Source organism: Larus michahellis, chromosome 4, assembly GCF_964199755.1.
Source record: "Larus michahellis chromosome 4, bLarMic1.1, whole genome shotgun sequence".
NCBI lineage: Eukaryota > Metazoa > Chordata > Aves > Charadriiformes > Laridae > Larus > Larus michahellis.
In genome coordinates, this window is record NC_133899.1 from 92,830,590 (window position 1) to 92,964,137 (window position 133,548).

The 133,548-nt window shown below is 53.3% G+C and overlaps 11 protein-coding genes and 1 pseudogene across 21 annotated transcripts in view; 5 read left to right on the forward strand and 7 right to left on the reverse strand.

Moving 5' to 3' along the window:
* The first annotated feature begins 2,151 nt into the window (after positions 1-2,151).
* Positions 2,152-77,438, forward strand: MYRF (myelin regulatory factor). Of its 6 annotated transcripts, XM_074586488.1 has the most exons (28): positions 2,152-2,263; positions 32,354-32,441; positions 33,199-33,525; positions 37,068-37,129; positions 43,625-43,934; positions 44,939-45,111; positions 45,424-45,547; positions 56,479-56,674; positions 57,100-57,176; positions 57,901-58,011; positions 58,338-58,428; positions 60,361-60,561; positions 61,241-61,349; positions 61,871-61,980; positions 63,543-63,703; positions 64,227-64,299; positions 64,574-64,662; positions 64,866-64,934; positions 65,600-65,680; positions 67,588-67,673; positions 68,281-68,442; positions 69,717-69,822; positions 69,922-70,010; positions 71,098-71,185; positions 71,714-71,788; positions 71,943-72,045; positions 73,075-73,149; positions 73,385-77,438. In XM_074586488.1, the coding sequence occupies exons 1-28, from the start codon at positions 2,218-2,220 to the stop codon at positions 73,469-73,471; spliced, it is 3,369 nt and encodes a 1,122-aa protein (XP_074442589.1). In that variant the 5' UTR covers positions 2,152-2,217; the 3' UTR covers positions 73,472-77,438. The 6 variants fall into 6 exon arrangements, with proteins under 6 accessions (XP_074442589.1, XP_074442587.1, XP_074442590.1 ...); XM_074586486.1 differs by having other exon boundaries at positions 69,717-70,010; XM_074586489.1 differs by lacking the exon at positions 65,600-65,680.
* Positions 77,439-79,165: 1,727 nt separating this feature from the next.
* Positions 79,166-80,628, reverse strand: TMEM258 (transmembrane protein 258). Its single transcript, XM_074586598.1, has 4 exons — positions 80,537-80,628; positions 79,945-80,054; positions 79,681-79,854; positions 79,166-79,314 (listed from the first exon to the last, which is right to left on the reverse strand). Exons 1-3 carry the CDS (start codon positions 80,537-80,539, stop codon positions 79,728-79,730), a joined length of 240 nt encoding a protein of 79 aa, XP_074442699.1. The 5' UTR covers positions 80,540-80,628; the 3' UTR covers positions 79,166-79,314; positions 79,681-79,727.
* Positions 80,629-80,673: 45 nt separating this feature from the next.
* Positions 80,674-84,469, forward strand: FEN1 (flap structure-specific endonuclease 1). 3 transcript variants are annotated; one of them, XM_074586542.1, is made up of 2 exons: positions 80,674-80,718; positions 82,088-84,469. In XM_074586542.1, exon 2 carries the CDS (start codon positions 82,089-82,091, stop codon positions 83,235-83,237), a length of 1,149 nt encoding a protein of 382 aa, XP_074442643.1. In that variant the 5' UTR covers positions 80,674-80,718; position 82,088; the 3' UTR covers positions 83,238-84,469. The 3 variants fall into 3 exon arrangements, with proteins under 3 accessions (XP_074442643.1, XP_074442644.1, XP_074442645.1); XM_074586543.1 differs by having other exon boundaries at positions 80,697-80,818; XM_074586544.1 differs by lacking the exon at positions 80,674-80,718 and adding an exon at positions 81,651-81,698.
* Positions 84,470-89,455: 4,986 nt separating this feature from the next.
* On the forward strand, positions 89,456-90,424 carry LOC141743113 (olfactory receptor 5J3-like). The gene has a single exon (XM_074586835.1). It carries the CDS (start codon positions 89,456-89,458, stop codon positions 90,422-90,424), a length of 969 nt encoding a protein of 322 aa, XP_074442936.1.
* Positions 90,425-93,553: 3,129 nt separating this feature from the next.
* LOC141743114 (olfactory receptor 8I2-like) lies at positions 93,554-94,501 on the reverse strand. Its single transcript, XM_074586836.1, has one exon. The coding sequence runs from the start codon at positions 94,499-94,501 to the stop codon at positions 93,554-93,556; it is 948 nt and encodes a 315-aa protein (XP_074442937.1).
* A 4,484-nt stretch (positions 94,502-98,985) lies between these two features.
* LOC141742967 (olfactory receptor 5T7-like) lies at positions 98,986-99,966 on the reverse strand. Its single transcript, XM_074586594.1, has one exon. It carries the CDS (start codon positions 99,961-99,963, stop codon positions 98,986-98,988), a length of 978 nt encoding a protein of 325 aa, XP_074442695.1. The 5' UTR covers positions 99,964-99,966.
* A 3,546-nt stretch (positions 99,967-103,512) lies between these two features.
* LOC141742953 (olfactory receptor 5J3-like) lies at positions 103,513-109,069 on the reverse strand. Its single transcript, XM_074586563.1, has 3 exons — positions 107,911-109,069; positions 107,493-107,667; positions 103,513-105,862 (listed from the first exon to the last, which is right to left on the reverse strand). The coding sequence occupies exon 3, from the start codon at positions 105,826-105,828 to the stop codon at positions 104,890-104,892; it is 939 nt and encodes a 312-aa protein (XP_074442664.1). The 5' UTR covers positions 105,829-105,862; positions 107,493-107,667; positions 107,911-109,069; the 3' UTR covers positions 103,513-104,889.
* A 1,098-nt stretch (positions 109,070-110,167) lies between these two features.
* On the reverse strand, positions 110,168-116,029 carry LOC141742951 (olfactory receptor 5AP2-like). 4 transcript variants are annotated; one of them, XR_012586935.1, is made up of 4 exons: positions 115,801-116,029; positions 115,284-115,411; positions 111,721-114,613; positions 110,168-110,258 (listed from the first exon to the last, which is right to left on the reverse strand). XR_012586935.1 is itself a non-coding variant. In XM_074586559.1 (4 exons), the coding sequence occupies exon 4, from the start codon at positions 113,397-113,399 to the stop codon at positions 112,452-112,454; it is 948 nt and encodes a 315-aa protein (XP_074442660.1). In that variant the 5' UTR covers positions 113,400-113,934; positions 114,046-114,613; positions 115,284-115,411; positions 115,801-116,029; the 3' UTR covers positions 111,622-112,451. The 4 variants fall into 4 exon arrangements, 3 of the variants coding, with proteins under 3 accessions (XP_074442660.1, XP_074442659.1, XP_074442661.1); XM_074586559.1 differs by lacking the exon at positions 110,168-110,258 and having other exon boundaries at positions 111,622-113,934; positions 114,046-114,613; XM_074586558.1 differs by lacking the exon at positions 110,168-110,258 and having other exon boundaries at positions 111,622-114,613.
* A 2,409-nt stretch (positions 116,030-118,438) lies between these two features.
* On the forward strand, positions 118,439-119,835 carry LOC141742954 (olfactory receptor 5AP2-like; annotated as a pseudogene).
* A 3,400-nt stretch (positions 119,836-123,235) lies between these two features.
* LOC141742968 (olfactory receptor 5T17-like) lies at positions 123,236-124,177 on the reverse strand. The gene has a single exon (XM_074586595.1). It carries the CDS (start codon positions 124,160-124,162, stop codon positions 123,236-123,238), a length of 927 nt encoding a protein of 308 aa, XP_074442696.1. The 5' UTR covers positions 124,163-124,177.
* Positions 124,178-127,784: 3,607 nt separating this feature from the next.
* LOC141742955 (olfactory receptor 5AR1-like) lies at positions 127,785-128,714 on the reverse strand. Its single transcript, XM_074586565.1, has one exon. It carries the CDS (start codon positions 128,712-128,714, stop codon positions 127,785-127,787), a length of 930 nt encoding a protein of 309 aa, XP_074442666.1.
* Positions 128,715-131,453: 2,739 nt separating this feature from the next.
* LOC141743115 (olfactory receptor 9G19-like) overlaps positions 131,454-133,548 on the forward strand; it is a 2,974-nt gene continuing 879 nt past the window's right edge. The window contains exons 1-3 of the mRNA XM_074586837.1: positions 131,454-131,462; positions 132,228-132,292; positions 132,335-132,524. Coding sequence (XP_074442938.1) covers positions 131,454-131,462; positions 132,228-132,292; positions 132,335-132,524 — 264 coding nt within the window. The remainder of the gene's footprint in view (positions 131,463-132,227; positions 132,293-132,334; positions 132,525-133,548) is intronic.

The following is a 133,548-nucleotide window of genomic DNA, read 5'->3' on the forward strand; positions in this document are numbered from 1 at the left end:
TGTTCTCCAGCGAAAACTTCGGCGTACAGGGCTGTGCGCTCACTGGGAGGGCGATTCATGAAGTTCAAGCAGGCCAAGTGCAAGGTCCCGCACGTGGGCAGGGGCAATCCCAAGCACAAATCCAGGCTGGATGGAGAATGGTTGGAGAGCAGCCCTGAGGAGAAGGGCTTGGGGGTGTGGGTGGATGAGAAGCTCAGCTCAACACGTGCGCTGGCAGCCCAGAAACCACCCCCCATCCTGGGCTGCATCCCCAGCAGCGTGGGCAGGGGGGCGAGGGGGGGATTCTGCCCCTCTGCTCCGCTCTGGGAGACCCCCCTGCAGTGCTGCCCCCAGCGCTGGGGCACCAACAGCAGAAGGACACGGAGCTGTTGGAGCGGGGCCAGAGGAGGCCCCGGAGATGCTGGGAGGGCTGGAGCCCCTCTGCTGGGAGGACAGGCTGAGAGAGCTGGGGGGGTTCAGCCTGGAGAAGAGAAGGCTCCGGGGAGACCTTCCAGCCCCTTCCAGGCCCTCAAGGGGCTCCAGGAAAGCTGGGGAGGGACTCTGGAGCAGGGAGGGGAGCTGTGGGACGAGGGGGAAGGGTTTTCCACTGCAAGAGGGGAGATTTGGATGAGATCAGAGGGAGAAATTCTTTGCTGTGAGGGTGGTGAGCCCCTGGCCCAGGTTGCCCAGAGAAGCTGTGGCTGCCCCATCCCTGGAGGGGTTCAAGGCCAGGTTGGACGGGGCTTGGAGCAACCTGGGCTGGTGGGAGGTGTCCCTGCCCAGGGCAGGGGGTGGCACTGGCTGGGCTTTAAGGTCCCTTCGTGCCCAAAGCACTCTGTGATTCCTGACATCCCCACGCAGGAGGCTCTCGCTGAGCACGGATAACGTGCCCCTGGGAGGATGGTGGCGGAGGGTTGGGGTGTGAATCCTTAGCAGGAGCATTTAATTTTGGGGGTCTCACCTAGTAACAGTCTAATATCTAACCTGACACCGTCCAGAGTTTGGCCTGGGCTGGCATTCGGGCCAAAAAATAATAAATTTTTGCTTCCTTCCCACGCAGCTTGTGCCTGAAGCTGGGGGAGGTGAGCGTGTGCGCGGGAACAAGGGGCGTGGGGTGACAGAGAATAACAATTGTCTTAATGGAAGGAGAGAGGGAGAGAGAGAAGAAAAAAGGGCTGTTGAGCTCTTTCTCTCCATCCCCGAAATAATAGACCTATTACTATCCCCAAACCTCGGCCCCCCTCCCCTCCCCAGAGAAGAATTGGTCACTGCACAGCTGTGCGAGCGAGAAAAATATATTTATATATATAAGAGAATCTGCCCTTCTGAATTGGTTTGTGGGGACGGACAAAACCTCATTGTGCGCTTTATCTGCCCCGAAGAGAATGGTCCCACAGTCTGGGGCTGGCAGGGGCTCGGCGTTTGGTTAACTGTGGTCAGATAACTGTAACTTCATTTAGATACTGTACTGTTATTTATTTATTTATTTATTTATTAAATTTTTTTTTTTTTTTTTTTTTTGGAGGCATTATTATTGATTGTGGGCGCATCTGGGGGAAGAAAACACAACTGTCCCTTCCCCTTCCCCCTCCCCCTCCCCTCCCAGCCCCTGTGGGGTTTTTTTTGGTGATTTATGGCTGGTTTTGAGGGTGGTTTTTTTTTTTTTTTGGGGGGGGGGGGGGGAGAGTTGTTTTAGGTGTAGTGTTTTTTGTTTTTTTTTTTTTTTAAAGTTTTGGGGGTGTTTTTTTTTGAGTTTTGGCTTGCGCTGGGGCTTCGTGCTGTTGGAAAAAGCCGGGTTTTGGGGAGGGAAGACGGGTGCGGCGAGGTGCTGCCTCTCGGGGGAGCCCCGGGTACCGGAGCGGGAGGAGGAGGAGGAGGAGGAGGAGGAGGAGGAGGAAGATGAGGAGGAGGAGGAGGAGCAGGGGCAGGGAGGCCGGCCGGGAGGGAGGAGCGCTGGGCGGCAGCCCAAGTTTGGGGCCAGCTCTCGGCGGAGGCCGATGGGCAGCGGGCGGCCGCGCTGGGTGCGGGGACCGGTACCGGCTCCGGGACCCCGCCGGGGCGGCGGCGGTGCGGGGCGCTGAGGGCTCGGCGGCGGCGGCGGAGGAGCTGGAAGGGAAGGGAAGGGTCGTCGTTGTTGTTGTTGTTGGTGGTGGTGGTGGTGGTGGTGGTGGTGGGGGTGGTGGGATGCCCCCCTGCAAGCGCGGAGACTAACCCGGCCGGCCGGTGCATGGCCCAGACATGGAGGTGGTGGACGAGACGGAAGCTTTGCAGCGCTTTTTTGAAGGTAAGGGGGGACACACCGAGTCCCGAAACCCCCTCCCCGGCACCGGCACCGCTCCGGGGTAGCCCCCTCACCCCATCCTGGCACCTCAACCGCTCATCCAGGCCCCCCACCCCCACCGCCTCCTCCCCGAGTGGCGCCGGGGCAGGATCGGGGTGACGGCGCGCATCCCCTGGTGGACCACCACCTCCCAAGCCGGAGGTCCCGGCACCCCCAAGGGTTGGGGAGAGCGTCACTTCGCCTGCCACCGCCCCGCCGGGGACCTCGGCGTGGCCCTCGCCGGTCCTGGGAGCAGCCGGTGACACTGGCATAGGGGTCGCAGACGTCACCGCGGGGCCAAACTCCTGGCTGCCCTCTCTGCTGACCCCTCTACCTGTCCCCTGAGGACCGGTGGCCTCTGTACCTGTCCCCTGAGGACCGGTGGCCTCTCTACCCGTCCCCAGAGCCGCTGGGCGCGGTGGGTGGGAAGCGGGCGCAGCGCTGGGGAAATTGCTCCTCCTTGGGCTAGAAGATAGCCCATCCTCCAGCAACGATGTCCAGCAGCAGACCCCACGCCATCGGCGTCTGGAGGCCAGCAGTGTCCAGCCCAGACCCCACCGGGCACCACGTGCCCGTGGATCAGAGTCTCCTTCCCACCAGGGTGGCAACCGATGGTGGAAAAGTGGTTGGAAAGAGAGTTTGGCCCCTCTCTCAAGCAGGGGTGAAACGTGGGTCGCTCGTGGCAGCTGAGGGGTCGGTGGGGATGAACCGTGGGGCTGGGAAGGCGTTGGGACCCCGATGCCCTTTGTTGTTGCTCCCTTGGTTCAACGTTTCTTCTCCCCGCTCTGGCTTTGTTGGCACGCTTGGCTCTTCCTTGTTGACCGTGTCGTCGCTTCTCTTCCTCGCTCCTTTTCTTTGTTTCTCGCTGCGCGCCCCTTGTTTCCCCGGTGGGCCATTCGCCAGGTGGAGGTTTCGGTTGCGGGGGCCGTGCCCCTCGGTGGGAGCCCCTGGCACGCAGATGGTCTTGGGGCAACAACGTGCCCCATCCTGGCCAGGCTCCCTCGGTCAACGTGTCCCGTGGACGGTGGCAGAGCTGGGGTGTGCTGGGGTGGACCCTGGTCCGTGAAGAGCAAGCTGTGTGCATGGGGCAGCCCTGGAGCTTGGGTCCCCTCCGGCGTCCTCGGGCTGCGGTGGGATCGGGCGGCGTGTTCGGCATCACCTTGGGGTGGTTGGGGTGGGAGAACCTTCTCCCTTCCGTCTCTTTGGCTGGTGGAAGGACTTAACCGGGGGAGGAAAGCAGAGATGCAGCGCAAGCCGAAGATGCTCTCCAGAGCGAGGAGAGGCTCCCGCTGCTTCTCGTTTACTCCTGGCATCCGTGTGATGCCTCAGTAACGCATCGCCTCGGCTTCAAAGGAAAAAGCATCCCCTGTTTGTTCCAGCCGTGACTCCGGATTCCCGGGAGCGACGGGATTAGGGGAGGACGGGAAGCCTCGCCACGCGGGCTCTTATCGTGCGCTCCCAGCCTGTGTTCTCCTCCGCCCTTCGGGGGGTGTGGGAGGGGGAGCTTCTTTTGTTTTTAGGGTTTCGCTTGGACCCAGCTCCTAAATCCTGCCCACCCACCTCCTGGTCTCGGGGCACCCAGCGCCTCCCCGGCGCCCTCCTCAGCACCCCGACCTGACTTCCAGGCGTCACGCTTCTGCTGGCCGCCTCTTCGTTTTCTTTGTAAAAGCGGAATCTCTCTCCCCCCGAGCATCTTTTCATAGGCTGGAAGGTTTCTTTCTTTTTTCTGTCCGTTTTCGTCCTTTCTTTTTGGGTGCCGTGGGTTGGACAAGATGACCTCAAGAGGTCCCTGCCAACCTCAACCCTTTGGGATTCTTTCCCTCTTTTCCCTTCTTTCTCTTTGCTCTCTTTTCCCTTCTTTCTCTTTCCTCTCTTTTCCCTTCTTTCTCTTTTTATCTTTATTTTCTTTGTCTTTCTCCTTTATTTCCTCTCTCTATTTTTCCCCTCTGTTGAACTAAAAGCGTCTTGTCCCTGTAAAACCCAAGAGTGAGGGAAACCGCGGCTGAGGGATATTTCTTAACTTCTTCTACCTGCTCATGTGTATAACTTCCTTTTTTGAATTTCCGCGATCTTAATTTTTTTTTTTATTATTTTTTTTTTTTGGCGGAGCCCGACGCGGCTGTTCATTTCATTTGGGCGGCTACGTCCCTTTGGCGCGGTTATTAAAGTCATTGAGAGAGGGTTATCATCGCCAGCGCGGCGTTTGAGGGGGGAAGAGGAGAAGGTGGCACCACCAAGGGTTGCCGCTCGGTTGGGTGAAGGGAGAAGGTTCCTTCCCCTCGCGCAGGTTGTAATCGTGGCGCTGGGAAGCAGCGCGCGGCCAAACCGAGCCCCTCGTATTTGGGAGTGAAGGTCAGTGCCTTAAATTGCTAACTTTGCAGCACGGAGTCGGATTTACCCTGGAATCTCGCTGTCCTGAAGAATTAGTGGCTTCTGGATGCGTAATATAGCAGCAAACAATAGATCCGCTAGAGTTTATTTTAATTTTTGGGAATAAGTGAATTAGTAGAAGCCATTCCTCGCCACCTCATCACTTCTTTAAAAGGCGTTGGATGATTCCCTTCCTGGGGAAACGCGTGTTCAAACCATGTTTTTCTCTTATAGTGAAATATCTTTTTCTCCTCGCGGATCGTCTTCTCTCCAAGCGGAGATTCCACGCCAGAGGGATTTCTCCCTGCACGCCGAAAAACCTGAAATAACGCGGGCATTCCCTTTCCTCGGCTCCGATTTGCGCCGGATCGGAGCCTGCTGTAAGCGATCCCGTCATGTTTCCGAGCAATCCTTTCCCGTCTGTCCAGCCCTGGGGGGTTCCAAGTGTCAGAGGGGGATTAACTGGTCTCTTCTCGCCGACTTTTGGGGAGCGGGGGCTGAGGTGGGGAAGGGAGTTGGTGGCTCTGCCGCTTCCAGAGTTGCGTCTCTGGTTTCCTCAGAGATCACGGAATTGTGGAATCGTCGAGGTTGGAAGGGACCTTTGAGATCACCGAGTCCAACCATCAACCCAACACCCCAAAACCCACCGCTAACCCATGTCCCTCAGCACCATGATTCCACGTCTTTTAAATCCCTCCAGGGATGGTGACTCCACCACTGCCCTGGGCAGCCTGTTCCAATGCTTGATAACTCTTTCAGTGAAGAAATTTTTCCTGATATCCTTTATTTTCATAGAGAGGGCTCTCAGTATTTGCTTGGGCAGGATATCCTCATTTATTTCCCTGGAATGTCGGTTGTCTGCTCTTCGAGAGTGGGATCCGAGACAAGCGGGGATGGAGAAAGCAGAAGAACGATGTGAAAAGTTCAGGGCTTTGTTGGGATGTTTGGGAAGGGATTAGGGAAAAGCCTGCGCCCGTCTCTTGAGGGGAGAGATGGACCGGGCGGAACTTCACGCCCTGCTGGGGAGCGGGATGAGGATGCTGCGAGTGTGAGTCTCGCCGGCGTATGGTCTCCCAATGTCCTCGAGGTGGACCTGTCCCATGTCAGGAAGGCTGTGGCTGGCCTGGTTTGTCTTAGCACGGCTGGGAAACGGGTTTGGTGGTGGCCAGGACCATCCTGCCCAGCCGAGCTGGGACGGCGTGGAGGCGGAGAGCGTGGGATGCTGGAGGTTCTGGGCAGCGGTGGTGAAGGAGCTCCGTTTGGTCTTTCCACAGCGTTTCGGGAGTGTTTACCCAGCGCGTTTGTATTTTGTATCAAAGGAAAAAAGGAGGGAGTTGAAAGCGTCTGACCCTTGGCTGGCATCCTGCGAGCAACCTCACCTTCCTCCCTGCCCGCCGCTCGCGTAAGGGAAACAGTTACGCCAGAGCTCAGCTATTCGGGATCCCTCTCTCTCTCTCTCGGCTAATTTATGAGATAAGAGGTTGTTGAAGAATGTATATCGGGAAGGATGTGCAGAGCAGGGCTTGGGGGGCAGGGGAGGGGGCAGCTGGACGGGGAGAGGGCGAGAAATGGAGAAAGAACAGCCGAACGCTCCAAGTTTGGAGGATTTTGGGGGGCAAATTGCAGCTGGGCAAGGCGGTAGTGGGTTAAGTAGAAAGGAGCAGGTTTCAGGGAAGGCACGCGCGTCCTGTGGAACGAAGGACCTCGAACCAGCACACGGGTTTTTTTAGCGGAGCCCTCAGGAGCGTGTGTTTGCGGGGCGGCCATGGGTCCGGCCGTGCTGCCGGAGGGGTGGCCCCAACCTCCGAGCCGGGGGCGAGCGAGTGAGCGCCGGGCGTTTTATCAGCGGGGCAGCGAGTGTTGGTGTTAGAGAAGGGGTTTGCCCGTCAGAGCGCACGTGTACGCGTGTTAGTGGGATCGGTTACTTGCTGGGTGATTTTTATTGTGCGTTGATGTCCGTGAGTGGGAAATGCCGCCTCGCAGCCCTGCTGGGAAGGCGTCTGGGCCCCGTTTTCCTTGGATGAAGAAGTGAAAAATGATGGGGCTGAGGCAGAGAGCTGGACCCAGGACTCATGGTTTGGTTTGCACCTTGTCCACCGTGCCGTGTCGTAAGGGTCGGGTCTCCGCGTGTCCGCAGGAGGATTTGGCGGCGGGTGGGAAGGAGCGGAGAAGGACTTCAACAATGAAACTTTCAGTGATGGAACACCTGGACGCGTTCCTGTGCCACCTGCTCTGGGTGACCCTGGTCTGGCAGGGGCTTGGATGGGGTGATCTCCAGCAGTCCCTTCCAACCCCTGCCAGTCTGTGATGTGAAATAGTGAACCCACGAGCTTAAGGGAAGAGGAACGATGGTTTCTCTTCAGGGCTGCCCAGCACCTCGTGGTGGGGTGAAGCATCCTGGTGCTGGTGGTGCTGGTGACCCCACCTGCGAGTTACGTCTCGCTGGGGTTATGCTGAACTTTGAATTTCTGCCAGGCGGGAGGTTGGGGGATGACAAAAAAAGAGTCACAGAGAAACAAGGGACCGCTTTGGGGTCTTCCTGGGTGCTTAGGGGTGCAGAGGGGAGAGCGTGGGGCTGACAACGCTGGGAGCAGGCAGGGCAGGAGGACGGTGGACCCGGAGCCTCTGGGGCAGAGCTGTGGTATCATAGAATCATAGAATGGTTTGGGTTGGAAGGGATCTTAAAGATCATTCAGTTCCAACCCCCCTGCCCTGGGCTGGGACACCTCCCACTAGATCAGGTTGCTCAGAGCCTCATCCAGCCTGGCCTTAAAAACTTCCAGGGATGGGGCTTCCATCTTGGAAGATGGCCCAGTTGCTCTCTGGGCAACCTGGGCCAGTGTCTCACCACCCTCAGGGTGAAGAACTTCTTCCTAATGTCCAGTCTGAATTGACCCATCTCTAGTTTTAATCCATTCCCCCTAGTCCCACCGTGACCCGACATCCTAAAGAGTCCCTCCCCAGCTTTCTTGTAGGCCCCCTTAAGATACTGGTAGGCCACTAGAAGGTCTCCTCGGAGCCTTCTTTCCATCTGTCATGGTGCTGGCTGGAGGGCAGAACCCGCACACGCCCCCCAGGACACCCAGCCCCACGTACGTTTTTAGGCACCCGGGCTTGACATAGCAATGCAACTACAGTGGGTCGGAGCATCGGGTTCTTCTGAATTATACGAAAGAATGGCTTTTTCTGGGAGCTGGGCTTCACCTTCTGCCCGTGCCGTGGCTGGCTGGCCCTTAGCTTCTGCATGCCCCAAATGCATCTTCGAGGTCTGATGCTGGGCTGGGCTTTCCTGCCCTGCCTGCACGGAGATCTTTGGTGTGGCGAGAGGGAGGGCAGAGGGAAAGCGCCGGGGAAAGGCTGCGGAGAATCTTGGGCTCCAGGCGAGGGGCCCAACGTGGTCTCTGGTGCGGGCGCTTCGTGCCTGGACCCGGCTCTCGGGAGGAGCGGGGCTGGGGACGCGGTGGCTTTGCAGGGTGACAGTCTCTGCGGGGGCCTGGCTGGCGCCGTGGGGAAGGTAAGAGGCTTTGCGTGGAGCGCTTTCGCCGGACGGAGCGAGCCCGTGACAGAATGGTCCTGGGGAACCTGGTACAGCACAAACACATGACCATCCCTCCTGGTAATCCCCTCGCAAGACCCAAATCCCAGCGGGTAGCAGCAGCCTCCCAGCCTCCTCCCTCGCCCTCCCACTCTTCTCCGAGGGAATAGAAAAACCAGCAGGCAGCAGCCTCGGGACCTGGAGAAGCTGAGCTAGGCAGGATAATGACAGAGGGACAGAGCAGGGAGGCGGCGGGAGCTTGACGTCTGCTCTCACCATGCTCAGGATGCGCTGGATCCGAGCAGGTAACAGCACAGACCCCCCCGACCCTTCCACGGCTCGGCTTGCTTTCCCCTCTGCCTCTCCATCTCTCTTTCCAGTGTGGTGGTTTTCTGCTCCTCCTCTCTCTGCCCTCTATTTCGAGCCTCCCCTGCCCACCCGACTCGGTGTCTGCCTCTGGTCGGTGTCTGCCCCCAGCAGGAGCAGGGAGCACGAGGATGCTGGTGAGCCCAGCTCCATCCTAGGGCCTCAGCAGAGGAGGGAAGAGAGAAAAACCACAGAATGGTTTGGGTTGGAAGGGACCTTGAAAACCATCCAGTGCCACCCCCTGCCCTGGGCAGGGACACCTCCCACCAGCCCAGGTTGCTCCAAGCCCCGTCCAACCTGGCCTTGAACCCCTCCAGGGATGGGGCAGCCACAGCTTCTCTGGGCAACCTGGCCCAGGGGCTCACCACCCTCACAGCCAAGAATTTCTTCCTAGTATCTAATCTAAGTCTCCCCTCTTTCAGTGTAAAACCCTTCCCCCTCGTCCCACAGCTCCCCTCCCTGATCCAGAGTCCCTCCCCAGCTTTCCTGGAGCCCCTTGAGGGCCTGGAAGGGGCTGGAAGGTCTCCCCGGAGCCTTCTCTTCTCCAGGCTGAACCCCCCCAGCTCTCTCAGCCTGTCCTCCCAGCAGAGGGGCTCCAGCCCTCCCAGCATCTCCGGGGCCTCCTCTGGCCCCGCTCCAACACCTCTGTGTCCTTCTGCTGTTGGTGGCCCAGACTGGAGGCAGCACTGCAGGGGGGTCTCACAGAGCGGAGCAGAGGGGCAGAATCCCCTTCCCTTGAGCTCACCCCCAGCAGCCCGCAGCGCTTGGCTGAGGCCCTGGGGACGTTCCTGGGCACTGGGGGAAGCTGCCACCTCCATCCCAGCAGGACCCGCTGCAGGAGGTTCCCAGAGTCTTCAGCCAAAGCACTTGTCCTCGTCTGCTCCTCAGGGCAAGGCTGGCGCAGAACAATCTGCCGCTTCCAGTGTGGTCTTTTGACTGTGTTGGTACTTCCCTGGGGTCTTCCCTTTCCCCTCAGTTTCCCCAAAACTCCTTTTTCCTGGATGGGAAAAGGACAGGAGGCATCTAGATGGAGTAAGGCCAGGAGGGTGGATCCCTCCAGGCGGCCGATAAGGGCTGGGTTGTGATTCAGACGGAGCGAGGTGCGCACCCGCCCATGGAGGCTCCGCCGGGGACGGAGAGAGGTACTTTGCCCGTGTCCTGGTTAATGTGTCTTCCACGGGTTGGCGTCCTGGGAGCAATGCCTGAACCCGGACCAGGATGGGGGGTGCGGGGAGAGGCGGCCGCCGGGGGGGGGTTGGAAGGGAGTCCTGCGGGAGGTGTGACCAGGGTGATGGAAACGGGCAGGTGGGTGACTCAGAGATCCGGTTGTCCCGCCTGCTCCCGCTGCCCGGGATTGGGGTTGCGCAAGGGCTGCTGCCTGCAAGGATTATGGGGAAGAGACGCGGGTGAAGGAGGAGCATTGTTGGGGCAATAGACCTGGAATAATATGGCTCTTGGGCATGGTTAGCCTGGAGAGAGCTGGACACTGCCTGGAGAAGTGCCGCCCCAACCTGAGGGGCGCGTTGGGAAGCTGCTTTCTGCCTCCTGTCCTAGTTCAGTGATCTGCTTTTTGCCTTCTGCTTTCACCCTGGTTTTCTTGCCCATGGTCACGTAGTGAGGAATAAAACCAGAAGAGGTTCTCCAAAGACGGAAGAGAGATGGGGCCCTGCCGTTCTTGCCCGCTTCTGGTCAGGGGAGGTTTAGATTGGATATTAGGAATCATTTTTTCACTGAAAGGGTTATTAAACATTGGAATAGGCTGCCCAGGGAGGTGGTGGATTCACCATCCCTGGAGGTGTTTAAGGAAAGGGTAGATGGGGCACTTAGGGACATGGTTTAGAAGTGGCTTTTGTCAGGGTAGGTTAAAGGTTGGACTTGATGATCTTAAAGGTCCCCTCCAACCTCAGCGATTCTATGATTCAATGATTCTATGATTCTATGGTTGGGGGGCCCCATGGATTCCTCCTGCTGGGACGAGACCCGAGCGATCTGGAGCTGCGCTGGGAGGGTGCCGGCCTGTGGCCGACAAACCTTTGGCTGGCAGCAGCTCTGCAGGTCTCTGCCCTTGCTCTGCGCTGCCCAGAGAGGGTCCTAGACCATGGCTTGGTGTCCCCTCTGTCTGTCCCTGCCCGGGGATTCCCCATCGCAGGGACGGGGTTGCTCCGGCAGGGCTTGCTGGGTAACCCCCTTGCCTCTTCCCAGTGGTGTTGCTGGTTGGACTTGGACTTTGCACTCTCTGATAAGCACCCCCGTAAGGTAAATGTGTCTGAGGAATGATTAACTCACCTGTACGTTGCCAGAGGACAGGGGAGCAGCTGTGACCGGAGCCACAAACAGGAACAAGCTTGTGGCTTCTGGGCCCGAGCTGGTGGTTGCCAGATGCCCCTCCCGCACACCAGCTCATGGGGCGGCATCCTCCTGGAGAGGGGACCCACACCATGGCCTCCTTGGTGCTTTCCAGGCAGATACCAGGACTGGGGATGGACAAGAGGGATGAGATGTTCAGATCAGCAGGGGAGGTGCGGAGTCCAGGGGAGGACAGTGCTGCTGCGTAGGGAAAAGGGGTGGTTTTAGAAGCAGAGGCTGGATTGCGTTGGACACCACCCTGGGCCATCCGGTGGCTCCCACTCATGGTTTCAGGGGTATGAACAACAGCAGAAGCTCAACATGAGCCGGCAATGTGCGCTGGCAGCCCAGAAACCCCCCCATGTCCTGGGCTGCATCCCCAGCAGCGTGGGCAGGGGGGCGAGGGGGGGATTCTGCCCCTCTGCTGCGCTCTGGGAGACCCCCCTGCAGTGCTGCCTCCAGTGCTGGGGCACCAACAGCAGAAGGACACGGAGCTGTTGGAGTGGGGCCAGAGGAGGGCCCGGAGATGCTGGGAGGGCTGGAGCCCCTCTGCTGGGAGGACAGGCTGAGAGAGCTGGGGGGGTTCAGCCTGGAGAAGAGAAGGCTCCGGGGAGACCTTCCAGCCCCTTCCAGTCCCTCAAGGGGCTCCAGGAAAGCTGGGGAGGGACTCTGGATCAGGGAGGGGAGCCGTGGGACGGGGAGGAATAGTTTTAAACTGAAAGAGGGGAGATTAGGAAGAAATTCTTGGCTGTGAAGGTGGTGAATCCCTGGCCCAGGTTGCCCAGAGAAGCTGTGGCTGCCCCATCCCTGGAGGGGTTCAAGGCCAGGTTGGCCGGGGCTTGGAGCAACCTGGTCTGGTGGGAGGTGTCCCTGCCCAGGGCAGGGGGTGGCACTGAATGGTCTTCAAGGTCCCTTCCAACTCTAACCATTCTAGGATATATCCTTTTATTCCTACCGACTGGCACCCTTTGGCATACCCTTGCTTATCCTTCAGACCTTCCTTCTCCCATGGCACCATTTGCCCCGCACGGCAGGGACAGAGGACATCTTCTGTCTGATTTGGTGGAGGTGGACGGTTTGGTCACCCCAGGTCCCTGTGTTCCTCACCGTCTTCCAGCACACCCTGGAGCGCGTTCAAGGCACGTTTGAATGAACGGCTTCCTTCCCGAGGGAAAATGTAATGTGATACTCAGGGTCCACCACTTATCTCCCTGAACTTTGTCTGTTTTGATGCAGTTACTCAAAATGGCGAAAGGGAGACCTGGGAGCGGGGCTGGGAAAAGCGGCCAGCCCCGGCGACACAACAGAGGTGCCAGATTTGTTGTGGATTTTCTGGCTTTTTTTTTTTTCCCCACTCTTCCCCATCCCTCATCCCTTCTGCTCTATCCAGTCGTCTTTTCTTTTTAGCCGCTCTCCTTTTTTTTTCCGGTGTATTGAAGGGGATGTACTGAATCGTACCCTAAGTGATTGCAAACTCCGTCGGTTGGGAGCGCAGAAAAAGCAGGGCTGTGGTTGTAGAGCAGCGTGTGGTGTGAACAGGCTGCCTGAAGCCGTGTGGGATGGGACCAGGAGCGAGTAAGGAGCTGAGAGGCACCTGCAATGCCAACAGTCATGGTCCAGCTTTGGTGAGATCTCGCCTTTTTTTAAAAAAAAAAAAAAAACCAAACGGTAATTAAATCAGTTTTTGCTGGGACTGATTTAATTTTTTTTCCTGTAGAGCCCTTTGTCCTCACCCCAAGGTTGCGGCGGTGTAGTATCTCAGGAGACTTGGAGTGACAAATCGATCTGGTTTTTCTTACCCGAGGAGAAGAAGATAGGAACGGGTGGGGAGGAGAGAACGCGGGGGGCGTGGGGATGGTCCCAGTAGACACCAGCAGCGTTTCCAAAAGAGTTGGAGGCCTAAGTCCTGCAAGATCTGTCTGCTTAGATGGCGAGGACCAAATAGCATGACGAGCTGCTCTTGTTCGCAGCCTTGAGAAGCGGACGCGATATAAAGAGTCCGTTCAACTTAATGGGGAATATGAAGATTCACTTAGTTTGTGTCTGACAATACTTATTAATCCCCCAACTGTCATTTATGACTTTTAATCCCGTGTGCCGATTACAGCTGACTGCTAGAAATCTAGATAAACAGGAAACCAAACAACTTATCAGCCTGCTTGATCTTGGCTTATCTCTTCTGTTGTGGCAAGCAATGGTTATGGACATCGATTCTATAAAGCACTAAAAAGCGCACTTCGACTTTATTGGAAATGAAACACCTGCTTAAGTAAAGTAAAAGCTTAAAACCTGTGCCTTATGAGGGCCATCAAGCCGTTTCGTAGCCAGCTGCTTGCTGATAATATAATCAATGCTCCGCTCAGGAGAAGAACAGAAATGGTCTTTTCCCTCTTGAGGTGCCATCAAAATCTGAGGTCAAGGAGAAGTTCTGGGTAGGGGGGAGCAGGAGGACTGCCGTCCGTCTCCCCCCCCACCTCTCTACTTGAGTTCAGTCTTTGGAAAAGGGGTGTTGGAGGAGCGGATGGTGAGGAGTTTTCACCTCCAGCATGGCGGAACGTGTAGTGAAGAGAGAGGGGGGATAAATGATGTTTCGAAACTCATCTCGTTGGCGTTGAGGGGCCGAAGGGATGCAAGAAACAGGGATGTACATGCTGGGGATGGGCTTCACAGCCCAGAATGAGAAGTTTGGGTGCTGGAGGTTGTGCTGGTGGGCAGGGGCTTGGGAAGAGGAGCTGGTCAAAAGTCAGCCCAGTCCAACAGGATGGTCTTGTGGAACATCAGGGTAGGGACCTTTCCTGCTCCTCTGCTTTTAGACGCAGGTACTGTGACTCTGTTACACCCAGGAGGCATCTGTGGATGCAGTAAATTATGGATGATCACCAACAGAGATTTTTTTAGCATGAATTTTCAGCACGGTGTCCTGCTTTGAGCGTCCTTGCTTAATTAAGGTGAGGTGAATTTGTAGGTGATCACGACACGAGCCATGTTTGGCTTTGAAAGAGATGAGGATGGTACCGGTGACAGTGAGCTGCGATGCGTAGTACGGTTGGTACCAGAGGCCAGGAATATTTTCCACCACTGGTGCAGAGCAAGGCCTTGTCCGGAGGACACAAGGCGTAGGCTGGAATGCTTTCGGTTGGCTCTCTGAAGGAGAGAAGTTGTAGGGTTTACTGGGCTTTTTTGTTTAAACCCTTTTCTCTGCGGTTTTGGAAACCAAACCACAGTGAGAGTGAGCTTTGAGAACGAGATGGTAGGAATGGGATGGAGAAAGTTGGTCTGATGTCTCCTTGTTTTGTGTTTTGAGGTGCGGGTTGCTCAGGCAGTGAACAATCAATGTCAGCCAGTGAAAAGGGGACGTGAGTTTTAGGAGTGCAGGTTGCTCCCCGGGGACAATCCCTGCCTGAAGGAGGCTTGTGGAGGCCTCTGTTTTTGCAGAACTAAACCCCAAGTTCCGTAGAAGCTATTTCTTCTTTGATCAGCCTGTTTAAATGAGTCAGGTCGGTGGTTGAAGGCTTTCATCAGTGCAGGAGAGCCCTGTTAAGTCATTTGATTTTTGCTCTTTCACAGACTTTATAGCCCTCAATAAATCCAGAGGCTTTGCGTCAGTGAGCGGTTGGAAAGTCTCCTGTTGTTATGGTTGTCCTCATTGCTGGTTGTGTTGCAGCAGGGGTGAGCTCCAAACCTCTTTGAGCTGACAGTGGGAGACCGGCCAAGTCTTTCTGGTCCAGGTGAAGTGCGGAAGAACGGAGAGATGAGAGGAGCCTCCCCACTTCCAGAGGCAGCTCAGGGCCACCTGGGATAAAGTGACCTTATGAAATTCAACCAGGGCAAGTGCAGGGTGCTGCACCTGGGGAGGAATAACCCCCCGCACCAGGACAGGTTGGGGGTGACCTGCTGGAGAGCAGCTCGGTGGGAAGAGACCTGGGAGTCCTGGGCGACAACGGGATGGCCATGAGCCAGCAATGGGCCCTTGTGGCCAAGAAGGCCAATGGCATCCTGGGGGGCATCAAGAAGAGTGTGGCCAGCAGGTGGAGGGAGGTCATCCTCCCCCTCTGCTCTGCCCTGGGGAGGGCACATCTGGGGCGCTGTGTCCAGCTCTGGGCTCCCCGGGTCAAGGAGCACAGGGAACTGCTGGAGAGGGGACAGCAAAGGGCTACCAAGATGCTGAGGGGACGGGAACATCTCTCTGATGAAGAAAGGCTGAGGGATTTGGGTCTCTTCAGTCTGGAAAAAAGACGGCTGAGGGGGGACCTTATCAAGGCTTGTAAATACTGAAAGGGGGGTGTCAGGAGGATGGGGCCAGGCTCTTCTCAGTGGTGCCCAGGGACAGGACAAGAGGGAATGGGCACAAACTTGACCATGGGAAGTTCCATCTCAAGACGAGGAGGAACTTCTTTGCTGTGAGGGTGGCAGAGCCCTGGCACAGGCTGCCCAGAGAGGTGGGGGAGTCTCCGTCTCTGGAGACATTCAAACCCACCTGGACGCGTTCCTGTGCCCCCTGCTCTGGGTGACCCTGCTCTGGCAGGGGGCTGGAGGGGATGATCTCCAGAGGGCCCTTCCGACCCCTGCCAGTCTGGGATTCTGTGACCTCTCCTCTATGTTCTTATCCCCTTCTGCTCCTCTTTTCTTACCTGCTGATTTCATAAGGCCCAGGCAGTGGCAGTAAGTTTTTCAATGGAATTACTTTCTGATTTTTCCCTACTTTGACAGTATCATTTCCTAAAAGAAAGATGCTTAACTGAGTTTCAGATTAGAAGGAACTATGAGATCTTCTAGCCTGGCCCACATAGCAGCTTTGAGCAATGCAACCTCCAGCTGAAACTATGGAGGAATAACAGCTTTGGTGTTTTTTTACTGCCACAGGGAATTTGTCTATGAGATTGAGGTAGACATCCTGGCTTTGTCTGGAGAACTGTGGGGCTTCCCATCATGTGTGGTTGTAGGTTTGTGTTTCATCTGTTAAAAAAAAAAAAAAAGAAACCCAACAAAATAAACTCAACCAACCAAGAGCCCCATAGCTCTGGTTTGGGGCTTTTACAGGAAGGAACGTGTCCTGTTGAACTGTGAGAAACTGGTCAGACTTTGCCCTCGGCTCAGCCCTGAGAGTCTGTGTGGGCTGAGAACTTCTCCGAGGGACTGGAGAAGTCTAAGTCAGGTCTGTGAGCCCTTCTCTGAAGGCATAAGCAGGGGGTCTCTTCCAGACAAAACAGTCTGCAGATGTGGGCAACGCCACCACTTTACAGCATGAGTCCAGGCAGTTCCCCATTGCTTTGCCTGTGTCAGCCCTTTGTGTAGCCGACTGCTACAATTTTGGGGCAAGATCCATCTCTTCCTTTCTTGTAGTCAAGGAACTACACAGAAACAAGAGGCCAGTAATCTTGGGAATTTCTTTCCCAAGAGATCATAGAATCGTAGAATGGTTTGGGTTGGAAGGGACCTTGAAGCCCATCCAGTGCCACCCCCTGCCCTGGGCAGGGACACCTCCCACCAGCCCAGGTTGCTCCAAGCCCCGTCCAACCTGGCCTTGAACCCCTTCAGGGATGGGGCAGCCACAGCTTCTCTGGGCAACCTGGGCCAGGGGCTCATCGCCCTCAGAGATCAGAGTTCTGGGCCACAGGTGCTGTAAGAATGCTGGAGACTCCTGTGGTTGTTCACCAAGAGTGGACTGTCCTTCTGGGAAGGAATCTGCTCGGCTCTCCCTTCTGCTGGGTGCCAGCACGGTGTGCGGGGAGAGGCGATGGGCGCAGGGTGGCGGCGGTCCCTTGGCCAGCAGTGCTTTCCTGGCAGGGTCTTCTCCAGCCAGGAGGTCAGCTCCAGCCCCATGGAGAACCTGGCAGGAGGATGGCAGGGTGATCAGCCCCTGCGGGACCAATGAAGCCAATTTCCCATTCGAAGACGTGGTTGGGTGGAAAAGCTCCAGAAAGTTCACCTTGAAGGAGGTGCATCAACCTGAAAGTCCCATTATTCAGCTCTAGACCTCAGGCATAAGCGCTAACGTGCTTCACTAGAGGCATGGCATTGCTCTTCCCGAGATTCACGTGTGTGAGCAGACTTCTAGGAGTCACCCAGGAATCTGCAGAAGGGGAAAGTGACTTTTCTATCGTGACAGACCCCAAGTTGCACAATGAACCTCCAAAAGAAGTGGAGTGGGGGTCTGGCAGGAGATGGATCCTTGCTGCAGGGTACCCCCGTGCTTTTCCGAAGGGGCCTGTCACAAAAGAAAGGAAAGTGGGGATATAAAACTTAGAAAACTTCAGTGCTGAGGTTGAGGAATGCTTTGTCACTCGTGTGTCAGCCTCCAAGGAAGTTCCCTTCATGGCTTGGGACTGTCTGAAAGGCTTGGGCCAAGGGATGAACCCATTGTGCTGTGCCAGAGGGAGGTGTCCGGTGGGAGCGGGACGAAGTCAGTCCTCTCCCTGCTCTCCTTCCATGGACGACTCATGACTTACGGAGCTGTGGTAACGGGCTGCGAATTAATTTTGCCAATAGAACTCTCTTGGGCAGATCGGTGAACTACAGTGGGGATAAGGAAATAGGAAAATATTGTCAAACGTGTTCCTGAACGGCTGAAAATCCTAAATCAGCTTCTGATCACTGAGTTGCCTCTGAAACCTTTGTCCGTAACTCAACTAGGTGGAGAACCTGAGGGACAGTTGAACAGTGGTTGTGGTTTTCCGTGCTGAGAAAGTTTGGTTTTGGCTCCCTGAGCTTCTTCCATCTGTTGAGACACCGTCTGCTGCCTCCGTGGTGTGCTGGATTCAGAGCACTGTGGGCTCTACAACTAGGAGGGGCCTCCAAGGTACCTGAGAAGGTAGAATTCCTCCTAGAGCATTACCTTGAGAGTAATTTGTTATTCTTTCCAAAAGGTGGTGACCAGTAATGTTAATATTCATGTTTATTGGAGTCAGACACGAGGGCCTTGGGCCTGCTGTGGCTGAGCTTTGCAAGCATGGAGGAGCAGATGGTCCCTGACCTTGCGTGTTTTACCTCCCTGCGAGGTGCAACATCTTATTTCGTGGCGGACATTGTCAAATCTTGCACTCCAGGTGCCATATCCTCCTTGCCAGACTGAAACTGCCCCCCAGCAGGCTGCTGTCTCCAACCTCGTCACTCTGTACAACCACTTGAAAGGATGTTGTAGAGAGGTTGGTGCTGGTCTCTTCTCACAGGTCATTAGCGCGAGAACAAGAGGGAATGGCTTCAAGCTGCAACAGGGGAGGTTTAGGCTGGACATTAGGAAAAAATTCTTCCCAGAAAGAGTGGTCAGACACTGGAATAGGCTGCCCAGGGAGGTGGTGGAGTCACCATCCCTGGATGTGTTTAAGACTCGTTTAGATGTGGTGTTGGGGGATGTGGTGTAGGGGAGAACTTTGTAGAGTGGGGTTCATGGTTGGACTCGATGATCCCAAGGGTCTTTTCCAACCTAAATGATTCTATGATTCTACGATATACGGGAGGATTCAACCGCTGCTCAGCCTCCTGGTAATAAACAGACCAGACGGGGACTTTCGTGAAGCTTCTTGTGCATCCCTATTATTTCGCCCTTTTCCAAAGTCTCTTCGGTATTTCTGTGCCCTCTTCCAGACAAACGGAGGTGGGCCATGGATTCCAGCGACAGTATGGCGAAAAGCCAGGATGGTTTCTCCATCTTCTGCTCCATAGTGCCCTTGCGCGTGGAGAACCGCGGTCGCTGTCAGAGCGAGTGGCTTTGGCCCAGGTTCCGTTGCTGGGGGGGTCTCTGCTGGTAACCCCTCTGCTCTTCGATGTTTCTATATTAGCAGCTGTATTTTAGCTCTTTGTGACGTGGCGTTTGATCTCAGTCAGGTTCTCCCTGTCAGTTCCGATCAGGATGTTGTTCGGCGTGAAGCGAAAGGCACTGGAGAAATTCACGGCCGTGACCGCGGCAGGGCAGGGACCGTCTGGCTCATCTTCGAATTGACAACACCCAGCCCAGCAGACTCGAGGTGGGCTGCTACAGAGGCACCTCCGTAACAAGGGTATTCAGCAATCTAAAGATGCTGCCGGTACCGCAAGCCTTGAGCGAGAAGATGAAAAGTGGATTTTGCAGGAAAGACGGGCTTTCTGCCCCGTTTCCGATGAAGTCAGCCGAACTGCTGGGCTTCAGCCGTAGCTGTGGCCCACGTTTTTGGGGAAAGCAAAAGATGCATTTGGGATAAAAATAATTTCCAAAGATAGCTATTCAAAGGGAGAGAGACAGCCTCCCAGCTCCGACAGATGTGACTTATGGGACGCAATAGCACGGGGGCCCCGGAGATGCAGGGGGGGCTGGAGCCCCTCTGCTGGGAGGACAGGCTGAGAGAGCTGGGGGGGTTCAGCCTGGAGAAGAGAAGGCTCCGGGGAGACCTTCCAGCCCCTTCCAGTCCCTCAAGGGGCTCCAGGAAAGCTGGGGAGAGACTCTGGATCAGGGAGGGGAGCCGTGGGATGAGGGGGAAGGGTTTTCCACTGCAAGAGGGGAGATTTGGATGGGATCTCAGGAAGGAATTTTTCACTCTGAGGGTGGTGAGCCCCTGGCCCAGGTTGCCCAGAGAAGCTGTGGCTGCCCCATCCCTGGAGGGGTTCAAGGCCAGGTTGAACGGGGCTTGGAGCAACCTGGGCTGGTGGGAGGTGTCCCTGCCCAGGGCAGGGGGTGGCACTGGGTGGGCTTCAAGGTCCCTTCCAACCCAAACCACGCTGTGATTCTATGATCGTTGTTGCACAGGCTGGGGACAGTTGCAGGAGACAGATGATGTCAGGCTGATGGTAGTCAGGACCAGAGGAGTTGGCTGATGGACCAGGGAATTGGCCTGTGAGCAGCTGTGGCTAGAAGAGAGCAAATGGCCCAGCTGTGAAATTCTTGTGCACATGGGGCATGGGTGGCGAGTGGGGCTAAGAAAGGGAGCATCTACTCCGAGGAGGGCAGCCGGGCTTGGAGGAGTGTGGGGCTGCATCATCATCCGCCGGTGGAAGTGATGAAGGTCCAGACGCACGGGGCAGAGCCCCACAGAGCGAACCGGGAATGAATGACCTTATAGTGGCCTGGACAGAAAGCTCTAAGAGGTCTTTTAATCTATTGATCTAATGACTCATAAAGTTTGTGTAATTTCCTTGCCTTCCCACTCTTGCCTCATAACTCAGCTCTTTGTCGCAGTTCTGGCTGGCAGCGAGACAGACTCGCTCGCTCAGGACCCACACGCTGGTGCTTTTAGAGCATCGGGAGCGTGTGATCTCCGTGTGCTGGTGGAAGGAGCTGGGGGAGCGGTGGGATGCTTCTTATTCCCCGTTGTCCTCTGCGCCGGAGGGAGACGGAGGGAGCAGAGGAGGGATGGCTCCCTGCCCGGGCCAGGTACCAGGGGAGGGCTCGCAATTTCGTTCGCTGGTCCCTGACCTTCCTCACGCGTTTCTTCTGCGCTCAGTCCTTTGTGAGAAGGTCTTACCCATCATCGTCCATCCCTCGTGCTTCTGCTCAGGCTGTGCTGCCGTGAGGTTTATCTGGCTTTCAATCATAGAATCGTAGAATTGTCGAGGTTGGAAGGGACCTTTCAGACCATCGAGTCCAACCATCAACCCAAATCTGACAAAAACCATCACTAAACCATATCACTAAGCTCTATGTCTACCCGTCTTTAAAATCCCTCCAGAGATGGTGCCTCAACCCCTTCCCTGGGCAGCCTGTCCCAATGCTTAATAACCCTTTCAGTGTAAAAATTTTCCCTAATATCCTCCCTAAACCTCCCCTGGCGCAACTTGAGGCTGTTTCCTCTTGTCCCATGGCCTGTTCCTTGGGAGAAGAGCCCGACCCCCCCGGCTATGCCCTCCTTTCAGGGAGCTGTAGAGAGCGAGAAGGTCTCCCCTCAGCCTCCTCTTCTCCAGGCTGAACACCCCCAGCTCCCTCAGCCGCTCCTGAAAAGACTTTGGGCACATCTCAGCCTTATTTCAGCCCTGGTATTTGCCTCCGTTTGTGTAACGCGTGGAGACGACTCGTTCTGCCCCATCAAGAGCCCAAGGAGGCGTTTTGCCTGCGGGAATGTGTGCGGTCAGTGCCTCCCACCGCCCCAATGACCTCCTCATCCTCCCCACCCAGCGTCCTCCAGCAGCGTGCCAAGCACCTTCCCTCTTGGGTTGTACCGCTCCAGACACCCGCTGCTTTGAAGTGAGACCCAGACCGGCCGGAGAGCTCGCAGGGTGGATGGGATCCAAGCAGCACGTTTGGTATCTGCTTTGTATTGTCTGCTCACCGTTCGCTAAATCCCCGGTGCAGGAGCCACGTTCTGGTGCAGGAGACAGCTCACGGTTAGTCAGAAAATGCAAACAACAAAAAAAAAACCCGCCCCATTTTCAGCCTGAAAGCCTGTATGGAAGTAGCCAGCACGGCAGTAATCCCTAGGGCCTTCTTTTTAAGGAATTATTTTAATTGCGTCGTTGCTTGTTATTTATTGTGGGTGGCTAGAGAAGGTTGGCTCGGCTCAGGAAAAGGCAGAGCATGAAGGTGACTGAGCTGGTCTTCGAACACCTTCTTGGAAAGGAGCTTTCTTGAAGCAGAGGGCTCTTTAGGCCGGTAGTTTGGGGTATGGAGATACATCATGCAAGCTTAGATGAGGAGCTGAAGGGTGGAAATGGGTTAGGGCGGCCCCTTCCTCATGAGGTGAATTAATCAGCTGGAGACTAATTCAGAGTCGCATCTGTCTGAAGGATGTGTCCTGAGCTCTGGGTTTGGTGGGGAGCACCCTGAGTAAAATTCTGGGATATAACGGTCGGTATCGTCTTAAGATGGATGAAATCAGGGAGAAATAGTGTCCGCCCTGCCCTTCGGTCCGTCCCTCTCTCAGGAGTACAAGCAGGGCAAGAAGTCTCAAGCAGGACCCATCAGCTCACGAATCAACCCTGAGCAGAAGCCAAGTGGTGGAGCACGAGGGATCTCACTGGACCGTTTACACCACCCCAACCCTCCTGTGAAGCTGCCCTGGCTGTGGGACCACCTGCAAACACATCACTGATGTTCCACAGCTGCTGAGGAAGACTGGGACCACTGAAGCAGGATGCGTTGAGTCTCCTCCTTGGCGAAAGAAATGACTGCCCTGTACCTGTGTGCCTGCCTGGTCCACTTCTCTTGGTCCCAGACCCTGGGAAGTGGCCCTGGCTCTTGGGATGTTGGTGCCACGCGTGTGGCAGAGGTAGATGAGGACTTACTGCAGCGATGGTAGAGGAAACCCAACGACGTAAGAGGCTTTTGGTGCCCTTCGTGATTTTCCCAGTCAGCTCTGGAGCAAATCCTGTTGCAGTGTAGCGCCGAGAGCAAGCGCTCTCTGGTTGCGCGTCCCAGCTGTGTTTGTGTCTCAGCTGCCCAGAGAAGCTGTGGCTGCCCCATCCCTGGAGGGGTTCAAGGCCAGGTTGGTCGGGGCTTGGAGCAACCTGGGCTGGTGGGAGGTGTCCCTGCCCAGGGCAGGGGGTGGAATGAGATGACCTTTAAGGTCCCTTCCAACCCAAACCATTCTATGATTCTAAGAAGGAAAAGCCCGATGACCTGACGCTCCTGCTTGTGAAAGATCGGTGTCGGTTGCACAAAAGTAGTGATGGCCCTCCCCGAGCCCTGGCAAAAGCCCCATCTAGATAAATCGCTCTGTTTTCTTACTCTCAGCCTCCTCTGGAGGCTGTCCAGGCTGGACAGGAGAGACCTTGTTGCCTCCCAGTTAGAAGGGAGGGAACGAGGCGCCCGATCTGGACGTGGTGTTCCAGGCGATGCTTGGCTGCCCGGAGGTTTGTATTCTGTTGCCGTTTGATTATTAATCTTCCTGCTTAAGGATTGTTTTGTGCCGGGGGGGCGGGGAGGGGGGAGGGGGTTTCCAGGAGAGGCAGCTCCGAGCCCTGAGTCCCCCGCGTTTGTGGTGTGCTCCTCTTCCGAACTGGGCTGAAAGTGGTCTCCAGAGCGTCTCCTGGATGGCCGAATTTCCTAAGAGCCTGGAAAAGGAGCCACAAGCCCGGCAGCGTTGGTGGCCCTGCAGCGAGGTCGGTGTCCAGGGACCGTGTCCCTGGGCTTTCTCCCTGGCGGTGGGGGAGCAGCGGTGACATTGCTCAGCCATCTGCCACCAGCCTTGTCAAGTCCCTGTGCCTCTCGGGGTCTTTAGTGCCTCTCCCGGTCACCGCCGAGCGTGGCAAGGTGGGCCATAGGCTCTGCTTAATGCCAGTACGTAGCTGTTAATATATATTATTATTTTTTTTTCTTGTACTGTCAATAATTCACACTGAAGAAAGTTTACGTTGACAGGGAAAAGAGCTGTGCTGGACCTTCTTCACCGCCACCGTGGTGACAGGGAGGCGTGCACACAGGTGTCACCCTGTAGATCCGGAGGCTGTGCTGAAAAAAGCCTTTCCTGATTCCCATCTTCTTCCTGAGCTGGGGAACGGAGGTGTGTTATGGCTTTGAAGAACCCACACCAATTTATTGTCATTTAGACAATTATTCGCTCACCATGGGACCCCTCCCCACCCGGGAAGAGGAATCAGGAAAAAACAAGGAAACCCCAGGGTTGACATACAAACAGATTTAACAGAGTGAGACTAGATAATTAACATTAATAATAGTAAAGAACGAGTATTGATCCCGATACCAGTATGAAATACACAAGGGATTATACTCAAGGATTATAATGTGGGCCCCTGCGAGCGCTGCGGCTGCGGGAGGAAGGGAAGGGCTCAGGGCTCCGGCACCAGGGCGAGGAGTGCTCAGGATGGCAGCCAGCAAGGGATGGAGAGAGAACTCCTCAGCAAACTTTCTAATTTATATCAAATGTGACGTTCATGGTCTGAAATAACCCTGTTGGCAGCTTGGGGCAAGTGCCCGGGTCTCGCTCCTCCTCATCCCCGCACCTGGCGAGCTCAGAAACACCGAGACCTTGAATCCCGCACACCAGAGCTGGCTGTAAAGTAAATATTTCCACCAATTCAGACACTAGAATCTTCTAAAAATGCAAGTTTTCCCCAGCATTAGAAGAGACCTTACTGAAAGAGAAATTAATCCTGTGTCGCTCGCACCAGGACAAGGTGAAGAGTGGCCGGGCCGGCCTCGTGCAGTGGTCCCGAGCTCAGGAGACGCCACGTGAAGTGACCTTCTCTGGTCCTCTTGTCCCCCCTGCCAGCCCTCCGACACCCTCAGCCTGGAGAGGGAGATAACGGCGTTGTCTTCTGCCTCTGCGGGCCTCCAAACAAACAGGGCAATGTGCCCCCCTGGGCAGGCACCTTGGACCCCGCCAAATGGCGAGGCTTGTGTGGGTGCTGCTGTTCCTGCCATCTTAGGGCATGAATGGACAAGCAGGGCATTGACGGCTGTGGGGACACACACAAATGCTCCACTGTGTCCCCTCTCACACCTTCCCCTCCTCCTCCTCGGCCCCCGTGCCCGGAGGACAATGGCTCTATCCATGCCAAGGTTCACAGCTGGCAAGGGCGGAGGAGAAGCCAGGACAAGGGTGGAGAGTCGGAAGGGGAAGGGACTCGGGGAGGGACAGGACAAGGGGAGACAGGACATTTTGAGGGAATCTGAGAGGGGCTGGAGGAGGAGAAGGCGCGGAGAAGGCAGTGGGAAGGAGGAAGTAGGAAGAAGAGGGCTCAGGAAGGTTTGGGAGGGAGGATGGCGCTCAGTCATCTCTTCTGCGTGGAGCTGCCCACCGTTTCCCGCAGGGCTCCCCGAGGGACATGCCCATGCCCTGCGCTGACTCCTCACACCTCTTCTGCCTTGAGATGTCTCCCACCACAGGCCTTGTCCTCCACAAGGCCTGGGAGATGGAGAGAGGGCATTATCTATCTATCTATACGTATACGCCTATAGCGCGTAGATACTGGCTTGTACGTCAGGAACGGTGATGCTACGCAGCAGGTATGGGAGCGAGGGTTCCCGTGGGCCACGTTAAATGGTTCGGGATACTTTCCAGGTTATCCCAAGGCGCTTTGGTCGGATAGATTCTTCTGTGCGCGTAAGCAAAGGAGTTGCGGGCCTGCGTGAGAGCAGAAGGAGCTTTGCCAGGGAGGTGGAGATGCCGCTGTGGATGGTGCTGCTGGCCCTGGGCACTGGGCTCCAGGGTGGCCATGGGTTGGTTGTGGTTCTCTCTTCATCCAGGTTGTTGCTCCAGGGTCTTCCTGGCCACTGGAGACCCTGTAACGCTTTTTACTCGCTATGGTAAATCTGGGGTCTTGGCTAAATCCCACCAGTGCCGTATCTCCAGTCCTTCCGATGCTCTACTTTCCCTACATCCCACCCAAGCTGGTGTGGGATAGTTTCTTCTCTCAGGAGTGAGGATTGCAGCAGGGTTAGACGTGAGAGAGGGATGGGAGCTCACCGAGAGCGGGAAAGAGCTGCCAGGGAGGAGGGGATCCGGTACGGCCGCACTGGGTACAGTCCTGGCCTCTCCATGGAGGAGCTGTTGGGTCCATGTTCAAAGACCCTCTCACCTGCTCCATTCGTTAGTTCCTTTCAAATACGTGATACCCAAATTAAGCTCCCTGGAGCCCACAGGTTCTGGGTAACGCCCAAATTCTCACAAACCTCCATCTCCGGAGCCCTGAGTTTGGTGTTTTCCCCAGGATCTTGCCCCGCGGACCCGCACAGCTCAGCCTTGGCTGTGTTTCTGGTGTGACTTTGGATCTTGGTTCTGCTCCAGCATGAACGGGGGACGCAGGAGCTGCCCCATGGCTTTGGGCTGTCCTTGCTGATGGGCTGGCAGGGGATGTCCCCGGGATGGGACGCAGGGTGGTGGCTGCACCTCTGCATTGAGGGGGGACAGTCCCACCTTTTGTGATGGGACGAGGCACCTGCTGTGTTTGCACGTGTGTGGGATAAGGGTGCCCTGATGTGACTGAAACTCCTCGGCAATGGCATTTGGGAGAGTAACCAGCCGGTGTAGCTCGGTGTAGCTCAGTGTAGCTCCATCACCGTCGGATCAAGGGAAGGTCCCTGAAGTCAAGCCATTTCATGCATTGACACCATTGACAGCCCATGCAGACCCCCGCGGGCTGTCCTGGAGGGCCCGAAGGAAGATGACAGAGGGGCTCACCCCATGGAGGAGCCGTGCTGCGGCTCAGGGAGAGGGTCTGGGGGCCCCTCTCAGAGCCTCGGGCAGCCGGGGCTTCGCTCCGGGGTGGTCCCGAAAGCGCTTTGGGGGAGATGGAGGAGTGGTCTGTCCTGGCGTCCCACTCGGGTTACAGGAGTCCCTTTTTCTGGGAGTGACTGGTTATCGTTACAGTCAGGTAATAAAGAGCATTAATTAAGGAGGAATGCTGGGCCGGTATCTGGGGGGAGGTGGGGGCTGCGGGGTCGCCGTCCCTCCCTCCGGAGGGGATCTTTCGCCAGCTCTGTACCCTCTGGGCAGCCCAGGGTTGGGCGCGTGGAGTGATGGGGAGGTCGTCCCTCTGTCCCTTACGCGAGGAGCTGTGTCCCCATGGCTGGCTCTTCGTAGACTGGTTTGGGTGGGAAGGGACCTTAAAGCCCATCCAGTTCCAACCCCCTGCCCTGGGCAGGGACACCTCCCACCAGCCCAGGTTGCTCCAAGCCCCGTCCAGCCTGGCCTTGAACCCCTCCAGGGATGGGGCAGTGGGCTTCCTAAGCTGGCAGCCCAGGTCTCTGGGCAGGGACAGGATTTTCTCATGTCCCCTTGTCGTGTCCCACTCCGGGCAGAGTGGGCACGGGAGGGATGCTGTGTCCATCCTGAGCGAAGCGGGGCTGTCACGCTGGGTGCTCCTTGTGCTTCTCCCTGCATGGCCGAGCCAGCCGGGCTCCTGCTGGTGGAGGAACAAGGCTGAAGCCGAACATCTGAAACTCTGAAGACCCGCAGCTCCCCGGGCTTAGGCGGTGTTTGGTTTGCCAGCCATGGCACGGATTCCTGGTGCTCGCGGCCAGGCCAGCAGCCAATCCGCCAGGACTGAAGGATAAACAGGGGAGGAAGCAGAAGGGGGTGCTGAGCAGCGCGAGGCCCCGGGAATGTGCCGATGCGGCAGCCGCCGATTGCACAACGCCTCGCGCACGGCCACGGGAACGTGCTCGGTGCCGCGCCGGGGCTCTGCTCCTCACCCCGGCGTGCTGTGCTTCTGAGCTTCGCTATGCCCTGCCAGGTGATGGCTGGTGGGCCTTCGTGCCCAGCATGGATCTGTTCTGCTCGTCAACCGGTGCGAGCTGGAGGGCCGCTGGGAGAGGGAACGCTGCACCTTGCCCTGTGGGACCATCAGCCAGGAGCTCCTGGGGTCTCCTGGTCCTGTTCCAGTGTGCAGCCGCTGGATATTTTGGGTTTGCCTCCCTTTTCTTCAGTGCTTTGGTCACCGGGGTGTTCTGTGCCTCAGTTTCCCCATAAGCGCCTTGCCCTAGTGCACTTTGTGTAGGGAGGGCACCAAGCGGAGCTCTTTGGTGCTTTGCTGGTTGCAGTGAGCAGCTGAAGGACCGTCCCAAAAGCCACGGGCTCTCCAGCGTGCTCCAGCCGCCTGCCCTGTACCACCAGCACCAGGTCCAGAAGCCTCCTCTCCCCGCTGTGCCGTGTCCGACGGCTCCCCGAGCCGCCTGCCCTTCGCAGCAGGCTTCGGGTGAAGGTTTGCACGCGGCGGGGTGACGGAGCTGGCTCGTCTGTAGGTCAAGGACATCAAAGCAAAGGGCTGGTGGCACTATCTCCTGCAGGCTGCTCCCTCTCCTGGGCACTGCCTGGCACGTCCCTCCGTTTGAAGGCAGCTCAGCGGCGTTCCTCCAAACCCTGGGACTGCAGATTCTTGTCCCCGTCCTGGCTGTGCTGGCAACAGGGAGGCTGCCGTGGTGCCAGGGTCTAGGCCTTTAAGTTCATCTTAATCGCGGTCCTCTTCTCGCCTCGGGTCGGAGCACGGTGCTTCATTTGTAATGAAACCCTCGAAACCCAGAACAAAAATCCACCCTCTGGGACGTGGCTTCGGTGCCCCCGGGGAGGGTCTGGGCTTGGCACTGCCTCTCCTCTTCCTCCTCGTCACCGCTGTCGTCCCCCCACCCTTGGCTGATGTTCCCCAGCCCGTGAAGATGGTTGACCTCCTTGTCATCTCCAGGTTCCCACATCTGGTTCTCGTTAGCAGATCCCAGGATGAAGTTCTTCAGCGCTCTCCCTTCCTCCCACCCCCAGGTGACCCAGGCAGGATTATGGGTGATTAGAAGACAGGCAACAGAGCAAGAATAGTTGGGGGAGGGACTGTTATAAATAGAAATGCCATAAACTTATCAGCCTATCGCTTGAGGTAAATTCTGCTTTTAATCTCTCAGACCTGTAAATATGACGACTCGCGGGGGCCAGACACCGTTAACCCTTTCAGAGCCCCGTGGCCCACCTCTGATGGCGGCGGAGCACCTGAAAACGGGATGGGGGGGAGCGAGTTCCTGAGCCGAGAGGATGTCACCAGGAGGGACGAGCTGCCAGACCCACGCCGTCGGAGCAGCCGGGGTTGTGGGGGGGAGACGGCGGGGCGGGAAGCACCTCCGTTTGGATGTCAGTCGTGTTTGGAGGTTTGGGGAAGGCAGAGAAAACCAGTCCAAACATTGGGATTCCTGACATTCTCACACGTACGGGGGCCTCTGCTCGCCCGGCTCTGCTCACGAGGAGGGTGCCGCGGGTTTAACGTCTTCTGGTTCTTCAGGCAAAGTTTGCTTTTGGGGGGGGGGGAGGGAGGGGATCTCCTCAAGCCTTTGGCGAGGGAGGGGTGAGGCAGCGGAGAAGGCGGAGGGGTGACATGGTGCGAGAGCGGGGCGGCAATGCGGGGGCCAAGAGGGACGTAGGGACCTGGCAAGTTTGGGAGTTTCTTTGCGGCGGTTGTGAAAGAGAAGGTTGTCCTGGGTGGGTTTGCTTGAGGAGTCTGCACAGGGAGGTCAGCGTGGTGGAAATGGCTGATTTTCTCAGTCCTGGTACCCTCCTGCCCTGGGATGTTCGTTGAGGGAGAGCACTAATAAGCTGGTTTGCGAGACGGTACTCTGCGAGTGCCGGCAGCACCTCTCCCAGCTTGTTGCTCTGGGCTGGAAGGAAGACTTCATCCTGCTGAGCTTCTTCGGGGACGTCAAAGGGTGAGAAGATCTCCCACGTACTCTTTGGAGGTGGTGCAGAGCCATGGCCGTGGGGCCGGGATGCTGTGTAGGGACTCCTGCTCTTCTCCCCGCGGTGAAAGGGCGAACGCCGGCAGCACGGGGCAGCTCAGAGCTTCCTTGGGCTCCTCCATCTCTCTTTTGCTGGGACGAGGAGATGTGGGAGTCCATCTCCCGCGGAGTCTTTTGGGTGCTGAGCTTCCCAGGGTCCCTCCTCAGTGGCTTCCTGCTCCCTCCTAATCCCCGCTCCGGAGGGGGAGGGGGCGTTGTTAGCGTCCTGAGGAGCTCGTGACTCAAATGGAGGAGTATTAGCTTTTAATTAATCACCTAAGCTGGCTTTTGGTAAGAGCCCGGCCTGCGTGGAAGCTGCAGGCGGTGGGACATTCCCTGTGCGGGTTTGCCAGCGAGACCCGCTGCCATGACATCCCCGTTTCACCCTCACAAGTGCCTCTTTCCTCAAGGAAAATCCTTTATTTTCCATGGGCATCCCCTTCCTGTGGCACATGCGCAGCCACGGCTGTTATCGCCTCCCAGCTCCGCGGCGGCGCGGCTGACGCACCTCTCGCGTCACGGCGCTTATCTCCCCCCCTCGCCTGGGTCTCAGCTGAGGGCTCCTGAAGGTGACTTTTAAGATGAGGTAGCAAAGAAATAGGAAATTCCAGCACACCGCTGCCTATTGAGGGCCTCCTGTCCTTTCTGGGTAGGTCCTGGGCTCCTCCTCTCCCATGGAGATGCTCCTGGAGTTTGGAGGTTTGAGGGAAACCCACTGGGGTCAGACATCTTGAGAACTTTTCTTGGATGGGCTCAGTAGCTTGCGGAAAGGCAGCAAAATTGGTAAAGTGCCTTTTTTTTTTGCCTCTTTGACGCTGGGTCCCAACCCTGGACCTTGGGATGAAGACAAGTTGTGTGATAGCTTTTGCGGTGGCTGTTTGCCAGACACGTCCTGTGAGTTACAGCGCGGTGTCTTTGGCCAAGGGGGAGGCAGCGGAGAGCGGGGAGTGCTCACCCCCGGGCAGAAGGGCTTCGGCTGTTGGTAAGGGGTCACGGTGGCCAAGGAGTAGCCGCTTGTAGAAGAGGTGCCTCGGTAGAGCCGCGCCTGGTGAAGTGTCGGGAGCAGGCTGTGGCATGTGTCCTCAGGGATAAGCGAGGGACACAAGCAGTCATGGTGCTGGCCATCAGTAAGCTCTTCCAGTCATAGAATCATAGAATTGTTCTGGTTGGAAGAGACCTTTAAGATCATCAAGTCCAACCGTTAACCCAGGACTGACAAGTTACCACTACCCCATGTCCCTCAGCACCACGTCTGCCCGTCTTTTAAATCCCTCCAGGGATGGTGACTCCACCATTTCCCTGGGCAGCCTGTTCCGATGTTTGACAACCCTTTTGATGAAGGAATTTTTCCTAATGTCCACCCTAAACCTCCCCTGGCGCAACTTGAGGCCATTTCCTCTTGTCTGATTGCTTGTTCCTTGGGAGAAGAGACCAACCCCACCTCTCGCCAACCTCCTTTCAGGGAGCTGTAGAGAGCGAGAAGGTCTCCCCTCAGCCTCCTCTTCTCCAGGCTGAACACCTCCAGCCCCCTCAGCCGCTCCTCACAAGACTCCTGCTCCAGACCCCTCACCAGCTCCGTTGCCCTTCTCTGGACCTGCTCCAGCCCCTCCATGTCTTTCTTGTCATGTGAACCCTAACTCGAAGCAGGACAACGGCTTTTTGGTTGCTACCACATCACTGCAACTTCAGGAGAGGAAGTGGCTGTCACAAAGGAGTACCCTTGTGCTGACCTGGGGTCTGCAGCTATAGAAGCGAGGTGCTGGCACAGCTTGAGACCTCGGGGGTTCTGCCTGCCCTGGCCTCTTCTTGCCTCGATGGCAGCAGCATCGCCCGTCCCTGCTCCAGATACCTCCTTCCATGTTCAAGGCCAGGTTGGACGGGGCTTGGAGCAACCTGGTCTAGTGGGAGGTGTCCCTGCCCAGGGCAGGGGGGTTGAAACAAGATGATCTTTAAGGTCCCTTTCAACCTAAATCATTCTGTGATTCCATGGGAGACCATCGCCACCTTCTCTCCCAAGTCCCCGGGCTTTGCCACGGAGGCACATGGTGCACAAAGGGTTTGGTGTCTCCCAGGTGAACGTCTACCCGGGTTTTCCCCCCTCTAGCCAGGGTTAGTGAGGGAGAGATCCCTCCGTCCGCGCACACACCCTCTCCGTTTGGCAGAATTCCTAGCTGGATTTATTTCTACCGATTTGCTTGTCTTGGTATGAAAGGGATTTGCAGAAGGGAGAGCTGCAATTGGCCGGGGTTGGGCTGAAAACCCCCCGATCTGGGGTTTGCGGTTCAGCGGCTGACCTTTCCCCAGCGCATGGGCTGCGGGGGGGGTGGGGGGGTGGGTGGAGAGGCGAAGGGTCGGGGTCTTCTCCTGTGCGAGGGACGTCGGGCTTCAACGTGAAGGCCCGCGGGGTCTTTCAGGAAGGGCCGTCTTCGTTATCTGAGCTCAGGGAGGTGGGAGAGGCCGGGGGGAGCTGGGCCTTGTCTTCCATTTTCTTGGCAGTGTCTTTGGCACCGAGGGCTGGCACCGACCCCAGAGGGCTGCAGACTCCCACTTCAGAGAGACAGATAAAGAAAGCACTTTCTGTCAACAAAACCCAGCCCAGCTTCCCCGGGACAGGAGAGGGGAGGAGGAGGAGCCCTCCGGGAGAAAGGAGAGGGAAATCCATCGCTCGCTGAAGGCGAGGAGCCGGAGGAGGGCTCCTGCGGGGTCGTGAGCTCATCCAGAGCTGTCATGGCAGCGGCGGAGAAATTCCAGCGAAGCGGTGGAAAGGGTCCAAAGGGAAGGAGACCAGCTTCCCCAGAGCACCCCCTGAGCCCACCGGCCCTGCCTGGGCGGGGATCGCTCCCTCCTGTGTGCAGCCCCTCCATCAGCCCCGGCGAGGCCAGCGGCTCCTGCGGCTTCGCTGGCAAAGCTCTTGCAGGCCACGTCAGCGCCGAGTCGGTGGTGGTTGGGCAAGACCTTGGCTCTGGCGCTCTGTGGAGCCGTGTGTCTCGCGTAGCTCAGGCCTGACCCCACGATCTCCTTTCTCCCACGTGTCCTGAGCCCGTGTGTCCCACAGCCCGAGCGTGGCTCCAAAACTGCTGTGGACAAACCCCGCCTGGGTGTCCCACGTCCCGGGTAGTGCCACCAGCCTGGCTCATCCCACATGCCCCATCTCTGCTTTTACAGCGGGTATGGAGAGATGGCAGTCAAGCTGAAGGATCTGCTGATCTTCTCAGATGAGTTTCTTGGCTCAGCAAAGGTCCGGCGGCGTTTCTGACCTGTGAACAAGGACCTTTTGTGTCCTTCTCAGGGCTCATGCTTCCAACCTCCTGTCCCCTTGCAGGCCACGACATTAATGGAGCTCTGGAACCGTCTAACATCGACACGAGCATCCTGGAAGAGTACATCAGCAAGGAGGACTCACCAGATATGTAAGTGCTTCCCTTGCTCCGCAGCAGGAACAGCGTTCACTGGTGTTTTCTGCGGAGGGATGTCCAGCCATTTCCAGCCCTGCGATTTGAGGAGCTGTTTGGAAATCGCTGTGCACCCTGGCTGCGCCTCTGTCCCTCTTAAAGTCCTCCTTTGTTGCTCTGCGCTCCTTTACTCATTTCCAGTTCTTCCTCCTGTCTCTTCCTGGCTTCTTGCCATTGGATTTCCCAGTCTCTTCTGTCCCCTCTCTTTACCCCTCAAGGCTTTTCCTTAATCTGAGCCACGGGAAAGCGAGGACTGGGAGCACAGTGTGGAAGATTAAATCCCCAGCGCGACAAGAGTGTGGAGAAGGGCAGGGTCTCCCCGTGTGCGCCGGTGCTGGCAAAGCCGGGGGGCAGCGGACATGGATAGCAACCGGGGTGATCTGAGCCACGGGGTTGGGAGCAGGATCTTTGGGGCTGAGGTGACAAAGCGGCTTCCCCTATGTCTGTGTCCTGGGCACTTCTGGCCTTTTACAGCTCCACGGGTGGATTTTGCACCCTTGGGGTCGGATCAGTCCCACCAACCCAGGTGACGGACCTGCCTCCCTGTACCCTCCTGCTGGTGCCACCACGATGCTGCCTGTTTTGCTATTTTCCGGGTGTCCCCCAGCACCTGAGTGGCTCCGTCCCCATTGCTGCACGGCTGGGGAGGGGAGGGGTGGGCAGAAGGCACCGTCTCCCTGTCCCTCCGCTGAGGTTGTCCCCTTCTCTCTCTCAGCTGTTTCCCTGACATCCCTGCTTCAGCCAGCTATGCGCACCCCCAGCCCTCCAGCTCAACCACCGTCAACGCGCCTCTTGCCAGCTCCATCGCCAATGTGACCAACCCCGCTTCCAGCGGTTCCCTCCACCTTCCTCCCCCGGGCAGCCAGATCCCAATCCGACATGGTCCTCTTCTGGCCAACCCTTGCGGACCCAGCTACGGTGCTCACCTCAACTGCAATAACAACAATGGCATGGTGGTGCCCAAGGGCTACCTTGGTGGCCACTGCCTAAACAACGTGGTCCCTCCAATCAAATCAGAGCCCAAGGCCTCCTACGCACCTGGGTAAGTGGGGTTGGGGTGGCAGAACAAGGGCAAATGGTGGGACAGGTGCTCCTCCAGGCTGGTGGGGCCTGGAGGGTTGGTGTAGTTTGTCCCACCGGGCCTTAACTGCTGGCAACGTCACTCTGAGAGTGACGGAGGGTTCACGGAGAGATGCTTTTTTTGCAAGTGGAGGTCCTGAGGTTGCGTGAAAGCTTGTTTGGTAGATCTTGTCTGTACGCATGGAGTTAGAGAGGCTCAGTGACATCCCCCGTGTCTGCAGGTGGCGGTGGAGCCGCCGGATCTGGGTGACCAGGGTGTCGATGCTGCACATCTACAAGTGTGTGATGGGAGAATATTGTAGCATCGTATTTCTTTTTTAAGAAGGAAAAGATGCGGAATAAATTTGAACAAGCCAAAATTCAGCCTCCAGGATGTTCCCGTGACTATCCCGGGGGAAGATGTTGACTAAATTGGGCAGAGAGATGTACTCATCTTGGCCTGGTGTCGTAGATACTCCACTCAAGACAAGAAAAAGACGGCATCTGAGCTGGATTTGTACTCCTTTGCAACGAGCTCTGGATGCAGCCCTGGTGAAGAGGAAGAGGATGAACTGGGTTTTAGTATTGGTGATGGACTCAACTGGACAATTAGTCCTGGCGGGAGAAAAGGTGTGGTTCCTGCTCTCTGGAGACAGGAAGAGGCAGGAAGGGAATGACCCCGGCAGGCTGGGAGAGCGCGGGGATGTGGCAGCAGCCATCTGCAGTGGCCAAAGGGACAGAGACCATGTCAGTAGAGAGCGCTTCGGCAGGGGTGGCACGCTGAGAGGGTATGGCCCTGCGGTGGTGTCTGGGATGGGAGCTGGCATGCCTAAAGCTTTAGTGCCTGGAGACCCAAAGGGAAGAACATGTCTGGTGTCCTCCTCCTCGTGCACTTCTCTGGTCCATGCTGCTCTCCCCCAGTCATAGGGGAGCGGAACAAGATGATCTGAAGCTGGACAGATGAAAATCAGTGTGCAGCAGCGTATCCATCAGCAGGAGGCCTTGGCAGTTGGCAGTAGTCGTACCAGGAGGAGCTGTGCTGTGGTCCAACCTGTAGCCCAGGTGATGGGTGGCCCTGGTGCGCTCTCTGTACAGCCAGTCTTTGTGCCTTCTCCAGTGGAGATGGTGGATGTAAGGGACCAGGAGGCCAGGATGGCCCCAGAACTGCTCATCTCTGCAAGCCCCCGGCTGGCTTTTCTCCCTCTGCTTTGTGCCCTCTAGTGTTGCCAGCAAGCATGACGTGGCGATTCCCAGATTTGGAAGCCCGCATCGCACTGAATCAATGATTCAGCTGTTATGCAGCTCCGTTGGGATGACTTTGGCCCTTTGGATGAACTTGGAAAGTCTTCCAGAAAGAGACAAGCTGAAGAAGATCTGCCCTTTTCCATTCCCAGAGTGGGGAGTTCTCCTTTGCTGTGTACCCAGAAGGCTACATGCAGCTTAGGGGGAACCATGCCCAAAAACATGACGTGATGGCTTGTCATGCCTCTTCTGCATGCATCTGGCATTCTCCAGGATGCAAGAAGTCATGAGTAAGGTTCATAGCTTGCTATTGGAGGTGGGCACCTTGGTTTGGATGCAGATGGACTGGGTCAGCTTCGATGGCAGCATCTCTTCAGCATCGCAGAATGACGCTTCCCCGTTGTACTGGGCTTTTCCCGAAGGAGCGATGTCTCATGTGTTGGATACCAACAAACTCTTCCCTCGGACCGGGCACATCTACACTACCTCCCTACGTGAATTCTGCAGCGTCCACCTTTCTGCTGCAGGGCCTTTTCCAGCCTCCGGTATTCCCTGAATTGTCCCGGGCCCTTGTTACTGGCCAAAACTTGGCTTGCTGAGGCAGAAATCCTGATAAATTCATAGGAAATACAGTATGAAGTCATGGCCAACGTGGCAAGGAGCCTGGAAAGAAGGCTGGTGAGAGACGTTCCAGCCCAAGTGTAGGAGGGGATTGGTGGAAAGGTGCTACGAGCAAAGGTGGAGGGTGAGGGAAGCATGGTGACGGCTGCTTGTTGGGTTTACCTGACCTCCTCCCTCTCCAGCTACTGCTGTGTACCAGTTACCATGGAGAACCCACTTACTGGGTCTTGCAGGAAGGTCCTGGTGGGTGTCCTGGTTCTCTGGTAGCTGTGGGTGCCGTGAGGAGCCGAGTTTGAGAGAGATGTGTGCGTGGTGCACTGCACATTTCCTCCCTCGTTTGCTTTTTGGCCAGCTTTCGTCCGAGAAGCACCGGTTTGTCTGGGATTATTTTGCAGCCACAAAGCTGATGGTGGAAGATGGGGGAATGGGAAAGGATCCCCGCTGAAAATCCACGCGTGGTGAGGAACGAGGCGTCGGGAGGTGGGGAGGAAAAACAGCCGTGTTTGTCTTAGATGGAGAAGCCTTTGCTGAGGTTCTGGGCTGCTGAGATCTGATGGACCTTACTGGGGCTGTGCGTCACGGATCAGATATGAGCAGGCAGAGTCTCCCTGCCGAAGGTCTCCACAGGACAGAGCATTCTGCAGGCGCTAAGGTGAAGGGAGCCTTTCTCTAGAGCATGGGCAACAACCGCTCCCACCGCCAGAGCCACCATCTCCCTGCCCATCTCCAGTGACCATGGCTCAGTCTAGCGGGCAGCGGGGCCTCAACTTTTTCCATGCACTTGATCTCTAAAACGTTGTTACTAGAGAAGAACCAGTGTCTGAGACAGGCAGATCCCTTTACTTGTGCACCAGGGCGGTGGAAATTTTCCTCTGGCCTGAAGACGCGTGAGGGCCAAGCTCACACAGGTGCGTGTTGAGGAGGGGCTGCGAAAAGAAAGAAGAAAAATTGGTCGACATGAATTTCCACGGAGGTGCTTTGGAAATGGCTGAAGACTCCAGCTGCCTGGAGTCCGTGCTGGCTCCAGGTGGAGGGAGGAAGGATGCAGGAGGCAACCGGCTCCCTGCAGAGCATCAACGCTGCCGCCGCACGCGACAGGGCTGGTCCTCAGTCCTGCTGTCCCCAAGCCGTATTCGTTCTGGAGAAGGCAGCTGAGAGCTCCCCCTTTTATCTGGGGACGTTTTGCCATCGGGGCCAAATCCTGGCGGCGTTGGTGTAGAGCCAGGGTGATACAGCCAGCAGCTGTGGTGGTGCTCAGGTTGGTACAGGGCACAAGGCAGAATCCATCCCCTGGGCATCCCAGCCTTCGCTTTTGGGAATCAGACCCCAGGTCCCAGCCCCGGTTGCCCCAGAGCTTCCCACATACCCGCGGTGAAGCACACGGTCTTTCTCTCGGGGGACGGATAAACTTCTGGTTGGCTTCTTTTAACTGGAGGTCTCCTCGGCGGGTCAGCAAAACGTGTGTCCCTGCTCCTGAGGTCCCTCTGGGGGGGAGCGGCGACAGCCCCGAGCTCGTCCCCCGGGGTGACGGGGATGTGCTGCAGCCACAGCTGGGATTTCCAACCGGAGCCTGGAGGCTGCTTGGATCAAACTGGACCTATGGGTTGTGCTGGAAGTTTGGTTTAAAATGACCTTCCCTTCTCTTTCCCCGTTGCTCCGCAGCACTTTACCTGACTCTCCCCCGGACTCCGGATCAGAAGCCTACTCCCCTCAGCAGGTGAATGGTAAGTGCTTAAAAGAGAGAGGAGGAGGGGAAGGGGGGGCAGGGGGGGTAAAAAAAAAAAAAAAAAATAATCCAAACCCCAAACCCGACATCCTCCCCCTCTTTCTTCTGGGAAAGTGGTTGGCTCTGAAATCTTTATCAGACGGGAGAAAACAGGCGGCTGCAATACGTGGGGAGATTATCAGTTAGTAAATATCCCTAGACTTTCGCCTATTGTTCGGCTGCTGGTCTTTGGAAGGGGGGAGAGCGAGCGAGCGAGGGAACGGGAGAGAAGGCGAGGTGGGAATCCACTGCCACGGGGGAGAGACCGGTGCGTGTGGCTTGTCGTGTCCCCCCCCCCAGCCCCGACCCCGGGCAGGGTGGGATGCGGAGCCTGCGAGTCTCCTTCTCCTGCCCTCCGCCTCGGGGGAGCGAAAGGCGAGGGGTGTGAGAGCGTCCCTGACATGGAGCCCGGCTCCGGGAGGCAGAAATGAACCCGCCGTTCAGCAGTAAGTTCCTTCCCAGCCTTTTCTCCCCTCCCGCCCCCCGCCGATCCTGGGGGTCTGCTGCTCCCCCTGCAAAGGGCAGAGAGAGCTGGGTGTCCCCCCCGCCAAGGTGCAGGCAAGGTCACAGCCAGACCCTCCTGGCCCCACCTGGGGAAGCCACCGAGCGTTAGTTGGTTCCTCTGGTGACCTTCACTGCTCTTTGGTGGAAGAAACTCCTTGGGGAGGAAGGAGGGTTGCTTCTGGTCTCCCTTCCCCCTCGGCAGCAGCACCCTCTTCCCCAGGCTCCAGCCCAGTCCCCACCAGGAACAGCGCCTGCTCTTTTTTTTTTTATGGAAGAGGTCAAGAGTTCTGTTTATCTTGCTAAAAAAAAAAAAATCCCTGGAATTCCTCCTGGCCCTTCCTTAAATATAACAAAGAGGCCGGGTTGCTCACCACGGGGAGAGCTGCTTTGACGTGCTGGCAGAGCAGCAGCACCTCTGCTTGGGGAGGAGAAGACCCACAAAGCGGCTCCTTCCTCGCGAGGGAAGGACCAGATTCCCAGACCTGGTTTTTCCCTGGAGCTGGGAGCACGGAGCATCAGCCCCTGTCCCCACCCTGGTTAGAAGCTCGTGGAAATTGCGACGTGCTGTGGCCAGGGTGAAGATGCAGTGTCTGCTGCCGGGGCACGTTCTTGGACGCTTGTTCGTGGGTTGTCCCTTGAAAGTTGGACGAGGTCTCCCAGCTTGCACTGGAGCCACCAGTGCCAAGGCTGAACGTGCTGCAGGGGCAGGATGTTCACTTAAGAGGATGTAAAGATGCATTTCTTGCTGTGCGGGGCTTGGTCTCCGAGGGTTGTTTGGAATCTGTATCCGTCAGCTTGGCCGAGCGGTGCCGAAGCTGCCCAGTCGTTGCGTTGTTGAGCCGTGCGAGTCTTTGCCCCCAGTTACAGGGCTGGAAGTTGAGTGCTGGTCAGGGAGGCAGGAGCAGAACTGGGTAAGGGGGATGTCGTGCCCGGCACCATCGCTACCCAGCTGAAAAACAGAGAGACGCCCTGTCCCAGCGATGTCACCTCTCAGCCCTGGCCGTTGCTTGAAAGCAAGGCTGCTCTTTGGTCCTGAGGATGGAGACCTCCCTTCCTCCCTGGAGCCCTAGCGCTCGGCTGGGCTGTCCCTGAGACAGCTCCAGAAGGCAGGCAGGCCTGCCTGGGAGCACGGGCAGAGGATTCCAGTTCGATTTGTGCTGGAAAAATGGGCACTGAGAGATGTTGGCGGGTAGCAGAAAGCCTTGGAAGGGAGAAGAATGGGTGGATGGGTGGCAGCGTCCCTGCCCCGGCAGCCTTCAGGAGGAGGGCTCAGTGTAAATACGTTGCGCTTTTCCAGACCTTGCAACGGGAGGAGTTTTCTGATTCCTGATCAAGTGCTTTGGCCTCATTAGTCAACCACGGACTGGTTGGTTGTTCTGAGACCAAAGTCCATCCGGTCCAGTGTGGCTCAAGGCTGGCTGGTGGCACCAACTTAGGGGAGCAGCCTGGCCGAGACCCAGCAGATACCTTCTCTGCTGGCCCCCTCCATGTCCCCAGAGTCTGTGACAGGCTCAGCCAGTCCCTGGGTGTGTTTTCTCCCTCCTGCAATTCGCTGGTGCTTCACGGGATGTCCACAGCGGGGTGCAAAGAAGCTTTGTCTTGCGCTTAGAACACCTGCAAAGTCACTGGCCCTTCCCAGCCCTTGGTTTCCTTTGGTGGAAGAAACTCCTTGGGGAGGAAGGAAGGTTGCTTCTGGTCTCCCTTCCCCCTTGGCCATACCCCACGGCCAAGTGCCCCACGAGTCAGTCCCTCATTTCTGCAGGGACCTTGGCACCCCGTGGGGACACCTGAACTAATGCAGACACAACCTCCAGCCATCCGGCGAAGGCTGTGAGAGCGGATGGGCTTTGTCCTGCCGAAGAAAAGGGGGGAGGAGGTTGGTTTGGTGGGGCTGGCGTCCAGGCTGCGTGTTTCCCACGGGCAGGAATCCCAGCAAAGAGCGCCTTTTCCCAGGCAGGGGCTCAGCTGCGTGTTTGGTGACTGCGAGGTCCAGTTTCTCTTGGGTTTTGTGCTTCAGCTGGGCATCAGCACCCGGCTCCCTACCAGCTTTTTGACCAAACCTGTCTTTGTCGGCACAGATTTGATGCGCCGGATCCTGGGGAGGTCTCAGGAGGGGAACGTGAGTTTATCTCATCTTTTTGCCGTCGTTTAAAGGCCCGTGCTGCGAAACTCCTGAGCAAGCACAGGCTTTTGGAGCGCTACTGAGATCTTCTGGTTGAATGCCAGGATGGGAGGGAAGGACTTCCATGCAGAAGTGGTGTTGAACTTCCCCATGAGGCTTCTGTTACCGCCTTCTCCAGGAGCTGCCTGTCAATGCCTCTAATTTTTAGTGTTTTAATGCACCCTAAAAAAGAACGAGCTTGTGCCACCAGCAAGTGGAAGGCAAAGATCCGAGTCTGCTGAGTTGCAACGATCTCTTATTCCAGCTTCTCTATTCTCACCGCAAAAGCTGTAAAATGGAGAAAAAAACTGGAAAGAGAAGAAACTGATAAAAAAACCTCAACTACATCTCCAGGACGTTCATTCACATTTTCCTGGGAGATTTTTCACGGGAGAATTCGTAAATTCTTACAGATTTGTAAAAATCTGTAAATTTGTAAAGGTCATGTTTTTCTCAGCATGCACCGTTCTGAAAAGGTTCTCCCGCGTGTAAAATCTGGAGTATTGAGATTTTTCTGTGCACGTATTTTCTCGCTCTTGGCCTGTCGGCTCGTTTCTCGTCTGTCTTGCACTAAAGTCGGTGATCGTTCTTTCAGTTTTCCTGTATTTTTCCCACTGTGTTTCTTCACTTGCGGAATCTGCTGGTGGAAGGGTTTGACTTTGCTGAAGAAGCACGTTCCAGGTGAAAAGTTTCTTCTCTTTCCAGTTTTTTTTCTCCATTTTACAGCTTTTGCGGTGAGAATAGAGAAGCTGGAATAAGAGACCGTTGCAATTCAGCAGACTCGGATCTTTGCCTTCCACGTGCTGGTGGCACAAGCTCGTTCTTTTTTAGGGTGGTTTAAAACATTAAAAATAAGCTGCCGAAATGATGCCAACGCTGATGATTCCCGTAAATTTTGAGTAGGCATTTAATCCCGTCATTAGGGCTGAGTTCTGCTGAGCGGGGTGTTAAAACTTCGTCGCTGTGGTCACCAGCGTGACCAGTCCTTCAGTAGACCTGTCACACAAAGACCTGGGTACGGAGAAGGCGGAAATCACGTCCTGCTCCAGCTGGGACGAGCACTGAGCCTGTTCAGGTCATGTCAGCGCATCGACTTTTCTCACCAACGCTGTGTTTTTTCTTTAGTAAAATCATTCCTGTTATATCCTTTGGTCAAATCCCTCATTTCTAGTCGTTCTTGAGGCACGTTGGGTGAGATTCAACCATCTTGCTTTCCTTCATACACTTTACTTTTTGCTCTCAGCCTCCAGAAATGTTTTCATAGAAACATAGAATTGTCCAGGTTGGAAGGGACCTTTGAGATCATCGAGTCCAACGTTTTTGGTTCTAATTAGAGCCCTCAGCTGAGCTCTGACATTGCTCTTTATTGCGCTTTTGGCCAGCTGGAAGCCTAAGCAGCTGCAGAAAGGGAGGTGGATTTGCATTCCCCTCCGCACGCCAAGCATTTCTTTTGATGGTGCTGTAGTCAAATCGACCCTAATCATGGCATGGCTTTAGTATCCAGTTCCAAAGAGAGGAGGAGAAAGGCAGGATCGTATTTGAATGTCCATTTTTGTTTATTTAAATTTAGAGATCAAAGTCTCCTTCTGGTTTAAATTTAAAAAAAAACCACAAAAAACAAACACCCAACCAAGCAAATGCCCCCACAGAAATCCTCAGGGGTGATGCTGATGAGCTGGCGTTGTTCAGCCCGGAGAAGAGAAGGCTCCAGGGAAACCTTAGAGCCCCTTCCAGTCCCTCAAGGGGCTCCAGGAAAGCTGGGGAGGGACTCTGGAGCAGGGAGGGGAGCCGTGGGACGAGGGGGAAGGGTTTTCCACTGCAAGAGGGGAGATTTGGATGAGATATCGGGAAGAAATTCTTGGCTGTGAGGGTGGTGAGCCCCTGGCCCATGTTGCCCAGAGAAGCTGTGGCTGCCCCATCCCTGGAGGGGTTCAAGGCCAGGTTGGATGGGGCTTGGAGCAACCTGGGCTGGTGGGAGGTGTCCCTGCCCAGGGCAGGGGAGTTGGCACTAGACGACCTTTAAGGTCCCTTCCCACCCAAACCATTCTGTAATTCAGGTGGTTCAGTTGTCTCTGCTTTTCTCTAGTTGTTCCCATGCCTGTCTCTGCTCTCGTTGGAGAAGAGCACAGCAAGTGTCCCTGCATTCCAGCACAGTGACAAGCCACCTTTGGTGCCTCTGGCCCAGGCTGGGCATCCTGGGGACATCTCTCTGCTGGGACTATAGAGGAGACCAGGCAATGGACTGAGCTGCGACCCCGTGCCCTGTGGGGTGAATCCCACCCTTGGCTTCTCAACGCTCTGTTGGTCTGGTTTCTTGGCCGGGTGTTGTGGCCCACAGCTACAAGGAGCTCTGGCATCATAAAGTGGGTCTTCCTCGCCAGAAGAGCATATTACCGGACACTTTTCTTGGGTGATGCCCAGAATCAGTAAAATTTGGCAAAGTTCAGGTGCTTTCTCTCCAGCTTTGCATTTCCAGGCACAGGGTTCAGACCCTGTTGCTGACTGTTGGACCTTTGCCACCAGCTGTGCTTTCTTGGTCCGGGCAGTTCCTTGGTCCTACAGGAATATTGTGGTTGACGGGTTTTCTGTTTGAAAGGAGAGACAAAACTGACACAAAAGCTGCCTGGGAATTCCAAAAGACGTGTTTTCACTGCAGAGCATCCACGCAAATATCAGGAATGTTTCTGGGAATCTTCCCTGTCGTCCCTCAGTCTGAGGAACTGGTTGCCCTTTGAATATTGGTTCTTTGAACATGGGTTCTTTGAACTTCGAGGTGCTGGTCTTGCCTGCTTCCTTTGTGCTTCCCCCTCCCAGAAGATGTATGGTGCGAGACACGCGGTTTCGTAGTGTTGTATGTCCCTTGATCAGCTGGCCAGCTAGCACCATGTGGTGTGCTTGCTCTGGAGATATCAGGTGGAAAGACTGTCTGAAGTTGACAGCCAAGGCTGCTGACATGAGAAGGGAAGCACCGCTCTGGTTCTCATGCTGGGGAATGCTGGAGGTGTCTGTGGGGTGCTGAGGCCGTTAAGGAACGTGGGAGGAGAAGTCAGTGCAGGGCAAGGCGGCCATTGCAAGGCAGATGGGGTGGCTGAGGGGACACAGCCGTGCTGAGGCCAGGCAGAAGAGGCAGGGAGGTGTGGGTTCCCATTTGGAGTCCTGTGTCCAGCTTTGGAGTCCTCAGCACAGGAAGGACACGGAGCTGTTGGAGCGGGGCCAGAGGAGGCCCCGGAGATGCTGGGAGGGCTGGAGCCCCTCTGCTGGGAGGACAGGCTGAGAGAGCTGGGGGGGTTCAGCCTGGAGAAGAGAAGGCTCTGGGGAGACCTTCCAGGCCCTCGAGGGGCTCCGGGAAAGCTGGGGAGGGACTCTGGATCAGGGAGGGGAGCCGTGGGACGAGGGGGAAGGGTTTTCCACTGAAAGAGGGGAGATTTGGATGAGATATTGGGAAGAAATTCTTTGGTGTGAGGGTGGTGAGCCCCTGGGCCAGGTTGCCCAGAGAAGCTGTGGCTGCCCCATCCCTGGAGGGGTTCAAGGCCAGGTTGGACGGGGCTTGGAGCAACCTGGGCTGGTGGGAGGTGTCCCTGCCCAGGGCAGGGGAGTTGGAACTAGACGACCTTTAAGGTCCCTTCCAACCCAAACCATTCTATGATTCAATGGGTTCATGGAGATAACCATGGCTGGGATGGCCCAGGAGGAGAGGGGTGCTGTGTCTGTGCTGGTCACAGACTTAGGACACGCAGTGCGCGGCCCTACCTGCAGGTCTAACAGCTGTTCCTCCTTCTCTCTTTCAAGATCCTCACCTCCTCCGGACCATGACCCCCGAGAACATGTGCCACATGACTCCCCCTTCTCGCCTGGAGCACCCTCCTCCGCCACCTCCCCCTCCGCCTCCCCACCTGCAGGGTCCCCCGCCACCGCCGCCCCCCCACCCGCACCAGCAGCAGCACAACCCCCACTACCCCGGCCTGCAGCGGGACATGTTCATGAAGGCCGAGCCCCTGATGCCACCCTACGGCATGGGGCAGGGCATGGCGCCTGCCGACCTCCACCATGCCCAGCAGTCGCAGATGCTGCACCAGCTACTCCAGCAGCACGGAGCAGAGTAAGGCCTCGGGGCGCTGGGGCTTTTCAGCGTTATTTGCGTGGTGTGGGGAAGCGGGGGAAGGAGGGAATGGGAGCTGGAGGCTCGCGGAGTGCGTGAGCAGAATGACTGGGTTTAATGGCAAGTTAAGGAGCGTGCCCTGGGTCTGTGGGAGCGAGCTGGGGAGGCATTGAGCTGGAGATGTGGAGCGGGGCCAGAGGAGGCCCCGGAGATGCTGGGAGGGCTGGAGCCCCTCTGCTGGGAGGACAGGCTGAGAGAGCTGGGGGGGTTCAGCCTGGAGAAGAGAAGGCTCCAGGGAGACCTTCCAGCCCCTTCCAGGTCCTCAAGGGGCTCCAGGAAAGCTGGGGAGGGACTCTGGATCAGGGAGGGGAGCCGTGGGACGAGGGGGAATGGGTTTAAACCAAAAGAGGGGAGATTTGGATGGGATCTCAGGAAGGAATTTTTCACTCTGAGGGTGGTGAGCCCCTGGCCCAGGTTGCCCAGAGAAGCTGTGGCTGCCCCATCCCTGGAGGGGTTCAAGGCCAGGTTGGACGGGGCTTGGAGCAACTTGGGCTGGTGGGAGGTGTCCCCACCCAGGGCAGGGGAGTTGGAACTAGACGACCTTTAAGGTCCCTTCCAACCCAAACCATTCTACGATTCTGTGATTTAAGGTCCCTTCCAACTCAAACCATACTACGAGATGACCTAAGTGTGGGGAAGGGTTTTTGCGTGGCTCGGAGTTGGGCGGTGGGGACAGACAAGAGGACAGCAAAGACGTGGCTCAGTGCAGGGATGGCGCAGAGCTTGGCGGTCACAGGGAGGGTGGGCAAAGCCTGGCGGCAGAAGGTGATGATAGTCCTGAACGAGCCCGTGGCTCCCCGCATGAAGAAGGTGTTCATGGAGGTTCCCCGCATGAAGGTTTTCATGTGAGATCCCAGCTCTTTCCTGGTCGCGGGCTGTGGGGCTGTTACCTCCCCACCTCGGGCTTTCCTGCTCAGCCTTCGCTGTCCTGCGGGTCTCCGCAGCCTCCCGGTGCACCCTGCCAAGAAGCGGAAACACTCTGAGTCGCCCCCCAACACCCTCAATGCACAGATGCTCAACGGGCTGATAAAGCAGGAGCCAGGTATGGGGTCCGTGCCACTCAACCCTGACAGAGTCCAAACGCCTCCCTGGCACCAGCCGGGAGCGCTCTCACCAGGTATGTGGTTTTTGCCCACCCCATCCCCTTCCCCCTTAATACCCCCAGCATGCAAAAAAACCAAACCCCTGCTGCCAGCCCGGGCACCCCGCTGGACCAGGGGGCTTGGGAGGAGGGGATGTGGCCACCTCAGGGGGTGCCAAGCAGTGGGGCTCATCCTGGCTGGGCTCCCAGGAGCCCAGATCTCATGCCCGTGGTGGTGCCCTGGCAAGCTTCAGGCTGGCTGCGCAATGCCAGTCGCTTCCTTCTGCTCTTACGCAGCCAAACGCTCTTGTCGGGGTGATTGAAACAGGTATTTTCCCCTCACGGCAGGCCTGATTCAAGACAACGACAGCTTGAACGGCTCCTACTTGGATCCCAACTACCAGTCTATAAAGTGGCAGCCACATCAACAGAACAAGTGGGCAACCCTGTATGATGCCAACTACAAAGAACTGTGAGTCATTCACCCGCCTTTGGAGAAAGGCAGATTCGCCTTTTGTGTGTCGGTGGCAGGGGACTGGGGGATCATACTCACACGATGGGACAAGGATCTTCCTGGGCTCCCCCATGTCCTCTCCCGTCATGCTGTGGTGGAGATATTCTCCCCACCGTACCTTTGCCACAGGGAAAGTTACTTCTCTGCACTTTTGCAGGGCTGATGGAGGGCTAAGAAACGGGGCTGGCTCTGTAGGAGCCAGCAGAAGGCGGTTCGGCGGCTTTGGTGACAGTTTGGCAGCCACTTAGACCTTGGTCTGCCCTGGAGGGTTGGATTGGCAAATTCAGCCTTGCCCTCACCATGGGTTGGACCAGCAGCACCTTTTCCTCCTGCCCAGGCTTACCAAGGTCCCGGATTTTAAAACAAGCATTAGGATTTCCTAGACGATGCATAGCAGGGATGACTGGAGGTAATCTAGAGCCACTTCAGCGCAGCTTGAGAGCGGCGTGGAGGAGCCTGAGGAGGAGGAGGAGGAGGAGGAGGAGTGGGAGTGGTTGATGGGCAGAAGAGGAAAGGAGGAGAGAAAGAAAGGAAGAGGGAAGGGGTTGAGGAAAGGCAGGAGGGGCAGGGAGGCGGCAGAGAGGAGAGCTGGGGTGGCCGAAGCTGGGTGGAAGGGTGGGCTCGGGGGGCTGCGTGGGGCTGGGGGCTGGAGGGAGAAGCTGGGGCAGAGGAGGGTGGAGGCAGCGCGTGGACCAGCTGCGCAGGGAAAGAGGAGCGCTCAGGAGGAAACCGCCCTGGATCCTCCCTGCATTCCTCGGAGGTGACAGAGAGCTGGCAAGCAGCAGGCTGGGTTCCAGGAACCGCTCGCCGAGCGAACGAACCCCCCCACCCCGGTTCCCCTCCTCCCCTTCCTGCACAGCCAGGGGCTGGTGGGGGTTTTCTCGGGGGACAGGGAGCAGCGGGTGCTCTGGTGTCTGCGATACCGAATCACCCAAGACGACTTATCAGCCCTTGCCTAGATGGTGCTCGGGATGGGAGCCAAGGAGCCCAGGCGAGGCCCGTGGTGGAGGCAGAGCGGGATCCGGGACGTGCAGGGGAGTTCTCCCAGCCCTCCTGGAGACACATCTCCTGCTCCTTGGGTCATCCCTAACGCAGACCTGGTGGCGACTGGGACGTGCTATGGGTTGTTCCCCTGCGGAGAGGCGGCTGTTGGAGTTGGTTACTTCTTTGGTGACATTTGATTTTACTTCTGTGGCCCTTTCCCCACCCGCAGCAGGAGAGGGGTAACTTGGGGAGGTGGTTACTTCTGTTTTACTGAACTGTTTCTCTAAAGGAAGCATCTCCCACCTTCAGGTGGGATATCAACCGCTTCTGGGGACTCATGAGCGGCTCCGAAGTCCAGTCCTGCAGCCCTGCCCCTGCTCTCCCCCACCAGTTTGCTTTTCTGTAGGCTGGGGGGAGTGGGGGAAGCTGAGCATCTCTCGCTGAGCACACAACACGCCGCAATCCCAAATTCCTGCTTTCCCACCCAGGGCAGTGTTCGTGTTGGCTCCAAACCCCTCTGAGCTCTGTCTGGACGTGCCATCTCTATCGCTTGGTTTTCAACCGGGACCTGGGTGTCACTGGGCAGTTGCGATGCTGCCGTTTGCCCACCTGACAGAGACACCTTCGGCTTTTGCTGCTGTTTTTGCCTCTCCCAGACTCTGGTTTTGTGCCAGAACTGCCCCCAACCATGACCCTCACTATCTTTGCCCCATATCAAAGGGTTTCTGAGAAGCGGAAGCACCAGGAGAAGCAGACCCCCCCTTCTCTAGCTCAGGCAACAGTTGGCCACAACCTGTAAGTCCCTGGGGTGGCCTCTCTACCCCCGTCAATCTCCGCAGGGCTTTCACGCCGTGGCAGCGGCACAAAACAGCACCTTGTGTAGTCAGCAGGGTCCAAAGAGCCCCGCGCCTCGCGGGAGCAGACCTTTCGCACGGCCTCGCTTTTCTCTGGGACATAATGAGTCCCCCCCTTTTCCTTCCAGCTCTCTCTGTTTACCTGCGCTGGGTAAACGCTCCCTCGTCCCAAACACGTCACAGCTCTTTCAGCTTGTCACGGAGCGTCTGCAGGTGTTGCAGTCCCCGGTTCCGGAGATTTCCCCTGCGCCCCGGTATCGTACAGGGTGCCTGGCCGAGGGAAAACACGCAATATTTTCTGCTGGGCGCAGAGAATTTGCTGGAGCCCTGCAAACCGCGGCTTTTCGCTGCTGCAAAACCCAGCCCTGCTCCGCCGTGTTCCTTGGATCCGCGCTTGGGATCGCTTGCCTAATACCTGCTTTTAGGATTTAGGGCGAAAGCCAGAGCAAACCTCCTTCGGTGGCATTTAGGTCATCAGCCCGTTGTGTAATGAGTAAATTCCTTTTAACTGACTTCATGTAGATTTTAGGAACCCACGTGCCCGTTTGTTGTGGCACTGGATTTGGCCAGAATTAAGGGTTAAGGTCAAGGGTTGATCGATTGATTTTTAGTTACACGCTATCCCGGTGGACTCTCCCTCCTTCGCGGTGGGTTTGAGGCCAGGTAGCTCTAGGAGAGCCTGTGCAAGCTGGACCTACATCTCCTTCTAAATGGAAGATCGCTTAGCGCTCCCGGTACGGCAATGCACCAGAATATAGCTATGAGAAACACCAAAGGATCCATCTTCCCTTCCTTCTTCTAGAACAGCATTTTTTAGGTTGACTAATCCAAGTTCTAGCAGGTAGGAGCCTCCCCCTTCCTTTCTGCCTTTTGGGTGCACTCAGCAATCGAGCGGGATCTCCCTCTCTTAGACATCCGTGAGTATTTCCACGATTCAGTTTCCTCTGAGATGATAAAGCAAGGACCAGCCGTTCCCGGTCTGTTTGCTGCTGGAAGCTTTCCTCTAGTTTGTAAGTGCTGTTAAGAGTTTCCTGCCCCTACAGGGAACATATTTTTTTTTCCCCTGCCGCTGGGATCCAGGTGCCCACAACCTATTCACAGCCCCAGGAATTTGAATCATCTGAATCATCTGATTTTTCCTCCTCTTGTTCTTAAGAAAAAAGACCGGAAAGGCGGGTGAAGGAGGGAGACTGAGCCTTCAGGATGCCATGAACATGACCCTTTCTGTTGGGCTAGGGGAATAATGGCTCCGTCAGTACTTTATTTAATATATTTTTCATAGAACCGTAGAATGGTTTGGGTTGGAAGGGACATTAAAGCCCATCCAGTGCCACCCCCTGCCCTGGGCAGGGACACCTCCCACCAGCCCAGGTTGCTTCAAGCTCCGTCCAACCTGGCCTTGAACACTTTTTGAACCCATACAGAGCAGTTTATATTTGTGCCTGGGGATTTATCTGTAACATTCCATGCTAAGCATAAGCTTACAGGGCAAAAAATGCTATTAAATGATATTCCATGCTCCTGCTCTTGCGCACGCAAAATTGGGTCCCTTGATGGTTTCTCTCTGCCAAGAGCGGGGCTCAAATGTCTCAAAGTCCATCATGTTTGGCGGTTGATCAGCTGAGAAAGAGAAGATTTTTCCAGATTTGAGGTATGGATGATATGGTCTTTCTGCTGTGATTGAGCATCTTGCCGGGAGATGCTGAAACCTGGCGGGATCTGGGAGTTTGAGATCCAACAATCTGTGTCAACCAACGGTGCCGCCTTGTCTCCTGATTTTGGGGGGGGAACTCAAAATTGCTGGGCTCTTGCTGGAGTTTTGGCAGGATTTTGCGCGTATTTTCAGTGCGCCCACCAGCTCTCTGATGTGCTCAGCAAAGGAAGGGGGCTTCTGGGAACAACCCATGAAGCGATGCCTCCTGAGAACCGCTCGAAGTTAGGTGCTCCCGAACTCTTTGGCTAAGGATGGGCAAAGGGTGGGTGTTGCTGGCAGCTCAACAGCGTCCTTCTTGCCATCAGGCAGATATGCGAGGAGCTGAACCCAGCAGTGGAGCTGCTCAGGTTCACCACCAGCACCTACAAATCCGCTGGCAGCCACTTGCCTCCTCCTTCCACCGGTTTGTCCAGTGGGTGCCACTCCGGCTTTTCTTTCCAGTTTCTTGCAAAGAGGCTTCCTGAAGAGCTAAACGCAGCCTCGTTAGCGCTGGCTGATGATAAGCCTTAAGGAGACCTTTTCTTCCACCAGTTCCTACCTGAGCCGCTCCCAGTGAAGGCACCAATAACCAACACTGAACGTTTTTTGCTCCTCAGAAATTTCCTCCTATGGTTAGTGATGCTCAATAGCCCTTTGAGAGTTTCTTCCAGCTTCTCTCAGCACCGCTCGAGCCCATTTAACAGCTCTGTCTTCTTACGCAGCGAGTGTAGCTGTCACATCAGGTCACATTTGTATCTGGTGAATGAGCGGAAAATTAATAATTAATGGCTCCTCCTCGGCCATTGCTGTGGCTTGATGAGATGGGGACAGCCCAGGGGGGGTCTGACCTCATTCTGCAGTTCCTAAGTAGCTTTTCTGCCTTTTATGAGACCTGTACAGGGAGTTTAGTTGTGTGGATGGCGACAGATTCCCCGTCCTCAGGCAGGTTGGAGCAGTGGAGAAGCCCTGCAGCTGCCAGGAGAAGGAAGAGGAAAGGGAAGCCGGGCTCGTATGGACTACACGGGTTTAGTTTTGACACAGGTTTCCTAGAAGTAGGCTGGATTCAGGAAATGCTGGGAAGGAAGGGGGGAAGGAAGGGAGAGTTGCTGCATGGATTCGTGTGGAGGTGCCTGGAAATCGGTGTCGTGGCTTGCTGGGCTTGTGTCTCAGGCTCCGCTCACGTGGGCTGAGGGATCTGGGTCTGACCGAAGTCTCTGGATTAGTTTTATTGATAATATGTTCTTTCTTGGCCCTTTGCACTGGTTTTGTGGTTTCGGACTCGCTGAACCTTCAAAAAGGTTAGCTGGTTTCCAGCAGCGGTGCCGAAGAGGCCTGGAACCGGGCAGTTCCCTAATTTACTCCTGGGAGCAGGAGTAATTCATCTCCCTGACAGCCTGCTCTGATAAATGCCAGCAGGCTCCCTCCTCCCTCTCCCCCGCTGTTTACAGTTTGAGGGAAGGCAGCTGGAGAAGGGTAGTGTAGCACCCAACAGAAACATTTCCATGCCGAGCCCAGAGCCTGGAAACCTCCAATCCTGGAAACTGGGCTGGTACACTTCTCTTCCCATCAAGCAAACTGGTCCTCTCCATGCGCTCTCCTCCGGAGCTCGGGGCTGCGGGCTAAGGCTGAGCTTTCAGGCTTGCACTCTTTGGTTGAAGAAATGTCCTTATAGACAGCACCGAACCTGGCCTGGCTGGAGATCCTGGACCTCACCAAGGGGACGGAGGTCGGCGTGATGTGGTCCTGTCCTGTTGGATGGCGTTTGGGTTAGGTGACAGGGTGTTGTTGGCCAGCTTGGCTCATCTCATGGTCGTGGATGGATCACTGAGGTCTCACTGTCTCGTGTCGCGAGTGTATCTCAGGCAGCTGAAGGGACCACGTACGCTGCTGAGCTGTGGACGCACTGGTGGGAGCGTGTTGGTCTGAGATGGGACCATCAGAGAATCACAGAATGGTTTGGCTTGGAAGGGACCTTAAAGCCCACCCAGTGCCACCCGCTGCCCTGGGCAGGGACACCTCCCACCAGCCCAGGTTGCTCCAAGCCCCGTCCAACCTGGCCTTGAACCCCTCCAGGGATGGGGCAGCCACAGCTTCTCTGGGCAACCTGGGCCAGGGGCTCACCACCCTCACAGCAAACAATTTCTTCCTAATCTCTAATCTAAATCTCCCCTCTTTCAGTTTAAAACCATTCCCCCTCATCCTATGGCTCCCCTCCCTGATCAGGAGTCCCTCCCCATCTCTCCTGTAGGTTCATCATGCTGTAGGTTCCTCCATCCCAGTGTTGGTACCCTGGAAGAGAAACAAAGCAGGGACTGCATGGAATTAGTGAGTGATCTTTGAAGTAGGGGGTCTCCAGACATTATTTCTGAGGAGCGGTTGAGATAGCTGGGGAAACTGGAAGGAAGGAGGAGAGAAATAGGAGAGGTTTTGCTTCCAGAGAGGAAGCAATCGAGGCACGTGAGCATCCCTCTGACAATCCTGCTCTCGGCCACACATCCCCGTACAGTTCCCTTTGCAGCAGAGACACGTTTCCCCTTGCAGTGTCTTTCCCTTTGCCGTGCACTTTAACGTGGAGGGCGAGGGTGCTCCCTGCTCCTCTGAGTTTGTAACCCCCCACCCTCACTCGGATTGGGAGAAACCTCCTCTCCTCTGATCCTGCCCTTCCGAGTCCTGCCTTAATCTCCTTTTGTCAGTGGGGGCATTTTGGCTAAAATAATCCATTTGACCCCAGACCTTTTATTCCTGACGCTTTGTCCTCTGACCCCTCCGCTCTCCCTGGGAAAAGCCAGCGTGGCTTTGGCTGCCCCCGAGCTTTTGACTTGTCAGCGGCTGGTGTCATCCCAAATCCCGTGCACCGTCTCTGCCTGGGGGTCGCCTGCCCTTCCTTCTCCTCCCACCACATCCAGAAAGTCTCAGGAGGGACACGGTGCCAGCCCAGTGCCCGAGGACTGGCTCCGGGGCAGGGTGATGGCGGCTCTAAGGTCCTTGTGGGTTAAGATGAAGGGGAGGATGGTTTTTCATGTGTCACTGGAGTCCTTACGGTGCCTCAAGTGGCGATGTCCCCCCCACCCTGTGGCAGCAGGGGAGTGGGTTTGCTGCTTCCAGGTGGGATTTACAACATGCGAGTAAAACAGCACTGGAACAGGAGATCCAGGGGATACCCAGCCCCGCACACTCTCTGCAGTGGGGCAAGCCGAGAGCAGCTCCTTGGCTCAGCCGGAGGCGATGGGCTGAAGGCAGAGGGCTGGGGACATCCATGGCCCCTCCACTACCTGAAGTGTTCCCCCTGCAGTGCTGCCTCCAGCTCTGGGGCCACCAACAGCAGAAGGACACGGAGCTGTTGGAGCGGGGCCAGAGGAGGCCCCGGAGATGCTGGGAGGGCTGGAGCCCCTCTGCTGGGAGGACAGGCTGAGAGAGCTGGGGGGGTTCAGCCTGGAGAAGAGAAGGCTCCGGGGAGACCTTCCAGCCCCTGCCAGGCCCTCAAGGGGCTCCAGGAAAGCTGGGGAGGGACTCTGGAGCAGGGAGGGGAGCCGTGGGACGAGGGGGAAGGGTTTTCCACTGCAAGAGGGGAGATTTGGATGAGATCAGAGGGAGAAATTCTTTGGTGTGAGGGTGGTGAGCCCCTGGCCCAGGTTGCCCAGAGAAGCTGCGGCTGCCCCATCCCTGGAGGGGTTCAAGGCCAGGTTGGACGGGGCTTGGAGCAACCTGGGCTGGTGGGAGGTGTCCCTGCCCAGGGCAGGGGGTGGCACTGGATGGGCTTTAATGTCCCTTCGCACCCAAACCATTCTGTGATTCTATACCCAGAAAGCAGCTTCTTGCCTCCTATCTCCCCCCGCACGGAGATCCTGCGTTGGGGGATGCACCGGCCACAGCTTTTGGGAAAACTCAGAGAAAAGGAGCCTCTGAGAGGGGGACTCTGGAGGGATCAGGCATCTCTGGAAGACAGAGGAAGGGGAGCCTGACTGTCTCCTTTCTCTCAACACGCCTGTTTAGCAGCCATCAGTTTGAGTGACGTTAACCAGAGCATGTTTTGGAAGCATCCATGGTTCGGAAGGTCGGTCAGTCCCTCCCTCTTCTCTGCTTTCTCTGTTAAAAACCAGTGGGGCGAGAGGTGAACGCCTGGGGGTCCTGGGCAGAGGGAAGCAGCTCAGTGGGCAGAGGTGGGTCTCAGTGAAAGCAGTTTGGAAGGGCTCCGGCACCCCTGGCGTGAGCGTGGAGGGTGCTGGGACCAGCCCAAGCCGCTGCTCCCCATCAAGAAGAGCCAGATGGAGAAGTGGGGGCTGAGGCTGGGAGGAGGGCGAGAGCGGAGGGGAATTCCTCTCGTGCTTCTGGGCTAAGGTAGTGCTCTGCTCCCACCGTCTGGTTTGTGTTCGGGGCAGCCCCGGGTCCCTCGGGTGCAAGAAATGAGTAGTTGCTCCCGGCCATCCCAGCATTATTCATGAACGCCTGGAAATATCCGCAGGTTTCGTCCACATTAACCCCTCAAGAGCGTGTCTGGGGAGAATGGCTTCCCAGACAGAAAGGAGGTGGCCAGCCCAGGGACACCAGGCGAGCAAGAGTGACTTTTCCCTTATCTCCTGCTTCCCAAAGCCTGCTGATACCTGCCTGGTCCATCGCTGTCAGTCTGTCCACCTCCCCTCCCAGTGCTCTGGGCACTATCCGTCTGTCTGTCTCTCTTGAGGACTGGAGGTGGAACTCAGAAGTGGTTTGCTTTTATGGGAGAGTCCTCCATCATTTTTAAGCCTGATGTCAAAGCCTAGGCTGAGCCTCGTAGTTCTTTAATTAATAAATGTATTAAAAATAATTACTAAATAAATAACCTCATCCATAGTTCTTTAAAACAATAGGATTTTGGTGTTCTCCTAGAACTGCTCGGTGGGGCGGCGGGATGAGAGGCATCTCCTTCCCCACTGCGTAGGACGGGCAGCGCCCTGGGGGCCCACCAGCTCAGCTCTGGGGTTTGGGATGGCGAGAGAAAGGGGACTTGCTGCAAAGGCCACATTTTTCCCCCGTTCCCATGGTAACCGGCCCATTAAGGAGATGTAGATTAAACCTCCCCAGCTGGTGTGTGTTCATCGGGCTGCCAGGGCCCCCTCCTCCTCCTCCTCCTCCTCCTCCTCCTCCTCCTCTGGACCTGCCCGCTGGGGGCTGGAGGCTTTTCCCAGCAGCCGGAGCAGGTGGTTGCGATTTCGGCAGGAATCCGGCACGCAGGAGGTACCGCCTGGTAGCAGGGCGACGTCGGGAATGTGATGGGTGAAGCGAGTGGAGGTGTGGGACCCCCTCCACCCCCCAGGTCAGCCTGAGCTGTGTCCCCAGCCAGCAGCATTCAGGGGGCTGCTCCAGGCTTCGGGTGGGTTGTGGAGATGGTACCTCCAACGGGTGTGGAGACAGGGCTCAAAAATGAGCTGCCGCCCTGGTGTGGCTCATATCACAGAATCATAGAATGGTTAGTCGTATGAGTAAGACTCTTACAAGTCCTAGGAGGAGCGTCTGAGGTTGTTCAGCCTGGAGAAAAGGAGGCTGAGGGGAGACCTCGCTTTCTACAACTCCCCGAAAGGAGGGTGTAGCGCGGGGGGGTCGGTCTCTTCTCCCAAGGAACAGGCCATGGGACAAGAGGAAACAGCCTCAGGTTGTGCCAGGGGAGGTTTAGGGAGGATATTAGGAAAATTTTTACACTGAAAGGGTTATTAAGCATTGGGACAGGCTGCCCAGGGAAGGGGTTGAGGCACCATCCCTGGAGGGATTTAAAAGACGGGCAGACGTGGTGCTTAGAGATGTGCATTAGTGATGGTTTTGTCAGAGTTGGGTTGATGGTTGGACTTGATGATCTGAAAGGTCCCTTCCAACCCAGGCAATTCTATGATTCTATGATTAGAGTTGGAAGGGACCTTAAAGCCCATCCCGTCCCACCCCCTGCCCTGGGCAGGGACACCTCCCACCAGCCCAGGTTGCTCCAAGCCCCGTCCAACCTGGCCTTGAACCCCTCCAGGGATGGGGCAGCCACAGCTTCTCTGGGCACCCTGGGCCAGGGGCTCACCACCCTCACAGCCAAGAATTTCTTCCTCAGATCTCATCTCGATCTCCCCTCTTTCAGTCTTTAGTACTATAACATAGCATATAGAGTGGTGGTTGCCCCAGCTTTCCTCATGAAACCCTGGTCACGGGAACCATACCCCTTTCCAGTTGAAGACCCACCTAAAGCAAAGCTTCAAGGAGATACAGACCTTCTCTGAACTCTCATCCCTGCACCGCGGGATGGGTTGCAGCACGGCAAAGTGTTGGGTTCATGTCAGGCAGTGCTGGTGCCCGTGGGCACCCAAGAGCAGCACCAGCGCAGGGCAGGAGGGACAGCATCAGAAGTGGTCTCTTTTGCCCCAACTCAACCCTTCTTCCCCTCCCATGTGCCTGCTCTGCCTCAGGATTATTTTGTGGTTGTATGTGTGGGTAGAGGTGACCTTCATGGTGTATGGTGAGGTGGGACTGTTCACGGCAGACGTTGTTTGTGTGTGGTGGGACGCGGAGGTGAGCTGTCTGGTGAGGTGTCCACCCGTGGGGTGGTTCATGTGCATCCGCACCCCGGGCTGTGGCCATGTACCGTGTCATACAGACCCCTCGTTGTCTCTGCTCCTGGGCGTGTGGCTCATTGTCCTGGTTTGAGCGACACAGGACTAATTTCTCTTCTAATACCTCAGAAAACTGCACTTTTAGAAGATTGTTGTGTCTGAATTGGTGAAAATATTTACTTTACAGCCAGCTCTGGTGTGGGGGATTCAAGGTCTCAGCATTTTCGAGCTCGCCAGGTGCGGGGATGAGGAGGAGCGAGACCCGGGCGCTTGCCCCAAGCTGCCAACAGGGTTATTTCAGACCAGGAACGTCACATTTGATATAAATTAGAAAGTTTGCTGAGGAGTTCTCTCTCCATCCCTTTCTGGCTGCCATCCTGAGCACTCCTCGCCCTGGTGCCGGAGCCCTGAGCCCTTCCCTTCCTCCCGCAGCCGCAGCGCTCGCAGGGTCCCACATTGGCTGTCCCTGCGGGGATGCACCGCTTCCGCTGATGGAATGGGCTGAGTATAATCCTTGTGCATTTTATATCAGTATCAGGATCAATATTGGTTCTTTAGTCTTATTAATGGTAATTATCTAGTTTTGTTCTATTAAATCTGGTTATATTTCAGCCCTTTGGTTTCCTTGTTTTTTCCCGATTCTCCTTCCCAGGTGGGGAGGAGTCATCAGGTGATAGAATAATTGTCTAAATGACAATTTTGTGGGTTCCTCAGACCTCAGGGTCATCCTTCCCCCCACCAGTGTGAGCCTCTCGTGGGGTGCACAGGGTCTAACGCCTGCTGCCGTTTCCACAGCCCGATGCTCACCTACCGCGTCGATGCTGACAAGGGCTTCAACTTCTCAGTGGGCGACGACGCCTTTGTGTGCCAGAAGAAGAATCACTTCCAGGTCACAGTCTACATCGGCATGCTTGGAGATCCCAAGTATGTGAAGACCCCCGAGGGCCTGAAACCCTTAGAGTGCTTCTACCTGAAGCTGCACGGAGTGAAGGCAAGCGGGAGCTAAGGGCCAGTAGCGAATCCAGCAGGGAAAAGGGGTCCTTGGCAGACGGTTGGGATCAGGCAACACCACATCTTCACGGGCTAAGTTGTAGGGAGAGTGTTGAAGGCCAGGACAAGGCGGATCTTGGAATAAGAGTCCTAAGATGACTCAATCACTGCCTGGGTGTCTTCAGGGCTCCCTCTCACTCACCTTTGACTCCAGAGCTATATAGGCACTTTGGGAAGATCTTTTCACCTTCAACCGTGTGTTGGACACACGTTCACCCATGGTCAGACAATGACCACACTCAGGTTGGGTGTTGCAAGTCAGTTGTACTGTGAGGAGCACTGGGCAGACAGTGGGGGAGAAGGAGGTGGGAAGGGGAAGGTCTCGGCTTTCTGCTCTTTGTCACATATCCAAATCTTTCTCTCCAGTTAGAGGCCTTGAACCAGTCCATCAATATCGAACAGTCGCAGTCTGACCGCAGCAAACGGCCCTTCAACCCCGTCACGTGAGTATTGCTCGGGGTGTAGAATGGAATCATAGAATAGAATTATAGAATCGTCGAGGTTGGAAGAGACCTTTAAGATCATTGAGTCCAACCATCAACCCGACACTGCCAAACCCACCACTAACCCATGTCCCTCAGCACCATGATTCCACGTCTTTTAAATCCCTCCAGGGATGGTGACTCCACCACTGCCCTGGGCAGCCTGTTCCAATGCTTGACAACCCTTTCAGTGCAAATTTTTTTCCCTAATATCCACCCTAAACCTCCCCTGGCACAACTAGAGGCTGTTTCCTCTTGTCCCATCGCCTGTTCCTTGGGAGAAGAGACCGACCCCCCCGGCTACACCCTCCTTTCAGGCAGTTGTAGAGAGCGAGAAGGTCTCCCCTCAGCCTCCTCTTCTCCAGGCTGAACACCCCCAGCTCCCTCAGCCGCTCCTCACGAGACCAGTGCTCTAGTGGGATGTGCTACTGGGGCATAAGTAATGGCAGGAGAGGGTGGGGAAAGAGGCTGAGTCGGAGGTCTTGGGGTTGTACTGTGGCTGTCACAGTCTCCAGTTTTCTCCTCTGTTTCCCACAGCAAAGTTTTCCTCTCTTCACGTTCCCAGTTCTGCTCGGTGCCCAGTTCATAGACCCGCCTTGGTGGAGCAGGCCAGGAGATGGTCATTCCCCAAAGAACCTCCTTTCCAGCAGTGTCCTCACTCACTCCTCTGTTTTCCCTTCCCCAGGGTCAACCTGCCTCCAGAGCAGGTCACCAAGGTCACTGTGGGGCGGTTGCACTTCAGCGAGACCACAGCCAACAATATGCGGAAGAAAGGCAAACCCAACCCAGACCAGAGGTGAGGAGCACTGGTGCCTTCTCCAAGCCGTTGTGAACACTCAGGGCCTGCGGATGTGCCAGTCCCCGAGCTGGGGAGTGTGGCTGGAGGGAGGGGGACATGGGGGACAGGTCCTGAATTGGTTGTCCTTGTCTGTGTGGAGGAAAGGAGGTGTCTGCTGTGGCCGCAAGGGTCTCCCCAACTCTGGGAGGGGGTGAGAACAGTGGCTGTGCCCCATAGCACAAGGAGAGGGGATGTGCGAAGCCCACCATGACAGCTTGGTGCCTGGGCAGACTGTGCGGTTCCTGGTGCAGGATGGCACCCTGACCTCCCTCCCCTCTTGGCAGGTATTTCATGCTCGTGGTGGCCTTGCAGGCACACGCGCAGAACCAGAACTACACGCTGGCAGCCCACATCTCCGAGCGCATCATCGTCAGAGTAAGTCCCTCTCTCCTCCCTCAGCCCCTGCAGGTGCCCCGCAGTCCTTTGCTGGATCTCCTGGGCAATCTTCCTGCTTTCCTCTGCCTTTCCAGTGCTTTCCCCACCCAGCCCTCTCCCACCTTCTCCAAACTCCTACTGCCTTGCTTGTAGCTATCCCTGTCCATGACTGGGGTCTGGCTCCAGCCTTTCTACACCTGCTTAGTCGGAGCAGCCTCAAGGCATGCAAGAACCTCTTGCAGGATAGGGAAGGTGTCCCATTCTCCCAAGGTTGGACCAGTGTCCAGGGCAGAGCTGTTGGGAGTGAGGGAACAGTGTTGTTGGGACAAGCTATTTGTATTTTATTCTCCCCCTCTGCTCCGCTCTGGGGAGACCCCCCTGCAGTGCTGCCTCCAGCGCTGGGGCACCAACAGCAGAAGGACACAGAGCTGTTGGAGCGGGGCCGGAGGAGGCCCCAGAGATGCTGGGAGGGCTGGAGCCCCTCTGCTGGGAGGACAGGCTGAGAGAGCTGGGGGGGTTCAGCCTGGAGAAGAGAAGGCTCCAGGGAGACCTTATAACAGCTTTCCAGTGTCTGAAGGGGCTGGAGAGGGACAAGAAGGCTGGAGAGGGACTTTTTACAAGGGCTTGTAGTGATAGCAAGGCGTTCGACACGGTCTCCCACAGCATCCTCATAGGGAAGCTTAGGAAGAGTGGGCTTGATGAATGGACAGTAAGGTGGATAGAGAACTGGTTGAAAGACAGAGCTCAGAGGGTGGTGATTAGGGGCACAGAGTCTAGTTGGACGTCAGTGAGGAGTGGTGTTCCCCAGGGGTCAGTGCTGGGTCCAGTCCCAGTCAATATATTCATCAATGACCTGGACGAGGGGACAGAGCGCACCCTCAGCAAGTTTGCCAATGACACAAAGCTGGGGGGGGTGGCTGACACCCCAGAAGGCCGTGCCACCATCCAGAGAGACCTGGACAGGCTGGAGACTTGGGCAGAGAGGAACCTTATGAAATTCAACAGGGGCAAGCGCAGGGTGCTGCACCTGGGGAGGAATAACCCCCCGCACCAGGACAGGTTGGGGGTGACCTGCTGGAGAGCAGCTCGGTGGGAAGAGACCTGGGAGTCCTGGGCGACAACGGGATGGCCATGAGCCAGCAAAGGGCCCTTGTGGCCAAGAAGGCCAATGGCATTCTGGGGGGCATCAAGAAGAGTGTGGCCAGCAGGTGGAGGGAGGTCATCCTCCCCCTCTGCTCTGCCCTGGGGAGGGCACATCTGGAGCGCTGTGTCCAGTTCTGGGCTCCCCGGGTCAAGAGGGACAGGGAACTGCTGGAGAGGGGACAGCAAAGGGCTACCAAGATGCTGAGGGGACTGGAACATCTCTCTGATGAAGAAAGGCTGAGGGATTTGGGTCTCCTCAGTCTAGAAAAAAGACGGCTGAGGGGGGACCTTATCAAGGCTTGTAAATACTGAAAGGGGGGTGTCAGGAGGATGGGGCCAGGCTCTTTTTTGTGGTGCCCAGGGACAGGACAAGGGGGAACGGGCACAAACTTGACCATAGGAAGTTCCATCTGGACACGAGGAGGAACTTCTTTGCTGTGAGGGTGGCAGAGCCCTGGCACAGGCTGCCCAGAGAGGTGGGGGAGTCTCCGTCTCTGGAGACATTCAAACCCGCCTGGACGCGTTCCTGCGCCACCTGCTCTGGGTGACCCTGCTCTGGCAGGGGGTTGGACTGGGTGATCTCCAGAGGGCCCTTCTGACCCCTGCCATTCTGGGATTCTGTGATGGCCTCTCCTGCTCTACGGTCCCTCTGCAATGTGCATGGAGGGATGGGTCTGTGGGGCTCTCCTGATGTCCTCACTCCCTCTACACCTCGGAGTGCCTCTGCCCAGCAGCAACGCAGCGTTTCTCTCCCTCGTTTTCAGTCCCCACTTTCGTGTCTCTCCACAGGCCTCCAACCCTGGCCAGTTTGAGAGCGACAGCGACGTGCTCTGGCAGCGCGCACAGCTCCCCGATACTGTTTTTCACCACGGCCGGGTTGGCATCAACACGGACCGCCCCGATGAAGCCCTCGTGGTCCATGGCAATGTGAAGGTCATGGGTTCGCTGATGCACCCTTCAGACGTCCGAGTGAAGGAGGACATCCAGGAGGTAAGAGCCAGGCAAACCAGGGCAGGTTTGGGGTGATGAGGGGTCTGAAGAGCCACCACAGAAAGTTTGAGGGTCCTTGTGAGCCTGTTTCAGCTGCCGATTTTAACATAGTCTTTATGGGCAACCTGAGCTCCTGTTGACCAGATGGGAAGTGCCTTAAAAGTCTGTCGCCATCTGTCCCAAACACAGCTTGTCCATCGCATCTTGGGGAATATCGACTCTTCCGCTGTTAGCCAGAACTAGCAAACGCAGAAGTGACAAACCCGAAACCGAGCGAATATATGAGATAGCACACTGGGGTTTGCCAGAGCCTGGGTGGGAGGCTCCGCTCTGCTCTGAAGTCCTCTCAGCTGGATGCGCCTCTCCAGAAAAACGGGGTACAATCATGTCTCATATGTATGAGAACTGCCCTGTGCCTGGTTGTGCAGTGGGACTCGGTCTCCTCCTGGTTTCACTACCCAAGGAACGTGTCCAGTGACAAGAACTGGAGATCAACCCCGGTGCAAATGCTGTTTGTCTTAACGGCTGGTCTGAGCAGGGTTCAGGGCTGTCCCGTGAAGTGCTGCCTCGCAAAGATATTACCGTGAGCCATGGTGGGTTTTGCTGCTTGGAGCCAGAGACTTGGGAACTTCAGAAGCAACACCCCGCTTAGGAGTTGCGTGTGTCTGTTTTGTCCCAGGTGGACACCACAGAGCAGCTGAAGAGGATCTCCCGTATGCGGCTGGTCCACTACAACTACAAACCCGAGTTTGCGGCCACGGTGGGCATTGACAACACCTCGGAGACAGGTATGGGCCTTGCGTCACACCGCGGTGACCTTCTTGCCTCTGCAGCGCTGGACCTCGTGTTCTGCCACCCACAGCGGCGTTTTGTTGATGGTGCCAAGCGGCACTGCCCTTCCTGGTGGCTGTACCCAGCTCTGCCCTGCGGCAGCCCCCCAGGCGTGGGGTAGGAGAGAGGGGGCTTCCCACCACCTGAAGGTTAGGCATCTAATGAAATTCCTCTTCAGTGAGTGGGAGAGAAGATGGCGCTTCTCACAGATGACTTACAGGGCTTCTGTGATGAGGCTTCTCCCAGTACCCACCTCTCTGCAGGGCTACAGCCACGGCAGGGTGATACCAAGACCCCTGTCCACGCAATCTGGGAACCAGCCTTGTCTGAACAGCCCCTGCTCTTCTGTGGCTGAGCGTGTATGGGCTGCCCGGGCCATTACAGGGTTCCTACCAGCGACCACGTGGACCAGAGAAAGAGCTGTGTCAGGAGGAGCCCTGCCCAGACCACCTTGACCCACTGTGCTGTTTCCATGCAGGCGTCATTGCTCAGGAGGTAAAGGAGATCCTCCCTGAGGCTGTGAAGGACACCGGAGACCTGGTCTTTTCCAATGGGAAGACCCTTGAGAACTTCCTGGTGGTCAACAAGGTTGGTGGCAGCCGGGAGGGGCAGGGAGGCTGTTGAACCCTGGCTCGAGGGAGTTGTGGAGCTGGGAATGGAAGAGGGAAACTGGGATGCTTGGGAAATGCTTCTAGGCCAACACCACCCACCTGAGTTTCAGATCTGGCTGGTCTTTCAGATGTCAGGAGCAGCCCTGGGTGGACGGCGGACATCAGCAGGGAGGAACTAGCCTGATGTGGGTGGAAGTTGGCAGCATCTCCCTCGGGAAGGGCTCCTTGTTGGCAGCCTCCTGTAGGGAGGCTCTTAGCCATAATCTCTCCTTTCTGGATAAGATAAGGTGGTTATGTCAAGATAACCCAGAGCACCTGGCTTGCCTGACCTCTCCGTAACCTGTGGCAGCCTGTTTGCTGCTCTGGGACGTTGAGGAGACAGCCTTCCATAGCACACATCAAGGGGACAGCCTCCCAAAGCTGCCAGCTCTCTCCTGCGTCTCCTGACCAGAGTAGGAACGGCCAGGACTGACCGTAGTGCCTTGTTTCTCCTCTGTGGAAGCCTAGATCCCTGCAGTTTCCTCACCAGCTGGCAGTAGCTGCGAGCGTCACCTTTTCTTTGAAAGCTGGAGAGGGACTTTTTACAAGAGCATGTAGGGATAGGATAAGGGGTAACGGCTTCAGACTGGAAGGGGTCGATTTAGATGAGATCTCAGGAAGAAATTTTTCACTCTGAGGGTGGTAAGCCCCTGGCCCAGGCTGCCCAGAGAAGCTGTGGCTGCCCCATCCCTGGAGGGGTTCAAGGGCAGGTTGGACGGGGCTTGGAGCAACCTGGGCTGGTGGGAGGTGGAAGGTGTACAGGAGTGGAGTGGCCGAGCCTGAGGCTGGATGGGGGGCAGTGGTGGGATGTGGCTGCAGTTGTGCTGGGAGACGCTTGCGCTGGAACGCTCTGCCTTTATGGGAGGGTCTGCAGGATCATGGAATCATTTAGGTTGGAAAAGACCCTTGGGATCATTGAGTCCAACCATCGACCCCGCTCTACAAAGTTCTCCCCTACACCATATCCCCCAACACCACATCTAAACGAGTCTTAAACTCATTCAGGGCTGGTGACTCCACCACCTCCCTGGGAGGAAGATTGTTCTCCAGAGGCTTCCAGATTTGGACTCTCCGTTGGTCTGGATACAACTGTCTGTTGGATAACGCTGCCAAATAGCTCCAGCAGCTTGCACTGCAGAGCAAGAGAAAGGGTAGATGGAGAGCATGGCTCACATGATTTGATCAAGGGCTCCTGATGAAGACGGGGACTTTGTGTCAGTCCTTTGTAATTGAGGAAGTGCCAGCAGGAGACCTCAGGGATCCTGCACCAACATTTATTGTTTTGGTTGGCTTTGAAGAGGATATCTCTCATTCTTGCATCCAGGGGCTGTAGGGATCTAGATTTGCCACGTGGGATGATTCCCTACCCCCAGAGCCGGTCGTTGTGTACCCTTTCCCCTGGGGCAGGGCATGGGATAGCAGTCAGGGTGGCCAGATCCATGGGAGCAGGAGCGCCTCCACGTGCCAGGCCACCCAGACTCCCAACCCCTTCCCTGGCAGGAGCGCATCTTCATGGAGAACGTGGGAGCTGTGAAGGAGCTGTGCAAACTGACAGACAACCTGGAGACCCGCATCGATGAGCTGGAGAGGTGGAGCCACAAGCTGGCCAAGCTGAAGCGGCTGGACAGCATGAAGTCAACCGTGAGCTCCGGGGCATTCAGGTACGGCCACACTGAGGACACGGGAGCCAGATGAGATGTCTCCTTCTGAGACCAGGCAGCCCCGACTGACAGCTTGGTTTGGGAAAGGGGAGATGGGGAGGAGTGGTGGGGTGTTGGAAGATCTCATTTGCCTGGGGTAGATTCAAGGAGCTACTGGTGAGACAGGTCTGGCGTACACATACCAAGAGCCTGCTCTTACACCAGCCCAAGAAACCCCAGTGTGAAACTGTCTCCGCGTTTCCCTAGAGCAAATGAGCAGCTTTCTCAGGGCAAAGAGTTCCTCATGTTTCCAAAATCATCATACCCACCCTGCTCAGCTTCTGCAGGTTTTAGGGCAGAATTCAGGCTCTCTGGGCAACGGACCAGCACTGCACCGACGCTTGAGCAGATAAAGTGACCAGGGTTTGTGACTATCGTGCCACGCAGAGATTTCTCCCCTCCCAGAGAATCTCATTTTTGGCTGGGAATCCCTTGGCGTGCCGTCCCGGCATGGCTCAGCTCCATTCCTCCTTTTTCCTTGCAGCCAAACGGGAAGCCAGTTCAGCCGTGCGGGAAGCATGCCCCACAAAAAGAGACCCCACAAAGTAGCCAGCAAGGTAAGGGACCGTCCCAAAGTGGGGAGAGGTGGCCTAAGAACGCTCGTCTGCATGGTCCTCCTGTGTTTCCTTCCCTGCGCTGCAGAGGGAGAGACCCTGTCTGCTCCCCTTTCCACAATTTCTCCTTCCTTTTTGTCCATGCCTAATGAAGATGTTCTATGGCTTCTGCTCTGCGGGGGTTCAGGGCCTGCAGGAGAGCAAACCGGGGTGGGATCTGTGTGAGGACCAGGGCGGGAAGAAGCCCTGAGCTGATCTTGAGGTTTTTCTCTTGCAGTCACCATCGGTTGTCCCGGAACAAGCCTGCATCAGCCAGCGGTTCCTGCAGGGCACCATCATTGCCTTGGTCATCATCATGGCATTCAGGTGAGAGCGCGCGCCCCGGGCTGCCGTTTCTCCACTCTCTCCAGCTCATGGGTTTGGTCCATGCCATCCGTGGGGTGGGTAGCGAGGGGCTGTGGACCTACGGCTTCTTTCGTGGGCTGAAATCCCTTGGAAGCAGATCAGAACCATGACGTGGCCCTTGCCCCATGCCCATCCTCAGCAGGTCCCTCTCTCTTTCTTTCCAGCGTGGTGTCCATGTCCACGCTCTACGTGCTGAGCTTGCGCAGTGAAGAAGACCTCGTGGATATCGATGGGTAGGTAGTTCTGGGCTTTGGGGGAGGGATGCGGGGACCGGGGAGGGGTCTGAATCGCAAAAAGCGAACGCTCTGGGGTTGTTGAGCTCCAGCGAGTCAAGCTGTAAAGCCAACCAAATGCATCCGCACGTCCAAGTCTGGCGCCAATTAAATTGTCTGGAGCAAGAAGCGAGGAACAGAGAAGAAAAAGGAAATACGCTGCTGTTTGGCTGCTCACGTATCCACTCATGCATGGTCTGAACGTTCTTTAGATGCCTCTTCAGCTGGACTAGAACAGCATCGTCCCACTGATTGCAGTGGGGCTGGACCAGTCTGTACTAGGCGAGAGTTTCCCTCTGCAAACAGCGTCCTTGGTGTGGAGAGAGCGTTGAGGGAACGGCCCCAGCCCGGCAGCCTGTGCTGGGCATTCGGTTTTGGCACGCTTCACTCCTTTGGGAGCTCACGTTACCAGATAACGAGTCTCTTTTTCTCTCCCTCTTCTCCCTGTCCTATCTCTCTCCCTCCTGTTCTGGTTACATCTCTCATCCGACCCATTTTCTTTCCGCTTTGTCTTGAATTTTCCCAATTATTCTTTCCATTTCCATGATCTCCCATATCCTCTTTCATTCCCCCTTCTCCTCCTCATCTTCTACCTTTTCTTCCCGTCTCCCTTCCCTGTCCTGTAGCTCTTTTGCTGTGCCCACTGCCTGTCTCCTGGCCCTCTTTCGGCACAGGGGTCCTGGGGTGCCGGTCGCTCTGTGTCCACGGTATGTTACTGTTTCATTATACTCTTATTTAATTGCCGCATCGCTTCTCTCAAATCCTCCTCTTTCTTCCATCTGCACCACAGAAGGCCCAGAATCTTAAGCCAAACTGAAAGCAAAGAAAGGGATATGAATATACAAGTGGGACTCCAGGAGGAAGGGGAAATTAGGATTGGGAGATTGGAGAACCAATTAATCCAAAGCTAAATAAAGAAACCACATACTACAGGTAGAGCAGGAGCAGGCAGCGTGAAAGGAACGGCAGGAATGTGTAAAAAGGATTAAGGCTTTTGAAGAATTAGCCAAAAAAGCTGTTCCTACCCTCTCTTCGTATGCGAGTAGCTTTATTGTGGAGGGTCACTCTCAAGTACAGGACAGATCACACTGCAAAAGGAGGACAGAAAAAAAACCCTAAACTATTTCTTTTTATGAGCCATCACCGCTGGGAATGTTTGGAAAGGTACCGACAGAGGGAAAAGTGGGCGAGTTACTCGTTAGGTACAGACCAGTGAAGCACCTCAGTTAATGGGGTCTGCGGGGCTGCTGCAAAATAATTCCCTGAAAAGAAAAACAGGCCCTCCTGGTCTATCGGCAGCCTTCGGACAAAACACGGCATGAAGAGCAGTGGAAGGCACAATTAATTTTGTTCTTTTAAGAACTCCACATCAGAGTGTTTCACAGGAAGCAATTAAAGAAGTAATTGCTTGTGGGATGCGAGATAAAGCCACACGTGGGAAGTGTTGGCGAGGCAGTGGAGGAACATGAGGGATAGGGGTAGGGTTTGGGCTGGGATGAAGATTAGGGAATGCCCACATTCCCTCCAGGAGACTGGCATTGCGTCTCCTTTCACCAGAAACAGAAATCTATGGAATAAGATGATAGAATCATAGAATTGCCTAGGTTGGAAGGGACCTTTCAGATCATCGAGTCCAACCATCAAATAGTCTTGCAGGTGACAAAGAGATATTTTGATGTCCCTAAATCAGCAAAAGCTCCGTTTATCGTGGAGAAACCTTGAGCAATGCTAAGGGGACAGGCAAGACATGGGCACAGGACAAGCGAAATGTGGGACAGATAAAAGTGAACGGCTCCTGTGCCTGGGCAAGGTTTGGACAGGTAGGATCTTGAATGTCTTTGTGAGGAGCTCCATAAAAATTTCTGCTCAGTGGACAGCTGCTGTGTGTGAAGGGAAGAGCTTTGGTTCATCCCAAATCTCTGCAGGTGGTAGCTGGTGCCCAGAAGTGGTGTTGCTCTGGGCTCCTGGTGCAGATGTGGGAGAAAACCAGCACGAGGCAGCGGTTCCTCCCCTTTCACATCTGCCTTACCCTTGGGAGATGCCTGTGGCATCCTCGGGTCATGTCTTGGTAGCTTCAGTGAAACACCTGAAGTTACGTGGGATGAATCTGGGTGGAATTGTGCGTGTTTCTGGAAAAGAAGGTGAGGAACAGTCTGTCTCCGAGAGATAAGGGGCACCTCCCTTAGGGAATGGTGGGTACTTGGAGCCCCTTATGGCCTAACGTGTTGAGACCCAAGCACATAAACCCACCCCGGAGATTGCTGTTGGAAATCAAGTCCACTGAGTAGACCCTCTTCCCCAGTGAGCGTTGCTAGTGTCCTCTGGACCAGCTGGGACTTGTCCCTGCCAGACGTGGCACTGCCACACGATCTTCTGGGGCATTTCCAAGCTCTCCTAGCTGTCCTCATGGTTTTCGTGCCTCCCTCCTGCCTTTCCTTTCCCAGATCACTCCAGTCTCCGCTCCTCCTCACCCTTGCACTCTCCACGTCTGCTCTTGCTCCATCTACCTGGTCCCGTCGCCCCACTCACTGCTACAGCTGCTTCTCTCTTCACCTAAAAGTGACACCGGTGTCCCCCGTGGTGGAGGTTTTCACCCTATTTTCCTGCATTTCAGGTCAAGCCAGAACTTTGACAAAACGCAGATGGTGCGATCCACAGCTGCGTCGGACGGAGCCAGCGGCAGGACCCCCTCGCACCACGGTAGGCAGCAGCGGGGCAGGGGACCAGGCAGACGTCCATGATGATGGGTTGGGGTGCAGGGTGATGAACGTGGCTGCTCCTCCATGCCAGGGGCTTGCTGGGAGGTCTGTATTCATGCGGGGAGGTCCTGGGGCTCTGGTTTTGTGGAATCATAGAATTGTTGAGGTTGGAAGGGCCTTTTCGGATCATCGAGTCCAACCATCATCCTAACACTGACAAAAACCATCAGTATACCATGTCCCTCAGCACCACATCTACGTGGATTTTTAAATACCCCCAGGGATGGTGACTCTGCCACGTCCCTGAGCAGCCTGTTACAATCTTTGACAACCCTTTCGGTGAAGAAATTTTCCCTAATATCCACCCTAAACCTCCCCTGGTGCAACTTGAGGCCGTTTCCTCTTGTCCTATCGCCTGTTCCTTGGGAGAAGAGCCCGACCCCCCCTGGCTCCCCCCTCCTTTCAGGGAGCTGTAGAGAGCGAGAAGGTCTCCCCTCAGCCTCCTCTTCTCCAGGCTGAACACCCCCAGTTGGGGGCATTTGGTGCTGCTCCTCGTAGCTGCCTCTCCCCTTGACTTACTCCACGTGTCCCTGCTCTTTGCCCTGCAGTCACAGAGGACACGCGTGACTTAGACTTCGGCTCACCTGGTCCCAGTGTGCTGGCCTGCTTCAGCCCACCATGTTTCTCCACGTGCTGCTCTGCTGCTCCCACCAATGTCTCCTCCGTTGCCCTTTCTGAGACCAGCCCCACTCATGCCACGAACCGGACAGGTAGGTGCCAGCCAAGCCATCCAGGAGGTGCTGGGACAAGGTCTGTCACACCATTGCATCACCCTGTATCCCCAGCTCCATCCCACTTCGTGTCTCACCTCTGGGCATTCTGAAAGGGACGTGCAGCCCGGGCTTTGGAATGTCCCTGCCATCCTCTGCACCCCCTGCCTGGGCTGAGACCTGCTCCGGTGGGCAGCTGCGGAGCAAAGCGGGGCTGCTAGGCTGAGGACCCTTCTGATATGGGTCAGACATCTGCAATCACGCTGCCGGTCGTAAAGGGGCGGCCTGAAAGGACTTTGGAGCTGCCAGCACGAAGTCATGAGATGTTTCGCCGGGCTGGCCAGCGTGCCCGAGCAGCCATCCCTCGCAGTCTGGCCTCCTTCCTCTGTTTGCTTTGAATCATAGAATGTGTTGGGTTGGAAGGGACCTCTAAAGGCCATCTAGTCCAACCCCCCTGCAGTGAGTAGGGACATCTTCAACTACATCAGGTTGCTCAGAGCCTCATCCAGCTTGGCCTTGAGTGTCTCCAGGGATGGGGCCTCCACCCCCTCTCTGGGCAACCTGGGCCAGTGTCTCACCACCCTCAGTGTAAAGAACTTCTTCCGAATGTCTAATCTAAACCTGCCCTGCTCTAGTTTAAACCATTGCCCCTCGTCCTGTCGCTACACGCCCTTGCAAACAGCCCCTCCCCAGCTTTCTTGTAGGCCCTCTTCAGGTACTGGAAGGCCACTATAAGGTCTCCCCGGAGCCTTCTCTTCTCCAGGCTGAACCCCCCCAGCTCTCTCAGCCTGTCCTCCCAGCAGAGGGGCTCCAGCCCTCCCAGCCTCTGGCCCCGCTCCAACAGCTCCGTGTCCTTCCTGTGCTGAGGACTCCAAAGCTGGACACAGGACTCCAGGTGGGGTCTCCCCAGAGCGGAGTAGAGGGGGAGAATCCCCTCGCTGGATCTGCTGGCCACGCTTCTTTTGATGCAGCCCGGGACGTGATTTGCCTTCTGGGCTGCGAGCCCACATCGTTGGCTCATGTCCAGTTTTTCAGCCACCAGTAGCCCCAAGTCCTTTTGCCACCTTTTCCCACCACGATCCCACCATCCCGTGCAGGCACAGAGGCTGGGAAGCCTCAGCGACTCACCGGGGGGTTAAGACAGGAGGTGACAAGGGGACAGGACAAACGCAGAGGTGGCAGAGCTGTTCTCTCTGCACTGGCCTCGGAGGTCGGGAGTCCTTCCAGCTTCTCTCCGTCTCCCAGCACAACCTTTCTCTGCCTTTTCTCCCCAGACCAAAGCCAGACCTCACTCCTGCCGGTGACAAATATCAAAGCCAAATCCAGGGGCATCACCGGGAAAGCGACCTCCTACGCCAAGTGGCCAAAGACGCCTGACAGGTCTCAGAGCTTCGGCAGCCCCAATGCCAGCCCCTCCTCCCCCTTCACCCACCTCCAGGCCAAATCCAAGTACATCTCCAACCTCTCGCTCTCCCGCAGCAACTCCCCGCTGGGGCAGAGCCGGCAGCAGCGCAGCATCAAGCAGCCGGTGAGCGAGTGGCCCCGCACGCAGGATCCCGGCACGGATGGTAGGTGGACCCCTATCTTCTCTCCCTGCAGCAGCACCGTGGTCCTCTCCCGGGGTTTCCTCAACCAGCTGGGGCTCATCTGGCCGTGCACAGCTCTCGCTGCGTCCCCATCCTGCAGCTTGTTTGCCCCCGGTTCTCCCAGTGCGTTTGACCTCCAGCCCTGCCCTTCCTCCCCCATGCTGCCCCCCGTCTGGCCATATTACAGAATCACAGAATCCCAGACTGGCAGGGGTCGGAAGGGCCCTCTGGAGATCATCCCCTCCAGCCCCCTGCCAGAGCAGGGTCACCCAGAGCAGGGGGCACAGGAACGCCTCCAGGCGGGTTTGAATGTCTCCAGAGACGGAGACTCCCCCACCTCTCTGGGCAGCCTGTGCCAGGGCTCTGCCACCCTCACAGCAAAGAAGTTCCTCCTCGTCTTGAGATGGAACTTCCCATGGTCAAGTTTGTGCCCGTCACCCCTTGTCCTGTCCCTGGGCACCACTGAGAAGAGCCTGGCCCCATCCTCCTGACACCCACCCTTTCAGTATTCACAAGCCTTGATAAGGTCCCCCCTCAGTCGTCTTTTTTCCAGACTGAAGAGACCCAAATCCCTCAGCCTTTCTTCATCAGAGAGATGTTCCCGTCCCCTCAGCATCTTGGTAGCCCTTTGCTGTCCCCTCTCCAGCAGTTCCCTGTCCTCCTTGAACCAGGGAGCCCAGAACTGGACACAGTTCATATTAGCCCGTGGCTAGTTCCTTTCTGAGGCTGCCATACCGGCATCTCCATTCTTACCCCCAGCTCGGTTTGCTCGGCCATTTCTAAGTCAGCTCTAGAGGAAGAAATGCGCAGATTCGGTCATGCCGGCAGCGGAGAGAAAGGAATGTTGATGACCAGCCCTTGACAGAGTCCGGGGCACCCCTTCTCCTGGTTCTCCACGCCTGGACACGGTGTTAGCGCTGTCTTGCAGCAATCTCACCGCCTCTCTGATGAGGGGGTGATGAGGAAAGGTGGTCTCAGTGCCAGGCGTCCCCTTCCAGCCCTTCTCGCTCGGGGTACCCCAGCTGCCGTCCCTTTGTCCACCCTAAATAGCCTGTTTTCCCACCCGCAGGGCCAAGCCCAGTGCTGCACTCCATCCGGATCACGGAGATCAATATGGCCATCCAGTCCCAGTACTGCGCAGCCGCCGACGCCTGCAGGTGAGTGAGGCAAGGCCGGCTGCCAGCGCGTCGGTGGGATCTCCAGGGGAAGCGGAAGATAGAATCATAGAATCGTCTAGGTTGGAAGGGACCTTTCAGATCATCAAGTCCAACCATCAACCCAACACTGCCAAAACCATCACTAACCCACGTCCCTCAGCACCATGTTTACCTGTCTTTTAAATCCCTCCAGGGATGGTGACTCCACCACTTCCCTGGGCAGCCTGTTCCAATGCTTAACAACCCTTTCGGTGTAAAAATTTTTTGTAATATCCAGTCTAAATCTCCCCAAAGATGGGCAGCTCCGGGAGCCTTGGGCCATTTTCTGCCAACCCCCACGTCAGCCCATGCTGCTCCTTGGGCAGAGGGGCTCAGAGTGCAGGAGGGTGGTATTTGGTGACAAGCTCGTCCATGGGAAGCCCTCCATTCTGAAGTCTCAGCCCAACGGAGGCTTTGGGTCCTGGTTTGACCATCTCGGAGCCGCCGGAAACGCCGTGGTGAGGTCTAACGCTCTCTCTGTGTCCCTAGGACTGGAAACTTCACCTACCGCATCCCTGTCAACCAGCTGACAGCAGTGAACACCAACCTGACCCTGGAGATGAAGTGAGTGGACCGGGCTCAGCTCTTCGGTGTTTTGGGACCCCTGAACTCAGCTGGATACTGTGCCCTGTGGCCACGGTGTCTCCTGCTTGAGCTAGGGAAGAGATGGCAGAGGCTGCTCCCCTTCCAGCGTCTTTACTGTGTCTTGTCTCCCCAGCTCCTCCTCCGCCGTGTCCATCTCCCTTTGTGGCCTCGTCTCCAACGACCCCTGCCAGGATGCTGCGAGCACCAACACCTCCACCGATGCCACAGACGCACAGGTAGGGAGGGTACAGCTCACAAAATCCATGTGTTTGTGTCATCCCAGCACATCCCAGCCCTCCAGAAGGGATTACGGCAGCCTGGCTAGGGCAGCACGGGGAATTCGTGCTCAAACATAGCCGCACTCTGCACTGGTTAACGTCAACGACCCTCAGACATCCTTGCAGCCCCACCAGGGAGGGCTCTGTAAACCTGATACATGTGGTCACTCATAGGAGATCATCGCACCCACCCCCTCCGCACGAGCCCCAGGGCTGTGGGGAGAAGACCGGGCTGTAAACTGCCATAATGAATCCTGATGAAAGCCCTTCAGGGGGGGATTTTGCAGGTCTGCATCCATGGAGCCTGCATCAGACCCTTCTTCCCCTCCTGGCCCCTCTCAGAATCACAGAATCCCAGACTGGCAGGGGTTGGCAGGGCCCTCTGGAGATCATCCCCTCCAGCCCCCTGCCAGAGCAGGGTCACCCAGAGCAGGGGGCACAGGAACGCCTCCAGGCGGGTTTGAATGTCTCCAGAGACGGAGACTCCCCCACCTCTCTGGGCAGCCTGTGCCAGGGCTCTGCCACCCTCACAGCAGAGAAGTTCCTCCTCGTGTCCAGATGGAACTTCCCATGGTCAAGTTTGTGCCCGTCACCCCTTGTCCTGTCCCTGGGCACCACTGAGAAGAGCCTGGCCCCATCCTCCTGACACCCCCCCCTTTCAGTATTTACAAGCCTTGATAAGGTCCCCCCTCAGTCGTCTTTTTTCCAGACTGAAGAGACCCAAATCCCTCAGCCTTTCTTCATCAGAGAGATGTTCCCGTCCCCTCAGCATCTTGGTAGCCCTTTGCTGTCCCCTCTCCAGCAGTTCCCTGTCCCTCTTGACCCGGGGAGCCCAGAGCTGGACGCAGTGCTCCAGCCCAGCTCTATTGCTGACCCTGGAGAGGTTGCTGGGTTGTGTGGGACCCGCGCAGAGTGGGTCCGGCCCAGGAGAACATCCCCTGACACTCAGCCCCGCTCTCATCCCGGCTATTCCGTTTGCTTCCCTAGGAAACGATGCACCGCTGGCCTCTCGTGATGATGTCTTTCCAGGAGTTCACCTACCACTTCCGAGTGGCGCAGCCTGTGAGTACCAGCACCTGCTTCGTCTCCCCTCTGGCCCGGGGCTGAGAGGCAGGAGAACAATGGGACCACGGCAGGTTTAGTGGCCACGTTGCCCTGAGAGCCTCCATCGTGGCTGTTGCCTTCCATGGGTAGTGGCGGGGGGTGGGGGGGTGGTGATTTTTCTCTGCCCCCAGCACATAATTCACGCCCAACTCCCTACCCCTGTCCCTAAACTCTTTTTCTCGCTCTCTCCCAGGGCCGAGCCAACTGCAGCACTGCCCCCGAGCAGATGGGCCACCTTTTCACTGACTATTATTTCCAGTTTTACTGGCTCTGTGAGTGAGTCCTGGCAGCACCAGTGCCCTCTGGTCGGAGAGAGGAGGGGGACTGGTGACACTGGTGTCCTGTACACCCTCCTCCACTAGCCCCCAGCCCCACTTTACCCCCTCCCCCCCGGCTGCTGCGGGGGGGACGCGGAGCTGGTTTGGTTGTGGCTGGTGACACAAGGCACTGAAGCAGGGACACACAACCAGCCCCGTGGGACCTCCTGGGCTCACCTCGCGCCAGCTCCCACCCCCCCACCCGAAATCCCTCTCTCCTTCCCTTTATGGGGACGCCCGTGTCCTCCGTCGCTTCTCCCTCCCTTTGCCACACTGGATTTGAAAGCAATTACACTGGACTGAACGGGGACGGGAGCTCCATCCTGTACTGGCCCAGCCGTCCCAGATGCGGCGCATCGGTTCTTCACGACACTGGAAATTGCTCGACACTGGAGCCCTTTCCGAGAGCGAAACGCTGGAGTTTGGCCTGGAAAGGGAGGCTGTGCCTGGACGTACTGGAAGTCGTACACTGGAGTTGCTGTTCTTTCTACAGAATACCCCCCCCCCCGGAGACCCCAGGACCCACCGACGGACTGTCCTTTGTGGACAACAAGCGAAGGTGCAGCTTCGACGTCAGCCCTGTCTGTCCCCCTCCTCACCGTACTCTTAACTTTCACCGTATCCGCTGGAGAAACCCAAGAACCCCACTAAAAAAAGCGCTGCTGCGGCTGTGCCCGGGCCAAACCGTGTGTGGGGCCACTTGCCATCAACCCAGGGGAGAAAAAAACCTCACCGGGAGTCACCTGCATTAAAGCGTCGTGGGACCTGTTTTTAGTTTTCACTTGGCAGCCGCGCGCGGCCTCTCGCGGCGCGCGTGGAGCCGCCCGCTTCGTCCCTCCAGCCAGCACCGCCACATCTGCCCAGACGTGCAGAGGCGAGACCACCGGCAGAGCACGGCCGGGTGGCCGGGGACGCGTGACGTGGCTCCGCTGCACCCCACCCTGGCTAACGGATCTCCGCCAGGCGCCGAAAAGGCTGGTCCTCCCCCTAAAGCGGGGAACGGCAGCGACCGCGGGCCCTCGCTGTCGGAGAGCAGTTATGTTGAGTGTATTTGGGGTGTTTTACTGTTACAAGTTCTTAACTTGCTAAACTACTGAATTTTTATTATTTTGCGGGGGGAGGGGGGGGGGGGCCGTTTAAGCAGTATAAAAATGGGTCTCTAAATTCTGTCCCTGTTGAGCCACGCGTGTCTGGCGTAGGAAACCAAAGTGGGGGTGGGGGACACTGCTAAGCTCCATGTTAAAAGCTTGACAGCTCCAGCGGTGCCGGGAGGCGTCAGACTGGCTGCCCGGTGCCCATCCTCCTCCCCGTCCCTAAAGACGGAGCCACCTGCGTCCCCGGAGGCCGAGCCACCCCCCAGGTCCTTGTGTCGGAGGGACATTTCTCTAAGGAAGCAGCAGCTGGGGAAGGGCGGTGAGGGGGAAACGCCGCTCGCCGCTCCCGGAGGGCTCTAAAGCTGGCTTCGGAGAAGAGCACGCCTTGTCCCGCGCAGCTCCGGCGCTGGACGTTGGCAACCCAAACCAAACTAGTTTTGGGAAACGGCATCAGGCTCCGGCTGCTGCGTTTTTGTGGCTTTCAGCGGAGCCGATGGAGATGGACTCTTTGAGGTCCCTTCTGCCTCTAAGCATTCTGTGAGCGATCCCTTTGCCGTCCCGTTACCAGCACGGAGGAGCGCGTGGCTGCTGCCGCGGCTCCGGAGAAACAAGCTGCGAAGGTCTTTTTTTTTTTTTTTTTTCTTTTTTTAAATCCAGATAGAGAGATGGTTCCTGCGCGCACCCCGTGGGACCCTACGTGGGCTTCTCTCCGCAGCCCAGGGAGCGGCTTTGTCTCCCGTCACCCGGCTCAGAACTCCTGAGCTCGTCCCTTGTGACTGCGCCAGGAGCTGGTGTCCCCGCCACCGAAGGCTTTTTATTTGTAGGGCGGTTTCAAGGTCAGGTTTTCCATTCCTGCTCTACGCCTACGGTCACCAAACGCTTAACTAGACCTGGGTGTGACGCTCTCCAGGCATTAAAACGCACCGAAGCCTGGGCAGGCAGAGCCAGGGGGCCAGCAGGGAAATTCCAGGCAGCCAAACAGGAGTGAAAATGGGGGACTGCCCAAATTTGGGGAGCTCAGCAGGAAAGCAAGAGGTCCCAAGGTACCTGCACACGAGCAGGTCAGCTCCATGCTCAGCAGGCTTCTCCATTTCTCCCCGTTTCTCCATTTCTCCCTGCAACTGGGACGGAAAGCCTCCGCCGTAGCCTTCTGGAGAGGCCGCCCAGCGCTCTTCCCTCCGCCTGCCCTGAGCTTTTTTTTTTTTTTTGTGCTTAATCTGGGAAGTTACTTTCTTGGCAGCTTTTATTCTCCACTTGGCAATCAGTGGCCCGGGCTGGCACGACCTTATTCAGGCGAGCGATGCCACGTGCTCTTCGACGCCTGCTCAGCTGAGACGTAGCGTGCCCAGACCCGCCGTTCTCCCTTGCGTTGTCGAGCTGGGCTAAACGCCCCTGCGCGCCTGTAGCCCCTGAAGAGGTGCCGGGCGGTGCTGCGAGGGCCACCACGAAGCCACCTCCTGGCTGGTGGCCCTGGCCGAGGTCAGCAGAGACCCAGGAGTACATCTCGCCCCGGGAAAAGCCGCTCCTGGAGGGGAGGAATCAATCAATCGTTAAGAAACGCGCCGGCAGCGGCGTGGCCCAAGAGGAGATGGGGTCTCTCGGGTGTCCCTGCGACGCTCAGCCATGGCGTTAACCAGGGCCACTGGCAAACCAAGTGGCTGAGGGCTACGGAGACATCCCCAGTGCCTTTTTCTGCTGCCAGGACAGCGCGAGGGACCAGCGGTTTCCCACGCGGGCGTAAAATGCCGCGTGCCTCAAAACCGGTGGCCGGTTAGCTTAAGAACTGAGATGAGGCAACACCTGCAGTGCAGAAGCCGGCCCTGCCCACGCACGGCGGGTTGACAGCGGAGCAGCACCGGGCAGACAGCGATCCCTGGGATCGAACGAGGAGAAGGATTCAGAATGCGTTTTTAGCATCTTATATCGCAAATAGGATTTTGTTTTTTGTTTTGTTTTTTTTTTGTCTTAAACTCTACCGCAAAGCGTGCGCCAGTTCCGCCGGCCGCTGCGCAGCAAGGCAGAAACGAGCTCAGGGGGGGCTCCGTAATTATTTAAGGGTCACGGGATTGGGCCGAAGCCCGCGGAAAAGATCTGGTTGCGTAGAGTCCCCCCAAGGAACTTCCCCCCCTCAGTGAAGCCGCGTTCCCCATCCCCAATCAGTAACGAGAGAGTTCACAATCAGGCCTTTCCCGGCGTAGAGACGGAGGGAGCTCTGAGCCGATGTCTCCAGCCGTACAGCTTGGGGGAAAAAAAAGAAAAAAAACAAAAAACAAACCCCACTCTTCCCGCTGGAAACCAGACGCTTCATCTCTCGAGACATTCCCGGCAGGAAGGAAGACAAGCGTGGAAACGAAGCCACTCGCCAAAGTCTGGCTGCTTCGGAGTTTGTTTCAAAAGCAAATTCGCAAACATTCTGTCCTACCGTTTGAAAAGAGCTTAAAGCCTGTAAATAGAGACTATGCCACCGCTGCAAGAATTAAGGAAGGAAAAGAAAAAAAAAAAAGAAAAAAAAAAAAAAAGTAAAGCACTAATTTGTTTGGTTTAAATGTTGCTGTCACAGCTTTAATCACTGTATATTGCCAGCGAGTTTGTAGAGTTGCATTCTTAGCAGGTTATTATTGATTATCGGTTTTTATTCGTGGGGAACAAGCGTGGTTTCCCCCCCCTTTCTTTCTGATTTATATTTATATTTTGCTGAATTTGAGTGCCGACTCTCCGGATTCCCCATTTTTTTTTTTTTTTTTTGGTTTGTTTGTTTGGCTTATTTAGACTTTGTTTTATGCTGGAGGTAAATATGCCCATATAAATAAATATATAAATACCGCTTTGTATCCAAGGATGGCTCCTGGCGCATTCCTCCCTTGCTGAAATAACCGTCTTTCCCTCCAGTAGCTGTAAAACCGCTTCCCAGAGGACGGAGAAACCCCCGTGTCATTAATTAGCGGGATTTTCCAGACGTGCCCATGCGGGTCAGGGTGAGAACAGCCCCAGCCCGCGGCTCTCGCAGCTTTCGAAGGGGTATAAAAAAAGAGGTCAGGGCCAGAGCCAGAGGCATCCGCGAGCATCCGCAGAGGGAAAGCTTCCTTCCCAAAGAGGAAATAAGGGCTTTAAATCTCTAAGCTACCTGTTGAATTTCTCATTTGGAAATCTAATTGCTGAAAGCCGGGCTGTAAATCCAAAGCTACCTATAAAAATGCAGTTGTGCGTACCATAAACTCCTCTTTCATAGGCAACGCACTTAATTCACTGCTTAACCGAAGGGCGCATCCAGCCGTAAGGTTATTCTGCCTGGTACTCCTCAAACATTCCTCCCCAAAAAAAACTCCTTTCCCACAAACTCGGCTTGTATCTCCCCCCGCGGTGCCCCCCAGACCGGCATTATTCTCGCTTTGCGTCCGAGGAGCCACACCAGCGCGTGACCCGGGAACCCCGGCCAGAGACTGTTCCACGAACACCGTTTCACCCAGGGGACGGTCCGCGCGGCCACCGCCACCATCTCCGCGCCTCAGGAGCACGGAGCCCGGCTGAAAAGCAGGGTCGGGTGCTTCCATCAGCTCCGTTTCTACCGCAGGAGATGCCCCAGGCGCTGCTGACGGTAAGTGAACCACCTCAGAGCTGTCCCTGCCTGTCCCAGAACCTCCCAAACCGGGGCAGACCAAATAACAAACTAAAAACAGGGTTTATTTTTACAAGTTGGTGACAAAAATCAAACTAAGTTCTAATCTAACCGGAGCCGCTTTGAGACTCCAACAAACATTAACAAGCCCCAGGGTCAGGATGGCGCTCGGGAGGTAATACTACACTACCGACTTAAGAATTCTTAAGGTTTATGGTCAATGACCCAAAATGCGCATAATCGTTCACCTAGATAAGATGCATCCCTCAATCTGACAGAAGATGAACCGTGGAAGGTGTCACAATCCACAGGGACAGCCCCTGACCACAGACCCGCTGCTCTGAGGGAGACCGACTCGAAACGGCTCTTGCAGAGCCCCATTTATACCCAATTCAAGTCTGACCTGTGATCGTATGTGTAACCCCCCCCCCCCATCAGCTGAAGACCCCAACTTAGTCACCTTTCAACCGAAACGCCCACCACCACGTGGGCATGACCAAAGCTGTGGTGGGAAGTTTTCCATTGGGTCTTTGTTTGGTTTTTTTGCGGGCTTTCGTCAGGTCTGATCCTTGTCGGGGCTTCGACGGGGCGGGTGCATCTGCCACACTGTCCCTCTCCGCTCTGCGAGGGGCCACCGCCGCTGGCTCGGGACGAGAACGGGCACAGCGTGCCAGCAAAAGGGCAAGGGGATGAGACGGTAAGGAAGGTTGAGGGATATAAAAGCAGGCTTAGGAAGAAAGCCTTATTTTCTAAAGTCTTGCTGCACTAGGGCACAAGGTGGCACTGAAACACTTCTGGGCAGACGCAGTTGTGGAAATCTCTGATAAACACAGGGCCCACCCCATGGCACATGGATCTTATGCCAATATCCAAGTGGTTTGGAAAAGGCAGGTAAAAAAAAAAAAAAAAAACAAACACTCTCTAAAAGACAAACCGTGAGTCCAAAGGCAAGTGCATCACAGAGGCAGTTTTATTCAGGTTTGGTTTGTTGGGTGGGCGGAAATCGCTCGACAGCGGCACAGTCCGTGCCTGACACGGACTTTGATGTTGAAGTATAAAAGAAATATAAAAAAAGAGCTTCTGCAGGTCTTCCCACCTAGAACCAAAGGAGAGATGAAGGAGGTCGGTGAGGCCGGGGCAGCACCAGAGCCGGACTCTGCTGCTACTAAAGCCACAGACGAAGGGACAATACCCAGCACACACGTTTCTCTCCTGCCTCAGACGGGGACGAACTCCAGTTCTGCTAAGAGGGAACAGACAGGCACAGGAGCACTCCCCATATAAGCCACCCGACTTGGAGTAGCCGCCATGCTTAATCCCAAAGGCTGCAGAGGGGATGACAGCACAGCCTTTTGCGCATCTTAACTTTACACCCCAAAAAAGGTGGCTTTTGTCAAGATCAGCTGTCACAGGGCTACATTTCCACCCCCCACCCCAAACATTAGGCCCTCAGGGCGCTTACAGCCGCAGGAGTTCCCCAGGCAGTGCCGGTGCTCCTCCGCCCGAGCTTCAGACGTAGATCCCGACCCACAGCAGCAGAAAGAGGACCCCGAAGCCCATGAAGAGCGAGGCCACCAGCGAGATCAACAGCTCCTTGTAGATGTCCCGCGTGTACTTGGTAGAAGTCACCTCGTAGCTGCAGCCGGGGGGTTAAGGCACGAACGGCAGCAGAGCGAGGTGAGGGGACCCCCCGCCTCCCCCGCCCCCACCTCCAGCCCAGGGATACACGAAGAACCAGGCGGTGAAGAACATGCCGATGGCCAGCAGCACCACGGTGAGGTGCGGGAAGACGGCCGGGTTCACCGGGCTGGTGTATCTGCTCATCGCCTCCAGCTCCTGCGGGGACATGGCGAAGGTCAGGGGCACCACCACAGGCCGAGTCCTGGTCCCGGCATCTGACCTCCCACTGCAGTCCCAAGGCCCCGGCACCGAGTCCCGAGCACCGGTCCTCCATCGTGGCCCCAGCCCCGAGTCCGGAGCCCTGGCCCCCCGTCACGGCCCACGGTCACAGTGGTGGCCCCAGCCCCGAGTCCCGTCCCCCAGTCCCTTGCTGCGGCCCCGACCCCGAGTCCCGGCCCCCAGTCCCTTGCTGCGGCCCCGACCCCGAGTCCCGGTGCCTGGCCCCGGTACCCGGCCCCGGTACCCGGCCCCCGGTGCCCGGCCCCGAGTCCCGGCCACCGGTCATAGTGGCAGCCCCAACCTCGATTCCTAGCCTCGATTCCTAGCCTCAATTCCCGGTCCCCGGTCCCGAGTCCCGGCCCCCAGTCGCGACCGACGACCCCGGTTCCCAGATCGCGGTCGCGGTCCCGGTCCCTCACCATGTCGCCCCGGTACCGGCTCCCGCTCTGCTCCGACACGTCGCCTCCGCTCCGGAAGGGGAAGGGAGAGCGGGAGCGGGGAATGCCGGGAAGGGTGGGCGGGGCGAGCGGGAGCCGCCTGGCTATTGGCTGCGCCGGCTCCCGGCAGGCATTGCGGCTGGAGCGCGGGAGCGAGCGGCGGGGTAATGGTGGCAGCGGGGAGCCTGAGGCGGGCCTGGGAGTGGGGATAATGGTGGCTGGGGCAGGCTGAGAAGGGCGCATGGCAGGATAATGGTGGCTGGGGTAGGTTCAGGTGGGCCTACAGGGGATAATGGCGACTGGAGAGGCTGAGACGGGCCGGGGGGGGGAGCGGATAATGGCGGCTGGAGAGGCTGAGGCGGGCCTAGGAGTGGGGATAATGGCGGCTAGAGTAGGTTGAGGAGCGCCTGTGGCCGAATAAGGGTGGCTGGGGCAGGCTTAGGTGGGCTGAGGGGGGAATAGCGGCGGCTGGAGGAGCTTAGGCGAGCCCGGAAGGGGGGGATAGCGGTGGCTGGAGAGGCTGAGGTGGGCCTGGGGTGGGGGGGGATCATGGTAGCTGGGGCAGGTTGAAGAGGGCCCGGGGAGGGCATAACGGACGGTGGGAGAGGCTGAGGTGGGCCGGGGCCAGGGGTGGGGGGGCGGTAATGGCGACTGGGGGAGGCTGATGCGGGCCTGGGGGAAATAGGGGTGGCTGGAGAGGCTGAGGCAGGCCTAGGGGAGGACGTAGTGGCGGCTGGTGGAGGCAGGAAGGGGGGCGGTATCCGTTGGCTGAAGTGGGCCCGGGGCCGGGGGTGGGTGGCGACTGGAGAGGCTGAGGCGGGCCTGGGGGGAATAATGGCAGCCGGGGCGGGTATCTGTGGACCCGGAGAGGCTGTAGCAGAAAGGCAGGAGGGTTAGTGGTTGGGGGAGGTTATGATGAGGAGGAGGAGGATAATGGCGGGCTCTAAGGAGGAGGGGTGGGAATGGCAGACTGGGAGATGCCAGGGTGGGAATTGGGGAATAATGGAAGGGGGATAGGGAATGGCATGCTGGCAGAGGGTGAAGCGGGAGTAGGGGTTAATGGCAGGCCTGGCGAGGCTGTGGTATAGAGAATTCATAGTAGGTAGGGTGGTAATGGTGGAGCTGGGAGGTTGGAACAGGGCAGGTAAATGGGGCCTGGATGGTTATCATGGTGGGGAGAGGGGAGGGTGAGGTGTGATGGGGAGAGGGGCTGGGCTGTAGGAGGCTGAGGAAGGAAGTGGAGGGTAATGGTGTGCTGGGTAGGCTGAGGCTGGAAGCCAGGGAATCATAGAATCTTCATGGTTGGAAAGCACCTTTGAGATCATTGAGTCCAACCATACACACACCAAAAAAAACCCCCAACAACCTACAATCTCTAGTGCTTCCCCTGCGAACCATTACCCCATGGCTGTGGCTTCCACTGGCTGCCATTACCTGGCTTCCACCCCCACAGCCCAGCTGTTAACCCACAACTTCCCCCAGCACTGTGTGTGTGCAGAGGCTGATCCCAGCATCCCCTTTTCTGTCCCCCAGGATGGGAATCCATGGCCTGGCCAAGCTTATTGCCGACGTGGCTCCTGGCGCCATCCGGGAGAATGACATCAAGTCTTACTTTGGCCGGAAGGTAGCTATAGATGCCTCCATGAGCATCTACCAGTTCCTGATCGCTGTGCGGCAGGGAGCTGACGTCCTGCAGAATGAGGAGGGTGAGACCACGAGCCACCTGATGGGCATGTTCTACCGGACCATCCGCATGGTGGAGAATGGCATCAAGCCGGTTTACGTCTTCGACGGCAAACCCCCGCAGCTGAAGTCAGGGGAGCTCTCAAAGCGGACTGAGCGCCGGGCTGAGGCCGAGAAACACCTGCAGGAGGCTCAGGAGGCCGGAGAGGAGGAGAACATTGAGAAGTACAGCAAGAGGCTGGTCAAGGTGACCCAGCAGCACAATGATGAGTGCAAGAAGTTACTAACGCTGATGGGCATCCCCTACGTGGAGGCGCCAGGGGAGGCTGAAGCCAGCTGCGCTACCTTGGTGAAGGCCGGGAAGGTCTATGCGGCTGCCACAGAAGACATGGATTGCCTGACCTTCGGTAGTCCTGTGCTGATGCGGCATCTTACTGCCAGCGAGACGAAGAAGCTGCCCATCCAGGAGTTTCACCTGAACCGTATTCTGCAGGATCTTGACCTGACCTGGGAGCAGTTTGTTGATCTGTGTATCCTCCTGGGCTGTGACTACTGCGAGAGCATCCGCGGCATTGGGCCCAAGCGTGCTATCGAGCTCATCAAGGAGCACAAAAGCATTGAGAAGATCGTTCAGCAGATAGACACCAAGAAGTACCCTCTGCCTGAGAACTGGCTGCACAAAGAGGCCCAGAAGCTCTTTCTAGAGCCTGACGTGGTCGACCCTGACACCGTTGAGCTGAAGTGGACCGAGCCCAATGAAGAGCAGCTCGTCCAGTTCATGTGCGGGGAGAAGCAGTTCAACGAAGAGCGGATCCGCAACGGGGTCAAGAGGCTGAGCAAAAGCCGGCAGGGCAGCACGCAGGGCCGGCTGGACGACTTCTTCAAGGTGACGGGTTCCATCACGTCAGCCAAGCGCAAAGAGCCAGAGACCAAGGGGTCGGCGAAGAAGAAAGCCAAGACCAACAACGCCTCAGCCGCAAAGACCAAAAAGGGAAAATAGCCAGACTGGCCGACCACAAACCCCTGTGATTGGTTTTTCTGTTAAAACAGGAGTTTTAGGCTAATAACAAATGGTCGTCTTTTCTGTCCTGCGTGTTAGTGCTAGGAAGGATGTTGCTAAAGCGCTTCCCAACAAGGCTAGGTTAGTGAATCAGAGAAGCATCTTCCTGCGCAGCAGTAGTAACGTACGAGGCTGGGAGAGAAGAAGGAACTGTGGCGTGGGGGGGGTCTAAAGGGGGGAGGAACCAGGGAGCTGCATTCAGCGGTTTGGGACGTGATGAGGAGGCCACAGGGAGCGGAGACGATACCCAGGCTGCGGAGTTAAAGGGAGGTGCTGATCGCAAACACCCCCTCTGCTTTAAGAAATGAAAAATTGAACATCTGGAGAGCGAATTGGGTAGAAACGATAGGTTTCTGCCTCCACAATCCATCCACAAAGAGGTGGGTGCAAGCAGCGGAGGCGAAGGAGAAACTGGGGAGATGTGAATGGAAGGCAAGCTGGAGTTGGGAGGGAGACTTGAAATAATGAGGTGAACCTCTCCCTTTAATGAAGATTGGGTATAGGTTCTTCCCTTAGTGTAGTCACTTTTCTTTATATAAAAAAAAAAAAAAAATAGAAAAATTGTAATCCCAATTCCACCAAAGTTCTGGCCCCCTCTTACTGCACAAACCGAGGACAAACTGAGCTGTGACTGCAGCTCTCCAAGCCTGAATTTTGTTGCTAGGTTCTGGTTTATGTTTAAAAAAGGAAAAATATCGATCAACCTAGCATGGAAGCCTGTTCACTCCCTGATTTCCCGAGGCATCCTTCCGCGTTGTACACACAGAGACAGGTCCCAGACTCGGATGAAAAGAAGATAGTGCCTCTTTTTTTTTTTTTTTTTTTCTTAGTTTATTTTATTCTGTATTTTGCATAGTCTTTCCGTCTTGTCAAAGCGCTGTGCCGGGTTTTGTTTTTCAGAATAAAATTTATACACAAATATAGCGTTTCTCATTCTCTGGAGAGGCAGCTTAAACCTTGTTGCTGAAGGAAAAATCGCGGGTTTAGAGGAAAAGCTATTAGTGACAACAGCCAACAAATCAAGCACAAGCCCGAATACAGAAAAATTGAGTTTTAATCCGGGTGTTAACAGTAGTTTTTTGATGCTTTGTAGGCACAGAGCTTCTCGAGTTGGACCCTCTGCCCAGCTGCAGGTTGCCCTGTGTGTGGGAAGGGGCACCCGGAGCAGAGCACCCAAAAATAACAAATCTGCTTCTCGGGTCTGGTGGTTTTTCACAGGGTCTCGCCTTAACCTTAATTCCAAGCCCTAAACTGGAGATATTTTGGCAAGAGGAAGCCTGGCTGCTTCAAACGAGGGCAGCTGTAGTCGCGGTGCTTTGAGATGGACGTCGGTGCCCTCCACCAGCGTCAACGCCGCTGTCACTGCGTCACGTCGCTTGCAGAACCTGCACCCAGAAAGGCAGGAAAGTGCTGCAGGGAAAATCAGATTTTAAAAATCAACAATGTGTGGGGGGTGTTGTTTTATCACCTGTTCTGTGTATTTATGTCTTTAACAAGGCTTCTATCCGTGAGCATTTCTGCTTTCGACCCTGAATCCTTGTCGCGCTGAGCAACGAGCTTTTTCCCTTTGGCTGAAAGAACCTGCTCAGAGAGTTTAAGCAACTTCCAAAGGTCCTGTCACTGGTTTCTCTCTTCCGATGGAGGAGTGGAGCCCAGGCTAAGTTTTCCCAGGAGGCTTTAAGGTCCAGCCTTGCTGGGCGGGTTGGTTTGAAAGCCCGGCTCTGCTGGGATGATTTAGTGTCCACCACGTCCCTCTCCCTCTCACACCTACCCCCCACCCCGTTGCCTTCCATCCGGGTTTACTTGGTCACCAGGGTAAGTTATCCCTGCGCTATTATAATACCAAGCAAGCTATACTACTGATATATAATATCAATAATATATGTCATACTGGTATATCAATACTTCATACGATAGCTATCATATATAGTAGGCTCTGTTGTATGTTATGTAGTAGGATATATAGTAAGCCGTACCCTATTATACACACTAGACTGTCTACTATATAATTTTCAAATGAAGATACTTAATCTTTTGAAATGTGTTTATTACGTGTAGAAAGCTATGGGTGAAAACTGCTTGAAATAACGTTTTTCCTGCGGTGTTGCTAAGATCGGTTATCCGTAAACCGATGCTCACCTGGAAGTCACAGCGGTTCGGGCGTTTTATCCACTCAGATTTCAGGACTTGGCGTTAGTTCATTTCAAAACGCCGTAAAGACAAATTGTGGTTTCTCAGCGGGTACTGGCTTAAATGGTTCCATCTGCAGTTTGTCTTAACAGGAGCTTCTTGGTTAAATATTCCTGTTTTATCTGTGAATACTTCCACGGTGGCCACATGGAAAGCTGGTTTTGCGGTGAGGGAATGAAAGACGATTTAAAAAAAAAAAAATAATAGAGTATTTAGAGTCAGGAAAATGCTTATAGCGAGGAAATAAACGAAATCAGCAGCAGGACAAAGAAACTGCAAACTTTACGTGTTCAGCCCGACCCCGGGCTCCAGCCCTTCCTCCTGCCCTCCTCTTCCTGACCAGGATTTAGTTCATCACATCATTACCTATCACCTTACTATGACAGAAAGAATATCTCAAGGAATGAGACAGGGATGATGGGACAATTTTAAGAAAGTTTTAACTGCCTTTTCACGTACCTTTACTTTACTTAAAGGACCAACATTGAAGTTCCCTGCCTACTGTTTCGTCGAGGGCTGCGCGCGGAGCGAGCCGCCTTTTAAATGAACGGGATTTCTCTAATGAACTCCGAGTGAAATCCTAAGTGTGACGACAGAAGCACGGTTTGGTGTCTGTACCCCTGGCTTGTGCTGTCGCGCTGAGGAGCGCGGTGCGCTCTGAACCTTCGGGCTGGCGGGCGGTGAAGCCGCAATAGTGAGTTCCAGGCGCAGAGGTGACCAACTTAAGAAATAATTTTTTTTTTTCTTTTTTTAAAGTCTGAACCATAAAAGCTGTTCCACCTGCAGGGAGAGAAAACCATTTATGTGCACGTTTGACTTTGGTTACAGCTTTCAGCCGCCTTAAACTGCGTAGTTGAAGCGAAGCTCTAAAGTTGCACAGCCCAAACAGGAGAATGAATTCCAAGCCCTGGCATCCCACTGAACGTTATTTAGCACCTCATACGGCTTCTTTCCCGGATCAAAACTTCCAAACTTCTCTCCCTCCACATCAGCACTGAGCCAGGAAAGGTTAATGAGCCTCACACGGTTTGCTGCAGGGGGGGCAGGGCCCGAGTCCCAACTTCTTCCAGACCCTCCTGAGAATTTCTAACGATCCTTCCGTGGCTGGCACGAAGCTCTTTGCTCCGCTCTGATTTCCTTCAGGGATTTTATCCGTGAGGGCCAAAGAAATAAATAAACCCAGAAGCTGTCGCTCTGCGCCAGCCCTTTGGGACGGCGGCGTCACCCGCTCGGGTCAAAAGCCTGGTGCCCCCAGCGTTGCTCCTCAACGGATGGAGCTGCCTCGTTCCTCGGTCTCATTTGCGAGTGTCCCACCGGCAAAGTGCCGCTTCCCTCCTCCCGTAGCATCGGGGGCATCTGAGGAATGGAGGAAAACGGATCGCGCTGCTCCTTTCTGCCTTAGGGCAGGGGTTCGCGTGCGAACCACAGGGAGCCGCATCCCGATGCTGGGTAAGGACGCGGCGTTACGCAGGAAAGCAGGGCCGTAGGCTCGGGCTTCAAATGCAGAGCAAGGTTAAACCCCCAGCCTTCAAATTTACTAATTCAGGGAAGAAAAACTCATCAGCAGAATAGACCTGAACTGTACATTTTCCATACGGCTGAGTTTCTGGGCATTATCTTCAGGCTTTTGTAGTGTGGACCACCTGGACTGTACATTTTCCGTACGGCTGAATTTCTAGGCATTATCTTCAGGCTTTCTTGGTCCGTGTCACCATCTTATTGTGACAAAACCTCTGCAAAAACGTTTGAAAAGCTGCTTTTCTGCCCTGAACCCTTATAAACTGATGGGGGCAGACAGCTGGGAGGCAAGAGCAGGACTGTGCTACGGAGCTACACGGAGACCTGTAGCCCGGGGGGGTGGTGGGGGATGTGTGTATGTGTGTGTTACGCAGGGCTCAGCCTGTGCGAAAACCTTTAGGATTTTTCTCCAGGAAGAATAAAAACACCCCACAGAGCCCAGAGCTTCTGCTTCTGCCCCTGCTGCAATATTAATCCTCTTTTGCGGAAGGCGAGCGCTTGGTCCCGGCGGTAGGGCTGGGTGGGTCCGTCCGGGATTTTTGTGTATGAAGATAAAAAAAGAAAAAAACCAAACAAATTCAGTTAGAAGAAGGGAAAAGCAGCTGCAGCCAAAACCTAGAAATATCCTACCAGCTATTTCTGGTGCGTTGGAAGGCGATAAATATTTGTAAAGTGCAAACTTCTGCCTGTTACGGAGCTAGACGTGAGAAATCTGGGTTGGCACCAGAAAAAGCAAAGTGCAGCGATGGATCTCAAACCTGAGATACCCACCTTGAGGGGAACCCCTAAATCCGGTGACAGATCTCGGATGTGAGATACACCTCCCCCCCCCGCCCCCGATAGGAACCGCTAACCCCGAGAACGACGCTGAAATAACACGTTCCCCGGCGCCTGAGCAAGCTGCCAGGCAGCGCCCACAAAACAGGCAGCGTCCCTTCGAAACAGATATTCCCACTGCCCTGATTAATTAACAGCGGTGCCACTATTTATACCAGCCGCACGGCTTTCGGGCTGTTAACGGTTGGAGAACACCCACAACCATTTATTGTCGTTCGGACAATTATTCTCTCACCCGACGACCCCTCCCCACCCACGAAGGGGAATCCGGGAAAGCAAGGAAACACCAGGGTTGAAATATAAACAGATTTAATAGGATAAGACGAAATAATGACCAATAATACTAAAGAACCGGTATTAATCCCGATACCGATATAAAATGCACAAGGATTATACTCAGCCCGTTCCATCAGCGGAAGCCGTGCATCCCCGCAGGGACAGCCAATGTGGGACCCTGCGAGCGCTGCGGCTGCGGGAGGAAGGGAAGGGCTCAGGGCTCCGGCACCGGGGCGAGGAGTGCTCAGGATGGCAGCCAGAAAGGGGGAGACAGAGAGAAATTCAGCAAACTTTCTAATTTATATCAAATGTGGCAGCTTGGGGCAAGCGCCCGGGTCTCGCTCCTCCTCATCCCCGCACCTGGCGAGCTCGAAAACACTGAGACCTTGGATCCCCCACAGCAGAGCTGGCTATGGAGTAAACATTCTCATGAATTGAGACATTAGGGTCATCCAAAAGTGGAGTTTTCCCCAGCATTAGAAGAGAAATCCGTCCTGTGTCGCTCAGCCCAGGCCACAGGTGCGGGGAGGATTCCCAACATCTGCTGCGCTCCGCTAGAAAGAGCGGGGAGCCGGCACCGGAGGGGCTGGATGAGAAAAAATACTGAGTGCAAGGTGGCGCGTAGTTTGAAAACGAAGGCATCGCTTTTCTTTCTGCTGCGTGGAGCCTCCACGGTAAGTGATTTTTATTCTTTTTTTTTCCTCCACGCCGCCTGGATTCCCACGAGTGCAGCCGACAGCTTTCTATTACGTGTAAAACGCCTTAGGTACAATTCGGATTTCAGCCTCAATTGTGAGGAGCAGCCTGAAAACACCCGCCTTCCCTACCTTGAGGGGGGTAAAAACACGTAAATAATAATTAAGCTGGAGCAGATTAAAAAAAAAAAAAGTGTAATAAACCCCCGTTTCACTGTGGTTTGTCAGGACTGGCGGGCGCTCAGCCTTCTCCTGGGGAAAACGAAATACCTCCCCTTTTTCTGCCTCCAATTCGCAGGAAACGAGAGGGAGTTTGCGACTCCTTCACCAGTTTTCAAATCATTCGGTATCGGGCTGTTTGGTGTCTTTTTTTAAACGGAAAAAACTTTTTTCTTACCCCCCCCTGCCCCAGATTCCGACTCCTGGTGAAAGAGAGCAAGGACAAACCACGACTTTCCCGAAAGCTTCTGGAGGAGTTGCTCTGCCTGCGAGGACCTGCCGGGCAGCGAAGCGGAGTGAGGCGCTGGCTCAGGCATCAAGGCTTTGTACTTCTAAGGACGTGCCGCTGCGCTTTCCTCTTCCCCTCTTTCTCCTCCTTCCAGCAGGCGCGGAGTAGGGCACGCCGCTAGGGAGAACGGGGACATGGCTGGCGGCAACCACACGGCGGTGACCCAGTTCGTCCTCCTGGGACTGACAAGCCAGCCAAAGCTGCAGGCTCCGCTCTTCGTAATCTTCTTCCTCATTTATCTCCTCACCCTGATGGGCAACCTCGGGCTGATTGCGCTCATCAAGACAAACCCCCGGCTGCACACCCCCATGTACTTCTTCCTCTGCAATCTGTCTGTTGTTGACCTTTGCTACTCCTCCGTCTTTTCCCCCAAGCTGCTCGTTGGCTTCTTGGCGGAAGAGAAAACCATTTCGTACTCCGCCTGCTTTGCCCAGCATTTCTTTTTCCTCGTCTTCGTGACGGCGGAGGTGTTCTTGCTGGCTGCCATGGCGTACGACCGCTACGCAGCCATTTGCAACCCCCTCGTCTACGCCGTTTCCATGCCCCGGAGGGTCTGCGTTCAGCTGGTGGCCGGGTCTTACGTCGGGGGGGTTTTGAACTCGCTCATCCAAACGTGCTGCTTGCTGCCGTTGCCTTTTTGTGGCCCCAACGTCATCAACCACTACTTCTGTGACACTAACCCTCTGCTGAAACTCACCTGCTCCGACGGCCGCCTCAACGAGCTTTTGCTGGTAACCTTCAACGGGACCATTTCCATGTCCGTGCTCTTCATCATCGTCACCTCCTACGTGTACATCCTCCTCTCCATCCTGAGGATTAGGTCGGCCGAAGGAAGGCACAAAGCCTTCTCCACCTGTGCCTCCCACCTCCTGACCGTCACCTTGTTCTACGTGCCCGCGGGACTCAGCCACATGCAACCGGCCTCCAAATACTCGCTGGAGGTGGAGAAAGTCACCGCCGTCTTTTACACCCTCCTCGTCCCCATGCTCAACCCTCTCATCTACAGCCTGAGGAACAAGGAGGTCAAGGACGCGCTTAGGAAAGCCACAGCAAAGAACGTTTTCGTGAGCCACCTGCTGACCAAACCGGCCCCCATGGGTTGATAAAACTCCTGCTGCTTCCGTTTACGAAACGGTCTCATGGCAGCTGTCTGGAGGAGGAAAGACCTGCATGTACTTACGGAAGCAGGGACAGCAAGTTTTAACCGTGCTTTAAAATCCGCGGAGACTCGGATTTGACATCCTGTCATTACACGTCTCCGATAAATATTTCCTTGTCATCTCTTGGGTTTGTTTTGTTTTCTTTTTTCCCCCGTGAAATGATGTAATACCATAGGAGGTGGTAAAAATAAGCTCATAAGGAATTTCCCCCTTAAGCGTAGCTTCTGAGGAGGTTGCACTGATTGGAGCAGAGGGGCAAGTTCAAGGAGGACCGGAAGCTTCTGGCGAGGTGCATCCAAAAAACCACACCTCGCTTTGGGCTAAATACAAGGGGAAAAAAAAAAAAAAAAGAGTCACATTTGCTTCCAGGGGGATGTGCCGTGGAAAGCAAGGGAAGGGAGGAGAAGCAGAGGCCACTGAGGGCAGTACGCGCTGGGATCTGGCATTGGGAAGGTGCTAAAGGGTTGCGTGAGCAGAGCCTCGCACCGCAGCCCTGCCCGGAGGGCACTTCCACCCCAGCAGCTGGGATATTTTCCTGCTGAACTCCCAGGCACTTTTATCCCCGTGGGGGAATGAAAGCCCCGGGTTGTCTCCGCCTGTACCCGACACCCGCTCCCAGCCACCCGCGTGGATCCCATCCTACACCTCGCCTCCCACGGCTGCGAAGACGCCAAACTCAGCCAGGCTTGTCCTGTGGGAGGGAAACCGGCTCCCTCCGACCTGCGTCTGCTTTAGGAGGAGACGTAGCAGCAGCTGGGAGGGGTATTTCTCCCCGTTGGTGAGGAGTTTACCTTGATTGAATGTACCTACCCGTGGAGAAGTATTTCCCCCCCACCACCCCTATTTTCTCATCATGGGGCTGTTGTGAATGAGATTTCCTCCCAGCTGTCCCCTCCCCCAGGGAGCCGCTACGAAGGTGCCCCTGAGGGATGCGGCAGAACCTCCTGGTCTCCAAAGCAGAGAGGGCTGGCTGCAACCTCTTAGAGATCTTGAGCACTAAGGGATGCCAGGTCTCCGGAGAGGGAAGAGGGGGGGTCCATCTGCCCCTTGACGTTCACATGGCTGCCTCCAAGGTGTTCTGGACATTGTTCTTCCATAGCTAAAATACAGGTTAAATACTCCTAGAAGGATTTCTTTTAGGTGGCCGCCGAAATCACGACCTAAGCGCACCTGCTGTATTGTTCTACCAATAATCCAAACTTTGGCTTTTTCGCTCAGATGTGAGAGTTCTACATTGCAGGTACCTAATATAGAATAAAATACAATCCACCCGGAGCACGCGGCCGAGCAGGGGATGTTTTTTCTTAAGAGACAGCCACAGAAAGGCGGGGAAGAGACTTTTATAACACTTACCTTTCATAACAGCTTGCCTTATCCTCAGCTTGGACACTAGAGGGTCTCGCCTGACATGAAGAGTTGTTCGCGCTACTCGCGTGATGCACCGTGGCTCAGGGAGCAGCAGGGACCAGTTACTCCCTAAGGGAAGGCAAACTGGGAGCTGAAGGTGGCCACGACGCAGGGCGGGCAACAGCCTCACCTGCAGGGGATGGTCCCACAGCTCCCACCCGTCGCCCAGGGGAAACCCAGGGCCAAATTCAAGCCAGGGAAGACTAAAGACCAAGACCAAGCACAGCTCTGAAAGTAGTTAAAGACCCCGGGCTGAGCTTAAATAGTGCCCGAGCCCTGGGCAGAGGGTTGTGGGTGGAGGCCCCAGCTGAGGCCGGCCGTGGCGATTACCATCGTTGCACTCCCTGATGGCTGGGGAAGAGGGGAACTGGGGGTTTTTTCCCTACCCAGTGCCCTAAACCCAGTCACCACGCCGCATCCAGCCTTCTCTGATGTATCCCTACACACGGAGGATGGAAGGATGGAGCAGAAAGGAACGATGAGCTCCTCTGCTGTGTGTTAACGACTCTCATTCCTCCTTCTGGTATGCAGAATAAGGCGCTTCAGGTGTCACATTCTCTCTTTCTCAGGGAAATTGTCCGAATGCCTCTACTTTTCATGAAAACTCCATCAGAAACTTTGATTAAAAACTGTATAGCATTTCATTTCATGCCCGCTTAAAGCTGGTTTTAACGGGCTGCCATTGCATTCGTTCATTATTCACTACAGTTCTTTTAGGAAGACCGCGGTTTATGAGGTTGTTTATTTTAAAACATAAGATTTATTCACTTCATCATTGTACAAGCTACACGTTCTTCCAGAAATTGTATAGTTCATTAAACATAAAAGGCCCGTCTCGATTAAATGTTAAAAAACCTTTGTCTACTGTTTTCTTTTGAGCATCTTCCACCTCAACCGTGCAATGACGTACAGAAGAGTCGTAACTCAGTCAAATGCGGTTCCACGATTACCACACAAAGCACGGACCTCTTGTTGATCGGCCCACATGGAAAATAGACACAGATTGACAGAAAATCGAGGATCTTCCCGGGAAGATCTCGGTTGGGACATGCTTCTGGCAACGTGCTAACCTACGTGTGCCCAGGACAGGTCATTAGCACAGTGCCGGGTCCCCGGAGACGACACCATGGCTTTGTACCTTCTGACGGTTCTTCCATACGTTGGTCAGAAATTACATCTGAGGTCACAGCTGGACCTTGACCTGGATGATCACATTCCACCCTGCTCTCACCAGGTCACTTACGGTGCGTAAGTGTACCCCTCTTGTCAGGGTCGCCTCTGGCCACGTTGCAGCTCTCCGTATATCACTGACCTTAACAGATCCTCAGATCTTCAAGCTCATTTGGGAAAAATTATTATCAAGTGGGCAATGGAAATATTAGTAATTGTTTCCCTCCTATTTGAGCATCCTTTTTGTGGGCAACATTTTCATGTAACACAATTTAGACACAAAACATCGTGGTACTGTCTCAGTTTTGCTAGAAAATTATTCCGATTAATTATTGAAGGCTCACGCCATGATTAAAATAAATCAAAGTGGTTTGAAGAGAGCGATTCGTTATGCTAGTTCTCCGTACTCTGAACTTGCTGCGTGGTCTCCCGGTCTGTAAGCAGAGCCGTAATGACCGATAACTCTTATTCCTTCGTTATCTCCGACGAGGGTTTTCAAAGCCTGCTCAGACGCAGCGCCAGCTTTCGCCCCCGCAGCCTCCTCAGGGCCCCCTTCACCTCGCTGTTCCTCAGGCTGTAGATGAGGGGGTTGAGGGTGGGGGTCAGGAGGGTGTAACACACCGAAATCAGCTTGTCCCGATCTCCGACCTTGTGAGGCTGGACGTAGGCGAGCATCCCCGGCGCGTAGAAGACGGTGATGGCGGCCAGGTGGGAGGCGCAGGTAGAGAAAGCTTTAAGCCTCCTCTTGGCCAAAGGGATGTGCAGGATGGTGTGGAGGATGTAGGCGTAGGAAAGCAGGATCATCAGGACAGAGCCCACGATGTTAAACCCGGCACCGGAAGCCTGCAGGACCTCGTTGGCGCGGGTGTCCGAGCAGGAGAGCTGCAGGAGGGTGGGCAGCTCGCAGAAGAAGTGGTTGATGCTCCTGGCCCGGCAGAAGGACAACCTCCCCACCAGGACGGTGTGCAGCAGGGAGGTGAGGAAGCCGGCGGTGTAGACCAACACCATCATGCCGTAGCAGTGAGCCCTGGACATGGTGGTGACGTAAAGCAGCGGCCGGCACACGGCCGTGTATCGGTCGTAAGCCATCACCCCCAGGAGGAAGCACTCGCAGGTGATCAGAGCAATGAAAAAATATATCTGGGTGAAGCAACCCAAAAACGAGATGTGGCTTCTCCCCAGCAGGAATGTCTCCAGCGCCTTCGGGACGATGGTGGAGGAAAGGCAAAAATCGATGAAGGATAAGTGTGTCAGGAAGAAATACATGGGGGTGTGGAGCTGGGGGTCGGCGTTGATCAGCAGGATCATCATCAGGTTCCCCAGCACCGTTAAAATATACAGGGATAAGAAAATTGTGAAGATGGTGGTTTGTAGCTCTGGGGCGTCGGAGAAGCCCAAGAGGATGAAGCCGGACAAAACAGTGAGGTTTTCTCCATCCGTCATTTCTACGAGTTAGATGAAATTGGAGAGAACTAAAACGAATCCGTGAAATAAACCCCGCAGAGAGAAATACTGTGGAAACATCAGAGTTTAATCCATAAAGTAAATGCAATAGAAGATGGTGGGGTTGGTTGTTTTTTTTAGAAAAATACAAGGCAACTGCGTTTCTGCCTTTAACCTGAGCTTCAAAGTCAAACAGGGGAAGGAGCCAATTACGTAGTCGTATATTAAAGGAGACTAATTCTGCCGTGATTTATTTACGCTGTACCAATGATACGCTTAAGAATTGTCAAAATGTTCATTCCAGTGTAAAAAAATGAAGTCCAATAAACACAATCCAAAACGGGCAAAATTCAGATTCTCACCATCGATTCCTGGAAATTTTAAGGATATTTTTTTCCTTTCTTTCTTTTTTCCTTTTTCAGACTGGATCGGAGCTTTTCTGTGGCCCCAGTAATTCTGGTGCAGCCTTTTCATCATGAAACAAAGCTGTGCGCTTGAAATTGTTTAGGTTGTTCTTTGTTTTGTTTTGGTTTTTTTTTAATTTCTAAGTTTTTCTGCTTTTGAAGAAAAATCCCCACATGTGCTGGGTCGGAGCCGGAGCGGTGGTATTGCCTCTGCCATGATTCCCGTGAGTCTATGACCAACTCAATTATCTACATAATAATACTAAAAATTAAAATATATTATATATAAACCAAATTTTTTAAAGCTTTGGCTTGGATGTTCCCATCTCCCCCACTCAGCCCCTCTGCAGATGAGTTATCTGATGGAAGATCCATCTACAGATGCCTCCATCTCAGACAAAAAACTCCCAAAATCAGTTGTAGATGGTGTCAGGAGCGTGTTTTTCAAGCAAACCTCCTACCCCCTGGTAGGGCACTCAGGTTCATGCCATGGATGCTCTTGGAGATCACGGATGGAATTCATTTAGCTCTGGCTGCACCGGTACATCCCGGCCACGAAACAGCATCCGCTTCCCCAGAATTGGCTGAATTAATAAAATACAGAAGGCTGAAGCGAGGGCAGGAGGGTAATTAAGTTCCGGCACCACTCGTTTTCCTCCACAGACCTCCAATCTTCTTGGTCAACGTTGCTTGGCAATGGAGACGGAGTTGTAGCGCTGTCTGGAGGACTCGTACCCTCAAAATGTGCGTTTCTCTGTTGGCAGCAATTTCATCATTTAAAGGTTTGTGTCCCAGAAGCGCCTGTTTCCATCCCGTGGGGGTCAGCCTGGGGTGACCAGCTCCTACGTGAATTTCCAGCCCCGGAGAGGACAATCATCTCTTAAAACAGCTTCAAGGTTAAGAAGCAGCTAAATATTTTTAAATATTTAAATAGCAAATAAGCTATTTTCAATAATAAAAACATCTAAAAACCTTGCCAAGTGCAGACGGAGCTACATGGGAGCATGAGCCCATGCTGCAGGACGTCACAGAGCAGAAGCTTTTATTCTCAATTTTCTCTCAGCAGAAATGCAGGAGGCTTCAATCCTATGAGCAAAACAGGAACATTAATTAGGCTTCTGGTTGTTTGGGGTTTTTTTCCCGGTTTAGGTTTCCCAATTGATCATTTGAATGCAGAAATTTAAAAAAAAAAAAAAAAGAAAACTACTGCTGTAACATGAAATAAATAAAAAGATCTGCTCCTCGTAACTTCTTACGCCAAGTCCAGCCGCTAAAAAAAAGGGGCTGCTGCCCATTTTTTTCAGGTGTTGATCAATATTAATGTATTTTTTTTGCAATACGAGGTATAGAATCATAGAATCATAGAATGTGTTGGGTTGGAAGGAACCTTTAAAGGTCATCTAGTCCAACCCCCCATTTTCCAACCCTGTACAGAAACAGCTAAAGAGAGAAATCAGTCGAGTCACAGGGGATGCAAAGCGTGGAATTTGTCGTGGATTAAGGGCTAAGAGAGAGAGCAGAGAAGCACCGGGATGAGTCTTTCTTGTACCCCCCGGCACCTACAAACGCTTTCAGGCACGGGAGAGGCAGCACGACATGGGTCACCAAGGGGAAACCTCAAACCCGTTTTTTACCTGTTTGGCTGAAAAGACGCGGTGCCTGCAGCCCCTCGAGCAGCCCATCCGATGGGTGGGAGCGCTGGTAGATGGGGACATGCTCCGGAGTGGGTCGCCCGTCTGGCCGGCAGATGGGTTTTATCCCGGGTGTCTGCACAAGCCGCTCTCCCTCAAGACCTTCCTCCAGCTGATAATTATTTCGACCCGCTCAGCAAAAGCCCCTGCCAATTCCCTGCCTGCCCAAACCTTCCTGGCTGCGCCAAGGCCTCCAGAGCAGCTCTCCTGGAGGGACCTGCCCGTGCCACCACCTGGTCTCGCAGGAGGACAAGTTTGTTTGTTATTTATCCAACCGTCGCAAAGTTCTGTGTTGAAAAAAAAGCCCATTGCTACCAACAAGGCGACCTGAAGGATGAGCTGATGCTGCATTGAGGGATGACGACAACATAGGATAATAGATCATAGAATGGTTTGGGTGGGAAGGGACCTTGAAGCCCACCCAGTGCCACCCCCTGCCCTGGGCAGGGACACCTCCCACCAGCCCAGGTTGCTCCAAGCCCCGTCCAACCTGGCCTTGAACCCCTCCAGGGATGGGGCAGCCACAGCTTCTCTGGGCAACCTGGGCCAGGGGCTCACCACCCTCACAGCCAAGAATTTCCCTGAAACAAACCTAATGGAGCGTCCGCTGTACGAATGGTTTGAGCGTGGCCACGGGGAGTCCTCTCCAAATATTTATTTCCATACGCTTTACCGGTGACTGCGCAACGGTTCGCTCCAAAGCATCATTTTACTCCGCTGCTTTGAAGATATAACAGAACTAACTCACATTTACCAGTTTTGTTCCGAAGAATCCTGAGTGCCAGTGTTTCCTGAAAGCTTCTGCTAGATTGACAGGCTGAGAGAGCTGGGGGGGTTCAGCCTGGAGAAGAGAAGGCTCCAGGGAGACCTTCCAGCCCCTTCCAGTCCCTAAAGGGGCTCCAGGAAAGCTGGGAAGGGGCTGTTTGCAAGGGCATGTAGCCATAGGACAAGGGGGAATGGTTTAAACTAGAGCAGGGAGGTTTAGATTAGACATTAGGAAGAAGTTCTTTACACTGAGGGTGGTGAGACACTGGCCCAGGTTGCCCAGAGAGGGGGTGGAGGCCCCATCCCTGGAGACCTTCAAGGCCAGGCTGGATGAGGCTCTGAGCAACCTGATGTAGTTGAAGATGTCCCTGCTCACTGCAGGGGGGTTGGACTAGATGACCTGTAGAGGTCCCTTCCACCCCAACACATTCTATGATTCTATGATGAAGAGACATGATAAAACCCTCAGTACAAATATTAAGTGATAATTTTGTCCCAGACATTTAGGAAACACCAAGGATGGGGCAGGTGGAAGAGAACGCCGAGCTATGAAAGTGTGGGGAAGCAAGATGGAGAAGTATATGGATGGCTTTAGATGTTTGTAATGTAGATTTGTTTTTCTGCTGGAAGGCACCAGACTATTACTCCTGGAGAGGCACCAGGGGTGGGCATAAAAGGATTTCCCCGTGTTTTTTAATTTCTTTCTGCCTCATTCGGTAGTGGGCTGAAACCAAGGCTTGTGAAGCGGGAAAAGTAACATAATAGAGGGGGAAAAATAGATCTCCCTCAACTTTAGGGCAAAAAAAAAAAGCGAGATATTTAAAGATTATTAAAAAAAAAACATGTAGAAGGCAAAATAATCCACGAAGGATGCCTGCTTGGGTAGGGTGTGCGATCGCAGGGTGAATAATGGAGCTTGAAATCCCAGATGCAGGCAGCTGGGTACTGCGCTTGCTCCATCTCCATCATAAGATGACCCCAGACCACCAGCACCTTGGCTGCTGGGGGCAAAGGAAAACCCAAAATCCTCCCACCCACCCTCCCTCCGGCCCTTTACGCGCCTAATTAAATTCCTCGCAGAGCAGAGGCTCAAATATGACTTGTCCCCATTTACCATGAGTGCTTTGATGACCAACACACCATCACAGCGTTATTTCACACGACCCCGCTTTGTGGCATAGACCTAAAACTCCTGGAAAATGCGGTTAACAGCACCCTAATCCCAGGAGCACCACCAGAGGACGTTCATTAATGTAAAATGTGAGAGATCAGACACTGCCCGGTTTGATGTTGGCAGGGCAAAGCCACCACCTGGGTTTTCCCTTTTGCTCTCTGAAACCTGAAATTAAGTTGATTTTTTTTTTTTACAATATTTAAATAATAAATAATGTTTATTTTAAGTCGTAATTAAGTAACATTTACCGTGGATGACAACTTTCTGCCCAATACACGGTCACTGTCAAGTCTCAGGCTCCACTTGGGGAAAGTCTTTTGCCTCCTTGCACAACGCGTAGCCTTGGTTCAAGGAGAAACGCGTTTTCCGAGTGTCCTGCTTCCAGGTGCGTTTAGTCCCTGCTTCTTGAAGGTGCCGTATCTAACCCTCCTCACCATGGCAGGGTAGCCCTCACCTTTCAGCTGACCAGGAACCGTGGATGGAAAAGGAGGAGAGGACTCTACCTTTTGCTTTCCTCATGGCGTTCTTCATGTCCATGTTTCTTAGGCTGTAGATGAGCGGGTTCAGCATGGGGACTGCAACGGAGTACAGCACGGAGCCCACCTTGTCATGCTCCAAGGAGCGTCTGCCCCCCAAGGAGCCTGGGCTCAAGTACGTGAAGAGGGAGCTGCCGTAGTACAAAGCGATGGAGACCAAGTGAGAGGCACAGGTGGAGAAGGCTTTGAGCCGACCAGCCGTGGAGCGGAGCCTCAAGACGGTGGAGAGGACCAAAAGGTAGGACATTAGGATGAAGACCGTGGTGCTTAGCACGTTGAACCCCACCATGGCGGAAAGCATCGCCTCGTTGACATGGGTGTCAGAGCAGGAGAGGGCTAGCAGTGGTGGTCCATCGCAGAAGAAGTGATTGATCCTCTTGGACCGGCAGAATGGGAGACGAAATATGGAAACTGTGTGTATGGTGGAGCTGATCACACCAGCTAAGTAGGCACCAGCCAACATCCTAATGCAAAGCCTCTGGGACATGACCACAGGGTAGAGCAGGGGGTTACAAACGGCCACGTAGCGATCGTAAGCCATGGCAGCCAGCACGTAGCACTCGGTGGTGGCACAGGTCGCAAAGGAGAAGAGCTGAGTGGCACACCTAACGAAGGAAATTACCTTCTTCTCCACTAAAAAATTCAGCAAGGTTTGAGGGATGATGGTGGAGGAGTAGCAGACGTCCAGGAGAGACAAGTGGCTTAGGAAGAAGTACATGGGGGTGTGTAGGCACGAATCGATCCGGATTAATATAATTACTCCCAGATTTCCTATTAGGGTGACCACATAGATGGCAAGGAATAAGACAAAGGACATCACCTGCAGGTCTTCTCGGTTCGTGAAGCCCAGGAGAACAAACTCAGACGCGAATGTATAATTACCTTCAACCATATTGACTATATAAGCAGTTCAGCTGCTTGATGTCTTTCAAACGCCTAATGGCATCTGTCAATAAAGTGAAGAATGCCAATTTTCATCTATCAAGCGGTTACCCCAATTTAAGTCAGTATACGGGAAATTGAGAGAGGAAAAAGTCAAGTTCCCGAGGCCGATCTCCCGTTCAGCTCGTACAGCCGCCGGCAGCGCACTTGGAAGTGGGCGGATATTTTAAGGCGAGGAAGGAGGGCAACGCCGTACCACAACAAAGCGTAAATAAATTGCAGAGCTTTCTCACGGTTTCTCAAGCCGTTTACACACGGCGGCCCCTGATTTTCACAATAACTGCTGGGAAAATGAAATTATTGCTCATCTTTTGAGTGCTCCCAGTTCAGCGTGAGTACGTGAGGAATAAACACCTGTTCCCTGCGTCCCGGGAAGGTGTCTTTTAGGTGAAAGCACTGGAAAATGCGGCTTTCCTCAGCGTAATTTTGCCTCGTGTGGGACGGTGGAGTATTAAGAGCCAGGATTTGTCTCACCTCGCTTTGCTTTAGAAGCGGTGCCTAACTTGGAGAGAAAAGGTAAGTTCAGGCTGGGGCTCCCTGCTCGCCCGAGAGAAATCAGCAGCTCCTAAAAATTACGCTTTACGACAGACGGGATAAATAAACATCGATTTTTCCTGGATGACATTAATCATCGCTTGACAGAGTTACACGGGAGAGCAAAGCAAGAGCGCGTGCTGCCCGGCCTCTGACAGGCAGATCCAACCTCAGAAGTCATAATTATTTGATGGCCCCTTTGGTGAAGGGGTGAGGTTCCCCTGCGGATCCAGACCTCTCATTTCAGATGTCCTGTGAGCGGCGTGTCTGACTCCCCCGGTGTTACTAACGGCGATTTCGAGCTGCTTTTGGCTGCCCGTGTAGAGATGCCGGGGGCGAAGCGGAGTCTGAGACATTCGCCTGGCGCCGGATGACGAACTACAAATAATGAAAATCGAGCTGTTTGGGTCCAGAGCTGCATCCTCCCCCGGAGGCAGCATCCATCCGCCTGGATGCAGACATCTACTGCCGTTGGAGAATTGACCGGAATCTCACAATTAACTAAGGCTCACCCTTACCTTTTCTTACCTGACAAGCCAACCGCCTTGTGTGGAGCCATCCAAGGTGTAGACATGATACCCAGGAGTTGGATAAGGCTTGTGCTGTGCATGGGAGCTGCGCGCCGGGAATCACATCTCCCTCCAGCTGGAAGACATTGACTGCAATGGAGATAAATCAAATTAAAACCCCGCACCTCGCTGCCTCGGGCGAGATATGATTCATGCTGACAGCCAGGTGGCTGGTCCACGCTCTGCTAAATAACTGCCAGCAAAGCCCCGAATATTGATCCTCGTCCTTCTGGGGGAAGGAGCTTCATTTGCGACACCTGCTTTCCTACTCAGATTGGGGAAGATCTTGCATCTCTTGGGCAAGCCAGCACAAGACCTTCCCACAAGCTGCCCGAGGGCTCACCAAGCAGCCTGACGTTAGATTTAACTCATGACGTTACGGACAGGAGAAAGACCAGCCGCCGCCGAGACCAACGCGTCCTCCTAGTTAAACAGCAATTAGCCTGCTCGCGTGGTGGTCGTTGTCCTCAAAATCTCGGTGTGGAAACAGGGGGGAGGTGCCAGATCTATGGAGCTAAAATACTCGGTTTGGTTAGCTGGGGTTTTAAGAGTCCTACAGCCCAAATTATCTAGTGAATGAAGAAAAGCCTCATTAATAAGATGGTTTCCCGCTCCAGCTGGAAAGGTACACCGCGTCTTCTGCCATGCAACCCACGCTTCCAGAGCTTTGCCCTTCGCCGTATTCATTGAACTGGGTTTAAAATGAGTCGGGGAACAAGGTCTTAACCCCCAGGGAGTGTCAGCCCCCGCCAAGCCCAGAGGGGTCCCGAGACCCTCCACTCGGTCAAGCTATAGCCGATGGGTTTTTTTTAAATTAATGACCCCAGAAGGTATTATTTGAACAATAGCAACTCAAAAATGTTGCCTTCAATAGTTTTATACATCCTAAAAAAAAAAAAAAATTCCTGAAAGGGTATATTGCAGTTCCTGCCCCATCTGCGATAATTGTACCCAAAACCTCTGCTTTTTTCCCAGCGTAGCTCTTCTTGGAGGCATTCCACCTTCAGTGTAGACTGCACGCGATGAGAAATCCAGCATTTCCTTTCCTCAGTTTATGCTGAAAAAAAAAGCTTTAATTTTAATTTTGATGTATCTGCCTTTGTTTTTCAATCAGAAACTCGAGCTGGACTTGGCTCCTAAAGACGAGAGGTGGCTGCACCTTTACCTTCCAGGAAAGGACAAAAGTCATCTCTTCATCTGCTCCAAAAGTAGGGAATGACCCTATTTTTTTCCACCCAGCCCCCGGCGTTCCATAGGGAAGGGTGGGTGGGCGTCTTCCGCATGAAGGTCACCAGGATGAATCCACCACGGTCACCCAGGAACCGGGTAATTATATAGGGAGCCTCATCCAGTTAATTCATCGCCCGAGAGCACTGAGGGCAGCTGCTCACCTGGGATTATTTAGGTAATGATGGACGTGATTTACATAATTCAACAATGAAAAATGAAATTCTTCACCTACATGGGCTAAAAGTTCAGCTCACTCTCTATATATTTTAATTTCCCCTTATTGTAAAATCCGGGATAGCTTTGTCAGGAGTGAAGATGTGCTGTAGGGACCCTTTCTGAGAGTGAGCTGTAGGAAACAAGTGATGGAGGAGGTAATAACTTAAAATACTGGGAATTATCGCTTCTAGTTGCGTATGGTTAGCAATATATGAGCAATATACCAAATATGAGAATAAAATAATTCATAGGGCGACCTCGATAATCTAGATTTCATACAACCTGAAGCCTCACCCGGGAATTGCATTAGGAAAAAAAGAAAGAAAAGGAGATTAAAGCACTGTTTCTAAATGCGAGGGGAAGTTGGTCAGAAGCTTGTTCAAACACCCGACGTTGCCCCTTCATTTTTCACAGGCTCAGGAGCCGACGCCGAGAAAATAAATGCTCTAAACGGGCCGAGCCGACTGTAGCGGCGAGATGATGGTCTTGGTTTATTTATACGCTATTTCCCGGTTTCCTGAACAAGGACAAGCCATTCAGCCGCCCGAGGCTTACTAGCACATAAAAAAAAGGTTGCCTCTAAAATAAAAAAGGAGCAGATATTTCCAACAATGTCCAATAGGTGGTGACGATGGATAAGAAATCCCCGTCGGTATTTTTCTGGCCGCTTATTTAGCGTTTCCCCTTCCGTCGCTCCCTTTTGATATCGGAAATTCTGTTACGGCCTTTTTGCATCTCTCGAGGATGACAGCAGAGCATAAAAGTAGATAGGAGGAACAAAAATAAGTCGTTCACGTATAAACAGGCCTGGATTTTATTTGGAAGTGGGTGAAATGCGACTTTTGAGAAGGAAAGGGGCATCTAAAGAAGAGGGATATCTGTACGCCATCGAGCCCGGCAACAGGAAGAGTCAGCGTCAGGCTTTAGCATCCAAAAATAATAATAAAAAATTGAAGTTTTAGTTGCCCACCAGGGGTCATATCACTGTTTGGGTTATTTTTCGCTGTGTTAGAGACTATTTTTGGCAATACAGCTCAGCTCAAGTGCGGGTGGGTGGAAAATCCTCACCCAGGACCCAGCCGAGCCTCCCCCGTCCCAGCCCATCGTCTCCCAGTGCCCTCCCAGAGGAGCTTGTTAAGATGCCGTTGCAGGGACATCTCTTACCTCCGAGTGACGAAATGATAAAGAAATATCAAAGTTTGCAGGGCTGGTGTAGGGAGGGTGAAAATATTGTGGCTACTCTTCCCCCTGGTGGCGTTGCATTTTCACAGCAACCGCAAGTTGGGGAAAGGGGGGAGCTGCGATTTCTGGCACGAGTTGCTTCTCGCATAAGAAATAAAGACTTGTTATTTTTATTACCCTCGTTATTTTCTTCTCTTGCAGGGTGCTTATGCATTTTTTTTTCTTTTTTTTTCCCCTTTTTTTTTTTTCCCAATTCCTTTTCCCCACTGCTTCACGCCGAAGCGCAAATCTCTGGATGCCAACTCTACTGACGATATTATTGTCTTTGTTTTTAACAAACCGCCGCGGGCATAAATTAGAAAACTAATTAGAGCTTTGTTTCAAGGCTTTGAAAGGCAGCAATTGGGGGGGGGGGGGGGGGGAAGAACGAAAAGACAAAGTTCTGTGGTTGCCTAAAGAGAAGTGACGAAGATTAATTTAACCCTGCAATTTAACTCAGCAGCCCGGTTTCAAAGACAGAGCTATTTAAGAATTTATATTTCATTCACTTGGCTTATTCACCGTATGCCATTACCCCCTAACCGCATTAAAACGTCAAAGTTTATCCATTTCGATCTTGTCTTTCCTAAAAAGAGCTTTTCACAGGAGTTGCCTCCCCAACCCAGCCCATAAATCATTGAGAGCCCGAATGCCCAATGCTGCCCGGGAAATTATTTGGCATTTCGCCGGTATAGCCATCTTTCTACAAAAAACTGTAGAAATGGCATGTCCCCTACCCCTTCGTTTACTGAGCAGGTATTTCAGCTACGTTGAGGCTAAGGAGCGACAAGAAAAATCAGTAATGCATTTAACATAGGAAAATATTGCATTATATATAAATATATAGTATAATATGCATTTAATATTGTATTTTTCTATATACACACACGTATATGTATACATGTGTACAACTTGCTGTTCATAGGACCAGAGAGCTCCTAGATGTCCTTTCTGATCAAAAATTATGTCCCACTCAAAGCAGAGCCGATTTCACAGGAACACCAGGTTGCTCCTGGTCTCCTCCAGGCAACTTCTGAACGTCTCCATGGGTGGAGGCTCCACAGCCTCTGAGAGAAATCCCGTGTCGGGTTTTTATTGAGGAGGCTTCAGAGCCTGACTGTGATTCTTTCTGCTGTTCTCCTCAGAGCATCCTTCACCTCCTGGTTCCTCAGGCTGTAGATGAGGGGGTTCAGCATGGGGATCACCACCGTGTAGAAGACGGAGACCACTTTGTCAGTATTCAGGGAGTAGCTAGAGCTGGGGCGTAAATACATGAAGATTGTCGTCCCATACAACATGGTCACTGCTGTCAGGTGGGACGCGCAGGTGGAGAAGGCTTTTTGCCTGCCTTCAGCTGAGCGGATCCTCAGGATGGCAAAGGAGATGAAGATGTAGGAGACCAGGATGGTGGAGATGGTGCTGAGCTCAATGATGCCAGCCAAGGAGAAGAGGATCATCTCATTGATGTAGGTGCTGGCACAGGACAGAGCCAGGAGGGGAGGAACATCGCAGAAGAAGTGGTTGATGACATTGGAGCTGCAGAAGGGCAGCCTGATGATGAAGGTCATCTGTATGATGGAGTTCAGGACACCTCCGATGTAGGACCCCACCACCAGCCACGTGCACAACCTCCGAGTCATAACAGAGGAGTAGAGCAGGGGGTTACAGATGGCAACGTACCGGTCGTATGCCATGACGGCCAGCAGGAAACACTCAGTTGTCACGAAGATGATGTAGAAGAAGGCTTGGCCCATGCAGCCCGCAAAGGAAATGGTCTTCCTCTCCGACAGAAAGTTCACCAAGGTCCTGGGGGCAACCACAGAGGAGAAGCAAATGTCAACAACGGAGAGGCTGCCAAGGAAGAAGTACATGGACGTGTGGAGCCGTGGGTCACTTCGGATGACCACGATTATCCCCAGGTTGCCCAGAAGGGTGACGGCATAGATGAGCAGCAACAGCACAAAGAGGGGCACCTTCATCTCTGCTTGGTCACTCAGGCCCTCGATAATGAACTCTGTCACCGAGGTGTGATTCTGCTCTGCCATTCAGGGCTTCGTGTCTACCAAGGAAGGAGAGAGCCTGAAAATACAGGAGAGTGGAAACCATGCCTTTATTTATTTGAACTGAAATGGGATAAATTGATAATTTACACCCTGCGCACCCAGCCCACGCGTTTCTAGGGAGCTCGAGTGGGATGGACTGTGCTGTGGGCATCTGCTCCGGGCTTGTCGCCCTTTATGGTCTAAGGCAAGAGGAGGTTTCTTCTGAAGGGAGAGCATCCCAGCTTCCCCAGACATCTTCCCCACCTGCAGCGAGTCACTGCCGAGGGTCTCTGGCTTTCCATCTGTGGGCAGACCTTCGGGCAGTTTCACTTGTATCTCAGAGTCCCCGTTTAGTACCTACAGTTTGATGAGATCGATGGATACGGCAGCAGATAGGGACGCAGGTGACACAGACCAAACCAACAGCTCAGCCCTCGACCTCCCCTGATTAAGTTTTTCTCCCCATTTTTTCCCTTCCTCCCCATTTCAAACCAATCATCAGGTGCCCAGAACCAGAGAGCTCTGCCTATAGCTGTAATAGTTTGGGCTAAATGTAAAAATAGCGTAGCTTGCTTTCATTGGTTTGGGAAAAGACACTGCAGTGAAGAAAAACACCTTTCATTTGCTGGCAGGTGGGCAAGGAGAGACGAAGGGAGTTTTGCATGATCCTAAAATTCATTCAAGACATGAGGAGTTTAACATTACAGTTTCAGAAACCTTGGGGGGGTGAAGTCAGGGGGACCATGGGCGAAATTTGGGTCTGAACCTGTTATTTTGAACCGGGGTAAGCACCAAACATTTCCTCTGTGTGATTTAGAGAATATACAATTGAGAGACTAAACACCATAAAATCCGTCTGGATTTCCCCGTGGCATGCAGAGCAAAGGCGCTGGGGCTGGGGGTCCCCTGCATAAAGGGTTCATGTGGGTTTCACAAATGACGGATCAGCCTTTCAATGAGCCATCCCATCACATCCCTCGCCCTGCTGCCGCAGCCCACGGGAAGGGACCACCAACCGCCACGGCGTGCCGATGACTTTAATCACGCCTTGTATTTCCAGAAGTGGACTGGGAGATGAAACCTGGTGTACGGAGGTGATTCAGGCGTCAGGAGGCAGCTGTGAGTGTTTATGAGCATGAACCAGCTGTAACGCGGCAACTAAGCCCAGACAAAAGTGGGATCCACAGTGTCCTGGAATATACAAATCACACCTGGTGCCCTCCCCGGTGTGCGCAAACAGCAGCATCCGACCGCGAATTGCACCTCGTCTCCGGGTGAACGCAAGGTATGGCGGGGGCATTGGCAGAAGGCATGATGGAGGGGAACGGTCAAGGGGAAAAAAAGAGCCGGAGTGAGAAATTCCTGGTTTAAGATGCCAGCTGAGGAGGAAAACCTTCCAAGAGGGAGCCTGATGGTGGCACAGCTTGGCTTCCTGGTGGCTAGGGCACTCCTGCCTCTCCCTTCAGCTGGAAGAGGAGTCAACACCATGGATGAGACCATGGAGCTGTGCTGAGCCAAAAACATCACCCAACTCCAGTTTAACTCTAAATTTAAGCTCCTGGTTAAGCTCCTCGCCCTAATGAAAAAACAGGTTTCTATCCCTGGTGACTGGAAGGTTCAGAATAAAACATTTTTTACAGGATTAAAGATGAGAATCAAAGCCTTACCCCACCAGGTGAGCGCCAGGATCAGAAGACTCATTGAAGAACCACTCTCCATCAGCTGAATATTTCTTTATAGAATGATTTTTTATTCTTTAAGGCGACCATATCGTTATTTCAGGGCCAGTGGGTGGGTTAATCTGTCCTTGAGAGCGCCCTCCTCTCTTCTTCTCCCGGGCTCCTTAAACATATCACAAGCACCATGATTTCTGGTCTTTTGAATTCAAAATCCCGGAGTGCATCCCAGCAGAAATACTTCACCTCCTTTAACCAACCCAGAGGAGCAAACCTGGTGTAAACCAGAGCAGCCTCCCCAAAGGTAAAGCCGCTGCAGTGATTTATACCGGAGCAGGGTGTAGTCCCAGCAGAACCCATCAAAATCTTTCGGGGTCACACCTGCCTGTGGATGGGGGTCACCTCTTACCAGCTGCGAGGTCTCGGCCACCTTGGAAGGCACTACAGGCTCGGGGTGTCTGGACAGTAAATCTGGGGGACTAACCCTCGGAGCCATCCTCCTCGCTTCCAGACAAACAAGAAAGTCTCTCCTGAGCCTTTGAGAGCCTCCTGCATATTTTCGTCGGATGAAGCGCTTCACTCGCAGCAACGTGTTGCTTTTATACCTCTCTCTGCGGGTCTTTGCAGGCAACGGGCATCCCTCCTCGGGGAGCAAGGGTTGGTCAGGGCTTTGGCTACAGCTCAGGTCTCCAAAAGAAGTGAATCATCATTGCATACTGATGGCTTCTTAATGAGAAACCAGGAGAATCACAACCATCTAAACTGCTAATAAAGGCTTAACTATGCACAGCCCCGGGCTAATTATTGTCACAAATATCAATAACCTGCTGTGACACTTGGCAGCCTCAAGGGACAGAATCCAAATGAGCCCAAATTATTCTTCACAAGCCCCTCTGAAAATCAAGGAGGGTGTGAGAAGGTGCATCCAAAGGGCAATTCACTCCAAGTATCTTAAATCACTATTCCAAGCCGCTTAGGCTGTGGTAATTAGCTCCGGATGGGTGCCTGGAGCAGATGGCTGGGATTACGGGAGATGAAGGCTGACCCGAGCCTCCAGGAGATGAATGAGCCTGAAAGGCTTCCAGACTACTGATGGGTAAGAAGAGGGAGGTCTATACAGGACCCACCTGTCAGAACATGATTAACAGACCGCCCATTAATCTTTTTTTTTTTATTTTTTATGCTCCAAATATTTCCAGGAATATCTGAGCTGCCCGTTTTTCCCTCCCTTTAGCAGAGATCCAGGTCATTTTGCTGCTCCACCTCTACCGCGAGATCAAATCCATCTCTTCCTATTTTGAATGGAGCTAATCCAGCTCTGTCTGCAAAGAGTATTGATAGCACGTTCATGGTAATTTCAGCATAAATCGTCTCTGCCCAACACACTCAATAGATACCAGCTTCTTCCAGTGTCTGGAATGTTTCCAGGAGCTTTACAGTTCACGCTATTTCTTTCAGTATAGCTGATTTTTCCCGATAAATAGTAGGAGCCCAAGCTTTTAGGTTAAACTGACAGCGTGGAGAGAGTCACCACATAAATAGCAGTTCACATTCAGGTCATATTTTGGCCCATAGATGGGATTTATTCACCTATCTGTTGTCAACACTAAGCGTAGACATTTAAGCCAACTGCCTGGGCTGTCTTTGCAGAGGGTAGAAATGAAGGTGGGGGTTGAGCTGTTCAGACATGGTTGTCCGGGACTATCTGAGACCCACCATAAATCTCTCTTACTCCCCCCCTAAAGGGCACAAGCATCCCGACATCTTATGCCAGACCTGTGCCCATACGTCCTATGGTACCTCAGGTGGAATGAGATGGATCGATAGACTCGGTGTAGCCCGGAGGAGGATTTGCCACATCCAAAGGAGACCCGTGGTCTCATGAACAGACAAGTTCTCCATCAGTATTACCAAGACCCCAGAGGACTGGTTGAGAGATGGACACATGGGATGGGTTTGGGCCTTGATAGAATCATAGAATTGTCAAGGTTGGAAGGGACCTTTCAGATCATCAAGTCCAACCATCAACCCAACACTGGCGAAACCATCACTCTGACCACCATGTCTACCCATCTTTTAAATCCCTCCAAGGATGGGAACTCAACCACTTCCGTGGGCAGCCTGTTCCAATGGTTAAGAACCCTTTCAGTGTAAAAATTTTTCCTGATATTCATCCTAAACCTCCCCATGCGCGGCTTGAGGGACCTTGGCAATTTGACATAGGGACCTACACAGGAGCTATAGGTGTCCCAGCTTCTCCTCCGGTCTGAACTCCAACAGTGCGATTCAGTTGGCCAAAGGGATCATAGAATGTGTTGGTTGGAAGGGACCTTTAAAGGTCATCTAGTCCAACCCCCTCAATGGTTCTGTCAGCAAAGCTGCAGGACTTAGAGGAACCCCTGAGCTTCTGGAGGAGCAGCTGGAGCCCAGCAGGAAACCTTCAATGGCACCAGAGACCAACCAGCAACAGACCAGTGCCTGCACCAGCAAACCCAGATATTGGCAGAGAAGAGCAATGGCAGACAGCTGTGCTGCCCCCAGATGGGTGTTTGGGTTGGGTGTAGCTCTACAAATGACAATATTTTAACAGCTGGGTTTATATTTTGGGGAGTTTGTGTGTCAACACTTTCACTGCTGAGACACATTTGTTCCCACTTTATTACCAATCCTCCAGGTACAGCTCCAAACACTCCCTTCCTTCTTGTAAAGGGAAATAAAAACATGCAGTCCAGTCCATGCCAAAACAAACTTCTCTTGCTGCTGGCAAAAGAATGACAAAGAAAAAAAACCCCCAATTTGTGGAAATTATTATCAGGAAACTAAGTATAAACATTTGAAGTGTTTCTCATGAAATTCTTCATCTCCCCTGTCTCAGTTATGCGCTGTGGTGTGTATCGCTGCTTCTAAGGGTGGCTTGGGCCTATTAATTTTCCTCTTACTATGCAGGTACAAATGGAAAAAAACACATGAAAATAGTCTATAAACTGGAATCTGACATATGGAAGTGACATGACCCATAGGCTGGGTGGGTTTCAGCCACCCCAAATTCAGATGTCTTGAAGTGGAATATCAGTTATATGTGTGTATATATATACATATATCACAGAATCCCAGACTGGCAGGGGTTGGCAGGGCCCTCTGGAGATCATCCCCTCCAACCCCCCTGCCAGAGCAGGGTCACCCAGAGCAGGGGGCACAGGAACGCCTCCAGGCGCGTTTGAATGTCTCCAGAGACGGAGACTCCCCCACCTCTCTGGGCAGCCTGTGCCAGGGCTCTGCCACCCTCACAGCAAAGAAGTTCCTCCTCCTGTTGAGATGGAACTTCCTATGGTCAAGTTTGTGCCCGTCACCCCTTGTCCTGTCCCTGGGCACCACCAAAAAGAGCCTGGCCCCATCCTCCTGACACCCCCCCTTTCAGTATTTACAAGCCTTGATAAGGCCCCCCCTCAGCCATCTTTTTTCCAGACTGAAGAGACCCAAATCCCTCAGCCTTTCTTCATCAGAGAGATGTTCCAGTCCCCTCAGCATCTTGGTAGCCCTTTGCTGTCCCCTCTCCAGCAGTTCCCTGTCCCTCTTGACCCGGGGAGCCCAGAACTGGACACAGCGCTCCAGCTGTGCCCTCCCCAGGGCAGAGCAGAGGGGGAGGATGACCTCCCTCCACCTGCTGGCCACACTCTTCTTGATGCCCGCCAGGATGCCATTGGCCTTCTTGGCCGCAAGGGCCCATTGCTGCCTCATGGTCACCCGGTTGTCCATACAATGCATACATGGATATACACACACATATAATGCAACATCCTGTGTCTTCGTGCAACACGGTTCACCCGAGCCATTTCCCATGTTAATTTTAACAAGAATCAGGGTCTTTTGTTCCTTCTAGGGTGCGAGACTAAGATCAGTTTTACTGTTTACCCATTAAACTTTTAATTTGGCCACTTAAATCCCACAACTAGTGGTCTTTTAGATATAGATAACCACATACTTTGAGAAAACAAGAAAAAAATTAGTAATATTAGTTTTATTGCAAGTAACACACCATGGCTTTACTGTACGTCCCTAACTTTGAATATATGTACTGAAAAATCCCACTAAAGTGTACATTTAGGAACTGTCACTGTCCAATACTTAGTGTTGTGTGTTAACACAATCATTTGAAGTATTTATTCACTATAAAAAGCACTTTGAAGGATTAAAGTGGAGTAGAAAATTTTTAAAATACCTTTGAACATTCTTTGAGGGGTGATGGTAGAAGAGGATTCAGCGATGGTCCTCTCCATTTTCCCCTGTTTCCTGCAGCTTTAGGGAAACATTTCCTCCTCTCCCATCCGAGCCTCCTTGGTCTGCGCCGTGTGTTCTCCTGTGTGCTCCCACCATTCAAGGGGTTACCTGGAAGCACTGAAGTTCACCTTAAATCTGTTGATCCCATCTCATGGCTGGAAGAGGTTCAGCCCTTGGTGGAGATCTAGTCCACTGAGATGAATGATGTCCAAACCGCAGGAGAAGGTGACCACGAGCAGGCTCAGGCCAAAGACAGCTGAGAAGCAAGTGGTCCAAGTCCTCAGCAGAAATCTCATAAATGTGCTATTTTTAAAGGGCTGAGCCTCGTAATCGTATTAATCTTCAAGAAAGGGGTGGCTTGGCGTTGCCCAAGGAATGGCAGGTCCAGGAGAAAAGCCGGCACACGCTTGCCTCCAAATATTCAGAAACAATCTGGACATTTTAGGATGTTTCCTCACAAATAAATCTTTGGTGGGTTCTTCAATGAGTATGTATTTCTCCTGTTATGACATGCACTATCTAGAGGTGAATGTATAACAAATTAATTCCATATCAACAAACTACGAAATGGACAATAAAATACAGAAGGATTATCACAGATTCTCTCCAATGTCAAAAAAAGACCCCAAAACACAGACCCCATTCCCCACCACTGCCTAAACATCAAACCATTTACCACTTTAGCAGGGAAATAACTATTCTCCCTACTGCTCTCTTCAGAGCACTCTTCATCTCCTGGTTCCTCAGGCTGTAGATGAAGGGGTTCAACATGGGGGTCACCACCGCGTAAAAAACAGAAACGATTTTGTCCCTGCCCAGGGAGTAGCTGGAGCTGGGCCGCAGGTACATGAAGAGGAGGGTCCCGTAGAAGACGGTGACGACCACCAGGTGGGATGCACAGGTACCGAAAGCTTTGTGCTTGCCCGGCCCAGAGCCCATCCTCAGGATGGTGAATAGGATGCGGCTGTAGGAGATGAGGATGACTGATACGGTGGTGACCTCGTTGAAGCCCCCAAAAGCAAGTAACAGCACTTGGTTGAGGCGCGTATCAGAGCAGGCCAGTTTCGACAGCGGTGGCCCATCGCAGAAGAAGTGGTCGATGACGTTGGGGCCGCAGAAGGACACTCTGAGAGCAAACCCCGTGAACATGACAGCGTTAAAAAACCCAACCACATAGGACCCAGCCAAGAGGGAAACACAGACCTTCTGGGACATGACGATGGGGTAGAGCAGGGGGTTGCAGATGGCGACGTAGCGATCATAGGCCATCACCGCCAGGAGATAACTCTCCACGACTACAAAAACAACATGGAAATGCAGCTGTACGAAGCAGCCAGCAAAAGAAATAGTCTTCCTCTCTGAAGAGAGGGTCAGCAGCATTTTGGGTGTCACAACTGAGGAGTAGCACAGATCCAAGAAGGACAAGTTGCTGAGAAAGAAGTACATGGGGGTTTGAAGCTGGGGATCAAGCCAGACAACAGCAATGACACCAAGGTTTCCCACCACGGTGGTGACATAGACGAGCAGGAAAAACACGAAGAGGGTAACCCGGAGGTTGGGGCGATCTGTGAACCCCTTGAAAACAAACTCTGTCACCGTAGTCCAGTTTTCCCAAGCCATTAGCGGGCAAGAGACTCACAGCTCGCAGGCAGGGAGGCGATTGCCATGAGATCAATTATGCTGACTTGATCCCTTAATTATTAGTGGGTTTTAATCCTGTGCTCCTTAGATAATGAGGGCATTTCCTAATGAAACACTGCCAGATACCCTGCCAGGATGCTCAGTTAGTCCAAAACCACCTGGCCATGCAGGGACTCACATCCGCCATCCTAAACCAAGCTTTTCTTGGTTAAAACACAGCTTATCTCCCACCCTCATATTCTGATTTCAAGGAAAGAAGTATAAATCTAACAAAGTTCTCCCTCGGACGTCGCCATGGTCTTCACTATGTGCATCGTTTCCATCTGTCTGCAGTTTTTGGGACATTAAGGAAAGAGCAGCTCACATCCGTTAGCGTTTGTTCTGCTAATACGCAAGCTGGAGGAATATCGGTGTTCACTCTGCCGTTCAGGTTGATGATGTCCCAGAGACTCTTTTTATTATCCCTGGTAACTCGAGGTTGGAAATTGTCGCTCGGGGCTTCTTATTCTCAGTGCTCAGAAACAAAAATAATATGGTTTTGTGGTTTGGTTTTTTTTTTAATAAGGGGTTGCTAAGTTAAGTGGCTAATTTGAGGAATAAACTGCGTGTCAATAACCGCTCTCACCTCATGAGAACAAATACACGGACAGAAGACCATATGCATACGTCTTTCCTTTTCCAATATCTTCCAGCCTAGGTGGTGACTTGCTGAAAATTGTGCTTTTCCCTTTATTTCTATCATTTAACTTACATTTTAAGCAAATAACTTCCCGAGTATTTTGAAGCAAATAACTTCCCGAGTATTTTGAAGCAACCGATTAACATGCCAAATTAGGGTTAGAAAGTCAAATTTCCTTTTAGAAAAAAAGCCGTAATATAAACTATGTCCCAAACGCAGATATTTGAGAGCAGTTTAAGTGTAGTTCCCCTTTTTTTCCCCTATAAGAAAGGCTTGGTTTGCCCTCATGCCGGGCTGGATTAAGCTTCAACTTCTTTTTTTATTCCCTAATCAAGTTCCCTGCTTGACCCCAAAAACCCTCACTGCCCTGGGCTCCCGCTTGCCACCGATTCCACCGCCATCCCCTTGAGATGCCACCTCTTCTGGTTTCCCATAAAAGATCCAGCCTTTTTCAGCCTGAACTGCTTTAGTCCTGAGTTTCTCCAAGGCCGACAGAATCTGCAATTTTTTATTCCTGAGGGAAAAAAATGGAAAAAAAAATAACAAGAGAGAAAATTAGACAATATCCCATCAAATTCACTTGAAAGTCTGTGTGCTCATCTCATAAATAGGACAAAACAATTAATACGTCCCCAAAAAGGATTGTTCCTGGGGAGAGGGCAAGCACATGTGACACACTGAAGATTTCTTCTGCACACATATTTGTCCCACTATAACTCTTACCTCTAGGCAAGGATATATTTTCAAAGAGAAAAAGCAATTCTTTGCTCTTGTGACAATCAGTGCTACAGTTCTTTGCCATCGCCTCTAATCAGATCTTTCTTACCCGTCCGCGTGACTCTATTGCACAGAATCTTCAGTGACTTAAGAAAAACCTTCGTTTTCCACCTTCTAGCTTGGTTTATACATCAGAACCTCAGGGAAGCAAATTTATTCCGACTCTCCTTTTCTTCACCTGTTTTTTTTTAATTCTACATGGTGCTGGATGTCCATGCACGGCTGTGTCTCCCAGAGGCTCTTTTCTTCTCTATTTATTGCTTTCCAGCTTAGATGGTCGGGATAAGCTGCCAACAGCCTCATTGGGCACACCACCCCGTGCTGATCACTCTCACTTTTTCTCCCCTTCAGATATAATTGGAAAGTTCCCTTAGCGATTGCAAGACTTAGAGGTCCAGAGTGATTACCTCCTCAACCCTTGAGAAGGGTTGTCTTCTGGGAGCCAGAACGCACCAAGATCAGAAAGTGCCGTGAGGTTATGGAGAAACAGCATCTCCCAGAGACAACATCCCAGCAGCTTGTAGCTATGGAAACACTGGAAAGATTTACCAATATTTACAAAGCCTGGAAAATCATAAAGAATACCCCACCCATTTCCAAAACAAAATGTCACCAACCTACTGGAGACCATAATTCTAATATCAAATTAGGAAATGGCAGGGGTACTAAGGACCAGAGAATAATACTTAGAATAATAAATGTAATGTTATATTTATTTCCCTCGCTGAGAATACTATCCCCATGTAGGGACAGGGCCTTGATGGAGCAACTGGCCAAGGAGCAAGCACTGGCTGGGATGTTGGGTGCAGAGGGTGGTGGGTTGTACTTGGAGGCTGGCAAGTGCCGCAGGGGGTTGTTCTCTTTAATGTCTTTAAATAGAGCCAAGGGGGACACCACAGTGTTCAGGGGATCATCTCACAGTACCTGAGCAAGGCAAGTAGGGCAGACCCAGAGAGCTGAGCCAAATTCAAACAAGACTCCAGACCATCAGGCAAGTTGGTGATCATGAGGCAGGTCCAAGGTCAAGCCAAGTCAATCCCCTGGTCAGGGTCAGGTCCAGCAACTGCTATGGAGGTCCATAGTCAAGCAAAGGTGGGGATCAAAGGAGTCCATAGGTGTGTACACTCATTGCTAAACTGGAAACCAGCACCCCCCTAGCATAACCCAAGAGAAGAACAAGCTCCCTGGGCTGAGCTTAAATAGAGCTGATGGGCAAATGGGCAGAGGGTGGGGATGGAGGCCCCAGGTGAGGCTGGTCAGGGCCATTAAGGCCTATTAGGTCACTCTGGGAGAGATTAATCACCGTCTGAAAATGCCCATTTCTCACCATTGAACACAGTGGAAGCCCAGAGTCACCGGTTCAGGTGTGGACATCTGTCCCATAGGTACCTAAATGTGGATAATCCCACCCTTGCTGGAAAAATTGTTCTGCCCGGTGTCCACAGAGGGACATCAGCAGCTCCAGAGGTGGAGCCAGTTGTGCTTTATGAACCGTTTGGGGCTCCTCTGAAAGATCGGAAATGCCTCTAAACACATTTTCATTCTGCTGGCAAGGTCAGACCCAAACCTTTGCATGGCCCGCAAGTATCTCAGAAGCTTCACGTGCACTGGTCATCACTGCCGCTGTGTCTGCGCTCAGTGATAGCTCATCCACGTGTGATGTCTTTCAGATACCCAAAACAGCACAATGGCTTTCAGAATTGCATTTCACCCATTCTTCTTCTTCCTCCCCTTCTTCTTCGACTTTTTCTGCTTATTTTTATTTTTCTTCTTTTTCTTCTTTTCTTTTTCTTCTTTTTCTTCTTCCTCCTCTTCTTCTTTCTTCTTTTTCTTCTTCTTTTTTCTTTCTTCTTTTCCTCTGGTAAACCCTGCCACAAGAAACCCTGGGGGCTTTCTCCCAGGAGTCCACAAGGGACCGTATTTATAGCCCCATCACCCACAAGCTATTGGAGCCTGGGAAGGAGCACGTCTCTCTCTACATCAGGTGGTTAGTAGAGGTTAAGTGGATGCGTAGACGTTCTCCTCTGCATACGGGATAAACCCTTGGCTCCCATCACTCGATAAAAGCAAAGGCTCCAGAGGAGCCCTAATGCCAAGACTGCCTTTAGGCAGTGGGTCTTCTCCTTCACATCCTCATGTCCTCTTTTTTTGGGCTCTGTCGGAAAACAGCCTTACCAAAGTAGGTTTTCTTTATAATAAAAGGGAGTAATGGCTTGTGCAAATTGTTTTTCTTTTACTTAGGAAGCTTAAAGCAAGACGAACTGATTTATGCAAGCGTTAAGTAAGGACAAGTCTTATTTTGCTATAAGGGAATGCAACATTTCAAATATATAGTCATTAACAAATCAGCCTTTGGAATCAGCAAGTTTTAAAATTAACTGTTTTCAAGTAAGCATCTTAACTTAATGCCCGTGGTTTTAGGATATTTCGGCGTGCTGGAGCTCATAAAGGTATAAATCACAAACTTACCAACATGAATTTTATCCATTGTAAATGATATAAAATAATTTGATAAATGTGGTTTGAAAACTGGGATTATAATTAAAAGCGAAGGGAAAATGTCTGGAGGTCATTAATGTTGTGTAATTTGTGATTTCACTGGGACTGTGACTTTCTCTTGCTCCAGGTTTATGGTTTTTATGCTTACGAGGTTCCTCTGAGTTGTCTTCCGAAACAAATTTCTTTCAAACTGAAGGGGAATAAAGATCGGATTCTTTTTTTTAACTCTGAAAACACACGTGCTAGAATAAATCCATAGTTTTAAGTATCCAGTCATGGGAGAGGGGGGAAAAAAAGACATTTGGATTGCTTCAACTCACTCCCTGCTCTTTTCTAAACACCTCAACTGAAAACCAAAAAACATACAATTTGGTTTAGAAAATGTATCAGAATATACCAAAACGTGGCAGTTAAACTGATGATTGCTTGGAGTGAAATATGGTCCAAAAGTGAAACTCTATGCTTTCTCATTTTGATATTTTTCTTCCTTTTGCCTCAGCAGGTAACATCTCCCTACATCTCCAGCATCACTCTCTACAACCACTTGAAAGGACACTGTAGAGAGGTTGGGGCTGGTCTCTTCTCACAGGCAATTAGTGATAGAAGGAGAGGGAATGGCTTCAAGCTGCAACAGGGGAGGTTTAGGCTGGACATTAGGAAAAAATTCTTCCCAGAAAGAGTGGTCAGACACTGGAATAGGCTGCCCAGGGAGGTGGTGGAGTCACCATCCCTGGATGTGTTTAGGACTCGTTTAGATGCGGTGTTGGGGGATATGGTGTAGGGGAGAACTCTGTAGAGTGGGGTTGATGGTTGGACTCGATGATCCCAAGGGTCTCTTCCAGCCTAAATGATTCTATGATTCTGTGATCCATGTTACCTGGCTTTATTCTTTAGATAACGGAGAGGACAGATGCCTCAGAGCAGTGCCTAAAACAGGGGAGATCAATGTCTTTTTTTCTTGTAAAGCAAGTATTTCATTAACATGAGCAACAGGGTGTAAACGCTTTGCATTTCTCAAGCACGGCATTTTTTGCAGAAAAGTCCACGGAAAGGCTAACTGGAATATAATTCTTAAAAGCAGCTGTTTGGATGAATATTTACCATCATCAGACATTTGCCAAACTTATGTTTTCTACAATGTCTTTTTAAATATTTTCAGTGAAAAGGTAATCAGGTCTAATTTTTTTAGGAAGACGTCGGTGAATGTAATGGCATTGTCTTCCAAAAGCCATAGCTGTACTGTGCGTGACGTATGGACATACAGATACCCACACCTCTAATGGTATATGGCTTGTTTGCACTTGTGGTGAAATATTATTTAGTAGAGTCGGTGTTTTCCATAGGAATACTTGATTTAGACAAAACTGCTTTTTTTCCAAGAGAGAACTCAGTGTAATCAGTAAATATTTATTTATCAAAGGAACCGTTTCAACCGGACAAGTGTAGGAAGGAGATGTTCTATTTTTTTTTCTTCTTTTATTTTTTCATATCCTCTTTTTATCACAGATACAAGTGAGGGAAGAAAATGTTTATCAGCTCTAACCACACAATTAATAAATTTGTCCTCCTGGGACTTGCCGAGAGCCCGGACGTTCAGCTCCTGCTCTTTGGGGTGTTTCTACTCATTTATGTGTTCACCCTATTGGGGAACATTGGCATGATGACCCTGGTTAGGACCAACCCACACTTGCACAACACCCCCATGTACTTCTTCCTCCACCATTTGTCCTTTACCGATGCTTGTTACTCCACGGTCATCATGCCCAACATGCTGGTGTCCTTCATCTCGAGGAACAAAGACATTTCCTTCACCGGCTGCGTGGCACAACTTTACAGCTTTGTTTTCTTCGGCATTGTGGAATGCTACCTTTTGGCCATAATGGCATACGACCGCTATGTTGCTGTCTGCAGCCCACTGCGGTATGTGGTCTTGTTGCCCAGGACGGTCTGCGTCTGGCTGGTCTCAACGTCCTACCTCCTTGGCTTTCTTTACGCAGCGATATACACCGGCTGCACATTTGGGGGACCTTTCTGCAATTCCAACGTAATCAACCATTTCTTCTGCGACATCGGCCCCTTGCTGAAGCTCTCCTGCTCCGACAGGTTTCTCAGGGAGAAGGTCATCTTTGCCTTCGTTAGCCTAAATGGGATTAGCACCAGCTAATCATCTTGATCTCGTACCTGTACATCCTCTCCGCCGTTCTGAGGATGCGCTCGGTGCAGAGCAGGTCCAAAGCCTTCAACACGTGTGCCTCCCACCTGATGGTCATCTCCTTGTTCTATGGGACAGGGTTCTTCATGTACCTGCAGCCCAGCACCACCCACAATGGCCTAGACAAGGTGGCCGCTGTGTTTTACACGTTAGTGACCCCCCTACTGAACCCCATCATCTACAGCCTGAGGAACAGAGAGGTGAAAGAAGGTTTTATGAGACATATGAAGAGTCTTTGTCTGCGTTGAAATGGGGAGGGAGGGTCTGCCACTGTCATGAGCAAGTAGTTCTTTGGTCTCAAGGAGGCAGGGCTTATAATAAAGTTTAAATTTGATTTTAGCTTCCCAAAGGTTAGCATTTTCTTTCCCAGTCTTGTGCGGATGCAACGGTGGGGGAAGACTGTGGGACACACTGTGCTGTATTTTCCTTTCCATAGTTGTAAGACATAATCGTGGGGATGTGTAAATTTGTGGGCTTGAAGTTCAAACTCCTCTACTTTAGTTCTAAACGGATTAATTAGATGGGCACAGAGAGCTGCAGGGACTCAGCTGACGCTGAAACCCAATCAACCCAATCCTCCACGGTCATCACGTCTTACGATAGCGTCTCAAAACGCGTGCTAATTTTGACTGTCGCGCAAATTTGAATTTGGAGGCACCTTGTATAAAGCAGAAAACAGGTTTATCTGAACATAATAAACACGTTCATCTGAAAGGCACACCAGCTATTTTGGTACATCTATAGGAACTTCAACACAATATTGGCTTTAAAAGTATTTTTGGCAAGTTTTCTATAATTCTGCAAATGACAGCAGGGAAGACTGCAAGACACTTTTTCAGAGGCAACTTTGATGCCGGCAGGATTAGTCTCAAAGTTATGCCAAATCATTTTGTGGATTTTGGCTAGCTTTTAGGCATAGCAGAAACAAATTGAGAACTTTATTTTAGTCTCATTAAAATGAATTTTAAAAAGCTTTCTTGAAACAAAACGTTGGGTATCCTGAACAAATAGCACTCCGTGACTTCAACCGGTCTCCTCAGAAAGGTACAAGTTATACATAGCTCCTTGGCGTGTCTATATATGTGGGATATGGCGTGACTTTGGCAATGAATGTTTATTTTGAATCAGGGCTTTGCAGTTCCAGCAGTTTCTGCGAATCCGCCAAGCTGGGTTTTGTCCTCCAAGACAAGCACCATGCAACTCAGGCTGGGTACACTAATTGATTGTGTCCCTTCGCTCCCATTTGTTTGCTGGAAAAGAGGCAGAGGCAGAAAAAATGACACCGGAAAAATGAAACAAAACTTCAGATTAGTTCTATAGACTTCTTGAAGTGGGCATGAGCCAGACCAGAAGTTGGGTACTGAAGTAATGTAGTAGATATTTTCAGTAGATACGTTATTTGTGGCCCAGAAAAAATGTTTTGTTTTGTTTTTTTCACATCTGAGCTATCTGAAAGTGCTGAGACAATTCTCTAGCTGACGGCAGTAGAGGTGGAAAGAATAAGTGGAGGTAAATTCACAAAGCAGAAGGGAAGCGCGGCCCCTCCATCTGTACGTCTGTAGGGTGCTCAGCCAGGGACTGGGGCGCTCACTCAATGGTTCTGCATGGAAAACTACCTCCATATACTCTGGAAAAGGTATTTTCCACTCGTCGCCATCACTCTTGCACAAATAATATAGAAACACAACACGTACGGTATTCTCTGCAGCCGGGCAGGCAGTAGAGCCCCTGTGGGCTCAACGTTGCATCTCCTCTTGCTTAAAGGAGAGAGAGCTGCTGCCCACCCTCGAGCAAGTCAGAGGGGGCTTTGCCTGGCCGCAGCCCTCCAAACGAGTGCGCAGAGATTGCAAAAGTATTTGCCTTTCAAATACCTTGGGTAAACGTTTCGACCACCACTGAGTTTGTGAATAAACGGGAGGAAGCGCTTGGCTTTTTTGCCCTTGGAGATTTTCAGTGAATTTCAGAATTTGCTTGATGATTCTCCAAATTCATTTGGTTTTTTTTGTTTGTTGGAGTATTGAATCCAAAAAAAAAAGTCCACAGAATTCTATATCTGCTGTTGTGACACTTCATGATCAGTGGCATCGATATTGTGCCTAGGGATTGCAAAACACCAACATAATGGCAGGGACATGGGCCATGTGAATTGGGAAACTGTGAGATATAAGGTGGGATTCACCGTCAAGCAGAGGAGGGAATTGAATCTAACATACTTGGTCATTAGGTCTTGGATAAAGTAAGAGATTAATGAATATCCCCTTGCTTTTATTACTAGGTGGTTGAGTAAGGTGGTTATTTGGCATCCCCCTGTCACTGATGGAGACATTCCGAAAATGAGGATCTGAAATAGTTGGCATGAACATCTCCAAGAGGTTGACTTGCTGCTTTCCTCTCTCTGTGCTTGTTACTAGCCAGCATGGTAAAGTCAAAGGAGGTTAAAAGGAGAGCTCAACTAAATCCAATCCATGGAGAAGCTAAAGAATCATAAAATGATAGAGTGGTTTGGGTTGGAAGGGACCTTTAAAGGCCATCTAGTCCAACCCCCCCCTGCCCTGGGCAGGGACACCTCCCTCTAGACCAGGTTGCTCAGGGCCCCGTCCAACCTGGCCTGGAATGCTTCCAGGCATGGGGCATCTACCACCTCTCTGGGCAACCTGGGCCAGGGGCTCACCACCATCACCATAAAAAATTTCTTCATTACATCTAGTCTAAGGGAGGAAATGCTTTTGGAAACAAGTCCATGTAGAGCTCAAGACGCAGACGGTAGCTCAGGTTGCCCAGGGAAGTTGTTGATGCCCCTTCCCTGGAGATGTTCAAGGCCAGGTGGAGGAGGCGTTGAGCAACCTGGTCTAGTGGGAGGTGTCCCTGCCCACAGCAGGGGGTTGGAACTGGATGATCTTTAAGGTCCCTTCCAACCCAAACCTTTCTGTGATTCAGCTGCCAGGTGTTTGCAGAAGGCAGCATGGGCATGTGCCTACTGGGAAAGGCAGTGGTTGTGGGGCCACTGGGCAAGTAGGGCCAGCGGCAGGGCTCATGGTCCTGCTCGGTCCCCTGGCACAGGAAAGGGTGGGAGACGTGCTGAAGGTCTGTGTTTGGCTGCTCAGCAGGAGATAGAAGAGGAGGACCTCCTTGATGACTCGCTCTGAAAGGCTGCCAATGGCATGTGTGATGCCCAGGTGGCCAGCAGAGATGTGGCTTTGGGTGTGATTGGAACCGAGAGCACCTGGGGCAAGAGGAGTTTGTACAGGAAAGATTTGTTGCCCTTTAACAATAAGGGAGTGAGGCCCTGAGAATAAAAGAGGTCATAAGGCAGGACTTAAGCTGTAAACTGGGAGATACTGGTGGCTGTGGAAGAGCATTTTGACAGGCCTATCACGAAGCCTGGAGCTAATGTCCAGTGTACGTCTGAAAAGAACAAGAGGAGGGGAAAAAAAAGCTACATGCAATAAAATACAGAAGATAAATTGGACTGTTTACAGTATCTGGTGACAAGCACAAGCCGGTAGTAGAACGAAAGCAAGACTTGGAAATGTTTTCAAACCAAACCTGGAAGTCGGAGTAATAGGGTGGGGAAACAAAAATCCTTGGTGTCAAGGGAAGCTATGGTGTCCTCTATCACAAACCCAGCAGATAAATATTGTCCCAAGGCTACTTCCACTTGACAAACTGCCTCAGGGCATTCTTCACCTCCCTGTTCCTGAGGCTGTAGATCAGGGGGTTCAGCATGGGCACCACCAGCGAGTAAAAGACAGAAAAGGTCTTGTCCGTGCTCAGGGTGTCGCTGGGCCTCGGTCGGAAGTTGAGGGCGAGGATAGACCCGTGGAAGATGGTGACTCCAGCCAGGTGAGAGGTGCAAGTGGAGAAGGCTTTCTGCCGGCCCTTGGCAGAGCTGATCTTTGAGACGGCAGAGAGGATGAAGGCGTAGGAGACCACGACGGCCAAGATGGTCACCATCTCCACCAGTCCCCCGAGGCCAAATACCAGACACCTGTTGACATGGGTGTCGGAACAGGAGAGCGCTAGAACTGGCATGAGTTCGCAGTAGAAATCGTCAACCTTGGCTGGCCGGCAGAAAGGCAGGCTGAAGGTGAAGTCGGTGTGCACCAAAGAGTGCAGCAGGCCAAGCACGTACGAACCGGCCACCAGCAGGATGCAGACCCTGTGAGACATGATGGATGCGTAAAGCAAAGGGTTGCAGATGGCTGCGTAGCGGTCGTACGCCATCACGGCCAGAAGGAAGCACTCGGTGGTCCCAAAACCTATGAAAAAAAAAAGCTGGGCAGCGCAGCCGGCCAGAGAGATTTTCTTCTCCATCAGAAGGTTCATTAACGTCCTCGGCGCCACCACTGATGAGTAGCAAGCATCTAGGAGGGATAAATTGCTAAGGAAAAAGTACATGGGTGACTGAAGTTGTTTGCTGCTCCTGATCAGCGCAACCATGCCCAGGTTCCCTGCCAGCGTGATGAAGTAAATGAGGAGGAAGAGGACGAACAAAGGCCCTTTTAGTCGTGGGTCATCCGTCAGTCCTGCAAGAGTCAACTCCGTAACTTGCTCGGTTTGATTTGCCGCGGCCATCTTCTCCAAAAGCGCCGCAAGTTACGTTCGTGGAGCTGGAATTAAAATAATAAATTAATGGAAAAAGACCAACAATCCCCGGCGCCTGTCCTGGCTAACCCTCTCAGGAGCGGAGGTTTGTTTCGTTTTAAATCAGCGTTCACCAGAAAACGATTTGGCAAGACAGCGGGAATTTTATTTCGGTATCAGTTATTCTGCCAAGTGTTCAATTTTTCACTCGTTCTGATACGTGTGTATATTTACCTATTGTACACGTGTAGTATATAGCACATTTCAGTGTAACTCTCCCAAGTTCTAATAAGAAAGAGTGAAAGAAAGGCTTCGGGGATTCCTATAACGAATTAGTGATATCAATAATGAAAATAGACTTTTCGCAGAATTTGAACTAAAATACAACCTTTCAAATTTTAGGACGACTTCCCAGTGGAATTTTTTTTTTAAAAGATTATTTTGCTGGCATTCCTGCAGAGAGAAAAAAAAAAATGAAAATCCCCCTTACTCTTCCATAACTTTTAATTTATTTTGCTAATTTGGGGTTACGTTTTTATGGAGTGTATGGAAACGGTACGGTGCCACCATTTGAGAGAAAAGAAAATTTTTTTTTGAAAAAAAAAAAGATGGTACAACAAATCTTTCCCTTTATAACATCTTTCTCCATGTCATTCTAGAATTTGTCGTTAGAACATCATTCTAAAATTCAGATTTAGGAATTTTAAACACGTGGAAATGCACCAACGCATCCCAACTTTTCATCACGAGAAACCGGTGAGAAATACGGAGCAGCTCTCCGGAGTGGTCCAGAAGCAGCCGCTGTAGCATAAATATATATTTAAGACGAACCAAGAAAATTGTTGGCCAAACTGGGCCCACTTTTAGTCAAAGATCACGGAAAACACTGTGACTAAATCCCTTTGGGGGAACGAGTACGGCTTTCCCAGCAGGAAAATCAGGAGAAAGATCCGTGTAAAACTGGCATGGATGAGCCTGGTTTATATTCATAGTGGGAAAGTCAAAGTGTGTACATCAGAAAAACTCAACCGTTTATTGACAAAGCTACAGGGGGAAAAAACACGGCAGGAAAACCTGTGGAAATCACCAAACTCCTCTGCAATTCCCCAGCACTGCAGGGAGAAAGATGGATTATAACCGGTGTTTTCTCTGCTGACTGGCATTATAACCTTCAAAGAATTATATATATAAAAAAAAACAAAACGGGTAATATAACCTTCAAAAAACTCATGTGCCCTGTGATTTTCCTTCCCCTCTTGTTTATTGCTCTTGCGTGAAGAGAGCAACTCGTCTTGGTTTGGCTAATGAAGATATAATGAGGACAACCAAATTAATCTTTACACCCCTCGCCTCCGAAGGAGGAAGCCGTTCTCCTGCCCTCTTGCTTCCTGCAAGGAATTATATATGATGTTCTGCAAGGCTGATATATATATATATCCCCTTAAAATTATGGATCACCTTAAAGTTTCAGCTATAAATCAAATCCGGGTCTCCTCTTCTCCTCAGCGGTTAAAATCTTGCTTCTGATTTTCTTCCTTACTTCACGTTAAGTCATGACAGATTGCGAGGACACTTACTTACACGTTCGGTCTGTCCAGCCTGACAGCTTTAATTGCTTTTTAACGCTCGTCTCTAATCCACCGAGACTTCCGAGGTGCTTTTGTTGAGACATGGTTTGGGAGCCTTCCTTTGGGAGAAATGCAATTATTTTTGTATTCCTCTGTCAAGCATATATATGTGTGCATGTGTGTACAATCTTCCTCTCTATATATATGACAAAGGAATATAAAAATAAAATACAATAAAATACAATAAAATACAATAAAATAAAATAAAATAAAATAAAATAAAATAAAATAAAATAAAATACAATAAACCAAAATAATATAAAATAATATAAAATAAAATATGTGAATTACATACAGAGGTGCCTGTTTCTTGGGGGTGCGAGGAAATATCGACTGGGTGGAAAATTTACTTCAGCAAGAACATTGTTTATCCCAACTTTCAAGTTGTTTCCTTGTGTTTTTTACCTGAAGTTATTTGTTTCTTAATGCTACGACAGAGAGACCTCCAGGGTATCGGTATCAATCCCCTTTCCGTAACTTCTTGGTGTATTACACAGAAAGTCTGTTTCTTCGTAGGCTTTAAGGGCCATGGAAATATGGCATTAATGGTTAAAAAAAAAGGTGAAACAGTTGTTATTGACCCAACATGTCATTAAGTTATTTACACTTGCACATCGCCTGAGAAGCAGCTTTAGGGCCAGCAAAGGTGAGGCTCAGGTTGCCCAGATGTTTCCAGGAAAATTAGCACCGACACTCGCTGTGACCTCTGCAAGGACCAAACACCTCGAACTCAACCTGCAACTTCACTTGCAGGAACCAAGTTTTTGGTGAAAAAGCCTTGTTAGAGTGCCAGGCCACAGGTAATAGCTTGAGAAACCACAGTGAAGAATTGCATGATTGAGTTATTAACTGATTAGATGATGTCCTGTAGGCCTTCAGGTCTATCCCGTTCCCACCCAGCCCTGTAAACACTGGGTTTCCGAGAGATGCTCCGTAGAAAAAGGGTTTCTGACTCTTCTGGGTTCTCCTCTGAACCTGAGCAGTCTGGAAACCTGTATCCAGTGCACAGAATCACAGAATGGTGGGGGTCGGAAGGGCCCTCTGGAGATCATCCCCTCCAGCCCCCTGCCAGAGCAGGGTCACCCAGAGCAGGGGGCACAGGAACGCGTCCAGGCGGGTTTGAATGTCTCCAGAGACGGAGACTCCCCCACCTCTCTGGGCAGCCTGTGCCAGGGCTCTGCCACCCTCACAGCAAAGAAGTTCCTCCTCGTGTTGAGACGGAACTTCCCATGGTCAAGTTTGTGCCCGTTACCCCTTGTCCTATCCCTGGGCACCACAAAAAAGAGCCTGGCCCCATCCTCCTGACACCCCCCCTTTCAGTATTTACAAGCCTTGATAAGGCCCCCGCTCAGTCGTCTTTTTTCCAGACTGAAGAGACCCAAATCCCTCAGCCTTTCTTCATCAGAGAGATGTTCCCGTCCCCTCAGCATCTTGGTAGCCCTTTGCTGTCCCCTCTCCAGCAGTTCCCTGTCCCTCTTGACCCGGGGAGCCCAGAACTGGACACAGCGCTCCAGCTGTGCCCTCCCCAGGGCAGAGCAGAGGGAGAGGATGACCTCCCTCCACCTGCTGGCCACACTCTTCTTGATGCCCGCCAGGATGCCATTGGCCTTCTTGGCCACAAGGGCACACTGCTGGCTCATGGTCATCCCGTTGTCCCCCAGGACTCCCAGTGCAATCTGTCTTTCTTTGAAGCCATTGAACAGAGAAATGAGACAAACAGGATGAATCAAGCTGTGTGGAGGGGCAGCTCACTGCTCTTTGACCATTGACAGCGCATGAGGTTGGGCGTCACCTCACCCAACTTCAGCCATGCAGAAGTTACATGTCTAAAATGTGTCAGTCGCCTGACTTCTCCCTTTAATTAAGGGAGATAAATTGTAAAGAAATTACCCTCAATACACCTTCATGCAGACTTCAGTGCAATTTTGACTCTCACTCAATGACAGCAATAAGGAAATACTCTCCTGGTCGCCAGCGTCCTTCACTCATTGCCTTCTCCCAACTGCTCTTCTCAGGGCAGCCTTCACCTCCCTGTTCCTCAGGCTGTAGACCAAGGGGTTCAGCGTGGGGGTCATGATGGTGTAAAACAGCGTGGCCCTCTTGTTCTCATCCAACGCATAGGTGGAGCTGGGGCGCAGGTACATGAACAAGATTGCCCCGAAAAACATGGTGACGACCGTCAGGTGGGAGGCGCAGGTGGAGAAGGCTTTTCTCCTGCCCTCCGGAGAGCGTATCCTCAGGACAGCGGGGAGGATATAACTATAGGAGACAAAGATGATGGTCATGGTGCTGAGACAGTTTATGCTGACGAGAGCAAGGACGACCACCTCGTAGGTGTGGGTGTCGGAGCAGGAGAGAGCTAAGAGTGGGGCAATGTCACAGAAGTAGTGGTTGATGACATTGGAGCGGCAGAAGGAGAAAGTAAAGATGAAAGCGGTGTGCGTCGACGCGTGCAAGACGCCGATGGCATAGGAACCAGTGACAAGCCACCGGCACTTCCATCCACTCATGATGGTGGGGTACAGGAGGGGCTTGCAGATGGCCACGTACCTGTCGTAGGCCATCACAGCCAACAAGAGGCACTCAGTGACCCCAAAAATGACGAAGCAGCAGAGCTGGGCTGCGCACTCCAAGAAGCCAATGGTTTTCTCCTCTGTCAAGATCTGCACCAGCATTTTGGGGAGGACAACGGAGGAATAGCAGACATCAACAAAAGCCAAGTGGCCGAGGAAATAGTACATGGGGGTGTGAAGGTGAAGATCGGTCCTGATTAATATCATTATCCCAAAGTTCCCCAAGAGGGTGACCACGTACGTGGCCAGGAAAGCCCAGAAAAGGAGGACCCGGAGATCTGGGCGGGTGGTCAGCCCCAGGAGAATGAACTGATGCACACCAGTGTGATTGACGGGTGTCATTCTCTGCAACGCGTTCAACCTGCGGGAGATTGGTAAAGTGACAATGATTCGGGCAGCTTCCTCGGTGTCACCGAAGGGAAGCAGAGCACTTCCTACCGCAGGGTCATGAAATGTCAGCCGGACTCCGGATCACTCTGGGAAGAGCCAAGCCTTCATCCAGGAGCTTGGAAAGGATCCTGGACCCAAAACCTACTTGTCGAGCTGAACGGTGAGAGTGCCCACCTTGGTCTCGCTCAGCATTTCTTCTCCTATGCAGCTTCCTATCGGTGCCTTCCTGGGGAAATTTAACACAGGAGGAAGGTCAATACACAGTACACAGTAATAAAATTACTATATTTAATGCATTTTGGTTTTTCCTTAGTAAATGGCAGGTACATTTTGAAAATGATAGGGGCTTTTTAAAAAAAACAGAACAACGTGGAACAATCTGAATTGCAGAAATCGCAGAATTACTTTTCTTGTTGGTTTTGCAAAATGGAACAGAGCCAAAGTGCGCATTTTTCTTTCAAAACAGATATGAATACACAGTTTTCAGGATACACAGTCTTGACAACACCATAGGAAAGGGTAAATTTGCAGTGGCACCGGGGAAACTAGCTTGGATGTAGAGCCAAAGCCATACAAGCAAGCACAGGAGGAGCTGAGCAGGGCAGGGAGAGGAGACAATCCAGCCTGTGCTGTAGGTATTGGGCACCCTCTTGCCTTGGCCACCAGGGCCATCCGTTGCCATTACAGTGGCACCTATGAAAAGACCGAATATGTCTCCTCGTTTCATGGCATCTAAACTTTAAAGCATCCTCCTTCCATGTAGGATTCCTTCTGCTCTTCTCAGTCTCCTTGCTATAAATGAGATAACTTACACCTCTGGTCCTTTCTTTCCTCCACCTCACCACCACCAAGTCCATCAGACAAAAAGGAAGGGGTGATTATTTTAGCCCCACGATGTCCCTTCATGCACCACTGCTTCAGAGCAGGGTCAGGGCTGAGGACTGGCTAGAAGATGCCCTCACCCTGGACATGAGTTCTCCAACAAAACTCAGATCTCCAGCGCAGGTCCACGCGGCTCCCTCAGCGACTGGGATGAGTTTGGCTGCTCCTCCAGACAATATGACCGGGGCCGTAATTCATCTTCAAACAAATGTCGAGAGTGTTTTTTAGAACTCTTTCCCTAAAAGCTGCACTGAGGATGACACTGATGCACCTTCCAGACAGCAGACAAACCCCCTCCCTACTTTTTAGTGTGTACTTGGTATTTATACTGATTTCTGTGACCTTGGAGGCATTTCAGTCCATGGAGAACAGAAGCTTGACAACAAGCAAAATCCACCGGGAATATAAATTTCTTCATCTCCAGGCTCATTAATGAAGCCCAGGAACAACTTGCTTTGAATATTGGGACTTAAGAAAATGTCTTCCCCCCTCTTCCATGCTGAGAAGAGAGAGAGGATGAAACGTGAATGTCTACATGATTCATCAAAAGCAAATCCCAAATTTTTCGGCAGTCAAGCCTGGTTATTTTCTTTCTCAAGCATCTTTCCTAGTGCCACTTAAGCTGGATTTTGTCAATGTAAAGATACTTCTTGCAACCATTTCTGCTGTCATCATCTCTTGTTGTTAGCACCCTCTTGCTCCAGAACCCACCCCAAATGTTGATCTTTGCCTTTTCCGGCTTTGATAAGAGAGCAACTGCCCCACCACTACGTTTTTTGATATTATATTTTATTATTATTATTTTTGTTATGAGCGTTAGTGGGAAGAACAAGGCAATGGCAATCACCTAAACTCAAATCAATACCAGAACTGCATCTTACCTAAACAAAATTCTTTTCCCTGAGATCCATCCAATGGGTCCAAGTGCCGTGACACGTATGATCTACTCTGGCCTCGACGTGTGGATTCACAAAACACTTTCCTACCCACTTTCTCCAAGAGATTTAGTGTCCAGAGCTGCTGGTCTCTCTGTATTGGTTTGTTTGAGAAGGTTGCAACTTTCAGAATCTCCAACGGCTGCGTTTCAGAGACCGCTCATCCCTGCCATTACTAGCAGGAATGATATCGTCTGTCCATATGTGTATTTCTTTTGACAGTGAGAATTCAGAGCTTTTAAACCCCCTCAGACAAACTCTGCGTGTACCCAGGGTGCCTGGTGACAATCTCTCATCATCGCCGTCACTTCACAGCTGCTGCCGATGGCCCCATGGCCAAGAGGGATGACATCATCTAGTAAAATATATGAATATATAAAGAAAAGCACCAATTATTTTCACAATGTTATGATAAGGGCTTGGAGCAACCTGGTCTAGTGCGAGGTGTCCCTGCCCAGGGCAGGGGGTGGGACTGGATGGTCTTCAAGGTCCCTTCCCACCCAAACCATTCCATGATTCTATGATTCTATAACTTTTCTCACAAGTAGGTCCTCTATCAACTTCCATGGCAGACTTTTTTCTTCAATATTATTTTTTCCTAATGAGATTTGGTGCCAAAACCCTTAGCAGGCTGTCGACAGCCATTCCAGCTATTGCATCCCTCTGGGATACGGGCAGCACTTAGGACCAGTTGAACACGACCAGCTCATAATTTCCCCTTCTCAAGTCACTCTGCCTTTATCTGTCAATGAACTCACCAAAGACCGACCCGATCCCATATTCACAGCTTACCTAAATGCTGTATTATTCACCAGCTGCCCAGATTTTCAGCAGAATTTGTGTTTAGGGGGACAAGAGCGGCATTTTCTGGCAGATGGCGAAGGTAGTTTCGAAAGCATCATCAGTTTGAAATGTTATGAAGTCTGCCAGATTGTGTCTGTGTTATTGTTTTTACTCGCCGTCCTTTTTCTCTTCATTGAATCTTAGTCACTCAGGAAGTATATAAAAACACAATCTGTGCTCAAGTGGGCAACAATGCCAAAAATCCTCTAATGAACTTTAATTTAAAGGAAGGCAGAAAGAAAATCTACCCCAAAAAATAAGGCAGCGAGGGTCTGTGTGGCTTCTCTCCCTAAGACTGCAGCTCCCAAAAACTTGTCCTGAAAATGAGAGAAGACACCCAGAAAAATTCATTAAGTGGATTTGACACTTGGCTGGGGCATATCTTTCATGTTTGGAAACCAGCCGGTCTTCATGGGTTAACGGCAGTGCGTGGCTCCTTCCAAATATGCTCATAAACTGTGCTTGAAGTTTAATTTCCTCCCACCTAAATCTATATTATTTCAACACTGACTTGAGGAGCACTGAGTTGCTTAAAGGGAAAAATAGAATAAAATAAAATGATAAGGCGTGAAATGAATCGTTCAGTGGCATTGGCACGCGGTGCACGGGCCAGTGCTCGTCACCACGGCCAGTCCCCTGGTTTGGCGTGGGATTTCTCCTCACGCATCCCAGCCTACAGGACTCCCGAAGGAAATGCCAAAACGAAATTGGAAACAGCGGTTTTTTGAGAAATGAAAAGCTAATTATGGGGTTGTCGTGTTGTGTTTGTGTTGTTTTTCTTTTTTCTTTTCCACCTCATTTGTAGCTACCCCGGTGGTTTTATTTAGCATACCAGCTGTTGAGTCTGAGCATGAATGTTGTCATCTACAGGTGCGGACTGCTTCATCTGACCATTCTCCACCCCGTTGCCAGGAACTCTAGGAAGCATTTCATCTTGCTCCAAAATAAACATCCCAAACAGCTTATCTCAATACTTACTAAAAGTTCCCACTTCTCCCCAGTGACTGCAGAGTCCCTGGAGCAGGACAAAGTGGTGTCTATTGTCTACACCCTGGTGAATCCCATGCTGAGCCCCCTGATCCGCAGCCTGAGGAACATGGGGGTGAAGGATGTTCTGGGAGACTCCTAGGAAGAGCTCTTGTTTCCTCCTGGATTCAGACTGGTAAGAAGATATAATTAACTAAATGCAAATAACTTGGACGTTCTTGAGGTGGGCTGAAAATAATGAGCAGGTGACTTTGAGAGCCATGAAAGCTCGGAAAATTCTCTGTCTAGGGTGCAGGGGGTAACTCAGGTTGAGGGAGGGGATTCTGCCCCTCTGCTCCGCATTCATGAGACCCCCACTGGAGTCCTGTGTCCAGCTTTGGAGTCCCCAACAGCATAAGGACACAGAGGTGTTGGAGCGGGGCCAGAGGAGGCCCCAGAGATGCTGGGAGGGCTGGAGCCCCTCTGCTGGGAGGACAGGCTGAGAGAGCTGGGGGGGTTCAGCCTGGAGAAGAGAAGGCTCCGGGGAGACCTTCCAGCCCCTTCCAGGCCCTCAAGGGGCTCCAGAAAAGCTGGGGAGGGACTCTGGATCAGGGAGGGGAGCCGTGGGACGAGGGGGAAGGGGTTTCCACTGCAAGAGGGGAGACTTGGATGAGATATTGGGAAGAAATTGTTTGCTGTGAGGGTGGTGAGCCCCTGGCCCAGGTTGCCCAGAAAAGCTGTGGCTGCCCCATCCCTGGAGGGGTTCAAGGGCAGGTTGGACGGGGCTTGGAGCAACCTGGGCTGGTGGGAGGTGTCCCTGCCCAGGGCAGGGGATGGCACTGGATGGTCTTTAAGGTCCCTTCCAATTCTAACCGTTCTATGATTCTGCACAACTGTGAAGAAACACTTGGTTTGGTGCAAAGGCCATACTGAATAGCTGAACTACACGTGTCAGGGACCGGGTCCTTAAGGAAAAGCAGAAGACACCACATAAATATCCCCAGCCATCCACCGTGGACGTTGCTGGGACAGACAAGGACAAACTTGCTTCCTCTGCCCTGTGAGATGAGCCAGTGTGGGGATGTCACACGGAGACTGTCATCACGCCTTTGTTCTTGTGATCTCTAAACTTGTGATCCCATCTGGGCTTGCTGGACAAG

Coding starts and splice junctions, on each gene's coding strand:
- LOC141742951 (XM_074586560.1), bottom strand. CDS start 113,399: ATGGCTTGGGAAAACTGGACTACGGTGACAGAGTTTGTTTTCAAGGGG.
- LOC141742953 (XM_074586563.1), bottom strand. CDS start 105,828: ATGGCAGAGCAGAATCACACCTCGGTGACAGAGTTCATTATCGAGGGC.
- LOC141742968 (XM_074586595.1), bottom strand. CDS start 124,162: ATGGCCGCGGCAAATCAAACCGAGCAAGTTACGGAGTTGACTCTTGCA.
- LOC141742967 (XM_074586594.1), bottom strand. CDS start 99,963: ATGGTTGAAGGTAATTATACATTCGCGTCTGAGTTTGTTCTCCTGGGC.
- LOC141742955 (XM_074586565.1), bottom strand. CDS start 128,714: ATGACACCCGTCAATCACACTGGTGTGCATCAGTTCATTCTCCTGGGG.
- MYRF (XM_074586486.1), top strand. CDS start 2,218: ATGGAGGTGGTGGACGAGACGGAAGCTTTGCAGCGCTTTTTTGAAG. Junction 70,011..71,097: donor GCAGGATCCCGGCACGGATG/GTAGGTGGACCC, acceptor TCCCACCCGCAG/GGCCAAGCCCAGTGCTGCAC. Junction 71,789..71,942: donor AACCTGACCCTGGAGATGAA/GTGAGTGGACCG, acceptor TTGTCTCCCCAG/CTCCTCCTCCGCCGTGTCCA.
- FEN1 (XM_074586542.1), top strand. CDS start 82,089: ATGGGAATCCATGGCCTGGCCAAGCTTATTGCCGACGTGGCTCCTGGC.
- TMEM258 (XM_074586598.1), bottom strand. Junction 79,855..79,944: donor TTCACCGCCTGGTTCTTCGT/GTATCCCTGGGC, acceptor CCCCGGCTGCAG/CTACGAGGTGACTTCTACCA.
- LOC141743114 (XM_074586836.1), bottom strand. CDS start 94,501: ATGACGGATGGAGAAAACCTCACTGTTTTGTCCGGCTTCATCCTCTTG.
- LOC141743113 (XM_074586835.1), top strand. CDS start 89,456: ATGGCTGGCGGCAACCACACGGCGGTGACCCAGTTCGTCCTCCTGGGA.